Below are 125,443 nucleotides of genomic sequence, written 5' to 3'. Positions count from 1 at the left end.
CTCTTTCCACTTCTGATCCCTCGATGAGGACTGGTGTGTGTTCCCTCAACTTCCCCTTCCTGAAGTCCACAATCAATTCCTTGATCTTACTGACGTTGAGTGCAGGATTGTTGCTGCGACACCACTCCACCAGCTGATCTACCTCACTCCTGTACGTCTCCTTGCCACAATCTGAAATTTTGCTGAGAATAGTTTTGTCATCGGCAAACACTTTAGATGGCATCTGAGCTGTGCCTAGGCACACAGTCATGAGTGCAGAGAGAGTAGAGTTGTGGGCTAAGCACGGATCCTTGAGGTGTACCAGTGTCATTGTCACCGAGGAGGAGATGTTATTTCTGAGCTGCACTGACTGTGGTCTCCCGGTGAGCAAGTCATGGATCCATATATAAGGGTAATGTACATTGTGCAGGAATGTTTCACAAGATTGTTGTTGGCACTTGGTGGGGGGTGGGGGGGTGATATTGAACTACTGGGAGAGACTGGGTAGGCTGGGACTGTTTTCCTGGAAGTGAAGGAGACTGAGGGGTGACCTGATAGAGGTTATAGAACTATGAACTATGCAAATGATACAGTCTTTTCCCTAGGGAAGGCCAGTCTAAAATGAGAGGGCATAGGCTTCAGGTGAGAGGGAAATATTGAAAGGGGACAGAGTGGTAAGTATATCACACAGAGGTGGGGAGTACATGGAACAGGCTGCCAGAGGAAAAGGTGGACCATAAGACCATAAGTTTTAGGAGCAGAAGTAGGCCATTCGGCCCATTGAGTCTGCTCCGCCATTCAATCATGGGCTGATCCAATTCTTCCAGTCAAACCCACTCCCCTGCCTTCTCCCCATACTCTTTGATGCCCTGGCTAATCAAGAACCTATCTATCTCTGCCTTAAATGCACCCAATGACTTGGCCTCCACAGATTTACCATTCTCTGACTGAAGTAATTTCTCCGCATCTCCGTTCTAAATGGACGTCCTTCAATCCTGAAGTCGTACCCTCGTGTCCTAGTCCCCCCTAGCATGGGAAATTACTTTGCCGTATAAAAGGTGGAGGAGTCTCTGTATATGCTCTGGTGTCCTTCCACTGTCCAAAGACATACTGGATAGGTTCATTGCTCATTGTAAATTGTCTGGTGATTAGGTTGGGGTTAATCAGGTTTGTCAGCATCGCTGGGCTGGTGGGGCTCAAAGGGCCGGAAGGGCCTAATCCGTGCTGAATAAATTAAATAAATTACAATATTTAAAAGACGTTTAGACAGGTAAATGGATGGAAAAGGTTTCGAGACATAAAGGCCTGATGCAGAAAAATTTGCTGAGCTCTCGGTCAGCTCACGCTGAATCTTGGCAACTTGGTGAGTATGAACGAATTGGGCTGAAGAGACTTTCTGTGTTGTGTGGGTCAGTGAAAGCTCAACCATTCCTCCCCACTCTCCCACGGACACTGCCTGACCCATTGAGTTCAAAGCAAAAATGTATTATGAAAGTATGTATATGACACTGTATACTGCCCTGAAATTCATTTGCTTGTGGGTGTTTACATGAAGAAGGAAATTTAACTGAATTTCACAAAAAGTATACATAATCAAAGACTGATAAACAAACAATGTGCAGAAGAGGTCATATTGTGCGAATAATCACAAAATAATACTGAGAACATGAGTTCTTCCAGTAGTTTATATTGTGCCTCAGATTCCAGTACCTGCAGTCACTTGTGTCTCCTCTCTGTGAATTGTGTTGGAATCATGGTGCTGAATTTTAAAAGAGTCTTTGCCTCAGTTCTCTAGTAGATAAGCTAAAAGAATGGGAACATGGACTGTCAAAATCAGAAACGAATCAGGTTTAATATCACTGGCATGTCGTGAAATTTGTTAACTTCATGGTAGCTGTACAATATAGTACATAGTAATAGGAAAAAACTGAATTACGATATATATATATACAGTGTGTGTATATTAGTTAAATTAGAAAAAAAAGGTTATGTTCACAAACGAGAGAAAATCTTCAGATGCTGGAAATCCAAGCAACACGCATACATCGCCGGAGGAGCTCAGCAGGTCAGGCAGCACCTATGGAAAAAAGTACAGTCGACGTTTCAGGCCGAGACCATTCGGCAGGATTGGAGAAAAAAAGATGAGAAGATGGGGGAGGGGAAGAAGAAATAGAAGGTGATAGGTGAAACCGAGAGAGGGGGAATGGTGAAGTCGATTGGTGAAAGAGATAAAAAGCTGGAATCTGATAGGAGGACAGAAGACCATGGAGAAAGGAAAAGGGGAGGAACACCAGAGGGAGGTGATGGGCAGGTAAGGAGATAACATGAGAGAGGGAAATGGGGAATGGTGAAGGAATGGGGGGGGGGGGTGCGTTACCGGAAGTTTTAGAGATCGATGTTCATGCCATCAGGTTGGAGGCTATCCAGACGGAATATAGGGTGTTGCTCCCTATTGGAGGATGACAAATACCCGGGGATAGGAATGGACAATAAACTGGACTGGTCAAAGAACACTGAGGCTGTCTACAAGAAGGGTCAGAGCCGTCTCTATTTCCTAAGGAGACTGAGGTCCTTTAACATCTGCCGGACGATGCTGAGGATGTTCTACGAGGCTGTGGTGGCCAGTGCTATCATGTTTGCTGTTGTGTGCTGGGGCAGCAGGCTGAGGGTAGCAGACCCCAACAGACTCAACAAACTCATTTGTAAGGCCAGTGATGTTGTGGGGGTGGAACTGGACTCTCTGACGGTGGTGTCTGAAAAGAGGATGCTGTTCAAGTTGCATACCATCTTGGACAACGACTCCCATCCACTCCATAATGTACTGGTTAGGCACAGGAGTACATTCAGCCAGAGACTCATTCCACCGAGATGTAACACTGAGCGTCATAGGAAGTCATTCCTGCCTGTGGCCATCAAACTTTATAACTCCTCCCTCGGAGCGTCAGACACCCTGAGCCAATAGGCTGGTCCTGGATTTATTTCCACTTGGTATGATTAACTTATTATTATTTAATTATTTATGGTTTTATATTGCTATATTTCTTCACTATTCTTGGTTGGTGTGGCTGTAACGAAACACAATTTCCCTCGGGATCAATAAAGTATGTCTATCTGTCTGTCTGTCTCCAACTTGAGTGTGGTCTCTTTGCATCAGTAGACGAGGCCACGGACTGACATGTCAGAATAGGAATGGGAAGTGGAATTAAAATGGGTGGCCACTGGGCGATCCCACTTTTTCCGCAGATGGAGCGTAGGCTGTCGGCAAATCTGTCTCCCAATCTCCCAGTGGCCAGCCACATAAATTCATTGTACTGTATGTGCAATATTGGAACTCAGGAGGCACAAATAATTTTGCTGATTCTGGAAATCTTGTGCAAAACACATAAAATGTCGACTGCATAGATGCTTCTTCTTCAAGTCATGCTTAATGGTGGTTGGCAAACCAACGTAACGTGTGTTACCACCAGCTACTGAGCATCATTCAAACACACCAAATACTTTCCTTCCATCACCACCCCATTCACATTTGTGTCACTAGAACCCCACATAGTACTATGAGCATTAAAATCTGACCATTAGCTCAAAAACTTTGTAAGATTAAAAAAGGAAAAAAGATAAGAATGATTATTTGAAGTCTGAACATTACTTACTCATCTTGTAAGGCATTATTAATAACTTCCTGAGTTAAGTCTTTTATCTCTGGATATTTTTTCTGGAGCTTTTAGTTAAAGTTAATTTTAATTTTTTCTGTACTACTTTTAGTTTGTGTTGTACAATTTACCACACCTGACATGAAAGTAACAAATTTTAGTTGATCAACTATCAATGAACCCTTTGTTATAAAATCCCATTGTCAAGTTTGCTGATGACGCAACAGTGGCGGGGCTCAACACCAGCAACGATGAGATGGCCTACCGAGGAGACGTGGAAGAGCTCGAGGCCCAGTGCTAGACAAATAACCCCTTCCTTAACAGCAACAAGATAATGGAGGTGGTTATTGACCTCGTGAGAATTTCACCACTCACACCCCCACTAACATCAGCAGCACGGCAGTTTCAAACTCTCGGGGGTGCATTTCACACAACCTCTTACTGTCCGAGAACACATGCTACACATATGCCTCTGTTTCTGAGGAGGCTGAAGACTTTGCACATCCATTCTCAGGGTATTCTATAGATTCCAGAGGAGATCATCCTGACAAGCTGCATCACTGCATGATACGGAAATTGTACTGTAGTGGACAGGAACGCTTGACAACAGGCAGTCAAAACTGCCCAATACATCACCAGCACCAGCCTACCTGCCTCAAGGACACACTGTATATACAGAGAAGGGCCGGTAACATCATAAAGGACCTCCTTTACTCTTGGTATACCCATGACTGTGTCCCCACCCACAGCTCCAATCTGCTAATTAAATTTTCCAACAACACTATATTGATTGGCCTAATCTCAAATGATAATGAGGTGGCCTACAAGGAAGAAGTCCTCTCTCTGATACAGAAAACAACCTGTCCCTCAATGTCACAAAAACAAAGGAGCTGGTTGTGGACTACAGGAGGAATGGAGATGGGCTAACCCCTGTTGACATCAATGGATCTTTTTTTTTAAACTTTTTTAATTGTATTTCAAGTAGTTACAAAATAAAAGTAGAAGAAAAAAATGTATATTACCCATCCCCCCCCCTTAACCCCTCCACCCTAGCATCCCTATAGAAAAAAAAGAGAAAGAAAGAAAAGAAAAAAAAGAAAGAAAGAGTGCCTGGATATCGGAAGATCCCCACATGCTCCACGGAGTTCGTAATAACTTTAGTATACATATTTATTTCTTTCCCCAAATAACCAATTATTTCATCTTCAGAGCACCTATATATTTAATCCTGTCTTTTGTAAATAAGGGCGCCAAATTTTCAAAAATGTTTCATATTTATCTCTTAAATTATAAGTAATTTTTTTCAAGTGGAATACAGCTATAAATTTCTTTCTTCCAATGATCTATACTTAAATATGTATCCGATTTCCAAGTAACTGCAATAGCCTTTTTGGCTACTGCCAATACAATTTTTATAAATTCTTTCTGATATTTATTCAATTTGGGTATCTGTTTTATCCCTTCAATATCACCTAATAAAAATAATATTGGATTATGTGGAAGTTGTATTCCAATAATTTGTTCCAATAAAACTCTTAAATTTGTCCAAAAAGGTTGAATTTTAGAACAAGACCAAGTAAAATGTAAAAAATTATCAATTTCTTGGTTACATCGGAAACATTGATCAGATAAATTTGGGTTTAATTTATTTATTTTTTGTGGTGTAATATATAATTGATGTAAAAAGTTATATTGCACTAATCTTAACCGGACATTTATTGTATTTGTCATACTCTCAAGACATAGTCTTGACCAATTTGTTTCTTCAATTTTAATATTCAAGTCACTTTCCCATTTTTGTCTTGACTTATGGACTCCTTGTTTAATTGCCTGTTTTTGAATCAAATTATACATACAAGAAATGAATTTTTTAATCTTTCCTTTTTGAATTAAAGTTTCTATTTCATTAGATTTCGGCAATAACATTGTTTGACCTAATTTTTCTCTTAAATAAGCCCTTAGTTGAAAGTAACAAAAAAGAGTGTTGTTTGATACTTTATATTTATTCTTTATTGATCAAATGACATTAATATACCTCCTTCAAAACAATCACCTATATATCTAATCCCTTTTTGAAACCAATTATATAAAAGTTGATTATCCATTGTAAAAGGAATAAGTCTATTTTGAATTAAAGATCTCTCTGCTAATAAGGATTTCTTTATCTCATCGTCAACATTTATCTTATTCCATAAATCAATCAAATGTTTTAATATAGGAGATTCTTTCTTTTCCCGTATCCATTTAGATTCCCATTTATATATAAAATCTTCTGGTATATTTTCTCCTATTTTATCTAGTTCTATTCTAATCCATGCTGGTTTATCTTTCTCAAAAAAGATGCAATAAATCTAAGTTGATTTGCTTTATAATAATTCTTAAAATTTGGAAATTGTAACCCTCCTAGATCAAATTTCCATGTCAATTTTTCCAACGATATTCTTGACATCTTACCTTTCCAAAGAAACTTCCTCACATATTTATTTAACTCTTGAAAAAACTTCTGGGGTATTTGTATTGGTAGTGATTGAAATAAGTATTGTAATCTAGGAAATATATTCATTTTTATGGTATTTACTCTACCTACTAATGTTATTGGTAATACCATCCATTTATCTTCTTGAATTTTTTTCAATAGTGGTAAGTAATTTAATTTATATAAATTCTTTATATCATTATCAACTCTTATACCTAAATATTTTATACCATTTGCCGGCCATGACATGAATGGATCTGGGGTTGAGAGGGTGAACAACATTAAGTTCCTCGGCATCCACATCACCGAGGATCTCGTGGTCTGTACATACTGGCTGTGTGGTGAAAAAGGCACAACAGCGCCTCTTTAACCTCAGACGGTTGAGGAAGTTTGGCATGGGCCCCCAAATCCTAAGAATTTTCTACAGGGGCACAATTGAGAGCATCCTGACTGGCTGCATCACTGCCTGATATGGGAACTGTACCTCCCTTAATCGCAGGACTCCGCAGAGTGGCGTGGACATCCCGGTGCATCTGTAGTTGTGAACTTCTCATGATTCAGGACATTTACAGAGACAGGTGTGTAAAAAGGGACCGAAGGATCATTGGGGACCCGAGTCACCCCAACCACAATCTATTCCAAATGCTACCATCCGCGAAATGGTACCGCAACGTCAGAGCCAGGACCAACGGGTTCTGGGACAACTTCTTCCACCAGGCCATCAGACTGACTAACTCAGCTGATTTGAATGTAGTTCTACGTTACATGGACTGTTCTATTTATTATAAATTACTGTGATTACACATCCCACATTTAGATGGAGACATAACGTAATGAATTTTACGCCTCATGTATGTGAAGGATGTAAGAAATAAAGTCAATTCAATTTACATACCCTGCTGATAGACTGTCAAAGTTTGAACTTTGGCAGCTTAGCATCACTTTGTGGGCATACAATCATTCTACATAGGCTATCTTATTGTGTTTCTTTTTTCATTATTATTGTGTTCTTTATCTTTAGTGTTTTTTTCCCCGTGTGGCACCGGATCCGGAGTAAGAATCGTTTCCTTCTCCTTTGCACTTTTATACAGGAAATCACATTAAACAATCCTGAATCTTGGAAATCATGCACTTTATACATTGACTTTAACCTATCAGTATTCTGGACATTAATAGGTCCCATTGACGCAGTCTTTTGTGCTTAAGAACTTCTGTCTATTTCTACCCGGACATTCCGAACTTCCACTGCTTATATACGGAACACTGCTGCCTTAGACGATCGATGTGCCCCTCCACGGTTGCTACATTTTGGCCTAGTCCTTCTCCACAATTACATAATCATGTTCTCCAGCACATCTGCAACACAGCATTTTATGCCTACACCTCCACAAATGCTGCTTGGCTTGCCGAGTGGCGTGTGAGTGGACGGTGTCCGCACGGAAGTACTACAATGCCCAGGATGCCCGGCGGCAGCACATGCTCAGTACGTCGGGGCTGGGGACGCATGCGCAGCGCTTAGCTGGCTGCGGCGGCTGCTGCACCTGTTGCCACCCGGAAGTGCTGGTTGTCAGGTGAAGGAGCGGTCCGGGAAGCGGGATACTGAACCAGGATCGGCTGGCATCGGTGAGTGCAGGCTGGTGTCGGGGCGGTAGTGACAGCAGGCTGGGGGAGGCGGGGGAACGGTGCAGGGGTTGTCTCTGTCCCGGGATGGGTGCCGAGCTGACCTCTACCTCGGGTCGGTCTCCAGTGTCACCCGGCAGGTCACTCTCCCCGGGTGTAGGGCCCGTTGCACCGGTGACTGCTCTTTCACACCGCTTGTAGTTGACGTGTATGGGAAACAGAGTGATAGGTTAGAGGATGGGGCAGTTGTGTAAAGGTAGAGAAACTGTGAGGAAGGATCCGCACTGGGAAGTGGCCAAATTGCAGTCAGTTGGATGGGATGAAAAATTTTTGTTTTTCATTTCCCCCTCTCCTTCTTCCCTCTTCTCTAATTTCCCACTGGCCTCTTGCGTCTTCTCACTTCCCCTGGTGCCCCTCCTTTCTCCAATGGTCACACCCCTCTCCTATTGGACTCCTCCTTCTCCAGTCTTTTGCCTTTTCCGCCCATCACCTCCCAGCTTCTCACTTCATCCTCCCCCTCCTCACCCACCTGGCTTCACCTGTCACCTTCTAGCTTGTCATCCTCCCCCTCCCCTCACCTTCTTATTCTGGCATCTTCCCCCTTCCTTTCCAGTCCTGATGATGGGTCTCGGCCTGAAACATCAACTGCTTATTCATTTCCATAGATGCTGCCTGACCTGCTGTGTTCCTCCAGCATTTTGTGTGCCTCTATTTGAATGCTAGAAGGATCAGGAAGAAGGGTTGATGAACTATATATAACCATATAACAATGACAGCAAGGAATCAGGCCATCTTGGCCCTTCTAGTGCGTGCCAAATGCTTACTCTCACCTAGTCCCACTGATCCGCACTCAGCCCATAACCCTCCATTCCTTTCCTGTCCATATACCTATCCAATTTTACTTTAAATGACAATACCAAACTTGCCTCTATCACTTCTACTGGAAGCTTGTTCCACACAGCTACCACTCTCAGAGTAAAGAAATTCCCCCTCGTGTTACCCTTAAACTTTTGCCCCCTAACTTTCAACTCATGTCCTCTTGTTTGAATCTCCCCTACTCTCAATGGAAAAAGCCTATCCACATCAACTCTATCTATCCCCCTCATAATTTTAAATACCTCTATCAAGTCCCCCTCAACCTTCTATGCTCCAAAGAATAAAGACCTATCTTGTTCAACCTTTCCCTGTAACTTAGGTGCTGAAACCCAGGTAACATTCTAGTAAATCTCCTCTGTACTCTCTCTATTTTGTTGACATCTTTCCGAGAATTCGATGACCGGAACTGTACACAATACTCCAAATTCGGCCTTACCAATGCCTCGTACAATTTTAATGTTACATCCCAACTCCTATACTCAATGCTCTGATTTATATTTATAACTGTTAGAACATAGAACAGTACAGCACAGTACAGGCCCTTCAGCCCATGATGTCATGTTGACCTTTTAGCGTACTCTAAGATCAATTTAACCCTCCGACATAGCCCTCCATGTTCTGTTTGCTCTCTGTTCTACGTGGAGGAATATGGCTGAGTCCTGGGAAGTAGTTTTGCTGTTATTCAGTAGTAATTTAAATCCTCCCAGGGTGGAGTATATGTGCATTGGGAAGCATTTTGAATGTCCACAAGGCATGTTGAAACTGATTTGAGATCAATATGGAACATAGAAAGGTACAGCAGAGTACAAGCCCTTCGTTCCACGATGTGGCAGCCTTTTAACCCACTCTAAGATTGATGGAATGCTTCCCTCCTGTACTTTCTTCCATGTGCCTACCTAAGAGTCTCTTTAATGGTACTTGGGAGGCCATGAAAGCAGGCTGGGAAGGGTATAGGGATGAAGAAGTGACACAACATATTGATGAAGGCAGGCAAATTGGAAAAAGCTTCAGGAAGTTGTAAATTCAGTCAGCTCCATTGTGGGCACCACCCTCCCCGGCATCGAGGACACCTTCAAAAGGCGATGCCACTAAAAGGCGGCATCCACCATTAAGGACCCCATCAGCCAGGTCATGTCTTGTTCTCATTGTTATCATCACGAAGGAGGTACAGGAACCTAAAGTGATTGAGGAACAGCTTCTTCGCCTCTGCCAATAGATTTCTGAATGATCTATGAATCCAAAAACACTTCCTTCATATTTTTTCCTCTTATTTTACTACTTTATTTAAAAAAAATTGCTTATTGCAATTATAGTCTTATAGTCTTTTTTATTATGAACTGCTGCCATATAACAACAAATTTCATGACATATGCCAGTGATATTAAACCTGATCTTGATTGATTCTGGTGTGGTATATTTTAGTAATGCATTTGTCAGGATTCCACGATTCCTCATGACAGGCTCATTCAGAAAGTCAGGAGGCATGTATTTATTGGGAATTTTGGCTGTGTGGATTCAGAATTGTCTTGCCCACCAAAGGCAGTGGGTGGCATTCTGCCTGGAGGTCTGTTCTGGGACCCTGATTTTTGTGAATGACTCGGATGAGACACTGGAAGGGTGCCTCCTTCCCGAAGGGTGAGAAGAGAGCACAGCCTGGATGGCGGGGTTCCTTGATGATGGATTGATGCTTTCTTGTAGCAGTGCTCTTTGTAGGTGTGCCCAGCAGTGGGGATGGCCTTGCCAGTGATATTGGGCTGTATCCACTACTTTCTGTAGCCTTTTCTGTTCTTAGGCATTGGTGTTTCCATACCAGTCTGAGATCGACCAGCCAGGATACTCTGCACTGTGCATCTACAGAAGTTAGAAGGTGTGAATTGAAATTTATTGTTCAGCGGCTGCTGTATTGTACAAAGATATAAAATCAGTTCAAGTTCAGTTTATCACCTTTTACATGTATACTGCCAAATAAAATAATGTTTCTGTAGGTCGAGGTACACAATGCAGCACATTTAACTCACACACACAACACAAAAATTACTATTACCACAATAAATTAACAAATAATAAGTCACAAAGTAAACAGTATAATGCTACTGGTGCTTCATGAGTGAGGAGACCTGGGTGATGGCAGGGAGTTCAGTCGTCTCACAGCCTGGGGAAGAAGCTGTTTCGCATTCTCATATTACACTACCTCCTGCCTGATGGTAGGGCGTGAAAGAGATTGTTGGACGACTGGGAGGGATCATTGACTGTGCTGAGGGCCCAGCCTATGCAATGCTCTGCTAAATATCTCTGATGGGTGGACGAGAGACTCTGATGTTCCATGCAGTCTGTGCGGTCACTATAAATGACTAATTGGTCAGCATTACTGCTTCGAGTCTGGTGGTGCTGGTGTGGATGCTATGCAGCCTCCTCCCTGATGGGACAAACAGTCCATGAGCAGGGTCACGCTCTGCTGTTCTCATTCAGCTAATCAAATTGCCAAGAGCTGGCCTCTGCTGAGTTAACAGAATAACGACTACAACAGGAGTCCAGTCTGAATTGGAATTAGAGCCTGGATCTTGTTCTCAGGAGAACAGTTTAGGTTCCTGATTCCTGTTGTTATTGATTAATCCCTTGGTGTAAATATTGGGAAATCTATGTCAAGTTTATTATCACATGCCCAGGTGCACTGAAAAATTACTTACAGCAGCATCACAGGTACAGAGCATCAGATAAACAACTCACAAGGAAAAATCAATTAACCGTAAATTATACACAATTTTTACAAGAAAGACCACACTTATAACAATAAAAGAATGTATTTTAGTGCAAAGTGATTAGTTCAGTTCATGTTTAATTGTCCTTCAACCATATATGAACACCCAAATCAAAACAGCGTTCCTCTGGAGCCAAGGTACAAAACAGCATTGCTATACACAGCACAAGGCACATACAGCACGTATACGATAGGACAGCAAGTAAACATGCAGTCACACAAAATGTATATGTATATATCTGTGCAAAGGTCTCAGGCACCCTAGATGTTTTTCTAGGGTCAGCATGAAGAATGCTGTTTCCTAGCCCAATTACTCTATGAGTAATAGGTTAAATGTGTGGAAGAAGTTGTTGAAGCTGCAGACCAGTGCTCTGTAGAGAAGTTGGAATATTCTATTGGATTTTAGATATATGAGTGGCAAGGTGGAGATATAGGGTGGCGCTCATTCCCTCCGCCAGCCCTGCAGGTTGCTCTTAGGCAAGGTGTAGCACCTACTTAGCCCCAGATCAGGGTCACGTGAAGCCAAGGCAGCAGGTGGTGGATGGTTGTACGATCAGCTGGTGCAGACCACAAGTCCTTGTTATGTGACCACTGATGCCAGGCAGCTCATCTCTGAAGAGTATTGATAATGGCTGGGGTCACCCGTCTTGTAAAGACACTGTCCAGAAGAAGGCAATGGCAAACCACTCCTGTTGAAAAATTTGCCAAGAACACTCGTGGTCAAAGACCGTGATCTCACACGTCGTACGACATGGCATATGATGATAGTGATTAGTGCATCAGTAGAAAAGAACAAATTTTAGATTTCAAAACACTCATTTTCCAAGAAATTAAATGTTACAGAGAAATAGTTGTATTTCATTAAAGAAAGTAACATGAAGTAAAAGATGACTTTTCCAGTAAAAACTTGATGACTTTTTAGATATCTAACCCAGTGTATGATTAAATAAAGATAACAAACAGGTGCTAATGATCAATGCTGTAATGGATTTAATGAACTAAACTGAAACAAAAACGGGTGTAAAAGGAATCAAACTTGGTAAAGGACAACTAAACTAAAAGGTGAGAGAGTGGCAGATATGACAGTTTAACCCTTAAATCATCGATTCTTATTCCATGGCAAGAGTGAGCACAGCAACGAGACACGAGTTGGTCATCCTGCATCAGCAAGGTCTCTCCCAAGCAGAAATCTTGCTGTAGAACAGGAGTTTCAAGATGTGCTGTACAGCTTTTCAGAAGAAGCTGAAAGAGGCAGGTATGTTTGTGGATCAGATACACGGTGATCGGCCATGGAAGCAGTGCAGCAGAGGAGAGACACATCAAACCGATGTCCCTTCTAACTTAGAAGAAGTCTAGCACTGCCATCAGGTGTGAACTGACTGAAGCCACTGGAACACAACTACATCCCTCTATAATCTGGAGAAGTCTTGTCAGAAGTGGTCTTCATGGAAGAGTTGCTGCCAAAAGCCATTCCTCCGAAATGTAAACAAAGCCAAGTGACTGATGTACACACAAAAACATAAGAACTGGGGTGCTGAACAATGGCAGCAGGTGCTCTGGACTGATGAGATAAAATTTGAAATTTTTGGCTCAATCAGGAAGCAGTTTATCCATAGGAGAGCTGGAGAATGCTACATAGATGAATGTCTGCAGCCAACAGTGAAGTGTGGTGGACATTCCTTTCAGGTTTGAGGCTGCATTTCTGCAAGTGGATTTGGTGATCTGGTCAGAATTAATAGACTCCTCAATGCTAAGAAGTTAAAACAGATTCCCATCTATCACACAGTACCATCAGGGAGATGCCTGATTGGTCCCAACTTAATTTTGCAGCAGGACAATGACCACAAACTCATGACCAAGGTCATAAAGAACTGTCTTCAGTGAAGAGGAGAACAGGGAGTTCTGCGACAAATAGTGTGGCCTCCACAGAGCCGTGATCTCAATGTCATCAAGGCTCTCTGGGATTACCTGCAGAGACAGAAGCAAGTGAGACAGCCAAAGTCTGCAGAAGAACTGTGGCAAGTTCTCCAAGAAGCTTGGAACAATTTGCCAGCCGATTTTCTTTTAAAACTGCATGACAGTATACCTAAGAGAATTGATGCAGTTTTAAAGGGCAAATACACTATTTGCTGCACGTGGTGGTGGTAGAGTTGGTTGAAATAGAACCACGACGTGAATGCTTCTATCTTGGCCCCTAAGCAAATGGGGGTATACAACTAGCCCGACAACTTGTGAATGTGGAACTAACTGAGCCACAAACTATGCAACGTCTCCTGCATTGCCCATCGCTAGAGGAACCCTGTACTGTTGCAGATCTTGCCGAATTCAACAAGGCGCAAAAATGTGTCCAGTTCTGGCTGGGCCATGTATAGTCTGTGGATACGATAAGAACAAAGGGCAAATATTGATTTAACTTAGGTTTTTTTTTACTGGTTACTGCTCTTTATAGTAATCTTTTGATATTCAGAAAATTTTCATTTCATTATTTTTTAAAGCACCTTCACTTTACAGAATTTAATATATGGAGAGAGATAGATAGCGACGATCTTGATGGTAGATGTTGCTTTCTCGAGGCAGCACTTTCTGTAGATACTACCAGTGGTGGGAGGGATGGGCCTGTGATGTATAGGAATTAGTTCAAATTAGGTTATGGAATAGCCATAGGTAATTATCTTGCTAAAATGTTACCTCACACATATCGAAAGAATGTTAATTGGAGGGAATGGTTGTGGATATTGTCGACAAAACTGAACACCTGTTGAAAAATACACGGATAATAGAGAACTTGGGGTTATGCATGTACAGAATGTATTACATATGTAAATGTGCCTGTGACGTGGTTGACAGTGAAATTAAGGAAGAGATAACCATCATTTGAATGCAGAACTCACTACTGACAGTAACTGTCATCCATTTCAGCAAGTGTTTTTAATAATTTGATTGTTAATCATAATAATCTCTTTATTCTAGTTTTATGGAGAAGACCTGTCAGAGGAAGAGAAGGATGACATCTTTCAGCACCAGGCCTTTGCGCAGATAGACCAAAATCTTTGAAACCAACACCACCTGCTTTAAATGCAGCAAAGTGAATTCTTGGACCCTTGTCGGAGTTTAGGTAACGGGCGGCAATCAATGGCCTCGGTTCCTTTGGGGATTTACTTTGTAACTTCGTTTACTCGTGACCAATGGTGAGTGAAACAAAAAATGTTGTGAAATTTGTTGTTTTGCGGCAGCAGTACAGTCTTCTTCTTAAGCCCATCATCCTCATTGGGGCACGGGCTGCTGATGGCAGCTCACAAGAGTCCTTTGTCCTGGGCTAGTCTTTCAAATTGTCCCCAGGTGTAGCCCATCGAAGATCTTTCCACTCCCAGGGATGAGGTCTTTGGGGCTTCTGCTGGCATTTCTGTAGCTCTGGGTTTTTACGGGATGGGGTTGCTAGTCCTATGTCAAACCCTCTTCCTTTCACAGCCATACTTGGGACAGTTCACAGTGGAGTTTAGGAGTACAATGCACTACATAAAATATACTATAGAAATTACATTAAGAAATGTATTTTAAAATTATAATTAGTATAAAAGAAGAGCGAAAGTAGTGAGGTCGTGTTCATGGGTTCATTGTCCATTCAGAAATTTGATGGTGGAGGGGAAGAAGCTGTTTCTAAAACATTTAGTGAGGTTGTAAAGAAGTTATTTTCTTTTGCAATCCCAACCTTAATTGGAATTTATCTGCTCTTTCCTTTTACATCATTGTGTACATATCCTGTTTGCAGTGCCAGCTAAGTGCAATAAAAAGCACTTTTGCCTTATCATCATTTCAGTAAACATACACACCTAAAGTAGTAGCAATGAAGAGTTCAGTAAACAGAGTTGGCACATTTCAGAATTGTGCTTTTGAAAATAGCCCGGATTTTTTGGGTAAAGTTTATACCATCATGAGATGCTGGCGTGCGAGAAGAGCTCTTTTCTTGGTTATAGTCTGTCTGATTCTTACTGTAAATGTCACCACTCTCGTATTCCCCCTTTGCATAGTTCCTTGTCTGAGCGGTTGAACAGGTTTATCTTGTTTCTGTATCTGAGGGGTAGTTCAGCTAAATTCTATCATTTATGATGCACATGACACACTAATAAACAATACCCGAGCAAGGATAGTCCTCTGTGCTGGTGAGAAAGACATGGACCACATTAGATCTCACAGAATTCTGTGGCATATAATGCCCAGAATGTGCATTTGGAAGAATATACAGCATAAAGGCAGAGACTGTTTTCTAATTGGGGAGTAAATTCAGAAATCAGGGATGCAGAGAGAGCTCCTGTCCTTTAAAGGTTAAATTGCTGGCTGAGTCAGTAGTGAGGAAGGCACATGCAATGTTAGCATTCATTTTGAGAGGATTAGAATATAAAAACAAGGATGTAATGCTGAGGCTTTGTAAGGCAGTGCTCAGACCACACGAGGAGTATCGTGAGCAGTTTTGTGTCTCCATACCAGGAAATGATGTGCTGGCATTGGAAGTTTACGAGAATGATCAAGGGAGTGAAACGGGAGTGAATGAGTATTTGATGACTCTCGTCCTGTACTTGCTGGAGTTTAGAAGAATGAAGGAGAACCTCATAGAAACCTATTGAATATTGAAAGGCCTGGATAGAATGGATGTGGAGAGGATATTTCCTACAGTGGGTGAGTCTAGGACCAGAAAGCACACCATCAGAATAGAGGGATGTCCCTTTAGAACAGAGATGAGGAGGAATTTCTTTAGTTAGAGGGAATCCAATGGTTGTGCAGGCCAAGTCATTGAGTGTATTTAAAGCAGAGCTTGATAGTTGCTAGATTAGTAAAGGTGTCAAAGTTTAAGAGGGGAAGGCAGGAAAAAGGGGTTGAGGGGGATAGTAAATCACCCATGATGGAATGGCAGTGCAGACTCGATGGGTCGAGTGACTTAATTCTGCTCCTATGTCTTTAGTCTTATGATCTTATGGAATGGCCTAATTTTATTTGTATGTTTTATGGTATAGTATCTGGTATAGAAGCTATCAAGAAGTGAAGGGCAGATAAGCTTAATCTCGACTCCCTCTTCCTGTTGTAAATGCCAAATATTGAGTCTGGTTAACATTATATCACAGAGCACCACGGACCCATCAAGTGCCATTGACCTGCACCCAGACCATGGACCTCTACACACCTCCCATCCATGTGCTTGCCAAACTTCTCTTAAATGCTGAATTCGGACCTGCATCCACTGGCAGCTTGTTTCACCATCCTCCTCATGTTCCCCTTAAATATTTCACCTTTCACCTTTAACCCATGACTTCTAGTTCTAATCTCATCCAACCTCAACAGAAAAGCCTCCTTGCATTTACCCTGTTTATACCCCTCATAATTTTGTACACCTCTATCAATTCTCCTATGCTCCAGGGAATATAGCATGGATAAAGCAGTGGCTGATTGGCCAGAGCCAAAGAGTGGGAATAAAGGGAGTCATTTCAGGTTGGCTGCCTGTGACTAGTGGTAGCCACAGTGGTCTGTGCTGGCACCACTTCTTTTTCCATCAAACACCACTGACATGGATGACACATTACACAATTACACTATATGCTGCATCTGCAAAGCAAACAGCATTATGAAGGACCCCACACACCCCTCATACAATCTCCCACCCCTCATACAATCTCAATAGATTCTATCATATTTCTTCATTCTTCTGTGAATACACACAAGAAAGTGAATCTCAAGGTTGTTTATGGTGACAATAAATTATTTATTATACTTTGATAGTTTTACTCTGAATTTTGAAGTTTGATCTTGTAATTATATTTTTCAGCTACAGAACATTCACACTAGTTCTGACCTTCCTGCTGTACACAGCCTACCATCTGTCCCGAAAGCCAATCAGCATTGTCAAGGTGAGAACTTGTTTTGTTTTGAGGAGTAGTCAGCCTGTATGTACAGCAATGCCATTCAAGGTTGGGTATCCAACTCGTTATTCTCTGCAACTTCTGCCATCTCCAAAGGGATCCTACCACCAAACTTCCCCCCACTCTCTGCTTTCTGCAGGGATCACTCCCTCCATGATTTCCTTGTCCATTTGTCCCTCCCGACACGTATCCCTGCAAGTGGCCTCCTTCACCTCCATTCAGGGCTCAATTAGTCCTTCCAGGTGAGGTAACCTATCTAGTGGGGTCATAGAAACATAGAAAACCTGCAGCACACAAATTTGTGCCAAACATGTCCCTACCTTAGAAATTACTAGGCTTTATCCATAGTTCTCTATTTTTCTAAGCTTCATGTACTATCCAAAAGTATCTTAAAAGACCCTATCGTATCTGCCTTCACCACCGTTGCTGGCAGCCCATTCCATGCACTCACCACTCTCTGCATATAAAAGCTTACCCCTGACATCTCCTCTGTACCTACTCCCCAGCATCTTAAACCTGTGTCCTCTTGTGGCAACCATTTCAGCCCTGGGAAAAAGCCTCTGACTATCCACATGATCAATGCATCTCATCACCTTATACATCTCTATCAGGTCGCCTTTCATCCTCCATGGATCCAAGGAGAAAAGGCCAAGTTCACTCAACCTGTTCTCATAAGGGTTGTCTATTATATTCGGTGCTCCTGATGCAGATTCTTCTACAATAAGATTAGTCATAAATTGGGGGACAGCTTCATCGAGGACCTCTGTTCCGTCTGCCTAAAGTGGAACTTCCTAGTGCCAAGCATTTCAATTCCAATTCTTAGATGTTGGTCCATGACCTTCACAATGCCTGGGTAGCCTCCAACCTTGATGGCACGATTATCAATTTCTCCTTTTGATTTAAAAAAAAACTTTCCTCCCCCCCCTCCTCACTTCTTCTATTCCCCACTCTGGTCTTATACCTCTTCTCACTTGCCTATCACCTCTCCTGGGTCCCCTTCTACTCTCCTTTCTCCTACAGCCCACTCTCCTCTCCTATCAGATTCCTTCCCCTCCAGTCCTTTATCTTTCCCAACCACCTGGCTTGACCTGTCACCTTCTAGACATTCTCCCTCCGCCCCCCCCCCACCTTTTTATTCTGTGAACATCCCCCTTCCTTACCGGTTCTGATGAAGGGTCTTGACCAGTCTTCTTTCAAGAAATCTCTGGCTATTTGCCATCAACATATAACCTGTAACACAAGAGGTCCCAACATACTAGACCACTGCTACACTATGGTAAGGTGAGCCTACTATTCCATGCCCAGACTACATTTTGAGAAATCTGATCACTTGGCTTTCCTTCTACCTGCATAAAAGCAGAGGCTAAAGAGATGAGGACAATGAAGAGTCAGTTGTGGGAGGCTATAGGATTGTTTTGAGTTGGTGGACTGGACCATGTATAAGGACTCATCTGTGAATCTGAATCAGTACTCCATGGTTGTTACAAACTTTATATTAAAAAAAAAGTCATAGGTGAGTATGCCCGCCAAAATTATTCAGAGTCTTACCCAACCAGAAGCCCTGAATGGACCAGCAGATCCGTAATCTGCTAAGAACCAGATCAGAGGCATTCTGGTCTACCAAGTAAGTTACAAGAGGTCCAGGTACAATCTCTGGAAAGCCATCTCACAGTAACAACAACACAATGTTAGCAAAGTCAAGGAGCTGATTATTAATCTTGGGGGGAGGAAATGAGAGCTCCATGAGCCAGTTCTTATCGGAGGATCGGGGGGAGAGAGTCAGCAACTTCAAATTTCTAGCTGTTATTATTTTGGAGGACCTGTCCTGGGACCAACACATAAGTGCAATTATGAAAAAACATGGTAGTACCTCTACTTCCAGAGGAGTTTGCGGAGATTTCGGCATGACATCTAAAACTTTGATGAACTTCTGTAGAAATGTGGTGGACAGTATATTGACTGACTGTATCATGACCTGGCATGGAAACACCAATGTCCTTGAATGGAAAATCCTGCAAAAAGTAGTGGATACGGCCCAGTCCATCACAGGTAAAGCCTTCCCAACCATTGAGCATATCTACATGGAGTGCTGTCGCAGGAAAGAAGCAGCCATCATCTTGGCCACCCAGGTCATGGTCTCTTCTCACTGCTGCCATCAGGAAGGAGGATCGGGAACCACCAGGTTCAGGAACAGTTATTACCCTTCAACCATCAGGCCAATGGAGATAACTTCACTCTCCTCCATCACTGAAATACTCCCACTAACTATGGACTCTCTTGTAAGGACTCCACATCTCATGTTCTCGATATTTATTGCTTATTTATTTACAATTATTATTTTTCTCTTTTTATTATTCTTGTATTTTGTACCTTGGTTGTATGTTGTCCTGTAGGGTGTGGTCTTTCATTGATTCTATTGTGGTTTTTGGACTTACTGTGTATGCCCACAAGAAAACATATCTCAGAGCTCTGTGGGAGGGCATATACTAATTGACTTGGAACTTTGAGAAGATGGGGTGCTTTGTTGATGTTGTAAAAGATGTAAGGCCAAATTTGGAGTGTTGTGTGCAGTTCTGGTCGCCTATTTACAATACAATATGAGCAAGCCCATTCTGAATTCTCACAGCCAAGTTTCCTTGGATCATAAAAGGAAAAACAATAAAAATGCAGAATAAAGTGTTGTAGTCACAGATAAAGTGCAGTGTAGGTGAATACTGGTGCAAGGCCATAATAGTGTCAATTGTGAGATGAAAAATCCATTTTATTGTTCTAGGGCATTGTTCAATAATCTTAAAATGTAGGGTGGAACCTGATCTTGAGCCTGATGGTACATGCTTTTAGGCTTTTGCATTTTCTCCCCTAAGGGAGAGGTGAGAAGAAGGGTTGTCTGGGATGGGTGGTGTATTTCATGATCACTGTCCACAGCACTTTCTTACAGTTTCTTACAGTCATGTGCAGAGCAGTTGCTGTACCAATCTGTAATACATCCACTTCAGATGCTTTCTATATTTCTGCCCTTCTTTAAAACTGTTTGTTTTGTTTCTCTCATTCCTTACTTCAGACTTGGAGTTTCCTTTTGGAAGCTCAGGGAATATTTTGAAGTGGTTCTGTCATAGATAAAGAATGAAATGGCTGGAGGAAAAGTTGTAGCAAATTGAGGTCCCATCATTTGGTCAAGACTCTGCACTGAAGGGAAAGGCAGGTCTACGAGCTGATCTTGAAACAGCCGTCTTGAAAATCAATACTTGCAAACCTCTAACAGGAAAGCCTGCATAATTGTCCTGAAATGTTTCTGGCAATCCAAGATAAGGAAAGTTCAGTTGGGTGATTTGCACAGAAGGAAGTGTGTAAATTAATCTTGCTGAAAATTGAGTCAGTGGTGAAGAAGGCAACTGCAATGTTAGCATTCATTTTGAGAGGGCTAGAAAAAGATGTAATGCTGAGACTTTATAAGGAATTGGTCACACCGCACTTGGAGTATATAAGCAGTTTTGAACCCTTTATCTAAGAAAGGATGTGCAGGGCTTGTAGAGGGTCCAGAGCAGATTTATGAGAATTATTCCAGGAATGAAAGGGTTAGCATATGACGAGTGTCTGATGTTCTGGGCCTGTACTCCTTGCAGTTTAGAAGAATCAAGGTGGATCTTATTGAAACCTATCGAATATTGAAAGATTTAGACAGTGAATATATAGAGGATGTTCCTTATAGTGGGGGAGTCTTGGACTTGAGGACATAGCTGCAGAACTGAAGGTCATCCCTTTAGAACAGAGATGAGGAAACATTTTCTTGGCTAGGGGTGGTGAATTGGTGGAATTCATTGCTAAAGTCAGCTGTGGAGGCCAAGTCATTGGGTATATTTAAAGTGGAGGTTGATAGGTTCTTGATTAATCAGGGCATCAAAGGAGGAGGTAGGAAAATGGGATTGAGAGGGATAGTAAATCAACCATGATGGAATAGAGGTGAAGACTCGATGGGCTGAATGGCCAAATTCTACCTCCTAGTCTGATGGTCACTGGTCTAAAATGTGCAAGAGCTCTCACCTCAATGTACTCAATATCTGTGTGACATTCCCATGTTGGTTCACGAGCGATATAAACAAAAATTATTGAGCCATGTAAAATGTTGGAAAGGCAGGTGGCCATGAATTCAGTCTAATGTTATCTCATAGTTGGCTTGTGAGGTGTACCTCAAACAAGGGGGGTCTGGAGGTGAAGAAGTTTAGGACTAGAATCCCGGAGTACTGGACTTCATGGGTATGACAACAAATAAAATGGGATGATCAGGAGGCTAGAATTGCATTAGGCTAGATATTTCAGAGAGCATAAGACATGGCAGCAGAATGAGGTCATTCAGTCCATCGAGTTTACTGCAACATTCCATCATGGCTGATTTATTGTCCTTCTCAACCCCATTCTATTGCCGTTTCTCTGTAACCTTTGACACCTTTACTAATCAAGAACCTAACAATCTCCATTTTAAATATACTCAATGACTTTGCCTACACAGTCGTCTGTGGCAATAAATTCCACTTATTCACCACCCTCTGGCTAATTAAATTCCTCTGTTCTAATTGGACATCCCTCTATTCTGAGGCTGTGTGGTCATGCTGTCCAAGTTGCAAGCCATCTTGGACAATGACTCCCATTCACTCCATTATGTACTGGTTAGGCACAGGAGTACATTCAGCCAGAGACTCATTCCACCGAGATACAACACTGAGCGTCATAGGAAGTCATTCCTGCCTGTGGCCATCAAACTTTACAACTCCTCCCTCGGAGTGTCAGACACCCTGAGCCAATAGGCTGGTCCTGGACTTAATTCCACTTGGCCTGATTAACTTATTATTATTTAATTATTTATGGTTTTATATTGCTATATTTCCTCACTATTCTTGGTTGGTGCGGCTGTAATGAAACTCGATTTCCCTCGGGATCAATAAAGTATGTCTGTCTGTCTGTCTGATTTCTCTCTTTAAGCTCTCTCCTGCTTTCTTTATATTCTACAAATTCCCATAGTGGATTAGAGAGCAATGGTTTGAGCTGGAAGCCAGCTTGTAGAGTGATACAGTAGCGTAATGGTTGATGCAATCACTTTATAGCACCAGTGGTCACCAATCAGTCTGGAAGGAGCTTGTATGTTCTCCCCATTTCCGTGTGGTTTTCCTGAAGTTGCTCCAGTTTCCTTCCACATTCCAAAGATGTGTAGGTTCGGGTTAGTCAGTTGTGGACATGCTATGTTGGAAGCCTGGCAACACTCAAGGCTACGCTCAGCCCAATCCTCTCTGATCTGACACAAATGACACACTTCACTCCATATTTTGAGGTACGTGTGACAAATACAGCTAATCTTATCTCTAACTTTCAGCTGCCTAAAACTTAAATGCACTTTCTTTGCACAAGGGATTCTGCAGATGCTGGTAAACTTGAGGAACACACACAAAAAGCTGGAGGAACTCAGCAAGTCAGGAGGCATTCTTAGTGGGGAATAAACAGTCGCCATTTTGGGTCAGCATTTTGTGTCTATTGTATCTACTCCCTTTTTCTATTTGGCCACCACCATCGGGCAGGAAGTACAGGAGCCTTAGGTCCCATACCAACAGGCCCAGGGTCAGTTACTACCCTATAATCATCAGGCTCCTGAACCGGTGAGGATAACTTCACCCTCCTCAGCTTTGAATTCATTCCATAACCTTTGGAGTCATTTTTACAGACTCCACATCTCATGTTTTCAGTTTCTTTTATTTATTTAGTTTGCACTATTTACCTTTCATCTGCAATTAGATTTTTTGTCAGTCTTTATGTATGGTTTTTCTTAAATTCTATTGTATGTCTTTATTTTCCTGTAAATGCCTGCAAGATAATCAATCTCAGGGTTGTATATGGTGACATATATGTACTTTGATAATAAATTAGTTTTGACTTTGAAAACTGTTTCAGGCAATGCATGCGGTTCCCTTGAAGGTTAGATAGGGCTGTGATAGGGCAAGATTGTTAACTGACAGTAGTGCAAGGTATTTGACCCACTGGAGTGTCGAACAATGCAGTGAAAGTCTGGCTTTGCAAATGATTCACTTTTTCATGTTCTTATCAGAGCAAGCTAATCAACATTGGCCACATCAGCAAAGGCAATGCCCTATGAATGATTTTTAAAAAAGCAATCATAAATGGTTTTATTTTAACTCTGCCTTGAATTCTTCCCACTTTCTGCAGACGAGAAACAATCTCTCCTTAGAGGCATATCACCAAAACACTTAGATTTCTTTATCTCCCTTATTCTGGCACTAAATCAATGTTCAAAGTGAATTTATTATCGATCGATTAATGTCATTTCCAGTACACAAGTGTAAAGAGGAATTGAAATAACTGTTATTCCAGATCCGATGCAGCCTACCCAACCGTTCATCCCAGCATCGGAAAGCAGCATCCATCATCAAGGACCCCCACCACCCAGGCCATGCTCTTTTCTCACTGCTGCCATCAGGTAGAAGATACAAGAGCCTTGGGACTCACACCACCACATTCAGGAATAGTTATTACCCCTCAACCATCAGGCTCTTGAACAAAAGGGGATAACGTCTCTCACTTGCCCATCCATTGAGATGTTCCCACAATCAATGATCTCACTTTAAGGACACTTTATCTCATGTTCTCATTATTTATTGCTATTTGTTCATATTTACATTTGCACAGTTTGTTGTCTTTTGCACCCTGGTTGAACTTTAATTGATCCTGTTATAGTTACTATTCTAAACCTTTACTGAGTATATCCACAGGATGATCCATATGTACTTTGATCACAATAAAAAGACACCAGATAACAAGACATAAAGTACTGTGTGAAAGTCTTAGGTACATATATATAGTTACAATGCCTGAGACCTTTGCACTGTACTGTAGTAACTTTATCTCTTGCACTGTACTGCTGTCACAAAAAAAAACAAATTTCATGACATATGTGAGGATTGATAAGCCTGACTCTGATATGGGTCTCTATTGTGGACGGAGATTGGGAAGGGGGCAGGGAGAGGGGAATCTTGTTTGGGAAAAGAGAAAAGGAATAGGGAGAGTGCAGTAAGCTCCAGAGAGACATTCTGTAATGTAATGTAAGGCTTGGCTCGGCTCGGCTCCGATCCGATCCGATCCAGTATCAGAACTGAGGAGGACAGAAAAAGCGAAACAGAATCAAGTTTATTATCACTGACTGATGTAAGACCACAAGATATGAGAGCAAAATTAGGCCATTTGGCCCATCAAGTTTCATCTGACATTTCATCATGGTTAATCCATTTCCCTCTCAACTCCATTCTCCTGCCTTCACGCCATAACACTTCACGCTCTGATTAATTAAGACCCTATCAACCTCTAGCTAATGACTTGGCCTCTACACCTATCTATGACAACAAATTCCATAGATTCACTACCCTCTGACTAAAGAAATTTCTCTTCTAAATGGATATCCCTCTATTCTGAGAATGTGTCCTCTGGTCCTAAACTCACCCTCCATAGAAACTCATCCTCTCCTACCACTCTATTGAGGCCTTTGAATATTCGACAGGTTTCAATGAGATTCCCCCCCCGCCCCCATTCTTCTGAATTCCAGTGAGAACAGGTCCGGAGCTGTCAATTGGTCCTCTTATGATAACCCTTTCACTCCCGGAATCATTCTCGCGAACCTCCTCTGAACCTTCTCCAACATCAGCACAGCTTTTCTGAAAAACTGCTCACATCTCCAAGTGAGGCCTTATAAAGCCTCAACTTTGCATCCTTGGTTTTATATTCGAGTCATGAAACTTGTTTGGGGCAGCAATGCAGCATAAAGGTATAAAGTTACTAGAAATTACAAAAGAAAAAGGAATAACCGGGCAGTATTCTGAAATTCATGCAGAAAGAAGGCAAAATTATGAGGTACTGTTTCTGGACCATTCAGAACCCTGATAGAGGAGGGGAAGAAACTGTTCTGGAGACTTTGAGTGTGAGTCTTCAGGCTCCTGTACCACCTGCTCGATGGTAGTAATGAGAAGAGGGCATGTCGTAGATGATGAGGTTCCCTCCTGATGGATATCACTTTCTGGATGGTGTGGAGGGTTATACCTGTGATGGAGCTGGCTGAGGCTACAACCCTCTGCAGCCTCTTGCGAACCTGTGCATTGGAGCCTCCATAAAAGGGGTGATGCAACCCGTTAGATTGCTGGACATCTGTAGACATTTACAAGTATTTAGCTAGAATCTGGAGCAACTGATTTCCTGGAAAAATAAAAAAAAAGTATCTTGGGGTATTTGGTGACATTCCTGTGCCTAGTGTCTCCTTGTAGACACATGAATAATGTTTGTATATTAGCTACCTTGTGTATTCCAGGTAGCAGATTGGTGGAGAGAAAAGAACCAAAAAAATTCCCTGATAGGGTGAAATAATGAAGCAATAAAAATCAGATTAATCTTCTTTAACTACACAGCCTGTGCTAGAATGACTGTGGAGGCCAAGTGATTGGTTATATTTAAGGCAGGGGTTGATAGGTTCTTGATTGGTCAGGGCATGAAATGATATGGGCAGAAGGTGGGGGATTGGGGCTGAGAGGGAAAATGGATCAGAAATTGATGAAATGGTGGAGAAGACCCAATTTGCTAAATGGTTTAATTCTGCTCCTATATCTTATGATCTTGTGGTCTTATCATATAGCTGATATAGTAATAACTGCTTTTTGCCAACACTTTCCAAACTGAAAGAACTTACTCCTCATCTTCCCTCTGTTTCCTGGCCCATTACCTGATCCTTCTGATACTGAAATAGATTTGGGACTTCTTTATGTTTGGGACCCCTTAATGTTCTCAGCTGTGTGGGTAGAATGTTGGTTGATACTGGGACTTGGTAGAAAGTTTCTCAATGATTTGGATTAGTTTATTGTGAAATTCACCAGAGTACAAATGAATTCCTGGATTGCCTGAAGCTTTCAGAGTTTCACAAAGACGGTGGTGTTCATGGAGTGAGCTGCCAGAGGAAGTGGTTGAGGCAGGTACAATAATTTCATTTAAGAATCAGAATTTGGTTTATAAACACAAGGTCCTGCAGATAGTGGAAATCCACAGCAACACACAAAATGCTGGTGAAACTTTTTAGGTATCTATGGAAATGAATAATCAGTCAATGTTTCTGGCCGAGACCATTTATCAGGAAAGGGGAAGAAGCCAGCATAAGAAGGTGGGGGAAGAGGAAGAGGACTAGATAGAAGGTGATAGGTGAAGGCCGATGTGTGGAGGGGGGGATGGTATGAAGTGAAAAGCAGGGAGGTGATTACAGTGAAAGGTGAAAAGTAAAAACAAAGGAAGCTGACAGGAGAGGAGAGTAGACCATGGGAGAAAGGGAAGGAGCTAGGCACCAGAGGGAGGAGATGGGCAGGTGAGTCAGGTTTGTTGTCAGTATCTTATATACAGAACTCAGAACAAACCATTCAGCCCATAATGCTGAGCCAATCTTTCAATCTACTCTGAGATCATTCTAATTCTTCCCTCCCACTTAACCCTGCATTCTTCTAGCTTCCATGTTCTTCCCTCCCACTTAACCCTGCATTCTTCTAGCATCCATGTTCTTCTCTCCCACTTAACCCTGCATTCTTCTAGCATCCATGTTCTTCCCTCCCACTTAACCCTGCATTCTTCTAGCATCCATGTTCTTCCCTCCCACTTAACCCTGCATTCTTCTAGCATCCATGTTCTTCCCTCCCACTTAACCCTGCATTCTTCTAGCATCCATGTTCTTCCCTCCCACTTAACCCTGCATTCTTCTATCATCCATGTTCTTCCCTCCCACTTAACCCTGCATTCTTCTATCATCCATGTTCTTCCCTCCCACTTAACCCTGCATTCTTCTATCATCCATGTTCTTCCCTCCCACTTAACCCTGCATTCTTCTAGCATCCATGTTCTTCCCTCCCACTTAACCCTGCATTCTTCTAGCATCCATGTGCCTATATAGAGTTTCTTAAATGCTCCTAATGTATCTCCCTCTACCACTACCCCTGGCAGAACTTTCCATGCACCCACTGCTCTCTGTGTAAATTACTTACCCCTGACATACCCCCCTCCAATCACCTTAAAATTATGTCCCCTTATATTAGCCATTTCTGCCCTTGGAAAAAATCTCTGACTGTCCACTCGATCTTTGCCCCTTGTCATCTTGTACACTTCTATCATGACACCTCTCACTCCAGTTTGCTCAGCCTCTCCTCGTATGACATAAGGCTCTCTATTCAGGCAGTATATATAATGTGATGGTTACTATTTTGTGGCAGCAGTACAGAGCAAAGACAAAATTACTATAAATTACAAAATAAATAAATAATGCAAAAAAAGAAAGAGTAAGGTTGTATTCATGGGTCATGGACTGTCAGAAATTTGAGTGTCCTTAATGATGGATAGCACCTTCTTAAGGCAACATTTCTTGACAATGTCTTTGATGGTGGGTGAGGGTTAAGCCCGAGCTGGCTGAACCCACAGCCTTCTGCAGCTTCTTATGATACTGTGCATTTGAGCCTCTGTACCGTAAAGGACACAGAAGGATGGGGTGAGAGGGATATGGACCGAGCACAAGAAGTCTGGAGTAGCATGGTCAGCATAGCTTCGTAAAGGCAGGTCGTGTCTTACGAGCCTGACTGAAGTTTTTGAGGATGTGACTAAACACATTGATGGAAGAGCAGTAGATGTAGTGTATATGGACTTCAACAAGGCATTTGATAAAGTACCCCATTGAAGGCTTATTGAGAAAGTATGGAGGCATGGGATACAAGGGGACATTGCTTTGTGGATCCAGAACTGGCTTGCCCGCAGAAAGCAAAGAGTGGTTGTAGAGGGATCATATTCTGCATGGAGGTCAGTCACCAGTGGGGTGCCTCAGGGATCTGTTCTGGGATCCTTACTCCGTGATTTTTATAAATGACATGAATGAGGAAGTGGAGGGATGGGTTAGTAAGTTGCTGATGACACAAAGGTTGGAGGTGTTGTGGATAGTGTGAAAGGTTGTCAGAGGTTACATTGGGACATTGATAGGATGCAAAACTGGGCTGAGAAGTGGCAGATAGAGTTCAACCCAGATAAGTGTGAAGTGGTTCATTTTGGTAGGTGAAATATGATGGCAGAATATAGTATTTATGGTAAAACTCTTGACAGTATGGAGGATTAGAGGGATCTTGGTGTCTGAGTCCATAGGATGCTCAAAGCAGCTGCGCAGGTTGACCCTGTGGTTAAGAAGACGTATGGTGTATTGGCCTTCATTAATTGAGGAATTGAATTTAGGAGCTGAGAGGTAATGTTACAGCTATATAGGACTGTGGTCAGATCCCACTTGGAGCACTGTGCTCAGTTCTGGTCGCCTCGCTACAGGAAGGATGTGGAAACTATAGAAAGGATGCAGAGGAGATTTACAAGGATGTTGCCTGGTTTGGGGAGCACACCTTATGAGAATAGGTTGTGTGAACTTGGCCTTTTCTCCTTGGAGTGACGGAGGATGAGAGGTGATCTTATAAAGGTGTATGAGATGATGAGAGGCATTGATCGTGTGGATAGTCAGAGGCTTTTTCCCAGGGCTGAAATGGCTAACACGAGAGGGCACAGTTTTAAGTTGCTGGGGAGTAGGTACAGAGGAGATATCAGGGGTAGGTTTTTACTCGGAGAGTGGTGAGTGCGTGGAATGGGCTGCCAGCAAACGGTGGTGGAGGCGGATATAATAGGGTCTTTTAAGAAACTTTCAGATAGGTACTTGGAGCTTAGAAAAATAGAGGGCTATGGGTAATCTGAGGTAATTTCTAAGGTAGGGACATGTTCGGCACAACTTTGTGGGCCAAAGGGCCAGTATTGTGCTGTAGGTTTTCTATGTCTCCATGTTTATGTGTCTGTCTAAACATCTCTTAAAGCTCCCTAATGTATCTGCCTCTACCACCACCCCAGGTAACACATTCCAGGCACCCACCACTCTCTGTGTAAAAAAACAAACAAACAAACTTACTTGTCACATCTCCCTTGAAATTAATCCCTCTCACTTTAACTGCATGCCCTCTAGTATTAGACGTAACCTGGGAAAAAGATACTGTCTGTCTACCTTATTTATTCCTCTCATGATCTTAAAAATCTCTTTCAGATCTTTCCCCTGCCTCTGCCACTCCAGAGAAAACAAGCTACGTTTATTCAACCTCTAGTTATAGCACATGCCCTCTAAACCAGGCAGCGTACTGGCAAACCTCTCCCTTGCCCTCTCCAGAACCTCAACATCCTGTCTATAATGGGGCGACCAGAACTCTGTGTAGTACTCCAGGTGCAGCCTAACTAGAGTTTTATAAAGCTACAATATAATTTAGAAATAAAGAAACAAAGAAAACCTACAGCACAATACAGGCCCTTCGGCCCACAAAGCTATGCTGGACATGTCCTTACCTTAGAATTTACCTAGAGTTACCCATAGCCCTCTATTTTTCTAAGCTCCATGTATATATCTGGAAGTCTCTTAAATGACCCTATCATATCCGCCTCCAACACTGTCGCCAGCAGTCCATTCCACGCACTCACCACTCTCTGCGCAAAAAACTTACCCCTGACATCTCCTCTGTACCTACTTCCAAGCACCTTAAAACTGTGCCCTCTTGTGGCAACCATTTCAGCCCTGGGAAAAAGCCTCAGACTATCCACATCTTATACACCTCTATCAGGTCACCTCTCATCCTCTGTTGCTCCAAGGAGGAAAGGCCAAGTTCACTCAACCTATTCTCATAAGGCATGCTCCCCAATCCCGGCAACATCCTTGTAAATCTCCTCTGCACCCTTTCTATGGTTTCCACATCCTTCCTGTAGTGAGGCGACCAAAACTGAGCACAGTACTCCAAGTGGGGTCTAACTAGGGCCCTATATGGCTGCAACATTACCTCCCGGCTCCTAAACTCAATCCCATGACTGATGAAGGCCAAAACACCGTATGCCTTCTTAACCACAGAGTCAACCTGCATAGCAGCTTTGAGCGCCCTATGGACTCGGACCCTAAGATCCCTCTGATCCTCCACACTGCCAAGAGTCTTACCATTAATGCTATATTCTGCCATTTTGACATACCAAAATAAACCACCTCACACTTCTGAAGATGGTTTATCTACTGGTATCTTACCTGGTCCATTTCCAACACCTCCCTCCCCTTTCTTGATCTTTCTGTCCCCATCACTGGAGATGGCTTATCTACTGATATCTACTATTAGCCTACAGACTCTCACAGACTCTCTCATTCCTCTTTCCACCCTGTCTCTTGCAAAAAGGCTATCCCCTTCTCACAATTCCTCCATCTCCACCGCATCTGCTCTCAGGATGAGGCTTTTCATTCCAGGAGGAAGGAGATGTCTTCCTTTTTTAAACAAAGGGGCTTCCCTTCCTCCATTATCAACTCTGATTTCAAACGCATCTCTCCCATTTCCCGCACATCTGCCCTCACCCCATCCGCCCACCACCCCTTGTTCCCCTTGTTCTCACCTACCACTCCACCAGCCTCCAGGTCCAATGAATTCTCCGTAACTTCTGCCACCTCCAACGGGATCCCACTACCAAGCACAGCTTTCCCTCCCCCCCCACCCCCGCTTTCTGCAGGGATCGCTCCCTACACGACTCCCTTGTCCATTCATCCCCCCCATCCCTTCCCACTGATCTCCCTCCTGGCACTTATCCTTGTAAGCGGAACAAGTGCTACACCTGCCCTTACACTTCCTCCCTCACCACCATTCAGGGCCCCAGACAGTCCTTCCAGGTGAGGCGACACTTCACCTGTGATTTGGCTGGTGTGGTATACTGCGTCCAGTGCTCCCGGTGTGGTCTTTTATATATTGGTGAGACCTGACACAGACTGGGAGACCATTTCACTGATCACCTACGCTCAGTCTGCCAGAGAAAGCAGGATCTCCCAGTGGCCACACATTTTAATTCCACATCCCATTCCCATTCTGATATGTCTATCCATGGCCTCCTCTACTGTCAAGATGAAGCCACACTCAGGTTGGAGGGACAACTCCTTATATACCGGCTGGGTAGCCTCCAACCTGATGGCATGAACATTGACTTCTCTAACTTCCGTTAATGTCCCTCCTCCCCTTCTTACCCCATTCCTGACATATTTAGTTGTTTGTTTTTTTTCTCTCTCTGGTGCTCCCCCCTCCCCTTTTCTTTCTCCCGAGGCCTCCCGTCCCATGATCCTTTCCCTTCTCCAGCTCTGTATCACTTTCGCCAATCACCTTTCCAGCTCTTAGCCTTATCCCACCCCCTCCAGTCTTCTATTATTTTGCATTTCCCCCTCCCCCCACTACTTTCAACTCTCTTAGTATCTGTCCCTTCAGTTAGTCCTGACGAAGGGTCTCGGCCTGAAACGTCAACAGTGCTTCTCCCTATAGATGCTGCCTGGCCTGCTGTGTTCCACCAGCATTTTGTGTGTGTTGTTTGAATTTCCAGCATCTGCAGATTTCCTCATGTTTGCACCTCACACTTATCTGGGTTGAACTCCATCTGCCATTTTTCAGCCCAGTTTTGCATCCTATCAATGCCCCACTGTAACCTCTGACAGAACTCCACACTATCCACAACACCCCCAACCTTTGTGTCATCAGCAAATTTACTAGCACAACACGCCACTTCCTCATCCAGGTCTTTTATAAAAATCACGAAGAGTACGGGTCCCAGATCAGATCCCTGAGGCACACCATTGGTCACTGGCCTCCATGTAGAATATGACTACACTTTGTCTTCTGTGGGCAAGTCAATTCTGAATTCACAAAGCTCTGTCCCCTTGGATCCCATGCCTCCTTACTTTCTCAATAAGCCTTGCATGGGATACCTTATCAAATGCCTTGCTGAAATCCATATACACTACATCTACAGGTCTTTCTTCATCAATGTGTTTAGTCACATCCTCAAAAAATTCAATCAGGTTCGTAAGGCACGACTTGCCTTTGACAAAGCCATGCTGACTATTCCTAATCATATTATTCCTCTCCAAATGTTCATAAATCCTGCCTCTCAGGATCTCCAACAACTTGCCAAACACTAAAGTAAGAGTGGTCTATAATTTCTATAATTTATAATAATTTATAATAATCTATAATAAGGTCTATAATTTCCTGGGCTATCTCTACTCCCTTTCTTGAATAAAGGAACAACATTCACAATCTTCCAATCCTCAGGAACCTCTCCCGTTCCCGTTGATGATGCAAAGATCATTGCCAGAGGCTCAGCAATCTCCTCCCTCGCCTCTCACAGTAGCTTGGGGTACATCTTGTCTGGTCCCAGGGACTTATCCAACTTGATACTTTCTAAAAGCTCCAGCACATCCTCTTTCTTAATATCTGTATGCTCAAGCTTTTCAGTCCGCTATAAGTCATCACTACAATCGCCAAGATCCTTTCCCGAAGTGAATACTGAAGCAAAGTATTCATTAAGTACCTCTGCTATCTCCTCCGGTTCCATTCACACTTTTCCACTGTCACTCTTGAATGGTCCTATTCTCTGTTGTCTTATCCTCTTGATCTTCACATACTTGTAGAATGCCTTGGGGTTCTCGTTAATCCTGTCCGCCAAATGCTTAAGCTCCTCCTTGCTAGCCTTATAATCCTCTAGATCTCTATCATTACCTAATTTTTTTGAACTGATGGTAAGCTTTTCTTTTCTTCTTGACTAGAGTTGCAACAGCCTTTGTACACCACAGTTCTTGTACCCTACCATCCTTTCCCTGTCTCATTGGAACATACCAATGCAGAACTCTACACAAATATTCCCGGAACATTTGCCACATTTCTGTTGTACATTTCCCTAAGAACATCTGTTCCTAATTTATGCCTCCAAGTTCCTGCCTGATATCCTCATATTTCAAATTACTCCAATTAAATGCTATGGTAAAGGAGATAGAATTATGATCACTATCTCCAAAATGCTGTCCCACTGAGAGATCTGATATCTGACCAGATTCATTTCCCAATAGCAGATCAAGTACAGCCTCTCCTCTTGTAGGCTTATCTAACAAGCTCCACCCCATCTAAATCCCTTGCACTAGGGAGATACCAATCAATGTTTGCGAAATTAAAATCTCCCATCACGACAACCCTGTTATCATCAGAATCTGTTTCCCTATCTGCTTCTCGATGTCTCTGTTGCTCCTGGGTGGTCTATAAAAAACACCCAGTAGAGTTATTGACCCCTTCCTGTTCCTAACTTCCACCCACAGAGACTCCGTAGACAATCTCTTCATGACTTACTCCTTCTCTGCAGCCGTGACGCTATCTCTGATCAATAGTGCCACACCCCCACCTCTCTTGCCTGCCTTCCTATCCTTTCTGAAACATCTAAAGCCTGGCACTTGCCCCTGCACCATCCAAGTCTCTGTAATGGTCACAACATCATAGCTCCAAGTACTGATCCACGCTCTAAGTTCATCCACTTTGTTTATAATACTCCTTGCATTAAAATAGACACATCTCAAACCATCGGTCTGCGCGCGTCCCTTCTCTATCACCTGCCTATCCTTCTCGCGCTGTCTACAAGCTTTCTCTATTTGTGAGTCAACCGCCTCTTCCTCCGTCTTGACTTTTAATGATTTTTGAACTTCATGCCCTGACTAATAAAGGCAAGTATGCCATACACTTTAACTACCCAATACCCTGTGTAAGGTCTCTTTGATGTGTGTCTGTCCGTCCACCTGGTTTATATTGAACTCTGTTTCTTTATAGAGTGCATTGCATAAGAATTGTGCGCTGGCCAATGAAATCGAACTGTACAGCTACAAGGAACATTTGATTCAAGCTAAGCTGCTGGGAAAACCCTTCTCCAATGACACGTGGTGTAGCTGGGCACCCTTTGGTGAGTAACATCGGGATCAGGAAGGGCTGTTTGTGAACATATTAATTTTGTGATAAGAATAACAATAATTACAGGCTGAATGGGGGGGGATAATCAGAGTGTTGGGATGAGTAATAGAGGAGTGGAAGCTTTGGATGTAAAGAAAGTAGCTCAGTTTGACTAACACTGTGAGAGGAATACATCAAATACCCTTGTAAACACAAGCAATTCCACAGATGCTGGAAATCTGAAGAACACACACTAAATGCTGGAGGAACTCAGCAGGTCAGGCAGCATCTATGGAGGGGAATAAACAGTCGATATTTCAGGCTAAGACCCTTTTTCAGGAGCATTTGATGGCTCTGGGCCTGTATTTGCTGGAGTTCAGAAGAATGAGGAGGCATCTCATTAAAACCTTTTGTATATTGAAAGGTCTACGTAGAGTGTAAGTGCAGAGGATGTTTCCTATAGTGGGGAGTCTAGGACCAGAGGATACAGATAGAGTGGATGTGGAGAGGATGTTTCCTATAGTGGGGGAGTCTAGAACCAGAGGACACAGATAGAGTGGGTGTGGAGAGGATGTTTCCTGTGGTGGGGGAGTCTAGGACCAGAGGACACAGATAGAGTGGGTGTGGAGAGGATGTTTCCTGTGGTGGGGGAGTCTAGGACCAGAGGACACAGATAGAGTGGATGTGGAGAGGATGTTTCCTGTGGTGGGGGAGTCTAGGACCAGAGGACACAGATAGAGTGGATGTGGAGAGGATGTTTCCTATGGTAGGGGTGTCTAGGACTAGAGGTCCCAGTCTCAAAATAGAGGGATGCCCATTTAGAACAGAGATGAAGAGGGATTTCTTTAGCCAGAGAGGATGGTAAATCTGGAATTCATTGCCATAAATGGCTGTGGAGACCAAGTCATTGGGTATATTTAAAAGTTCTTGATTAGTCAGGGTGTCAAAGGCAATGGGGTAGAAGAATGGGGGTTGAGAGGGATAGTAGATCAGCCATTGTGAAATGGCAGAGCAGACTCAGTGGGCTAAGTGGCTTCATTCTGCTCCTGTGTCTTATGGTCTTTTGATCAGGATGGAAAGGAAGGGGGCTGAAGCCAGAACATGAAGCCGAGGGAGGGGTAGTAGTACAGGTGATAGGTGAGACTAAGTGAGAGGGAAGGTGCTGGAAATTTGGCAGCATCAACGGAGATACCAGAATAAGAAGGTGTGGGGAAGGAAAGGAACAAGAGCTGGCAGCTGATGGGTGGATCCAAGTGAGGTGGCAAAAGCAGGACTGGGAGGTGAAATTAACAAAGGGCTGACGAAGATGGCATCTGATGGATGAGGACAGTGGACCTCGGAATAAAGGGAAGGAGGTGAAGAGGGCAAATATTGGGAAGGATGGATTGGGTGATGTTCAGATCGAAAGGTTGGAGCACAGGACAGAGATGGAGGTTACTGAAGAAAAAGGATTTTACTGCATCTTAAACACGTGAAAAGCACTGTATCTTGATACCTGTGACAACAGAAAACTAATTCTGATTCCGGTCAGCAAATACTGGTATTTCCAGAGATGTCTGCATCCTCTAATAGAGTGAACAAAATCTACACAAGTTGTGGAAACTGATATTGGAACTGCATCAGACCATAAGACATAAGAACAGAATTAGGCCATTCAGCCCATCGAGTCTGCTCCTCCATTCCATCATGGCTGACTTATTATCCCTCTGAACCTCCTTCTCCTGTCTTCTCTCCATAACTTGACCTCCACAACCCTTTGGCTGAAGAAATCCCTCCTCATCCCTGTTCTAAATGGACATCCCTCTATTCTGAGGCTGTGTCCTCTGGTCACCATAGGAAACATTCTGTCCACATCCACGCAAGCTAGGCCTTTCAATATTTCATTGAGATTCCCTCTCATTCTTCTAAACTCCAGTGAGTTCAGGCTTATAGCCATCAGAAGCTCCTGATATGTTAATCCTTTCATTCCTGTGTTCAGTTCTATTTAAATTTGACTGATTCTAGAGCTCTCTCTGACTTGATTGCCAAAAACCTTCACACAATTCTGTTTATATTTACTAACAAGTGGACTAATTGTATTAATTCCAACTGCCCCCACGTGTGAGGAGGAATCTCTCTGAGATGAGGAAGAATTGCTTCAGCCAGAGGATGGTGAATGAGTGCAGAATTCATTCCCACAGATGGCTGTGGAAGGCAGGTTATTAGGTGTATTTAAGGCATAGATTGATAGGTTCGTCATTGGTAAGGGTTTAGGTGTTACGGGGAGAAGGCTGGAGAATGGGGTTGAAACAAAAATTATCCATCTAGAGATTGAATGAAGCAGTAGACTTGATTGTGCTCCTATAACTTACAGTTTATTGTCCATACCAAATATTAGGAACCTAGCTCAGTGGTATAGATGGATCAGCACTTGAACATTGGGGCATCGGCACAGAGTGCCCAGAATAACTTGGATTTTCTGGCACACCTTTAGGGATTGTATGTGAATTTATGTTTAAGGTCTGTGTCAGGGCTGTTTATCCTGCTCTCAATTCCCATGGTCATGGAGGTACGTACAAGCTCCTAACAAGCAGTGGGGGGAATTGAACCTGGCTCGCTGGTGCTGTAAAGTGTTATGCTAACCGCTATGTTAACATAGTGCCCTCACACGTATACAGGTACATGAATGTACAAGTGAAAAGGCCCATAGCATCATATCAGCAGCATTCACACAGAAAATGTACAGTAACTTATAGCAAACTTTTATAAGGAAGAACAGGATTAGAATATAGAAAAGAAAGTCCATTGCAGTGCCGAGTGGTCACGGTGTTGCTGCACTGAGATGGTGATTAGGAATGTGCCGGTTCATTCTAAAACCAAATGGTTGAAGGGAAGTAGCTGTTCCTGAACCTGGTGGGATGGGACGTCAGACTGGTGTTCCTCCTGTCTGATGGGAGCTGTGAGAAGAAGCCTCTGTTGCTGCAAAGCTGGAATTTTCTTCTGTATAATGCTAATATAAAGTGTCATCACAGTTTTCAAGCCAGGTTGAAATTTTCTGCTCTGAGCAATGGTTGGTCTGTGTAACTGTAAAAAAAATGAGAGGGAACGTTGACCAGACAGCTCTGAAGAAAGATGAAGGAGAGTTGATAACAACATTTAGATGACATTTGGATAAATGCATGGATAGGAAAGGGATGTGATCCCAAAGGCACGCTAATGGGACTGGCTTAGATGGCACCTTGGGCCAAAGACCTTGTTTTCTGTGACTAATCAGCTTCACTTTTGGAACATACATCAGACTCAAGAATGATTTTGTGCCCTTTAAAATTAGTCATAGGTTCAAAAAATACTGTTGTATTCGATCTACAGTCTATGCAGTAAGTCCTTGATACCTGTCATATGATGATAGGTTGAGCTAGATAGATTTCTTCTTTGGAGTGAAGGAGGATGAGAGGTGGCTTGGTAAAAGTGTACAAGATGATAAGAGGCATAGATCGAGTGGACAGACTGACTTTTTTCCAGAGCGGAAATGGCTTATTTGAGGGGGTGTAATTGGAAAAAACTACAGGACAGGGATTTCAGAGGTAAGTTTTTTATATGATGGTGGGTGCATGGAATGCCCTACCGGGGTTGGTGTTAGAGGCAGACACATTAGGGACATTTCAAAGACTCTTAGACAGGAACATAGATGACAGGAGAGTGGAGGAGGAGAGTGTGAAAGGGAAGGGTGAGATTGATCTGAGAGCAGGTTAATGGACTAGAACTACATTGTGGGCCAAAGGGCCTGAACTGTGCTGTAACAGAACCATAGAACATTACAGCACAGAAGCAGGCCTTTTGGCCCTTCTTGGCTGTGCTGAACCATTTTTCTGCCCAGTCCCACTGACCTGCACGTGGACCATATCCCTCCAAACCCCTCTCATCCATGTACCTGTCCAAGCTTTTCTTAAATGTTAAAAGTGAGCCCACATTTACCACTTCATCTGGCAGCTCATTCCACACTCCCATCACTCTCTGTGTAAAGAAGCCCCCCCCCCAATATTCCCTTTAAACTTTTCCCCCTTCACCCTCAACCCATGTCCTCTGTTTTTTTTTCTCCTCAAGCGTCAGTGGAAAAAGCCTGCTTGCATTCACTCTATCTGTACCCATTATAATTTTATATACCTCTATCAAATCTCCCCTTATTCTTCTACGCTCCAGGGAATAAAGTCCTAACCTATTCAACCTTTCTGCGTAACTCAGTTTCTCAAGTCCCGGCAACATCCTTGTAAACCTTCTCTGCACTCCTATCCCATGATCCTTTCCCTTCTCCAGCTCTGTATCACTTTTGCCAATCACCTTTCCAGCTCTTAGCTTCACCCCACCCCCTCTGGTCTTCTTCTATCATATCGCATTTCCCCCTCCCCCCACTACTTTCAAATCTCTTAGTATCTCTTCTTTCAGTTAGTCCTGCCAAAGGGTCTAGGCCCGAAACGTCGACAGTGCTTCTTCTTATAGATGCTGCCTGATCTGCTGTGTTCCACCAGCATTTTGTGTGTATTGCACTGTTTCAACCTTATTAATATCCTTCCTGTAATTTGGTGACCAAAACTGCACACAATACTCCAAATTCAGCCTCACCAATGCCTTAAGCAACCTCACCATAACATTCCAACCCTTATACTCAATAGTTTGATTTATAAAGGCCAATGTACCAAAAGCCCTCTTTACTACCCTATCTACCTGTAACGGCACTTTTAGGGAATTTTGTATCTGTATTCCCAGATCCCTCTGTTCTACTACACTCCTCTGTGCCCTACCATTTACCTTGTATGTTCTACCTTAGTTTGTCCTTCCAAAGTGCAATACCTCACACTTGTCTGCATCAAACTCCATCTGCCATTTTTCAGCCCATTTTTCCAGCTGGTCCAAATCCCTTTGCAATCTTTGAAAACCTTCCTTACAGTCCACTACACCTCCAACCTTTGTATCATCAGCAAATTTGCTGATCCAATTTGCCACATTATCATCCAGATCACTGATATAGATACAAATAACAATGGACCCAGCACTGATCCCTGTGGCGCACCACTAGTCACAGGCCTCCACTCAGAGAAGCAATCCTCCACTACCACTTCTCCCATTGAGCCAATGTCTAATCCAATTTACTACCTCTCCATGTATACCTAGCGACTGAATCTTCCTAACTAACCTCCCATGCAGGACCTTGTCAAAAGCCTTACTGAAGTCCATGTAGACAACATCCACTGCCTTCCCTTCATCCACTTTCCTGGGAACCTCCTCAAAAAACTCTAATAGATTTGTTAAACATGACCTACCACGCACAAAGCCGTGTTGACTCTCCCCAATAATTCCCTGTATATCCAAATACTTGTAGATCCTATCTCTCAATACTCCTTCCAATAATCTACCTGCTACCGACGTCAAATTTACTGGCCTATAATTTCCTGGATTACTTTTACAGCCTTTTTTAAACAACGGAAAAACATGAGCTATCCTCCAATCCTCTGGCACCTCACCTGTAGATACCGACATTTTAAATATATCTGCCAGAGCCTCTGCAATTTCAACACTAGTCTCCTTCAAGGTCCGAGGGAATACCCTGTCAGGTCCTGGGGATTTATCTACTCTGATTTGCCTCAAGATAGCAATCACCTCCTCCTCTTCAATCTGTATAGGTTCCATGATCTTACTACCTGTTTGCCTTGTTTCCATAGACTCCATGCCAGTTTCCTTAGTAAATACAGATGCAAAAAACCCATTTAAGATCTCTCCCATTTCTTTTGGTTCCATACATAGCCGACCACTCTGATCTTCAAGAGGACCAATTTTATCCCCTACTATCTTTTTGCTCTTAATGTACCTGTAGAAGCTCTTGGGATTATCCTTCACCCTGACTGCCAAAGCAACCTCATGACTTCTTTTAGCCCTCCTGTTTTCTTTCTTAAGTTTTTTTTTGCACTTTTTATACTCCTCAAGCACCTTATTTGCTCCCTGTTTCCTATACATTTCATACATCTCTTTCTTCTTTATCAGAGTTCCAATATCCCTAGAGAACCAAGGTTCCTTATTCTTATTCACTTTGCCTTTAATCCTGACAGGAGCATAGAAACTCTGCACTCTCAAGATGTTCTATGTTCCCCACTCTTTCAGGGTAGTGTGTCATTGCAGCTGTAATAATTGGAAAAAATGACACTTCCATTTGTATTTGCTTGCAGAAACATTTCACAAGTCTGCTTTGTGAGAGAATTTGGCTTCATAAAGGATTTGAGTGTAACACTGAGTTACTGTTAGCAGGAAGAGGCCTTTGGCATGAAACTAGGCACTTATAACTATCCAGATGGCAAAGATGCCAGACTGGGAGCTCGTTGGCTGGCAAACTCTCACAAGTTCCTCACAAAAGGGTGGGAGAAATAGGGAAAATATTAAAATAAAATTTGCAAATTTATTATCACCATCGTCTAATTATGATCTTGTGTTTTAATTAAACTGTAGATAAAAGTAATTATAAACAACTCCTGGGAGCCCTGGATTACTCCTTCCTCTGTGCCTATGCTGTTGGAATGTACGCCAGGTAAGATCTCAGTACCAAATCACACACAGTGAATCAGAATCAGTTTATTAACACTGACTTATGTCAAAACATTTGTTGTTTTGTGGCTGCAGTATGATGGAAAGTGCAATGAAAGGGCTCAGGATGGGCCAGTTGGTATACGAGTCAATGTAGTGTGTGGTGAGACTGTGAGGAAGGACTGGCAGATTATAGGGCAAAATTTCAGTCTGAGTTGATGTGTAACAGAGAGACAAAGTCAAAATGGGTGATGAATACAAGACTGATTGTAATATTTCAATGCACATAATGTACGGAATAAGGTAGATGATGTAGCGCAGGAAGAAGATTCTAATTAGGAGCTTAACGTCTAATGATGCACCTTGTATAAAGGACAGGCAGGTAGGCAGAGGGGATGGGTTGGCTCTGTTGGGTAAATATGAAATAAAATCTTTAGAAAGAGATGACATAGGATTAGAAAATGTTACATACAAGCAGATCCAGGATTTGTGATTCAAATTACAATGTAAGATAGAAAAGGCATGTCAAAAGGGCAATGTTACAATGGGCACGGGAGATTTCAATGTACAGCTAAATTGGGAAAATCAGGTTGGTACTGGATCCCAAGAAAAAGAATTTGAAGAATATGTGTGAGATAGCTTTTTAAAGCAGCTTGTGGTTGACCCCACTAGGGGAAAGGCAATTCTGGATTGGGTGTTGTGGAATGAGCCAAATTTGATCAGGAAGCTGAAAGTAAAGGAGTCCCTTGGAAGTTCTGAAAAAGGTTTTTTCAAGAATCATGAGATTCTGGAATGGTTCCTCAGGACTGAAAAATTGCAAACTTCACTTCACTCTTTAAGAAAGTAAAATATAGACCAGTTAGCCTGACTTCAGTGGTTGAGAAGATGTTAGAGTCCATTATTAAGGTTGAGGTTTTGGGGTAGTTGGAGGCTCATGATAAAATAGGCTTTAGTCAGCACGGATTCCTTCAGGGGAAATCTTACCTGACAAATCTGTTGCAATTCTTTGAGGAAATAACAAGCAGGACAGACAAAGGAGAGTCAGTTGATGTTATGTATTTGGATTTTCAGAAAACCATATTTGAGGCTGCTTAACAAGATAAGAGTCAATGGTATTACAGAAAAGATACTAGCAAGAATAGAAGATTGGCTGACTGGCAGGAGGCAAAGAGAGGAATAAAGGGGGCCTTTTCCAGCTGGCTGCTGGTGACTAGTATTATTGTGCAGGGGTTGGAGTTGGAACCACTTATTTTCATGAAGAAGGCAAGAGAATGAGGTTGAGTAGGATAATAAATCATCCATGGTTGGATGCCGGAGCAGGAATGATGGGCTGAATGGCCTAATTCTGCTTCTCTGTCAAGAGATTTTAACACTCAGTGGTGATCTTATTAGGTACGTCCTGTACCTAATTTAAACTTGTTTAATGTCCGTTTCAGTACTCAGATGTAGAGGAGAACAAAATAGTTGTTTCTCTGGATCTGATGCAGCACAAAAAATAAAATAAAGGGCAGAATGGTAATAGAAAGACACAATAAACATAAGTACATAAGAAAGCTTATGTAAATCAATTGTATGCCCATAAAATGATGCGAGGCACAGGAGTGTTTATACATAAGGTGACTGACAGGAAATTATAAAGTAGTGGTGGTTGGGGATATAGAGGGGTGGGTTAGTGAGTGGCCTCTTTATTTGGTACCCCTGTATGCCTGCTCATTACTGCAAATATTTAAAAATCTATTGGAAGCTCGTTTCACACTCTTGCCATTCTCTGAACATAGGAACATAGAAAATAGGTGCAGGAGTAGGCCATTTGGCCCTTCGAGCCTGTACCGCCTTTCAGTATGATCATGGCTGATCATCCAACTCAGAACCCTGTACCTGCCTTCTCTCCATACCCCCGATCCTTTTAGCCACAAGGACCATATCTAACCTCCTCTTAAATATAGCCAATGAACCGGCCTCAACTGTTTCCTGTGGCAGAGAATTCCACAGATTCACCACTCTCTGTGTGAAGAAGTTTCTTCTCATCTCGGTCCGAAAAGGCTTCCCCTTTATCCTTAAACTGTGACCCCTCGTTCTGGACTTCCCCAACATCGGAAACAATCTTCCTGCATCTAGCCTGTCCAATCCCTTTAGAATTTTATATGTTTCAATAAGATCCCCCCTCAATCTTCTAAATTCCAGTGAATATAAGCCTAGTCGATCCAGTCTTTCTTCATATGAAAGTCCTGCCATCCCAGGAAACAATCTGGTGAACGAAGTTACCCCTCATGTTCCCCTTAAACATTTTACCTTTCACCCTTAAATCTAGTTGTAGTCTTACCCAACCTCAGTGGAAAAAGCCTATTTGCATTTACCCTGTGTCTGTACCCCTCATAATTTTGTATCCTCTATCAAATCTCCCCATATTCACCTACAATCCAGGGAATAAAGTCCTAATCTGTTCACCCTATCTCTGTAACTCAGGTCCTCAAGTCCCTGGAACATCCTTGTAAATTTTCTCTGCACTCTCAAGTTTATTGATAGGTTTTATGACCAGAACTGCACACAATACTCCAAATTCAGCTTCACCAAAGTCTGATAAAATCCCAACTCCTGTACTCAGTGCCCTGACTTATGGAGGTCAATGTACCACCATTGCTCTCTATGACCTTTGTACCCACGTCGCTGCTTTCAAGGATTTATGGATCATTACTCCTATGTATTTGCCTCAATGCTGTTTACTGAATTTAATGTGTGCAAAAAGTCTGCAGGATTAGGTCAAGTTCAAAATAAATTTACTACCAAAATATGTGCAGAATATGTCACCATACTACCCTGAGATTCATTTTCTGTGGGCATTCACAGTAGTTGCTGCTATAGCTCAGAGTGTCAGGAGTTCAGAATTGAATTCTGGTGCCGTCTGTAAGGGGTGTATACGTTCTCCGTGTGACTGTGTGGGATTCTGGGTGCTCCCATTTCCATCCGCCCTCCAAAGGTGTGTTGATTGGCAGGTTAATTGGTCATTATGAGTTATTCTGTGATTAGGCTCGGGTTAAATAGGTGGATTGCTGGTTGGCATGGCTCTTTGTGCGAAGAGTCCTGTTCTACGCTGTATCTCTAAATAAAATAAAATTAACGAAAATACAGGGGAACACAATAGAGTCAAAGAAAAAACTACACACAAAGATGGATAACATGCTTAAGAAGACAAACTTTGCTATTTCAAAAATCAAGTAATAATAAATAAATAAATAAATAAGTAATAAACAGTATCAAGAACACGAGTGACTGATTGTGTTGGAGGGTTTGTGATAGGGCACTATGTCAATGCCCTCCTGTCCTCCCTTACCTTGACCTTAGTGATACCTTCTCTTTTGCTGCCAGTGGAATAATCGGAGAGCGTTTATGCATTCGCTTGTACCTCACGGTTGGGATGCTGGCCAGTGGTTTATTCACGGCACTGTTTGGCATGGGATACTTCTGGAACATTCACAACTTGCAGTATTACATCTTTATTCAGGTGAGCGAGCAAATTGTCCATTTAATTCAAGTCAAGAAGATTGTGTTTAGGGAAGGTAGTTCATTTCATTTGGTAATTAGTTTATTACTGCGACATCAGGTGTGATGCACGACTCAGTGTAAATTGATAAATTAGTTTATTATTGCCACATCGACTGATGTTCAGTGAAAAACTAGTTTAGCGTGCCTTCCATACAGATGATTTCATTACAACAGTGCACTGAGGTAGTACACGGGAAAACAATAACAGAATGCAGAATAAAGTTTTATGGTTAGAGAGTAAGTGCATTGCAGGTAGACAGTATGTCTCTAGGCCTGTACGTGCTGGAGTTTAGGAGAGTGAAGGAGGGGGCCTCATTGAAACCTATCGGATGTTGAAAGGCCTAGATAGGGTGGATGTGGAGAGGATGTTTTCTATCATGGGGGAGTCTAGGACCAGAGGACACAGATAGAGTGGATGTGGAGAGGATGTTTCCTATAGTGGGGGAGTCTAGGACCAGAGGGCACAGATAGAGTGGATGTGGAGAGGATGTTTCCTATAGTGGGGGAGTCTAGGACCAGAGGACACAGATAGAGTGGATGTGGAGAGGATGTTTCCTATAGTGGGGGAGTCTAGGACCAGAGGACACAGATAGAGTGGATGTGGAGAGGATGTTTCCTATAGTGGGGGAGTCTAGGACCAGAGGACACAGATAGAGTGGATGTGGAGAGGATGTTTCCTATAGTGGGGGAGTCTAGGACCAGAGGACACAGATAGATTGGATGTGGAGAGGATGTTTCCTATAGTGGGGGAGTCTAGGACCAGAGGACACTGATAGAGTGAATGTGGAGAGGATGTTTCCTGTAGTGGGGGAGTCTAGGACCAGAGGACACAGATAGAGTGGATGTGGAGAGGATGTTTCCTATAGTGGGGGAGTCTAGGACCAGAGGACACAGATAGAGTGGATGTGGAGAGGATGTTTCCTATAGTGGGGGAGTCTAGGATCAGAGGGCACAGATAGAGTGGATGTGGAGAGGATGTTCCCTATAGTGGGGAGTCTAGGACCAGAGGGCACAGATAGAGTGGATGAGGAGAGGATGTTCCCTATAGTGGGGAGTCTAGGACCAGAGGGCACAGATAGAGTGGATGTGGAGAGGATGTTTCCTATAGTGGGGAGTCTAGGACCAGAGGACACAGATAGAGTGGATGTGGAGAGGATGTTTCCTGTAGTGGGGGAGTCTAGGACCAGAGGACACAGATAGAGTGGATGTGGAGAGAATGTTTCCAATCATGGGGGAGTCTAGGACCAGAGGACGTGGTTTCAGAATGGAATAGAGATAAGGATGAGTTTATTTAGTCTGAAGGAATTCGATGCCAAGATGGCTGTAGAACACAGCCTCAGAATACAAGGATGCAGGGGCCATTTATAAGGTCAAGTGGTCATCTTATTGTATTAGGGGAATATTCACTAGTCTTATAATGGTCTGATAACAGTGGGAGAGAAACTGTCCTTGAGCTTGGTGGCACATGCCTTCAGGCTTTTGTATCTCTGCCCAGTGTGGGTGGAAGAAAATTGTGCAGCGGCAAGTGAGAGAATTAACGTAAAACAGCACACTTAGGGACAGGCTCCTTGGCCCATGATGTCCAATTAAACTAACTGAGTTCAACTTCCATTGTCATTCAGTCATACACATGTATACTGCCAAATGAAACCTTTCTCCAGACCGACATGCACATATAGCTGACACACACACATAAAGTAAAACTACCACGAATAATCTGACAACTAATAAAGTATATTCCAGAAGAATGGCATTCAGCACAAGGTGTATTTTCGACACAAGTCAGAAAGTAAAACGGTATAATGCTACTGGCGATTCACACGTGATGACACCTGGCTGGTGGCAGGGTTCAGTAGCCTCACAGTCTGGGGGAAGAAGCTGTTTCCCATCCTAACAGTCTTTGTCCTAATGCTACAGAACCTCCTGCCTGGTGGTAGGGGGTCAAAGAGACTGTTGAACGGATGGGAGAGATTGACAATTCTAAGGGCCCTGTGTACACAGTGCTCTTGATATAATATCCTGGATGGGTGGAAGAGAGACCCCGATGGTCCCCTCAGCAGTCCTCACAATGCTTTGTAGGGACTTGCAGCCAGGTGCCTTGCAATTCCGGTACCGGGCGGTGAGGCAGGAGATCCCTGTACGTCATCCATAGCCTCATTCCCTGACATTTTAACTGCCTCTACAATTGGCTCTTAAACACCACAATCACATCTGCTTGCACCGGCACCCCTGCAGCCTATTCCATAATAAATCTACAAAAACACCATTCTCTGTAAAAACAACTTACGCTGCTCACCTCCATTAAACTTCTCTTTATCGTATTACTGCTATGCCCTCTTGTATTTAACATTTCTACCAGGATGAAAAAGGATTCTGTCTGTCTACTCTAAAGTTCAAGGTACATTTATTATCAAAGTATGTATGCAGCATGCAACCTTCAGATTTGTTTCCTAACAGGCAGCCACGAAACAGAGAAACCCAATAGAATCCATTAAAAAATCTGCTAAACTCCCCAATGTGCAGAGGACGGAAAGCAAATCATGAAACAATAAATGCAAGCAAACAACGTTCTGAACTGAAGTTCTCAAAGAGAGTCCAGCGCAGAGCCGTGCAGTGAGCTGAATCAGTCCGATTCTCTCCGCGGGTCCCGACACTGACCTTTTCATTCTGGCCTAGCGCCTAAATTGTCATCCAGGCATCTGATTCAGTTGCTTCAATACACTCTGGGGGTTGCACCCCGCTGCCTCGATTTGGCCTCTATCTTTCTGATTCCTTATGGCGCTTAAATCAATTGGACCTCGGGTCTTGCTTGCTCTTTGTGATGGGCCCGCTTCCGGGCATCAGTTCCACCACATTGATTTACTTCCAAGTCTAAAGGGAAGTTACAGACTACTGCTTGTGATGATTATTTACCAGAAAAGTGCCAACTTGCCCTCAAATTTACCCGGTCCATTCTGACACGTCCCTCTCCTTTCTCGATCTCTCTATCTCTATCTCAAGGGACAGCTTATCTACTGATATCTTTTATAAACCCACTGATTCTCACAGCTACCTGGACTATACCTCTTCCTACCCTGTTACTTGTAAAAATGCCACCCCTTCTCTCAATTGTTCTGTTTCCGCCACATCTGCTCTGAGGATAAGGCTTTTCATTCCAGAACTCAGGAGATGTCCTCCTTCAAAGAAAGGGGTTTCCCTTTCTCCACCATCACTGCTTCCCTTACTAGCATTTCTTCCATTTTGCACATGTCTGACCTCTCTATCCCCCCATTACCTCATCAGGGGTAGGATTCCTCTTGTCCTCACCTACCACCTCCATGTCTGGCACATAATTCCCTGTAACTTCCACCATTTCCAACTGGATCCCACCACCAAACACATCTCCCTCTCCACCCCACTATTTGCTTTCTGCAGGGATTGCTCCTACATGACTCCCTTGCCCATTCGTCCTTTCCCACTGATTACTCTCCTGGCACTTATCCTTTGCAGCAGAACAAGTGCTCTATCTGCCCCTACTTCTCTTCCTTCACTACCATTGAGGGCCACGAACAGTCTTTCCAGGTGAGGCGACACTTTACCTGTGAGTCTGTTGGGGTCATCTACTGTGTTCCCGGTGTGGCCTCCTGTAGGTCAGTGAGAACCGATGTAGATTGGGAGACCACTTTGCTGAGCACCTACGCTCTATCTGCCAAAAAATACAGGATCTCTCAGTGGCCACCCATTTCAATTCCACTTTCTATTCCCATTCTGACATGTCAGTCCATGTGCTCCTCCACTGTCACAATGAGGCCACACTCAGGTTGGAGGAGCAACATCTGGGGGTAGCCTCCAACATGATGGCATGAACATCGAATTCTCAAGCTTCCAGTAGCTGCCTCCCCCTCGCCATTCCTGTTTCCCTTTCTCACCTTATCACCTCCCTCTGGTAGTCCTCCCCCCTTCCTTTTCTTCCATGGCCTTCTGTTCTCTCCTGTCAGATTCCCTTCTCCAGCACTTTATCTCTTTCACCAATCAACTTCCCAGCTCTTTACTTCACTCCTCTTCTGCCTCCCATTTCACCTTTCACCTACTACCTTGTGTTTCTTTGTCCCCTTGCCCCACCTTCTTACTCTGACTTCTCATCTCTTTTCTTCAGTCCTGATGGCCCAAAATGTCAACTGTTTACTCCTTTCCATAGAAGCTGCCTGGCCTGTTGTGTTCCTCCACCATTTCGTGTGTGTTGCTTGCATTTCCACATCTGCAGAGTTACTCTTGTTTGTGATTTAAAAAGAAGTATTTCGTTGTTTTCCTTGTTTCATCAGTCACCAGCCAGAAGTCACTGAGATTCACCAGCACCATCTTAAACCAGCTTCTATTTATGACTATTTATAAATTTCCTCATCTTCAGACGCTGTACAGAAAATAAAAGGGTGAATGATATGGGATGGCTGGTCAGACAAGAAGATACAACAAGTGAGAGCAAGGGAGTGGAGTATAAATTAAAATAAAATTAAGAAATGAGGATTTAAGCAGAGCACACATCTTAGTTTGTGGAGAGGGTCCGGAGGAGGGTCACGAGAATGATTCTGGGAATGAAAAGGTTAATGCATGAATTGATCTGTATGGGTGGCAGGCAAAACAAAGTTTGTTTTTAACTGTATTTCAGTACGTGTGACAATAATAAACCAATTTACCAATTTATAATTTCTCCATTGTCTCTCACCATCTTGTTTCCCTTCCTCCTGTTCTCCCTCTTCACCCCACCCATCCCCCTCACACCCTTACAAACCCTTTGCATGGGCTGGCTGCTTCTTGACCCATGAGCTCTCCTCACTGCTCCCTTCCCTGCACCCAAAACTAGGATATCATTATATCCTTTTAATTTGGACAGACATAATAATAGACTGTTCTTTTTTTGGCTTGTGGCCTCTATTAGAAACACAAGGCTATCTAAAGGATGCATATTTAAATATGATCTTCATAGAACATTTGCTGTTAATTGTTCGAGAGGTTCTTATGTTAGACCAGCTTATTGATTCTAGTCTAATTGTAGTGCTTTCCAATGAACCTAAAAGTGCATTTGTAGAAGTTAGAACATAAGATATAGGAGCAAAATTAGGCCATTTGGCTGCTCCACCATTGCATCACAGCTGATTTATTAACCCCCTCAATCCCATTCTCCTGATTTCTCCCTGTAACTTTTGATTCCCTGACTTATCCAGAACTTATCAGCCTCTAAGTATACTCGATGGCTTGCCTTCACAGCTGAATACAGCAATGAATTCCACAGATTCACCACCGTCTGGCTGAATAAATTCCTACTCATCTCAGTTCTAAATGGATGTTCCTCTGTTCTGAGGCTATGATCTCTGCTCCTAGATGCACCCACTATAGGAAATATCCTCTCCTCATCCTCTCTGTCTTGGCCTTTCAATATTTGATAGGTTTCAATGAGATCCCCTCCCATTGTACCAAACTCCAGTGAGAACAGACCCAGAGCCATCAGACGCTCCTCATATGTTAACCCTTTCATTCCTAGGATCATTCTCCTGAAGCTCCTCTGGACACTCTCCAATGCCAGTATGTCTTTTCTTGGATGAGGGGACCAAAATTGCAACAGGGAGAAGGTTAAAATGTTGTGCCAACAGAACAGCGTGCAGACATATTTTACAGTCTTTTCTGAACATTGAAGTTCATTAAGGCAACAGTCAAGATGATAAGAAGCAGTTTGTAGACATAGTGTGGCCACCCAGGCTGAAGACAATCCTGGAAAGCCTAACTCTCCTTTGTACAGGCTTTCTGTTCAAGCTCAGGAACCAAGCTTACTGAGCATACCCAGATAAGGTATAGATGCAAGCACTAGGCTAATACTTAAAATTGGACAGTTATTTTACTAAATCTCAAGTATTGTTGGTGTTTAACATAGAGATTTTATTGGTTATTAACACCTGAAATACGTATTATGACTGGTACTTAAATATGTGAATGATGGGATTCAGAAATGCACAACGTTTCTGTTGGATCAGTATCTGAGTCCGATCATTCATTTCTGTATAAAAACGGCATTTCTCTGTTCAGCCTTCAGAACTGTGTGGGTGACAGGGGCTGGGCTGTTCTCCTTGTGCCCACGTGAATAAAGTGTGATTGAGGAGTAGTACACCACAAATAGCCTTGACATTCGTCTCCTTCCAGGTAGCCACTAAACGAGGAAACCCAATAGAACCCATTAAAAACAGACCGTGAAATACCCAATGTGTGGAAATGGAGCAAATCATGCAAATAATACAAAGTAAACAAATAACACTCAGAACTAAAGTTCACGAAAGTGAGTTCAGAGCCACAAAGCCGGTTCCCGACTGCAGCTGATCCCGGAGACCATTAGCAGGCCACAGCCTCAGTTCTGCACAGCAATGAGTAAACCTCACGGAGTGGCGAGCTGAACACGGGTTTGTCCCTTGCCTCCAGTCTTGCACCCCGACATTTTCAATCTGGCCCTTCACTTAAATCGGCCAAGCATCGACTCAATCCTTGCTCTCTGGCCCAGACTCTGTCACTTCAATTCAGACCCAAAACCCTTCCAGCAATGTCCAAGTATCAGCTCGTTCCTCACTCCTGAGCCCAGCCTCTGCTACCTCGATTTGGCCTGCACCCGACCTTTTAAATCTAGCTCAACGTTTAAATCGGACAAACGTTAGCTTGTTCCTCTCTTGCAGGCTCAGGCCCCACTTCCTCGATCTGGCCTGTACCCGCCAAGCCCCAGCACTTTACCTTCGAGACTCTGGTTCACCAAATCCTCCCGAGCCCTGCAGAGATGCCAGGCCATTCAGGCAGTTCAAAGGCACAACTCCAAAAGGGAAGTTACTGACTGTTCATTGCAGTGATCGTTGTCAGTAAGAAAGTGATGACTAGAGTATTTGGTAGCTTTATTGTTGTCTCCGTGTCTCACCAGTGCCATTTTAAATGGTTTAAGACAGTTGTCGAGTCCAGTTAATAAACGATGTTGACACTTGTGTTGATTTTAACCTCTGATTGTTTGGTTGACAGATTGTGAATGGTTTAGTGCAGACAACGGGCTGGCCCAGTGTCGTGACCTGCATTGGGAACTGGTATGGAAAGGGAAGGTAAGATACCATCTGATGATATTTCCGAGTTGTGTTTTTCTTGGATGCCTCTGGTTGCATCACGTCTGGTCTGGTGGGGCCACTGTGCAGAATCAGAAAGTTGTAAACTCAGCCAGCTCCTTCCTGTGCAGCAGCCCCTCCAGTATCCAGGGTGATGCTTCAAGAAGGCCACCATCATTAAGGACCCCATCACCCAGGTCATGCCCTCTTCTCATCACTACCATTAGTGAGGAGGTACAGGAGCCTGAAGATATATATCCAGGAACAGCTTCTTCCCCTCTGCCATCAGATTTCTGAATGGGCATTGAACCGATGAACACTACCTCACTGATTTTTCCCTTTCTTTTTGCACAACTTACTTCATTTAATTTTTTTAGTATATATACACTTATATTTCTTTGTTGTTATTATTATTATATACTGCTGCTGCAAAATAACAAATTTCACACCATATTCTGGTGATATTAAACCTGTAATTCCTGTGCTTTCTGTGACAGGCGAGGCTTGATTATGGGGGTCTGGAATTCTCATACCTCTGTGGGAAACATCCTGGGCTCCCTGATAGCTGGCAACTGGGTGTCCAGCAGCTGGGGATTGTCCTTTGTGGTGCCGGGTGTCATTGTCGCCATTATGGGAGTGGTCTGCTTCCTCTTCCTAATCGAACGTGAGTACTTGCATAAGATTTTGGGGGTTGCAAATGACGGTTAACTTAGAAAGATTAAGAAGATAAAACACAGTACAGACCCTTCAACCTACAATGTTTTGCAGACCTTTTAACCTACTCTCAGATCAATCTAACCCTACCCTCCTTTTGTATCATCCATATGCCAATCTAAAAGTTTCTTAAATGTTCCTAATGTATCTGCCTCCAGCAGCACATTCCATCTACTCACCACCCTCGGTGTGAAAAAACATACCTCTGACATCTCCCCTATACTTTTGTCCAAACACCTTTAAATTATAAGTACATAAGATATAGGAACAGAATGAGGCCACTTGCCCATCATGTCTGCTCCACCATTTCATCAAGGCTGATCCATTTCCCTCTCAGCCTCAATCTCCTGCCTTCTCCCCTTATCCCTTCACAGCCCGACGAATCAAGAATCTATAAACCTCTGCCATAAATATACATAAAATCCGCAGCTGCCTGTGGCAACGAATTCCACAGATTCACCACTCTCTGTTTACAGAAATTCCTCCTCATCTCTGTTCTAAAAGAACACCCCTCTATTCTGAGGCTGTGTCCTTAGGTTTTAGACTCTCCCACAAGAGGAAGTATTCTCTCCACATCCACTCTTTCAAGGCCTTTCACCATTCAATAAGTTTCAGTGAGGTCATCTCTCAATCTTCTGAATTCTAATTCCAGAGCCAGAGCCATCAAGCGCTCTTCATATGACAAGCTGTTCAATCCTGGAATCATTTTCATTAAACACCTTTGAACTCTCTCCAGTTTCAGAATGTCCTTTCTAAGATAAGGGGCCCAAAACTGCTCACAATACTCCAAGTGAGGCATCACTAGTGCTTTATAAAGTTTCAGCATTACATCCTTGCTTTTATATTCTAGTCCTCTTGAAATGAATGCCAACATTGCATTTGCCTTCCTCACCACAGATTCAACCTGCAAATTAACCTTTAGGAATCCTGCACAAGGACTCCTAAGTCCCTTTGCACTTCAGTTGTTTCTGTGTGTTCTCTCCATTTACAAAGTAGTCTACCCATTCATTTATTCTACCAAAGTGCATGACCATACACTTCCCAACACTGTATTCCATCTGCCATTTCTTTGTCCATTCTCTTAATCTGTCTGAGTCCTTCTGTAGTGCCTCTACTTCCTCAAAACTACCTGCCCCTTTACTTATCTTTGTATTTACTTATCTTTGTAAATTTTGCAACAATGCCATCAATTTCATCCTCCAAATCATTAACATATAACAAAAAAGAATCACCCTAATGAAGACTCGTTTGGAACACCATTAGTCGCTGGCAGCCAACCAAAAATGGCTCCTGTTATTCCCACTGTTTGCCTCCTGCCAAAGAGCCACATCCATGCTAGAATCCTTCCTGAAATACCATGGGCCCATAACTTGTTAAGCAACCTCATCTGTGGCACCTTGTCAAAGAGCTTTTGAAAATCCAAGTACATGACATCAACTGATTCTCCTTTGTCTATTCTGCTTGTTTTTTCTTCAAAGAATTCCAACAGATTTGTCAGGCAATATTTTCTTTTGAAGAAACCATGCTGACTGTGGCCCATTTTATCATATGCCTCCAAGTACTCTGAAACAACATCCTTAACAATCAACTCCAGTATTTTCTCAACTGTTGAGGTCAGATTAACTGTTTTATAATTTTCTTTATTCTATCTCTCTCTCTTCTTGAAGAGAGGGTTGACATTTGCAGTTTTTCCAGTTTTCTGGAACCATGCCAGACTATTGAAAGATCATTACTAATGCCTCCACAATCTCTTCAGTTATCTCCTTCAGAAATCTGGAGTGTATTCAATCTGCTCCAGGTGACTTACCTACCTTCAGACCTTTCAGTTTCCCAAGAACCTTTTCCCTTTTAATGGCACTTCACACACTTCATGATCCCTGACACCTGGAACTTTAACCATACTGCTAGTACCATACAGAGAAGACTGATGCAAAATACTCATTCAGTTCATCTGTCATTACTAACTCTGCCTGATCATTCTCCAGCGGTCCGATATTTACTCTTGCCTCTCTTTTACACTTTATGTATCTGAAGACACTTTTGTTATTCTCTTTAATATTATTGGCTAGCTTGCTTTTGTATTCCATTTTTACCTTCTTAATGTCTTTTTTTTTAGCTGTATATTATGCATCCATGTATTAGCCATTTCCACCCTGGGGAAGTTTCTGCCTGTCAGCTTGATTTTTGCCTCTTATCATCTTGTATGCCTCTATCAGGTCACCTCTCACCCTCCTCTCTCCAAAGAGAAAAAGGTTGCAGAAGATATGCCCTATAGTCCAGGCAGCATCCTAGTAAATCTCCTCTGTGCCCTCTCTAAAGTTTCCACATCCCTCTCCTAATGAGACGACCAGAACTGTACAGGATAGTCCAGTGTGGTTTAAGCAGGGTTTTATGGAGCTGTAACATTACCTCACAGCTCTTGAACTCAGTCCCGTGACAAATGATGGCCAACACGTCATATGCTTTCTTCACAACCCTATCAACTTGCATGACGGATCTACAGACGTGGACCCCAAGATCCCTCTGTTCCTCCAAAGTGTCATGAGCCCTGTATTCTGTCTTCAAATTTGCCCTCCAAAGTGAATCACTTCACACAGTACCTTCTGAGGATGTGCTGGGGCAGTCTATACGAGTTGCCATGCTTCTAGCACTGATGTAGCATGCTCACAACTTACGAACTCTAACCCCTACATCTTTTGAAAGTGGGAGCAAGCACATGCAGTGACAGGGAGAATGTACAGACTCTATATAGGCAGTGGTGGGAATTGAACTCTGATTGCTTGCTCTGTAAAGTGTCACGCTAACCACTATACTGCCTTGCCTTGCCATGTCCAGGACTTTGAAACTATTCCAATAAAGTATCGCATCTTCAATTCTGATACCACCAACGATTTATTGTGCAGACCTTGAAATTCAGAAGTCTGTTTCTGCTCAGAATGTTAGTGAGATATTAATGGTGAGGCTCCCAGTGTGTGAGTTATTCTTGTAGCAGATTGGTCTATTTAATATCTAAGCTATCATTTTTATCTAGATTATAGCACAGTAACAGGCCTTTCCGGGCCAATGAACCTGCACTGGCCAGGTACACCCATGTGACATCTTAACCCTAACCTGTATGCCTTTGGAATGTGCAAGGAAACTGGAACACCCAGAGGAAACCCATAAGGTCACAGGGTTACGACACAGTTCATGCACAAACGCCTGTTTAGTTGGTGTTGCGGATATATACTGACCTTCTGCAAACTCCTTACAGACAGTGGAGGGAATTGATCCTGGATCATTGGCACTCTAAACACTCTGCTACTGTGCCCTGAGCTTTTGAAAGTACAGATTGAGCACCCCTTATCTGAAATATTTGGGGCTGGAAATTTTTTGGATTTCTGATTTTGGAATATTTGGATTTATTTAATGAGATACCTTGGGGATGGGACCCAAGTTGAAACATGAAATCTATTTGCATCACATATACATCTCATACATAAACTGTGAAGGGAGTTGTATGCCGTATTTGAAATATTTTTTCTACATGAGACCGTAAGGTGTGTATTGAACCATCAGAAAGGTAAGCTATCACTAGCTCGGTCACCCACATGGACAGTCAGAACAGTCAGCGGCTGTTTGGCATTGCCATCATTTCGGACTCTGAATTTATGTGCTACCATTAAGCAGAATTGTCTTTCCTACGCAGAGACCGACACAATGCTTGGGAAACCTCCCAGCACTGTGTGGAATTTTCCATTTCTGGCATCAAGTCAGTGCTCAAAAAGCTTCCGATTTCAGAGAATTTGGATTTTCAGGACAGGGGCTCTCTACCTCTACTACTCAGAACCAATTGTTACAGACATTAACAGACAGAATGGTGCTGAACTTCAGCTCGGGTCCTATTGTGGAAACTAACAGAACCAGGCTCTCAAAGCAGAATTGGATGGGTAGTGAAGCTCCCTCTACACTGTCCCATCACACACACCCAGGGCAGTGACAGTTAGATACAGAGTGAAGCTCCCTCTACACTGTCCCATCACACACTCCCAGGGCAGTGACAGTTAGATACAGAGTGAATCTCCCTCTACCCTGTCCCATCACACACTCCCAGGACAGGGACAGTCAGATACAGAGTGAAGCTCCCTCTACACTGTCCCATCACACACTCCCAGGGCTGGGACAGTTAGATACAGAGTGGAGCTCCCTCTACACTGTCCCATCACACACTCCCAGGGCAGGGACAGTCAGATACCGAGTGAAGCTCCCTCTACACTGTCCCATCACACACTCCCAGGACAAGGACAGTTAGATATGGAGTGAAGCTCCCTCTACACTGTCCCATCACACACCCCCAGGACAGGGACAGTCAGATACAGAGTGAAGTTCTCTCTGCACTGTTCCATCACACACTCCCTGGGTAGGTTAGATACAGAGTAAAGTCTACTGTGATATTTGTGCATGATTTGTAGAGTGAGTGCAGGTATAATCATTGTGCTGCAAACCCCATGTCCTCACATTTGCTCTTTCCTGCAGATCCACGTGATGTGAAGTGTGCTGTGGCCCGAGCCCGTGTGAGTATTTCTGAATGTTGATGTATTGACAGAAGCCTGAATAAATCAGTCTTTATTCTGGAGGTTCATGCACAGATGCCTGTTTAGTTGGTGAGACAGATATATACAGTACCGAACATGGAATAAAAACACCCCTGAATTTGGCAGATCCTTTCCGGGGCTGTGTTCTGTAATTTTCCCAATTTCCATCCAAAAACATTCTGTGCAGACATTGCAACTTGTAATTACTCCTGTGAAATTGGAACTAGAGTGATACGGTTGTATTGAAATATGGAGTCATGGAGCTCTACAGGACAGTAACATGCCTTTTGATTCATCTAGCCCATGCTGAATTAGTCCCATCGATCTGTACAGCCCTCCATTCCCCTCCTCTCCAATATTCTCTTAATTATTGAAATCAAACCTGGATTCATCACTTCCACTCATAACTTGTTTCAGCACTTTGAGTGATGGAATTCCCCCTCATGTTCCCCTTAAACATTTCACCTTTCACCCTCTAGTTCCAATCTTGCTCAATCTGTGGAAAAATTTTATCCAAATCCCTCATAAATTTGTACACCTTTATCAAATCTTCCCTCACTCTTCTAACCTATTCCTATGGTCCTGATGATCTGCACTACTTCAGCGAAGGTTGTTAACTACTGATACATCAAAGCCGTTGGTTTTGCTGAGCGGTTGTATTGGAGTTGGTTGATTATTGTCATATGTATCCATGCTGATTATTTCCTAATGTACGTGCATTGAGGTTTTACAAAGGGAAACAATAACAGAATGTAGAATACAGTGTTGCGGTCCCAGATAAAGTGTAGTGCAGATCGACAGTAAGATGCAATGATCTCCCATTTCAATTCAACTTCCCATTCCCTCTCTGACATCTCTGCCCATGGCCTCCTCTACTGCCATAGTGAGTCCAAAGTCAGGTTGGAGGAACATCATCCCCTATTCTGTCTGGGTAGTCTCCAACCTGAGGTATAAACATTAATTCCTCTAACTTATAGTAATTTCTTCTCCCTCTCCTCTCTTTTTCATTCCCCATTCTGATTCCACTCTCTTCCTTTCTCTTCTCTTCATATCCCTATCACCTCCTTCTGGTTCCTCTTCTCCCATGATTCGCTCTCCTCTCCTGTCAGATTCTTTCTTCAGCTGTTCACTTCTTCCACTGATCAGCTTCCAGCTTCTTATTTCACCCCCCCCCTCCCAACCCACCCGTCTTCCCCCTCACCTGGTCTCACCTGCCAGCTCATGTGCCTTCCCATCCCCACCTTCTTATTCTGGCTTCCTTCCCTTTCCAGTCCTGAGGAAGGGTCTCAGGCCAAAACATTGACTGTTAATTCCCCTCCATAGATGCTGCCTGACCTGCTGAGTTCCCCCAGTATTTTGTGTGTGTTCTGGATTTCCAGCATCTGCAGAAGCTCTTGTGTTAAGGAGGTTACGTTAGGCTGTATAAAACTTTGGTCTAGGAGTATTGTGTACAGTTCTGATCACCCCACTACAGGAAGAAGGTTATGGAGAAGGTGCAAAGGAGATACTACCTAGATTAGAGATGCATCCTCGACCTGGTCCACCAACACCCGACACCTTGGGGTGCTGGAAATTACCATCAATACCGTTGCGAGGCATCAACTTTTGAAGATAAGAATGTCTGGAGCGAGGGAGTCCTTAATGACATTGGTTACACTATCCCCCACGTTCGCTGAAGGGGAAGTAATACAGAACAGTAGCATTCAGGAACAGGCCCTTTGGCCCATCATGTCTGTGCTGAATAAGTGTGCTCTTTCTGGCCTCAGCACTGACACCCTAGTTGCACTCATTCAGCTATGTAGGAAGAGCATGTACAGTACTGTGCAAAGGTCTAAGTCACATATATATAGCTAGTGTAGGCTTTTGCACAGTACTGTAGTAATTCCCTGTATTGCACTGCACTGCTGGAAAAAAAAACTAATTTCATGACATACGTGAGTGATGATAAACCTGATTCTGAACTGGGTCTCTATTGTGGACTGAGAGTGGGAAGGGGACACGGAGAGGGGAATCATGGTTGAGAAAGGGGAAGGGATAGGGGAGGGAGTGGGAAGCACCAGAGAGACATTCTGTAATGATCAGTAAACCAATTGTTTGGGATCAAATGACCTTTCCTGTGCCACCTGTGTCCCTGGCATTTCTTTCCTGCCACCTGTCCCACGGCCCCTCCTGTGGGGCTCCATCCTTGCCATTCCCAACATACTTGGCTCCTGTCAGATTTACAAACTCACTTTCTGCTCCATGTTGACAAATACAGTACTGTGCAAAAGTCTTCGGCAACCTCGTAATACATGTGTAGCTAAGGTGTTTGCACAGTACTGTGTATTGGTTCATTATTCTCCTGTGTCCTGAGACACAGTGGAACACTTTGTTTAGCATGCCATCCAGGCAGATCACTTCATTACCACTGTGCACAGTGCTAGTACAAGAGAAAAACATAACACGGTGCAGAATGGAGTGCTGCAGGTACAGAGAAAGTGCAGTGCAGCCAGACAATAAGGTGCAAGGTCATAACGAGGTAGATTGTGAGGTCAAGAGTCCATCATATTGTACAAGGAGATAGGTAGAAGCTGTCCTTGAGCCTAGTGGTATGTGCTTTCAGATTTTTCTATTTTTGCCTGACGGGACAGCTGAGAAGAGAATCAGAATCAGGTTTACTATCACTGGCATATATTGTGAAATGTGTTGTTTTGTGGCAGCAGCACATTGCAGCATATAATTTGTAAAAATGCTAAAATTACTGTAAGAAATATTAGAATTGAATTAAATAAGTATTGCAAAAAGACAAAGAAAAACTGAGTAAGTGTTCATGGGTGCATTGTCCATTCAGAATTCTGATGGCAGAGGAGAAGAAGCTGTTCCTGAAATGTTGAGTGTGTGTCTTCAGGCTCCTTCCCCTCCTTCGTGATGGTTGCAATGAGAGGAGGGAATGTCCTGGGGGATGAGGTCCTTAATGATGGATGCTGCCTTTGTGAGGCATCATCTTTTGAAGATAAGAATGTCTCATGAGAGAAAGTCCAGAGTGAGGGAGTCCCTAATGATATTGGTTGCACTCCTGGGACAGCAGGAATTATAGACAGAATTGCAGGAGGAAAGACTGGTTTCTGTAATAGACTGGGCAGTGTTCTGCAGTGTTGTGTGGTCTTGCGCTGAGCAGTTGCCACACCCGGCTGTGAATCATCAGGGTAGAGTGTTCTCTGTAAAATTTGATGAGCCTCACTCATGTGGCCACTTTAGGGGAGGACAAATGTATTTTGAGGCTGAGTACCTGTGGTTGTTTTTGAAATGCTAGTGTCAGGAGCTGTTTCAGGAGCGACGTCTTTCTGTCTGTTGTGAGGGAGAGAGAGAGAGAGAAGACAAAGCTCTCAGAATCCATGATCAGAAACGATTGGGATGGACAGCAGTTTTAGAATCACTCTGGATCATGGTGTCTAGGGGCTTTGCTGTTGCTTGCATGGTGGGTGGTGGGGGCGGGGGGGGGGGGGTTGTTGTTTTTGCTGGAGCATGAGATATAGGAGCAGATGTAGGTCATTTGGCCCATTAAGTCTGATTTCCATCGTGGCTGATTTATTGTTCCCATTGTCCTGACACCTTGACTAATCAAGAACCTGTCAACCTTCACTTTAAATATACCCAGTGATTTGGCCTCCACAACCATCTGTGACAATAAATTCCACTGATTCACTATCCTCTGCTTAAGAAATAACTCTTCTCTCTGTTGTAGATGGGCATGCCTATATTCTGAGGCTGTGTCCTCTGGTCTTAGACTCCCCCACTATAGGAAACATCCTCTCCACATCCATTCTATCTGTGTCCTCTGATCCTAGACTCCCCCACTATAGGAACCATCCTCTCCACATCCACTCTATCTGTGTCCTCTGATCCTAGACTCCCCCACTATAGGAAACATCCTCTCCACACCCACTCTATCTGTGTCCTCTGGTCCTAGACTCCCCCACTATAGGAAACATCCTCTCCACATCCACTCTATCTGTGTCCTCTGGTACTAGACTCCCCACTATAGGAAACATCCTCTCCACATCCACTCTATCTGTGTCCTCTGGTCCTAGACTCCCCCACTATAGGAAACATCCTCTCCACACCCACTCTATCTGTGTCCTCTGATCCTAGACTCCCCCACTATAGGAAACATCCTCTCCACACCCACTCTATCTGTGTCCTCTGGTCCTAGACTCCCCCACTATAGGAAACATCCTCTCCACATCCACTCTATCTGTGTCCTCTGGTCCTAGACTCCCCCACTATAGGAAACATCCTCTCCACACCCACTCTATCTGTGTCCTCTGATCCTAGACTCCCCCACTATAGGAAACATCCTCTCCACACCCACTCTATCTGTGTCCTCTGGTCCTAGACTCCCCCACTATAGGAAACATCCTCTCCACATCCACTCTATCTGTGTCCTCTGGTCCTAGACTCCCCCACTACAGGAAACATCCTCTCCACATCCACTCTATCTGTGTCCTCTGGTCCTAGACTCCCCCACTATAGGAAACATCCTCTCCACACCCACTCTATCTGTGTCCTCTGATCCTAGACTCCCCCACTATAGGAAACATCCTCTCCACACCCACTCTATCTGTGTCCTCTGGTCCTAGACTCCCCCACTATAGGAAACATCCTCTCCACATCCACTCTATCTGTGTCCTCTGGTCCTAGACTCCCCCACTACAGGAAACATCCTCTCCACATCCACTCTATCTGTGTCCTCTGGTCCTAGACTCCCCCACTATAGGAAACATCCTCTCCACATCCACTCTATCTGTGTCCTCTGGTCCTAGACTCCCCCACTATAGGAACCATCCTCTCCACATCCAATCTATCTAAGCCTTGCAATATTCAGTAGGTTTCAATGAGATTCCCCCCCTCATTCTTCTAAACTCCAGCTAGTACAGGCTCAGAGCTGTCAAACACTACTCATACATTAATCCTTTCAAGTGAGTTAACCCATGAAGTTTTACCATTACACAGAAAGTTCAATGCAGGTAGACAATAAGGTACAGGCTCATAGCAAGGTAGATTGTGTGATCAAGCGTTCATCTTTATCATACAAGAGGTCAGTTCAATAGTCTTAAAAATGGTGTGATAGAAGTCGCCCTTGATTCTGGTGGGATGTATTTTCAGGCTTTTGTATCTTCTGAATGGAGAGGGGTAAAGAGAGACCATCTGTGATGGGTAGATTATTTGATTATACTGGCTATATTGCCGAGAAAGAGTGCTTGGAGAGAAGGCTAGTTTGAAGTTCAAGTTTATCATCGTTCAACCATATACATGTATACCACTAAAAGAATCAACCTTCCTCCCTGCCAAGGTGCACACAGTATGTTTAACTCACACACAACACATAAAAGGCCAAATGGCAGCCTCCCGTGTCACAACACCTAAATAACCCACATGTTAACAAGTCTAAAGGAGATACATCCATGTGAATAATCTAATACAGTGGATCCTGGTTCATTGGGCAATTGGTTAATTAGGGCAGCCATTTACTTGGGACAACTCTCAAAGAACAAAATATAACCAGGATTCCCTTTGTTTATTTAGGACAACATGCCCCTTAATTGGGACAGACTGTTGCTGAACAGTTTCTAATTAGCAGTTTCAATTACATACATTTATGCGGTCGATAGAAGCTACACCATGCTTAGAACACAGTTTTTAAATTGTGCCATTTGCATATGTTTGGTCTAAAAGACACTGTTTCAAAAAGCAGTGATTTTTGATAATGCTGTTCCAGGAACTTTTATGGTTGGATTATGTCCCTACTTCCTGCAGGAAGGTGATGAATACAGTCTATTATCTCCACTAGGTGTCTGCACTGATTTGTTTGTTTATGGTCAATTAAAAAAAGACAGCAGATGAATTCCTCCGTGAATAACTATTAGGAACTACAGTTGTATACTACTGTATTCTAATTTGTTCTATATTTCACCTAGATACACATTGTTCCACAGTTTAAATGGTATTTTGTCTTTTAAAAACCTTTTTAACTACTTCCATGAAACTTCAGCTAGTTGGGGCAGCTGCTTACTTGGGCCAAAATGCACTGGTCCCAACGTGTCTAAATTAAATGGAATCCACTGTATTTGGATTGCTGTATCTTTGATTGTTAAATCAAAGTATTGAGCACAGGACCTCAGATGTTATGTTGAAGTTGTATAAGATGTTATTGAGTTCTAATTTGGAGGTTTTGGTCACCCACCTACAGGAAGGATGTAATTAAAGTTGAAAGAGTACAGAGAAAATTTACTAGGATGATGCCGGGTCTGGAGGACCTGAGTTACAAGGAAAGCTTAAATAGGTTAGGACTTTAGTCCTTAGAACATAGAAAACTGAGAGGAGATTTGATAGAGGTATACAAAATTATGAGGAGTATAGAAAGTGTATGATGCACCATCAATAACTCACTCTGCGACGTAAAGGCGCGATATCGGCTTTTATTGACTGGAAGAAGGAACAAGCAGTGAGTTGACCACCATACTACATCCTGGAGACTGAGAGGCCGGGCTCCGGCCTCAATCACCTTTATACAGGGTCTGTGGGAGGAGCCATAGGAGCAGTCAGCAGGGGGCGTGTCCAGACAGGTATATGTAGTTCACCACAGGGTAAATGCAGGCAAGCTTTTTCCACTGAGGTTGGGTGGGACTACAACCAGAGGTCATGGGTTAAGGGTGAAAGGTGAAATGTTTAGGGGGAACATGAAGGGAAACTTTACTCAGAGAGTCATGAAAGTGTGGAACGAGCTGCTGGGACAAATGGTGCATGTGAATTCAGTTTCAACATTTAAGAGAAGTTTGGAAAGGGGCATGGATGGTAGGTGTAGGGAGGGAGGGCAGTGGTTCCCATGTAGGTCCTTGGGAGTTGGCAGTTTAAATGGTTTTGGCATGAACTAGATGGGCCAAAGGTCCTGTTTCTGCACTGTACTGTACTTCTCTATGACTCCATTAGGTTTGCTGGATATTAATATTTTTCTTCTGTTCACAGAAGCCGTCTAAGTCACTGAATGGGTGGGACACATTTAAACACAAGTGCAAAGCTTACCAACAACAAAAAAGCAGCTCATTTATGGTAAGTAAACGTGCTGGCACCTTGTGTTTACTCACAGCTTTCCACCTGCACAGGGTGAGTGTGTGTCTCTCTGGTGTGGTACACAAAGCAAGGTAAGAAGGCAGAATCAGAATCAGGTTTATTATCACTGGCATGTGACGTGAAATTTGTTAACTTAGCAGCAGCAGTTCAATGTAATACATAAGCCAGCAGAGAGAAAAAATAATAATAAATAAGTAGATCAAATACAGTATACATATATTAAATAGATTTAAAAAATGTACAAAGAACAGAAATACTGGATTATTAAAATACAGACAGATAGACAGACAGACATACTTTATTGATCCCGAGGGAAATTGGGTTTTGTTACAGCCACACCAACCAAGAATAGTGAAGAAATATAGCAATATAAAACCATAAATAATTAAATAATAATAAGTAAATAATGCCGTGGAAATTAGTCCAGGACCAGCTTATTGGCTCAGGGTGTCTGACACTCCGAGGGAGGAGTTGTAAAGTTTGATGGCCACAGGTAGGAATGACTTCCTATGACGCTCAGTGTTGCATCTCGGTGGAATGAGTCTCTGGCCGAATGTACTCCTGTGTTTAACCAGTACATTACAGAGTGGATGGGAGTCATTGTCCAAGATGGCATGCAACTTGGACAGCATGACCACGTTCTTGTAGAGCTAGCAACTGGACATCGAGTGATTCAAAATTGTCATTCTTCAAAGTTCAAAAGTTCAAAGTATATTTATTATCAAAGTTTGTATACCATAAGACCATAAGATATAGGAGCAGAATTAGGCCATTTGGCCCATTGAGTCTGCTCCACCATTTCATCATGGCTGATCCATTTTCCCTCTCAGCCCCTTGAGATTTGTCTTCTTGCAGACAGCCACAAAACAAAGAAGCACTGTAGAACCTGTTTAATGAAAACCCCCACGCAACAAGACCATCGGATGTGCAATAAAACGAACAGCAAAAAGTGAACACGTAACACACAAAACATTAAACAACAAACCAGGGATTCGTCAGAGCTGAGTCCACGGTTGTGAGTCACTGTGGCAGGTGAAGCCTGTTCAGTAGACAAGTGTAAAGGAGAATAAAATGATTGTTACTCCGGATCCAATACAGCACAACAAACACAATGAGCAGAAAGACAAAACCAGAAGAACACAAAATAGTATATAAATATAACATTGTAGCGGTGTGCTACATGCAGCGCTAAAATAACGACACGGAGTCGGTAAACTGCAGTTAAAAGAAGATTTTATTCGAACTTCACAGCCTTGCTTTAAAGCCTTCCTGATCCCACCCTCCCCGGGCGCGGATGCTGTAGGGAGCACGTACTCACAATCCCCCGCAGGCTTTTCCCTTTGTTGGTGAAGCAGACCTGGCGCCCTTTTGGGACTGGCCTTTGTGCCTGCACGCTGGCTATTTGTGAGCTGGTTTGAGTGTGCTAGGAAGTGGGTCGCCACATAACCCCCCCCCCCCAGAACCGGTGATACACCCCCCAATGTCCACAGTCTGGGCCGGAGCCTGTTTGGGAGGTCGGCCTCTGCGCTGCGGTGCCGGGAACTTGACCGGTTGTGCCACATCCACATGGGCCGGTTTGAGTTAGTCCACCGTGAAAACCTCCCCTCTCCCCCCAACATCCAGCATGAACGTGGACCCATTGTTCCTGAGCACCGTAAACGGCCCCTCGTAGGGCTGTTGCAGTGGTGGCTGATGCCCACCCCTTCGTACAAACACAAACTTACAGTTCTGCAGGTCTTGAGGTACACAGGTCGGGTTCTGCCCATGCTGCGAAGTGGGTATGGGGGCCAGGTCGCCGAGCCTCTCACGTAGTCTGCCCAGGACTGCTGCGGGTTCTTCCTCTTGCCCCCTTGGGGCTGGTATGAACTCCCCGGGGACGACCAGGGGTGCGCTATACACCAACTAGGCCGACGAGGCGTGCAGATTGTCTTTGGGTGCCGTGCGGATGCCGAATAGGACCCAGGGAAGCTCGTCCACCCAGTTAGCTCCTCTCAGGCGGGCCATGAGAGCCGACTTTAGGTGACGATGAAAACGCTCCACCAGGCCGTTCGACTGTGGGTGGTAGGCAGTTGTGTGGTGCAGCTGAGTCCCCAAAAGGCTGGCCATAGCTGACCACAGCCTGGAGGTGAACTGGGCGCCTCTGTCGGAGGTAATGTGGGCTGGTACACCAAAGCGGGACACCCAGGTGGTGATCAGTGCCCGGGCGCAAGATTCGGAGGTGGTGTCGGTGAGCGGGACCGCCTCTGGCCATCCGGTGAACCGGTCCACGATAGTGAGTAGGTGCTGCGCTCTGCACGACACTGGCAGGGGGCCCATGATATCCACGTGAATGTAGTCGAAATGCTGGTGGGTGGGGTGGAACTTCTGTGGCAGAGCTTTGGTGTGCCGCTGCACCTTGGCCGTCTGGCAGTGCATGCATGTTCTGGCCCATTCACTGACCTGCTTGCAGAGTCCGTGCCAAACGAACCTGCTGGAGACCATCCGGACGGTTGTCCTGATGGAGGGGTGCACTAAGTTATGAATGGAGTCGAAAACGCGTCGCCGCCAAGGTGCCGGGACGACGGGACGGGACTGGCCGGTGGCGACGTCACAGAGTGGGGTCCTCACACCTGGGCCCACGGGGAGGTCCTGGAGCGGTTCTGTAACTCGGGATCTCCTCGTCTGCCTGCTGCGCCTCTGGCAGCGCCTCAAAGTCTACCCCTTGGGAAAGGGCATGAACGGTAGGGCGAGAGAGTGCGTCCGCCATGACATTGTCCTTACCTGAGACGTGCCGGACATCCGTCATGTACTCAGAGATGTAGGACAGGTGGCGCTGCTGGCGGGACGACCAGGGATCGGACACCTTCGTGAACGTAAATGTAAGTGGCTTGTGGTCCGTGAACGCGGTGAAGGACCGACCTCCTAAGAAGTACCTGAAATGCCGGATTGCCAGGTATAGCGCCAACAGTTCCTGGTCAAAAGCATTGTATTTGAGCTCGGGTGGCCGCAGGTGTTGGCTGAAAAATGCCAGGGGTTGCCAGCGACCCGCAATGAGTTGCTCCTGTACCCCACCAACTGCCGTGTTAGAGGCGTCCACTGTGAGGGCGGTAGGGACGTCCATTCTGGGGTGCACTAGCATCGTGGCATTTGCCAAGGCTTCTTTCGTTTTAATGAAAGCAGTGCCGGACTCCTCGTCCCAGGTAATGTCCTTGCCCAGACCCGACATCAGGGCGAACAGGGGGCGCATGATTCGGGCAGCTGAAGGGAGGAAGCGGTGGTAGAAACTTACCATACCCACGAATTCCTGAAGGCCTTTGATTGTGGTGGGTTGGGGGAAATGGCGGACCGCGTCTAAACGGGCAGAGGGGTCGCCCTGTCTTTAGTAATCCTGTGGCCCAGGAAGTCGATGGTGTCGAGCCCGAACTGGCATTTGGCCGGGTTGATTGTGTTACATATCCCGTAACTGGATAACTTACCAGCAAAGATAGAGAGGTCTGTTGAAGTCGGTTGTCACTATTTTCAAACGTTTTTATTTATAAAGGGACACAAAAGTAGGGTTAATACATACATTCAGATAGTGCACATCGTCAACATTCAATCTAAAGCGCGGGGATAGTAATAATCATCATTAAGAAGTGAGCTCTGCTGGTGTCTAGGGGTTAATAGATTGTCCGTTGGAAATATAAAAGTCACTCTGAAAGTCTGCAGGCCTCAGCCCTTTGAAAATCGCTGGGTTTTGCGTGGGGTGACCGAGAGAGAGAGATTGGGGGGAGAAGAGAAAGAACTTGCCGAGTCTTGATGAATCTTCCGTGAAATCGGGGGAGCGTTGGTTTCCTCTCCCCGATGTTAGTTAAAAGCAGTTTTCTGCGATTCCAGCCACAAATTCCAATCCCCGAATCTAACGCACGTGGCTTCCTTCAGAATGGCTTCCCGCTGCTGCGGGAACACTCTCGTGTCTTCTTGGTGCGTCTAAGGGGCTGTCCCCCTGAGACTCTCCTTTATACTTCCTCACGGGGTCGCAGGTGTCAATCAGGTTGGGATGATGCAATCTCTCTCTCAACCAGCCCATCTTGCCCGAGGGCTTTTCACGTGGTCTCCATGAGACAATAGTTGCTGGCATCTTATTCTGTATCCCTGGTGGGACGTGCAATTTTTCACGTTTCTCTCTCTCTCACTTCCTGGGTCTACTGACCCACCCCCCCCCCCCCCCCCTCAACGGGTGCTCTTGCGATTCTCACAAAGGAGGGGGCTGGGATCATAACAATTGTTAGACCGTACTCACTCAGTCGGGCATAGAGTTGACAGAGGTGGGACAGATGCTCCTGACAACTGCTGCTTGCTATGAGGATGTCATCCAAATAGATGAACGCGAAGTCCAGGTCGCGTCCCACCGCGTCCATTAACCGCTGGAATGTCTGTGCGGCATTCTTCAGGCCGAACGGCATGCGGAGGAACTTGAAAAGGCCGAACGGGGTGATGAGAGACGTTTTGGGGACGTCATCCGGATGCATCGGGATTTGATGGCATCCCCAGACGAGGTCTACCTTAGAGAAGATCCGTGTGCCATGCAGGTTTGCTGCAAAGTCCTGAATGTGCGGCACAGGGTAGTGGTCCGGTGTGGTAGCCTCGTTCAGCCTGTGGTAGTCGCCGCATGGTCTCCAACCCCCTGTCGCTTTGGGCACCATGTGCAGGGGGGAGGCCCATGGGCTGTCAGACCACCGGAGGATCCCCAATTCCTCCATCCTCTGGAACTCCTCCTTCGCCAGTCGGAGCTTGTCTGGGGGAAGCCACTGAGCACGGGCGTGGAGGGGTGGTCCCTGGGTCGGGATGTGGTGCTGTACGCCGTGCCTGTGCATGGCTGCCATGAACTGCGATGCCAGAACCGATGGGAAATCCGCCAGGGCTCTGGTGAAGTCGTTGTCGGACAGTGTGATGGAGTCGAGGTGTGGGGCTGGCAACTGGGCTTCTCCCAGGGAGAACGTCTGAAAGGTCTCGGCGTGGACCAGTCTCTGCCTCGGCAGGTCGACCAGCAGGCTGTGAGCCTGCAAAAAATCCACACCCAGAAGCGGTTGGGCTGTGGCAGCCAGTGTAAAGTCCCACGTGAACTGGCTGGAGCCGAACTGTAGCTGCACCGTACTGGTGCTGTAGGTCCTTACTGTGCTGCTGTTCATGGCCCTCGGGGGGGACCCGGTGCCCTGTTGCGGGTGTTGTAACTCGTCGGAGGTAAGACGCTGATCTCGGCACCAGTGTCGACCAAAAAATGGCGTCCCGACCTCTTGTCCCACACATACAGGAGGCTATCCCGATGGCCAGCCGCCGTAGCCATCAGCGGCGGTTGGCCCTGGTGTTTCCCAGGAACTTGCAGGGCGGGCGACAACGGCGGGCTTCTGCGCCCCACCGCTGGTGGTAGAAACACCATTGTTTGTTGGGCTTCCCACCCCTGCCTCTGGGGTTAGCGGGCTCTGTGGCCGGGCCTGGTCTGGTTTGCTGCTGGGAGCGTGGCCTGGTGATCTGTGCGATGTACGCCCCACTCACCTTCTTGGCGTTCCAAAGCACGTCTGCCCGGGCTGCCACCTTCTGGGGGTTGCTGAAATCCGCGTTGGACAGCAGCAGGCGTATGTCCTCGGGCAGCTGCTCCAGGAATGCCTGCTCAAGCATGAGGCAGGGTTTGTGTCCGCCGGCCAGAGACAACATCTCATTCATTAAAGCCGACGGAGGTCTGTCTCCCAAGCCATCCAGGTGCAGTAAACGGGCAGCCCGCTCACGCCGTGAGTCCGAAAGTCCTTATGAGCAGGGCTTTGAATTCTGTGTATTTGCCGTCCTCCGGGGGCGACTGTATGAACTCCTCAACCTGGGCCACTGTGTCCTGGTGGAGAGAGCTCACCACGTAGTAGTAACGTGTGTCCTCTGAGGTTATCTGCCGAATGTGGAATTGGGCTTCTGCTTGCTGGAACCAGAGGTGAGGTCGCAGCATCCAGAAGCTTGGCAGTTTCAACAAAACCGCATGAACAGATGCGGCGTCGGTCATCTCCGGTCCAAAAATCGTTTGGACCGTCGGGGTCACCAATTGTAGCGGTGTGCTACACGCAGCGCTAAAATAACGACACGGAGTTGGTAAACTGCAGTTAAAGAAGATTTTATTCGAACTTCACAGCCTTGGTTTAAAGCCTCCCTGATCCTGCCCTCCCTGGGCGCGGATGCTGTAGGGGCACGTACTCACAATCCCCCGCAGGCTTTTCCCTTTGTTGGTGAAGCAGGCCTGGCGCCCTTTTGGGACTGGCCTTTGTGCCGGCGCGCTGGCTATTTGTGAGCCGATTCAAGTGCGCTAGGAAGTGGGTTGCCACAACATTATACTTCAGTTTAAGATGGGACTGGTGAAGTTCAGCCTTGACTTGCTGGCAGCAAACACAACTACTAAATAATTTATTGATCACACTTTCTCTCAAAGATGATCATTGCAACCAATAGCCTTTAACTTCCCTTTCGGAGTTGATCTCCCTGTACCACCAGTCATTTTTGTGGTGTGAATTGAAGTCATGAAGTTGCAGGGTGGTTGTGGTGTAGTGTGTACGGGCTGAATTGAGGCTGCGGGGCTCAGGCCTGAGAGTGGGGAACGAGCCAATGCTTGACCATTGCTGGAGTGGACAGAGGCAATTTGAAGAGGTAGAATGAAGGTGCGGCAGAGTTAAAGCAAATGGGCCCAGGCCTGAGAGCAAGGAACGAGCTAACGTTTGGCCGATTTGAGCACCTGGCCAGACTGGAAAGGTCAGTGTGTTGGAGCTGGTGGAGAGGGTGGGCTGGTTCAGCTGGCTGCTTCGCAAGGCTTACTCATCTCTGTGCTGAACTGAGGCCTTGCCCTGCAAATAACAGGCTCCTGGATCAGCTGGGACTGGCTTCGTGGCTGCGGGCTCACTTCCCTGAGCTTCAGTTCTCAATGTTACTTGCTTACTTTTATTGTTTGCACAATTTGTTTCTTCCCCCTCTGTACATTGAGTGTTTGACAGTCTTTTTAAAATGGGTTCTATTAGACTTCTTTGTTCTGTGGCTGCCTATAAGGAGTTAAATCTCAAGGCTGTATATAGTTTATATACTTTGATAATAAATTAACTTTGAGATTAGCTTATTTACATCCACCAGACAGATTGTGCATATGTATAGCGACACAGGTGTATCTGTATATAACGTGACTCTGATGGGAACTGATAAAGTAGGGGTGGTGAGAGGTGTGGAGGGGTTGGCTAGTGGGTGGAAGTGTTGGTCAGCCTTGCTGCTTGGGGAAAGTGACTAATTTTGAGTCTGGTGGTCCTGGAATGGATGCTTTTCCCAAGGATGGGAGTGGGACACAGAGTCCATGAGCAGGGTGGGTGGGATCCTTCATGATATTGCTGGTTCTTTTCCGGTATGTATGTCCTTGATGGTGGGCTGGCTGATGCCGATGGTGCACTGGGAAGTTTTAACTTCCTGTTGTAGAGCTTTCCTGTCTGCCGCAGTGCTATCTCTGTGCCACACAGTACTGCAGCAGGTTCAGATGCTCTGTACTGCATTTCTGGGAAAGGTCATGAGTACAGAAATACACAGATCAGCACACCAAGAGGCTGTTGAAGGCGCAATGAAGGACCAACTTTACTCACCGTATACAACCGGTGGTCACTTTATTCAGTACACTTCTACACCTGCTCATTAATACAAATATCTAATCAGCCAATCACGTGGCAGCAACTCCATGCATTAAAGCATGCAGACATGGTCAAGAGGTTCAGTTGTTGTTCAGACCAAATGTCAGAATGTGGAAGAAATGTGATCTGAGTGACTTAGACCGTAGAAGGATTGTTAGTGCCAGATGGGGTGGTTGGCGGATCTCAGAACCTGCTGATCTGCTGGGGTTTTTACGTATAACAATGTAGAGTTTACAGAGAATGGTGCAAAAACCAATAAAATATCCAGTGAGTAAAATAAAACATCGTGTGGGCAAAACGCCTTGCTAACGAGAGAGGTCAGAGGAGAACCTGACAGGAACTCCAGTAACCTCAGGTTACATGTTTGAACACACAGCACATTCAGCCTTGAAGTGGATGGGCTACAGCAGCAGAAGACCATGAACATGCCCTCTGTGGACACTTCCTTAGGTACAGGTGGCTCATAATATAGTGGCCACTGAGTGTCTATTTAATGTATTAGAAATTAGCCATGCTGTGCTGATGTGACATGTAACAAAAATCAACATTCAACAATTATAAATAATAAGTTTTGTACTCCCAGTCTCCACACTCCCAGCTATGCCTCCTAATGTGATGACAACAACAACAACTGCCATCCACTTAGCACCTTCATCCACTAAAATAGCGTGAGGAACTTCTAAAGTAATAACCAAAGCAGAATTAGCATCAAAGTACAGAAAAAAATATGATAACTGATGTCCAGAGGATTAGATTTTAATGATTACCAGAATCTGATTCATTGTTTGGGTGGCACGGGGGTGTCGTGGCTAGCGTAATGCTATTACGGAGTCAGTGACCTGGGTTCAATCCCAGCTGCTGTCTGTAAGGAGTTCGTACATTCTCCCTGTGACATGTGGGTTTCCTCCCAAGTTCCAAGACGTACCAGGTAGTAGGTTAATTGGTCATTGTAAATTATCCAGAGATTAGGCTTGGATTAAAATCGGTGGGTTGCTGCGCAGTGTGTCTCACCTGTTCCACGCTGTATCTCTGAATAAAAAATAAAATTATCATTGACATACCTCATGAAGTTCGTTGTTTTCCTCTTTCAGTATCTTCTGTTATTTTGAATATTCTATAGTATTTTGAAAAATGCTCACATTTTAAAATAAATATTGAAAATAGGACCCCGAGGAGGAATGCTTTCTAAAGGAGTGTGATGAGAAGATTCCGGCCAAGGCCAATGGTCTAATGAACAGTCACGTTGTTGCAGTCAGCGAGAGAAGCACTTCACCTACAGCTATCAGCTTCCTCGGAGCCTTGCAGATCCCAGTAAGTATTTTAGAATTGTCAAAACCTTCGTGATCTTTATCCTGTCACAGTGTTGGCTCACCTTGCATAATTCTCTACCACCCTGGTGAATTAGAAAGTAGAAGAGTCAGCCTAATTAAAAACTTCACCTTCCCACTCTCCCTTCTCCCCTCTCCCAGGACCACTGGCAGAAGATACAAAAGCTTGAAATGACCAGGCTGAGAGCATAGAACATTACATTACAGCACAGTACAGGCCCCTCAGCCCACGATGATGTACAAACTTATAAACTGTACGAAGGTCAATCTAACCCTGCCCTCCCATATAGCCCTCCATTTTTCTACCATCCATCTGGCTATCTAAGAGTCTTTTAAATGTCCCTAATGTATCTGCCTCAGTCACCACTTCTGGCAGGATGTTCCACAACTCTGTGTATAAAAAAAAAACTACCTCTGACATCCCCCTATACTTTCCACCAAACACCTTAAAACTATTCCCTTGTCACCTTCTGTCCCATTGTTATAAGACTATTAAATGATAAGGAGGAATTTCTTTAGCCAAAGGGTGGTGATTTTGTTGAATTCATTGCCACAAGCTGCTGTGGAGGCCAAGTCATTGAGTATATCTAAAGTGGAGATTGTTAGGTTCTTGATTAGCGTGGGGAGAAGGCTGGAGAATGGGGTGGAGAGGCATAATAAATCAGCCATGATGGAATGGTAGAGCAGGCTTCTTGGGCTGAATGGCCTAAATCTGCTCCTGTGTCTCATGGTCACAATGAGCAATAGTTGTCCTTGTAGCTGCTCTGACCATGGCTGCAGTTTAGGAACAGGGCCTGAGCTTTCTCGTCCTCTTTCCTCCTTAGTCTGTTGAAATCTCTGTGGAGACCTTCAGAAACTTTCAGTAAATTCCTTTCTATATAGTGCCATTCCTTGAACGCTGCATTATTCTTTTGGCTTGTTTGCTCATTGCTTGACTTGGAATACTGTGTCCATTTCTAGTCGTCACATTACAGATAGGATGTGGAAGCTTTAGAGGGAGTCTAGAGGAGATTTACCAGGGCGTTGCCTGGCTTAGAGAGCGGCTGAGCGAGCTTGGGCTTTTCTCTTTGGAGCAGAGGAGGATGAGAGGTGACTTGGCAGAGGTGTATGAGATGGTAAGAAACATAGACAGCCAGATACATTTTTTCCAGGGCGAAATGCCTCATACAAGGGAGCATAATTTTAAAATGATTGGAAGAAAGTATGGGAGGGGATGTCAGAGGTAGTTTTCTTTACACAGAGTGGTGGGTACATGAAATGCCCTGGTGATAAAGGCAAATACATTAGGGACATTTAAGAGACTCCTAGATTGGCACATGGATCACAAAAAAATGGAGGGCTATGTAGGAGGGAAGGATTAGATTGATCTTAGGGTAGTTAAAGTAAAATTTATTTTCAATGTACAGGCTGTTCAATGTATGTTCTTATATATTATCTCAAGATTCACTTTCTTGCAGGCATTTACAGGGAAATAAAGAAATACGGTTTAATTTATAACGAGCTATACATAAACAAAGACTGACAAACAGCGAATTTGGTAGGGCTAAAAGGCTGGCACAACATCATGGGCTGAGGGACCTGTACTGTCCTTCTCCGAGGATCATCACCTTGTCATGGTGAAGAGTGATCCCGACAATGCTGCCGTTTGGAGTTTAGCTCGCCGTAAGATCAAGAGGGAGGTTCCAATAGAACAATCCAACCGAGACCTCAGGAGTGGAGCTGTTGGAAAATGATGCGGCACAATGGCACTGAAGATAGAGGAAGTCTAGAGCAGTGCAGACTTCCAGACATCTTGCATTCCATGCCACTAGACCCTGACCTCGATCTGTCAAGGCTGCCCGTGTACCACATCCCCACGTTAAACAAAGTCACACACGGTTTTCTCCGTTAAGGGAATCCGTGCTAACATCCTGATATTTGGAATCCTGATTGCCTCTACAGCCACCTGTGGATCCAATGGGAGAGCATCAGCTCGAGTGATCGCACTGCTCCTACTGTGCTGTGATCCTTTGCTTGAGATGGGGGAGGGAACACTGAGCTGTGTTGACCCATGGCTTTAGTGCTGGTAACACGTTGTGATGACTGACTGACTGACTGATCATGTTTTGCAGGGAGTGGTGGAGTTTTCCTTGTGTCTGCTCTTTGCCAAGCTTGTCAGTTACACATTCCTCTTCTGGCTCCCGATGTATCTTGCCAACAAGGGTGAGTAGCAGTGTCAGATGAAGCTGGTGTTGAAACTACTAATGTGGTTTCTGGTGTGATTATTTTGTGTAGCTTTGTCCTCAGTGAATGCACTGCACCTGAAAGACTAAACAGCAACAGCTTCTCCTTTGAGAAGTGACAGCTTTTCAGAATCAGAATCAGGCTTATTATCTCTATCTTATATGATGCGAAAGGTATAGAGTGGACGTGGAGAGGATTTTCCTGGAGTGGGAGAGTCTAGCATTGGAGGGCACAGACTCAGAATCAAGGGATATGCATTTAGAATGGAGATGAGGAGGAATTCTTTAGGCAGAGAGTGATTAATCTGTAAAATTCATTGCAGTAGAAGCCACATCATTGGGTGTACTTCAAGCAGAGGTTGATGGGCTCTTGATTAGTAAGGGCATCGAAGGCTACAGGTTAAAGCTTTGCCTTGAGAGTTTTAATAGATGTTAAGCATTATATCAACCTTTTAAAACCATTAACTCCCTGCATAATCATACAATGATTTTTAATGTGCCCTGTTCCTATGGTAATTATTTCTTCTCCTTTGAAGACTATATGTGCAATATTCCCATACACAAGGTTCACCCCCAAAACATTCAAAGCCCTTCGTTGGACAAGTCACTTCCAGAATTGAAAAGGATATTTCCACGTAGGCAGAGCTGTGCATTTACCAGTGAGAATGTTACATCTAACTTTTCTTTGTTTAATTTATTTTTCCTAGAGCACATTGATGCCAAAAAAGCTGGTGATCTTTCTACGCTCTTCGACGTAGGTGGAATTGTAGGTATGGTTCCACAAAATTATTTGTAAATTTGCTGATGAAAGGATACACCAAAAGCTTTAGATTGAGCTACGAGGCATCAGATGTTGGTAGTTACCTAACCTAGGCATTATTTAGCTGTTTGATGTTTACTGTAAATCACAACTTGTATTAGACTAATGACTGTATATCTGGGAATACAGATCTGTAATTCCCTGCAAGTGGCGTTACAGGTAGGTTGGGTCATGAAAAGCTCTCTTTGTGACCATATGGCCTATGCCTTGAATTTGTTGTTTTATGGCAGCAGTATATTGCAATGCATAATTTTTTAAAAACTATGAATTACAATTAAAAACTTTTTAAAAATTAAATTAAAAATACAAAAACAAAGCAAAAAAGCTGTTGAGGTAGTTCAACGTCCATTCAGAACTCTGATAGCGGAGGGGGAGAGGCTGTTCCTAAAGTGCTGAGTGTTTATCTGCAGGCTCCTGTACCTCCTGCTGGATGGTAGTAATGAAAAGAGGGTATGTCCTGGGTGGTGAGGATCCTTAATGATGGATGTCACATTTTTGAGGCATCATCTTTTGAAGATGTCCGTGATGGAGCTGGCAGAGTTCATCATCACAAATCCGGGCATTGAATACTGGAACTGGGAAGTTACGTTGAATTTGTACAAGATGTTAGTGAGGCTGAATTCTGAGTATGGTGAGTAGTCCTGGTCACCTTCCTACAGGAAAGCTATCAATAAAATTGAAGTAGAGAGGAAGTTGTGATGACCATACACAGATGAGCTTGCAAGTACCGAAGCCTGTGGGTAACAAGGACTTGGTGTCCAAATGAGTGAGCCAGATTCCGAGTCATTCAGATTCCCAAACTGGATTGTCAGCATTTTACTGTCACTGGGTTGATGTATAACGTTCATGCAAATAATCTCAGGAATGAAAGGGTTAATGCATGAGGCATGTTTGATGGCTCTGGGCCACCGGAGTTTAGAAGAATGGGAAGGGTCTCATTGAAACCTGCTGTATATTGAAAGACCTGGACAGAGTGGATGTGGAGAGGATGTTTCCTATTGTGGGGAGTCTAGGACCCGAGGACACAACTTCAGAATAAGGGCACGTCCAATTAGAACAGAAAAGGAGGAATTTCTTTAGCCAGAAGGTGGTGAATCTGTGGAATTCATTGCCATGGGTGATTGTGAAGGCCAAGTCAGACAGACAGACTGTCTGACTATTGATCCCGAGGGAAATTGTGTTTCGTTACAGCCACACCAACCAAGAATAGTGTAGAAATATAGCAATATAAAACCATAAATAATTATATAATAATAAGTAAATTATGCCAAGTGGAAATAAATCCAGGACCAGCCTATTGGCTCAGAGTGTCTGACACTCTGAGGGAGGAGTTGTAAAGTTTGATGGCCACAGGTAGTAAATGACTTGCTATGACGCTCAGTGTTGCATCTCGGTGGAATGAGTCTCTGGCTGAATGTACTCCTGTGCCTAACCAGTACATTATGGAGTGGATGGGAGTCATTGTCCAAGATGGCATGCAACTTGGACAGCATCCTCTTTTCAGACATGACCGTCAGAGTCCAGTTCTACCCCCACAACATCACTGGCCTTACAAATGAGTTTGTTGATTCTGTTGGGGTCTGTTACCCTCAGCCTGCTGCCCCAGCACACAACAGCAAACATAATAGCACTGGCCACCACAGCCTCGTAGAACATCCTCAGCATCGTCCGGCAGATGTTAAAGGACCTCAGTCTCCTCAGGAAGTAGAGACGGCTCTGACCCTTCTTGTAGACAGCCTCAGTGTTCTTTGACCAGTCCAGTTTATTGTCCATTCGTATCCCCAGGTATTTGTAATCCTCCACCATGTCCACACTGACCCCTTGGATGGAAACAGGGGTCACCGGTGCCTTAGCCCTCCTCAGGTCCACCACCAGCTCCTTAGTCTTTTTCATGTTAAGTTGCAGATGATTCTGCTCGCACCATGTGACAAAGTTTCCCACCGTAGCCCTGTACTTAGCCTCATCTCCCCTGCTGATGCATCCAACTATGGCAGAGTCATCAGAAAACTTCTGAAGATGGCAAGACTCTGTGCAGTAGTTGAAGTCCGAGGTGTAGATGGTGAAGAGAAAGGGAGACAGGATAGTCCCCTGTGGAGCCCCAGTGCTGCTGACCACTCTGTCTGACACACAGTGTTGCAAGCACACGTACTGTGATCTGCCAGTCAGGTAATCAATAATCCATGACACCAGGGGAGCATCCACCTGCATCCCTGTCAGCTTCTCACCCAGCAGAGCAGGATGGATGGTGTTGAACGCACTGACCCTCACAGTGCTCGCCAGCTTGTCCAGGTGGGCATAGACATGGTTCAGCAGGTAGACGATGGCATCCTCAACTCCTGGTTGGGGCTGGTAGGTGAACTGGAGGAGGTCTAAGTGTGGCCTAACCATAGGCCGGAGCTGCTCTAGAACAAGTCTCTCAGGGTCTTCATGATGTGGGAGGTCAATACCACCGGTCTGTAGTCATTGGAGCCACTGGGGCACGGCGTCTTTGGTACAGGAACAAGGCAGGACGTCTTCCACAGCACAGGAACCATCTGCAGACTCAGGCTCAGGTTAAAGACATGGTGAAGTACTCCACATAGCTGGAGGGGGGGCACAGTCATTGAGTATATTTAAAGTTGAGGTTAATAGATTCTTGATTGTCAGGCTATCAAAGTTTATAGGTAGAAGGCAGGAGAATGGGGCTGAAAGGGATAATCAGTCACCCATGATATAATGGTGGAGAAGACATGATGAGCCAAACAATCTAATTCTCTCCTGTGTGTTACAGTGATAACTCTGATGCTCATGTTACAGGTGGAATCCTTGCGGGGCTGATATCCGATTGGACAAGGAAGAGGGCAACCACTTGTGGAGCAATGCTGCTGCTAGCTGCACCTACAGTAAGATCTGTTTATGTTATCCCTCAAGGAGAGTTCTTCAGCACTGTGTCTTGCTTCTCAGAAGTCTCTGAGATACAAACAGCTATTGCTTGTTAGAAATGCAAGAACACGTGTAAGCTCCCATTAGTGAACTGGTGAGGAATTATAAACAGGAGATTCTGCAGATGCTGGAAATCAATATTCCAAATGTGGTTTTATAAAGCTGTAACATCACCTTGCAAATCTTGAACTCAGCACAACACATGCAAAATGCTGGAGAAACTCAGCAGATCAGGTGGCACGTATGGAGAGGCATAAACAGTCGATGTTTCGGGCCGAGACCCTTGACCAAGTCTACGAAAAGGAATAAACAGCATCTGCAGAAGCTCTTGGATGTACGATTTGGGGTTCCTGAACTCAGTTCTCTGACCAATGAAGGCCAAGGTGCCAGTCTACTTTTTAACCACCACATCAATTTGAGGGATCTGTGGACATGGACACCAGGATCTCTTTCTTCCTCTATACTGCTATGAATCTTGCCTTTAACCCTCTATTCTGTCTTCAAATTTGATCTTCCACAGTGAATCACTTCACACTTCTCTGGGCTGAATTTCATCTGTCACTTCTCAGCCCAGCGCTGCATCCTATCAATATCCAGTGGTAAGCCAAGATGAGCTTCTGCTCTATCCACAAAACCCCCAATCACGGCTTCATCCGCCAACCCACCCTTCCACTTCCTTATCCAACTTGTGCTGGGGTTTTTTAAGTCAGTTCAAAAACTTGATGGCAGTGCAGAAAAATCTATTGTTGAAGTTTGTGATGTGGCCTCACTGTGTCATTTCCAAATGTGAGGCACTTGCTTATTATCGAGGTGAGTGCGACAGGGCGCCAGTTGTTCAAGCATGTTACCTTGTTCTTTTTTGGCACAGGGACAATGGTGGATGTTTTGAAGCAGGAGGGCACTCTACACTGGGAGAGGGAGAGATTAAAAATGTCTGTAAACACTCCTGCCAGTTATGCTGTGCACATCCTGAGTACTTGCCCTGGGATGCCGTCTGGTCCCGTAGCCTTGCAATTGTCCACTTGTTGGAAACACCTGCATACCTTGGCCTCACAGATAACCAGGTTGCAGGTTGTAGTGGTGGCTTTCCTCGGAGACTCAGAGTTAGCAACGTCGAACCAGGTGTAAAAGCGATTAAGCTCATTGGGGAGAGAGGCCGCGATGCTGGCGGCACCATGTTTGGCTTTGAAGTCTGCGATGGTATGCAGCTCTCACCACGAGTCATGTGTGCTATTTGATGTGAATCTTGACTCCATCTTCTCCCTGTATTGTTGTTTCACAGCCTTGATAGCTTTGAGAGGTAAAGATATATTTAGTGGAAGGTTTAATACTTAATGGTTGGCTTGTGGCTGGACTTCGGAGCAAAGGCTCCCGAGTTCGAATCCAGCCGGCTCCCTTGCACACTTTCCATCCGTGCTGGGTTGAGCATCGAGCTGCAACTCAGCCTCGTAAAAACAGGAAAGCCTGCTAAAAAAATGCCGTCACAACGGTGTCCTGATGACTCCACTGTGAATTAAGGGTTTCCTTCTTCTTCTTCAGACAGACAGACATACTTTATTGATCCCGAGGGAAATTGGGTTTCATTACAGCTGCACCAATCAAGAATAGTGAAGAAATATAGCAATATAAAACCATTAATATTTAAATAAAAATAAGTTAATCATGCCAAGTGGAAATAAGTCCAGGACCAGCCTATTGGCTCAGAGTTTCTGACACTCCGAGGGAGGAGTTGTAAAGTTTGATGGCCACAGGTAGGAATGACTTCCTATGATGCTCAGTGTTACATCTCGGTGGAATGAGTCTCTGGCTGAATGTACTCCTGTGCCTAACCAGTACATTATGGAGTGGATGGGAGTCATTGTCCAAGATGGACAGCATCCTCTTTTCAGCCACCCCGTCAGAGAGTCCAATTCCACCCCCACAACATCACTGGCCTTACGAATGAGTTTGTTGATTCTGTTGGTGTCTGCTACCCTCAGCCTGCTGCCCCTTCTTCTTCTTCTTAAATAAGTAGTGCAAATTAAGAGCAAAAATTATATACTGAGATAGCTTCATGAGCTCATTGTCCATTCAGAAATCGGATGCCAGAAGGGTAGAAGCTGTTCCTGAATCAGTAAGTGTGGGTCTTCAGGCTCCTGTACCTTCTCCTGAACGGCACCAATGAGAAGAGACCGCTTCCTGGATGACAAGGTTGTTTAATAACAGATGCTTCCTTTTTGAGGCATCGCCTTTTGAAGATGTCCTTGATGCTGGCGAGGGTGGTGGCCATCATGGAGCCACCGGAGTCTGCAACTTTCTGAAGCTTCTTTTGAATCCTGTGATGAAAGTGTCACACACTGGAACAGCAAATTTGCAGATGACACCAAGATTGGGGCGTAGCAGACAGTGAGGAAGGCTTTCAAAGTTTGCAGTGGGGTCTGAACCAGCTGAAAAATGGCAACTGGAATTTACTGCAGACAAGTGTGAGGTGTTACACTCTGGGAGGACAAACAGACTTGCACAGTGAGTGATAGGAGTGTCATAGATCAGATGGATCTTGGAATACTGATCCATAATTCCTTGATAGGGTCATAAAGAGAGCTTTTGGCACATTGGCCTTCATAAATCAACGTATTGAATTAGGATGTTATGTTGAAATTGTATAAGACATTGATGAGGCCTAATTTGGAGTGTTTGTTCAGTTCTGGTCTCCTCCCTACAGGACATGTCAGTAAGATTGAAATAGTGCAAGGAAAATTTACAATTGTGTCACCAGGACTTGAGGACCTGAGTTATAGGGTAGGTTGAATAGGTTAGGACTTTAATCCCTAGAGCATAGAAGGGGAGATTTGATAGAGGTATACAAACGTATGAGGGTATAGGTAAATGCAAGTAAGCTTTTCCACTGGTTTAGACTGCAACTAAAAGTCATGGGTTAAGGGTGAAAGGTGAACTGTTTAAGGGGAACGTGAGGGGAAACTTCTTCACTCAGAGGCTCGTGAAGGTGGTGGATACGATTTTGATTTCAACATTTAAGGAAAGATTGTATAGCTACATGGATGGGACGGGTATGGAGGGCTAGGGTCCAGGGGCAGGTCGATGGGACTAGGCAGTATGAATGGCTCAGCCTGGACTAGATGGGCTGAAGGGTCTGCGTTTTGTGATGTAGTGTCCTGTGACTAGTGTTTTTCTTAAACTGCACTCCAATCTGAAGCTCCAGACCGAGCACAACAACAACGCTCTGCATTCTTGGTCTCTTGCCATTTGAGACCTTATACATAATAGACTGCCATGCTGTCTTCACTCATCCCCACAAACCCTCTTCCTTCCTTAAGAGAAAGATTCACTTTATTTATCACATACACCTTAAAACTCGATGTTTGCATCAAAGATCAATGCAATCAGAGGATGTGCTGGGGGCAGATGGTGCCATGTTTCTGGCGCCAACATCAAATGCCCACAACTTATTAACCCTATGGAGGAGACCCACTCAGTCAAGGGGAAAACATAAAACTCCTTATAGACAGTGGTGGGGATTCCATCTGTGGGGGAGCCCCTGTCCGACAAACAGAAAAAAACTTACCTTTGACATTCCCTCTGTAGTTTCCTCCAATCATATTAAAAGTATGTCCTCTCATATTAGTCATAACCAACCTGGGAAAAAGGTGCTGGCACTCTACTCTATCTATGCCTCTTGTCATCTTGTAACAAGTCACCTCTCATCCTCATTCATTCCATAGAGAAAAGCCCTAACAATAGAGTAGAGCAGTGGATGTTGTCCGCATGGACTTTATAAAGCATTTGACAAGGTCTCTCATGATAGGGTGACCGAGAAAATAGTGACACATGGGATTCATGGAGATTTGGATTCAGAATTGGCTTAGCAGTACGAGACAGAGGAGGTGGTGGTGTTACTTTTGACTGGAACGTCAGTGTCTGTGATTATATATAAATATAAATCCTATCTCGAGGCCTTCCGTTGGTCAATATTGGCTTATGGATGTTGTGTCCCAGCTGTTTACTTATTACACAGGCCATGCAGCAGACTTTCCCTCTCCACATAGCTGGTGACTTCAAAGGAACGGCAGAGATCGATACAGTTTGGCACTAGCGGTGTTGCAGGAGTTGCCAGTCAGCATAGAACTCAACGAAAAACTGCCCTGTGGACTCCAGCTCCAGTCTTTCCCTCAAGGTTTAATCTCAAAGCCTTCCCGATGTGTGGGTTTTGCTGCGAGGCAACAGAGGTTTGAGATCAGAGATTTCCTTCTCCTAGATGAGCTGCAAACTACGGCTGACAAGCCCCAACTATCCAAAGTAACTGATTTTAGGGCACTGGTATCCCACCTTTGCCCCTTCTCCTGTCAGTAGAAACGGTTCAACTGGGCTTAGTAGCTAAGCCCCAGGGGAAGGCCAGGAGCCGGACTTGGTTGTCAAAGGCTATTTGAGATGCTCACCATTGGGAGCTTGTCCCCGCTAAATCCTTGGGCTATGACAACCTTAAGGATCCATAAACCCTGTCTATATATGTTGTCCAGCCTTGTCCAGCTGAATGCGAAGAGCAAGATTGGAGCCATTAACACACTCGCCCTACCAGTTATCAGATACCCAGATGCAATAGTGTGCTGGCCAAGGAATGAACAGCAAGCCGCTGACATCAAGACCTGGAAACTACTAAGAATACATGGAAGATTCCAATGACAACTGACTGTACACCTGCTGGAATAAAGGAGGACGGGGACTTGGAAGTGTCAAGGCCACAGTCCTGGAAGATATATGAAACATCCATCGAAGATGGCCCCTAAGGAGGATACCTCAGACAGCAGGTAAATCAGAGCTAGAATAACAGAGGTCATGGCAGGACAAGCCACTGCATGGGACGTACCGTTGTCAGATATCGGAGGTGGCTGAGATAAGGAAGTCCTATGAATGGCTGGAAATGGCAGGTCTGGGGGACAGTGCTGCTCATGGCTGAACAAGAACAGGTGCTAAGAACAAGAGCGATAGAAGCAGGGGTCTATCACACCAGTCAAGACCCAAGGTGCAGATTGTGCAAGGAATCTGCTGAAACCATCTAGCACCTAGTAGCAGGGTGCAAGATACAGGCAGGGACAGCATACACTGAATGGCACAACCAAGTTGCAGGAACTGTGTACAGGAACATCGACACTGAGTATGGATTGGACACTCCCAAATCCAAACGGGAAACACCTGAGAAGGTAGTGGAGAATGACAGAGCTGAGATCCTGTGGGACTTCCAAATACAGACTGAGAAGCAGGTACTGGCCAACCAGCCAGACAGAGTTATACTGGACAAGGGACAGAAGAAAGCAATAGATGTATCAATCCCAAATGGCAGTAACATTAGGAAGAAAGAATATGAGAAGCTGGAGAAATACCAGGACTCGAAAGAGCAGATAGAAAGGATGTGGGAAATGTAAGTCAGAGTAATCCCAGTGGTGATAGGAGCACTTAGGGCTGTGACACCTGGACTAGGAGAGTGACTCCAACAAATCCTGGGAACAGCATCTGCGATCTCAATCCAGAAGAGAGCTCTACTAGGAACTGCAGGGACACTGCGCCGAGCCCTCGAACTCCCAGGTAGAGGACCCGAGACTGAGGGAAAAGTACACATATACACCACCCATATGGGGTGGGAAAATATACATAAATTCTACATATTGGGGCATATTGTGTGAAGAAAACATCTGATCTTAAACCTCCATCCAGTGCCTTGTGGCTAAACCCACTTGGATTTTTTCCTCACTGGCTGAGCGGTGAAAATTATGACAGGCATGGCTAGAGTCAATAGTCAGTCTTTTTACCAGGCTGGAAGTGTCAAACGTGAGGACGGAACTTTAAACTGGGAGGCGGAAAATCTTAAGGAGATTTTTTGTTTACCTAGAGAGTGGCGTGCGCCTGGAACAGGCTGTGATGGTAGGGGATGGAGGCAGATATGGCAGCAATGGTAGGCAGGCAGGAAATGGAGGGATATGGACCATGTGCAGGCTGATTTGGCATTACGTTTGGACCAGATGTTGTGGACCGAAGGGCTTGTTCCTCATCTCTCGATAGAGAGTTCTTTATAATCACTGTTGAAGCTTTGTCTTCTGCGCTCATTTTTCTCACGGTAATTCTCTCTGCCACCATTATCAAGTGCCACCATTACCCTCTCCAAACATTTGAAATTTTGACAAGTTACTGTTTATTTGTGCATCAGGGCAATGCATGTTTGGCAGATTGTCTAGTTTTACACCTTGTACTTCACCATCCGTGGGGGATTCATTTACCCAAGTAGCTTTGCTTGTTTGCAACCTGCGCCTTGAGTGTGATAATAATTAACACATGTATCTGTTACTGAGAATAATGGTTGAATATTGTGTTTGTGCCCCTGCAGCTCTACATATTTTCATCAGTTGGCTACATGGGTCTGAAAACCATCAGCGGTGAGTGACTCCTTCCAGCTAGTCAGACGTGTCATTTGCTGCAATTCAAGATACAAGATTGTTTAATGTCATTTCCAGTGTAAAGGAGAATGGAATAATTGCTATGCAGATCCAGTGTGGCACAAAAAACACAATCAGATAAAGAACACAATAATAATAAAAACGCAATAATAATAAAAACACAGTAATAAAAGTACATAAGACATGGGAGCAGAATTAGGCCATTTGGCCCATCGAGTCTGCTCCACCAATCAATCATGGCTGATCCTTTTCTCCCTTCCTTGGCTCCACTCCCCCCTTCTCCCTGTAACCTTTGATGCCGTGTCCAATCTAGAACCTATCAATCTCGGCCTTAAATACATCCAACGACCTGGCCTCCACAGATGCCTGTTGTAATAAATTCCACAAATTTGCCACCCTCTGGTTAAAGAAATTTCTCCGCATTTCTGTTTTAAATGGACACCCCTCTATCCTGAGGCTGTGCCCTTTTGTCCTAGACTCCCCCAACATGGCAAGCATCCTTTCCACATCTACTCTGTCTAGGTCTTTCAATGTTCGAAAGGTTTCAATGAAATCCCCCCCCATCCTTCTAAATTTCTGTGAGTGCAGACCCAGAGCTATCAAACTTTTCTCATATGATAACCCTTTAATTCCAGGAATCATCCCTGTGAACATCCTCTCAATCCTCCCCATTGCCAGTACATTTTTTTCTTAGATAGGAACCCAAAACTGTACACAATTCTCAAGGTGAGGCCTCACAGTATCTTATAAAGTCTTAGTATCACATCCCAGGTTTTGTATTCTAGACCTCTTGAAATGAATGCTAATATTGCATTTGCCTTCCTCACCACCAACTCAATCTGCAAGTTAACCTTTGGTGCGCTCTGCACAAGGATTCACAAGTCCCTTTGCATCTCTGATTTTTGGATTTCCTTCCCATTAAAAAGTAGCCTGCATATTTATTTCTGCTACTGAAGTGCATGACCATGCATTTTCCAACATTGTACTTCATTTGCCACTCTCTGGCCCATTCTCCTAACCTGTTTAAGTTATTCTCCAGCCTTCCTGTTTCCATAACACTACCTGCCCCTCCACCAATCTTTGTATCATCTGCAAACTTGGCAACAAATCCATCTATTCCATCATCTAAATCATCAATATACAGCATAAAAAGAAGTGGTCCCAACTCCCTCCTGTGGAACACCATTAGTCACTAGCAGCCAACCAGAAAAGGATGTGGAAGGGTGAGTTAGTGGATGGAGGTGTTGATTAGCCTTATTGATTGGGGAAAGTAACTGTTTTTGAGTCTGGAGGTCCTGGCATGGATGCTACATAGCTTCCTCCCTGATGGGAGTGGGACAGTCTTTGAGCAGGGTGGGTGGGATCCTTCATGATATATGGGCTGTTCTGTTCTATGTTTTGAAAGAAGACCAAATAATTCAATATTCTGTTTATTTGCTGATTTGGGTTAGCATCTCCTATAGAACTGTCAACCTCACTGACAAGAAATGGCTTACTGTAATCTCCCCACTACACCCAGTAACGATGCCTGTCTTCATTTTATTCCAGTGATGCTAATAGGCTGTGGGGCCTTAGTGAATGGACCATATGCCCTGATCACGACTGCAGTGTCTGCTGATTTGGTGAGTAGTTAAATTCAGTAACAAGGTCAACTTCTCGAGCTGTTGCCTGGAACTGGCTTTAACCAGGTTGGTGGGCAAGGATAGGTGATGAAAACCTGGAAAAAAGGTTTTGAGGAGGACAACAATGGGATGGAGCGGTGGGATGGTATTCCTGAGCTTACTGGTATTGCTTTATTATTGTTGCCTATATGGTGAAGAACTTTTGCTTTGCATCCTGTTCAGACAGTTCATTCCTTACATCAGAATCAGAATAATTTTATTGCCAGTGGGTGAAACACACCAGAATTGATTGTGGTTCGGTGCCAAGCATCAAACACAGGGCAATACCATAACAGACAACACAACAGTAACCAACAATTCACAAGACAATAGTGCAAACAACCATGAGCAATCAACAATTAGCAGAATGGTCTCATGTGCAAATGTCAGTAGTCAAACTTAGTTAAGTGTGAACATAGGAACAGACTCAATAATTATCAACAGAACCAGGAGAGCAGGAAAGACCAGTTAATGGATGTTGTACAGGGACAGTCAGGGTATTACACCTGAGTGAGTTTTGTTGAGAACCTGGATAGCCACAGGAACAAAGCTTCAGAGATGACATGGAGTCCTGGAGGTGATGGACTTATAGCATCTTCCTGATGGCATTTTGGTGAATATTGAGGTGATAAAAAGGAAAATGGACTCCATGATACCAGAATTGGTGGCAGTGATCAAGATTCACAGTTCAAGATTGTTTAATGCCATTTCCAGTTCGTTCATTCATTATGTACCAAATCGTATGACGTGGGTGAACATGTGTGCTCAACTATATAAAATGTTAAACTATGCTGATTATTCAGGCTGCGTTCAAGATTCAAGATTGTTTAATGTTACTTCCAGTACACAAGTGTGAATGAGAATGGGATTATTGTTACTCCGGATCTGACACAGCACTGAAAACACTAAGATAAAGAACGCAATAATAAAAAGCACAATAAATATAAATACATACGATAGCTTATATGCATAGATTGATTGTATGTTCATAAAGTATCACTAGGCACAGGAGTGTCTGTACATAAGGTGACTCTGATAGGAAGTGATAAAGTAGTGGTGGTTGGGGTGTGGAGGGGTAGGTTACTGGGTGGAGGTGTTGATCAGCCTTACTGTATAGAGAAAGTAACTTTTTTTGAGTGAAGAGGAGTGTTTAAGGCTGGAAATGGCTAATACGAGGAGGTATAATTTTAAGGTGATTAGAGTGAATGTCAGAGGTAAGTTTTTACACAGTTGTGAGTGTATGGAACGCCCTACCAAGGGTGGTGGTTGAGGCAGATACATTAGGGACAATTAAGAAATGTAGATAGGCACATGGAAGACTATAAACTGGAAGACTATATAAAAGGGAAGAGTTAGACTGATCTTTGAGTAGGTTAAAGCATTGGATGGCAGTTAGTGTAATAAGGAGCTGACTGTGGACTTCAGGAAGGGGAAGACGAGGGAGCGCACACCAGTCCTCATCAAGGGATCAGCAGTGGAAAGGGTGAGCAGTTTCAAGTTTCTGGGTGTCAACATCTCTGAAGATCTATCCTGGGCCAACATATTGATGCAATTACAAAGAAGACAAAGGCAGGAGCTATATTTCATTCTAAATTTAAGGAGACGTCTTGTTACCAAAGACGCTTGCAAATTTCTACAGATGTACTGTGGAGAGCATTCTAACTGGTTCGATCACCATCTGCCAACTTAGATAGCTCCATCATGGGCAGTAGCGTCCCCAATATTGAGGACACCTTCAAAAGGTATGCCTCAAAAAGACAGCATCCATCATTAAGGATCCCCAACATCCAAGAGATGTCTTCTCATTGAGAAAGCACAGGAGCCTGAAGACACACACTCAATGCTTCAGGAACAGCTTCTTCCTTTCTGCCATCAGACTTTGGAAGGGACAATGAACTCAAGAGCACTACCTGATACCGGCAAAAGGCGACATAAATCAGGCACCCATCATCAGCAAACAGGAAACTATAAACCCTGCCACATTTCCAATTGTCAAGAACTTCAGTCAGGCTTGTTTGAAGAAATCTCTACTGAATTACCATCAGCGTATAACTTGCTGTACCAGGGGTCTCAACACACTAGTCTTGTGCCGTGACGAGGAATGTCAGATCAGTGGCACTCAGGACTGGTGACCAAGTAAGATACAAGAGATCCAGGTATGATCCCCAGAAAGCGAGCTTGCAGGTGAAGTGGCAGTTCTGGACAAACATGAATCACTGAAGGATGCTTGACAACTGTGGCAAGGACTGAATGCTGTTACAAACCAAGTGATACATACCAAGTGATACATAACAACAAGGCTTTCCTCCCAGATGAGCTGAATGCCTTCTATGCCATCGAAACATGACCCTCTCCCAACTCACCTACTTTTCCCCTCTCCTGGCTTCACCAATCACCTTCCAGCTTGTACTCCTCCCCCTCATCCCACCACCTTATTCTGGCTTCTTCCCCCTTCCTTTCCAGTCCTGATGAAGGGTCTCTGCCTAAAATATCAACTGTTTGTTCATTTTGATAGACGCTGCCTGACCTGCTGAGTTCCTCAGCATTTTGTGTGTTACTCGGGTTTCCAGTTTAACTACATCTGCCTATGACAGCGTGACAATAGTTCAGGTTCATGTTTAATTGTCGTTCAACCATACATGAATACCCATGAATACAGGCAAATGAAACACCGTTCCTTGGGGCCAAGGTGCAAAACACAACACCAATAGTCATACACAGCACAAGCACATATAACATAGTAATAAACGTGCAGTTATACACAGTCACACAAAAGACATAATAGGTTTCAATAGGTACATTTAATGTCAGAGAAATGTATACAATATACATCCTGAAATTCTTTTTCTTCACAAACATCCATGAAAACAGAGGAGTGCCTCAGAGAATGAGTGGCAGTTAAATGTTAGAACCCCAAAGCCCCCCCCCAGCTCACCCCCACGCACAAGCAGTAGCAAGGTAACAACTCCCCCACCCCCACCAGCAAAAAAGCATCAGTGCCTTCCACTGAGCACTCGTGCAGCAAGCATCAATAAGGACACAGACTTGCATTACTCCAAAAAATACTTGTTCACCAGGTAATTCAGCATACCACAGGCTCTCTCTCTCTCTCCCTAATAAAGGAAAAAGAGGTGTCCCCATTTCACAGCAAGAGGGGAGACATAACAAACAACTTGCTGATTTACAGTGTTAAAAGTTGGCCCCAGAATGGTGCAACTCTATGGACACACAACCCCCGGCAGCTAACCTGCTGCTCCTGATGTTCCGTGTTCTCCCGTGTTGCTTCCATCAGGGGCACTGGCTTAGAATCAGCACATCTCCAGAGCCATGAAAATCCAGAGCTTGAGAGTGTCGTGAGGCCCTGAGAGCGGGTCTCATTCCCACAAAGAACAAAAGTCAGAGTGTAACTCCAGGCCAGGGTCTTCAAAAGAAGCTTGAAAAGGACAAAAGAGATATCAAAGATAGAAATAGAGCTGTTTCCAAAGATGTAAATGAAGGAGTTGTCGTTTAGCACCATCATGGCTCCCTGAGTGTCCCGTACTATAGACGGTGCATGGGATGTTGTCGGCAAGAACAAGCCCACAGTAATCTAATCAGCACATGGTTGCGCTGTCCTGGGCGATCCCATTCCAGCTCATCTTTCACCAAGTGAACAATAGAGAGCAGCATCAAGGGGAGAGGTCAGCACCCAATCCAGCATGGACGCCCATCGTACCATACTGCCTCCAGTGTCTACTCCCCGAGTGGCAGTAATAGGGAACCCGTGGCATGAGGGCCTAGTCTGCTCAACAGCTGAGGCCCAGCAGCCTCCCCACTGTCAGTCTCACCAACGAACCAGTGAACCAGACTTAGAGTATTCTACATTGCCAGTGTCCAACAGGGTCTTGCAGTCACAAGGAAAATGTTCAAGGCAATCACTCGTGCAGTTTGTTGGACCATGCATTGCCTCCATGTGCTTCCTAGGGAAAACAGCAAAATACACGTCCAACTCCTCCACCATCAAGCAACTCACTGATGAGGTACTTTATGTTCTTAATATCCAGCAAGTGTCTTATGATTGTAAAAAAGGATGCACAATTACACCTTTGATTGGATCCGGAGAGGCCGCTGCAAACGTGCACACCACCATCTTCCTGGAAATAGTAAGCCAATTCCCCAGCAGTTTGGTTCACAGTGAGCTGGTTGGTCTGTCTGAATTTAGGGTGGCTGCGGGACTACACTGGTATTACTAAATGCTAATAGAGTGGTTTGAAACTGTCTGTGCTTGCTCTGTAAATCCCTGGATGACTTCTGATTACAGGGCACACACAAGAGCTTGGCAGGAAATTCCAAAGCCTTATCTACAGTGACTGCAATTATTGATGGGACCGGCTCCATAGGTGGGTGTAATAAATTAACATCCTATTGCTAATGGCTAATTGTTGTCATGTCATAGAAAAGTGCAGCATAGAAACAGGCCGTGCGGTCCATCTAGTCCATGCCAAAACCATTTAAGCTGTCTACTCCCATTGGCCTGCACTGGGACCATAGCTCTCCATATCCAATTGTACCTACCCAAACTTCTCTTAAACATTGAAATTGGGTTTGCATGCACCACTTACACTAGTAGCTCGTTCCATACTCAAATGACCCTCTGAGTGAAAAGTTTCTCCTCACGTTCTCCTTAAACTTTTTATCTTTCACCCTTAATGCATGACCACTACTTGTAGTTCCACCCAAACTCAATGGAAAAAACCTGCTTACATTTACCCTATCTATACTCTTCATAATTTTGTATACCTCTATCAAATCTCTTCTCAATCTTCTACAATCTAATGAATGAAGTTCTGACCTACCCAATCTTCCCTTGTAACTCAGGTCCTCCAGATCCAGCAACATCCTTGTAAAATTTCACAGTACTCTTTCAACCTTATTTACATTGTTTCCTGTAGGTAGGTGACCAAAACTGCACACAATACTCCAAATCAGGTCTCACCAACATCTTGTACAACTTCAACATAACTTCCAATCTCCTGTATTCAGTATTTTGATTTATGAAGGCCAATATGTTAAAACCTTTCTTTACGACCCTATCTACCTGTGACATCACATTCAACAAATTATTCCCAGATCCCTTGTTCAACAACACTCCTCAGTGCCCTACCATTCATTATGTAAGACCTGCTCTGGTTGGTCCTAGTGAAGTGCAACATCTTGCACTTGTTTGCATTAAATTCCATCTGCCATTGTGCAACCCATTTTTCCAGCTGGTCCTGTTCACTCTGTAAGCCATGATAGCCTTCCTCGCTGTCCACTACACCCACGATTTTGGTGTCAACTTGCTGACTCAGTTAACCACATTATCATTCAGATCATTGATAAAGATGACAAACAACAATGGACCCAGCACTAATCTCTGCGACACTCCATTCATCATAGGCCTCCAGTCAGAAAGACAACCATCGACTACCACTCTCTGGTTTCTTCCACAAAGCCAATGTCTAATCCAATTTACTCCCTCATCTTGAATGCTGAATGACTGAACCTTCTTGACCAACCTGCCAGGCAGGACCTTGTTAGATGCCTTGTTGAAATCCATGTGGACAACATCCACTGCCTTGTTGTCATCCATTCTCTTGGTCCTCGAAAAGCTCTATAAGATTGATCAAACATGACTAACCATTCACAAAACATTGTTGACTATCCTTAATCAGCCCATGTCTATCCAAATACTGATATATCTGGCCCTTTAGAATACCTTCCAATAACTTTTTCACTACTGATGTTAGACTCACGGGCCTATCATTTCCTGTTTATGTTTAGAGCCTTTCTTAAACAGCGGAACAACACTGGCTACCCTCAGATACCCTGATAAGGAGTATCGCTAAGGATGATTTAAATATTTCTGCTAGGGCCTTGGCATTTTCTGCACTTGCCTTCCATAGGGTCCGAGGGAACACCCTTTCAGGCCCTAGGGACTTATCCACCCTTATTTACTCCTCCTCCTCTGTATTATGTGTAGTGCCCATGAAGTTGATGGCACTTCTCTAGACTCTGTGTCTGTATCTCGAGTAAATACAGATGTAAAAAAAATCATTTAAGATCTTCCCCATCTCTCTTGGCTCCACGTTTGGATTACCATTCTGATCGACCAGAGGACCAATTTTGTCCCTTGCAATCCTTTTGCTTTTAACATATTGTAGAATCCCTTAGGATTCTTCACCTTGTCTGCTTTGGCAACCACATGTCTTCTTTTTGCCTGCAGATTTCCTAATGTTTGCATCTTTTTTTAAGTGTTCTCTTGCATTTCTTATACTCTATAAGCACCTCATTTGTTCCTACCTGCCTGTACCTGCTATGCACCTCTTTTTTTTAAACCAGGACCTCAATGTCTCTTGAAAGCCAAGGTTCCTTACACTTGTTCTCTTTACAGGGACATACAAGCTTTGTACTCTCTAAATTTCACTTTTGAAGATCTCCTACGTACCAAGTACACCTTTGCCAGAAAACAGCCTCTCCCAATCTACCTTGCCAGATTCTTTCTGATGCCGTCAAAATTGGCCTTTCTCCAATTTAGAATCTCAACCCATGGACCAGACCTATCTTTTTTGTATATTTACTTAGAAAATGTGATACAGTAGCAATCTCTTGTTCGCATGCCATCCAAACATATCATTTGTTCGTTCATTATGTACCGTGACATATGATGTGGGTGAGCAGTCTTTTCATGACCATGGTTGTTCTTGGCAAATTTTTCTACAGAATCGGTTTGCCATTGCCTTCTTCTGGGCAGTGTCTTTACAAGATGGGTGACTCCAGCCATTAGCAATGTCTGCCTGGTGTCAATGGTCACATAATCAGGACTTGTGACATGCACTGGCTGCTCATATGACCATAGAACAATAACAGCACAGAAAACAAGCCAAACAACCCTTCTAGTCTGTGCTGAAACTTTATTCTGCTAGTCCCATTTACCTGCACCCAGTCCATAACCCTACTAACCCTACAGACCTCTCCCATCCATGTATCTATCCAATTTATTCTTAAAACTTAAGAGTGAGCCTGCATTTACTACATCAGATGGCAGCTCGTTCCACACTCCCTCCACTCTGAGCGAAGAAGTTCCCCCTAAACCTTTCCCCTTTCACCCTAAAGCCATGTCCTCTCGTGTTTATCTCTCCTAATTTAAGTGGAAAGAGCCTACTCACATTTACTCTGTCTATACCCCTCATGATTTTCTAAACCTCTATCAAATCTCCCCTCATTCTTCTACACTCCAAGGAATAAAGTCCTAACCTGTTCAATCTTTCCCTGTAACTGAACTCCTGAAGACCCGGCAACATCCTAGTAAATCTCTGCATTCTTTTAATCCTTCCTATAGTTAGGTGAGCAGAACTCCACACAATACTCCGAATTTGGCCTCACCAATGTCTTATACAACCTCACCATAACATCCCAACTCCTATACTCAATACTTTGATTTATGAATGCGAGGATGCCAAAAGCCTTCTTTACAACCCTGTTTATCTGTGACACCACTTTCAGGGAATTATACATCTGAACTCCCAGATCCCTTTGTTCCACCGCATTCCTCAGTGCCCTACCATTTACTGTGTATGTCCTACCTTGATTTGTCCTTCCAAAATGCAACACCTCACACTTGTCTGCATTAAATTCCATCTGCCATTTTCTGGCCCATTTTTCCAGTTGGTCCAGATCCCTCTGCAAGCTTTGAAAACCTTCCTCGCTGTCCACAACGCCTCCAATCTTAGTGTCATCAGCAAACTTGCTGATCCAATTTACCACATTATCATCTAGATCATTGATATAGACATCAAACAACAATGGTCCCAGCACAGATCCCTGAGGCACACCACTAGTCACTAGTCCAGTCTGAGAAGCAATCCTCCACTACCACTCTCTGTCTTCTCCCACACAGCCAATTTCGAATCCAGTTTACAACCTCTCCATGGATACCTAGTGTCTGAACCTTCTAAACTGATCTCCCATGTGGGACCTTGTCGAAGGCTTTACTAAAGTCCATGTAGACAACACCTGCAGCCTTTCCTTCATCTAGTTTCTTGGTAACCTCCTCGAAAAACTACAAGATTCATTAAACATGATCTACCACGCACAGAACCATGCTGACTATCCTTAATCAGCCCTTGGCTGTCCAAATACTTGTATATCCGATCTCTCAGAACACCTTCCAATAATTTACCTACTACTGATGTCAAGCTCATCAGCCTGTAATTACCTGGTTTACTTTTGGAGCCTTTTTTAAACAATGGAACAGCACCTCCAATCCTCTGGCACCGCACAAGTGGCTAAGGACATTTTAAATGTTTCTGCCAGGGCCCCTGCAATTTCTACACTAGTCTCTCTCAAGGTCTGAGGAAATATCATGTCAGGCCCAGGGGATTTATCGACCTTTATTATATGACCTTCCACCACCTATTCCCATGGCTTCACGTGACCCTGATCAGGGGGCTAAGCAGGTGCTACACCTTGCCCAAGGGTGACCTGCAGGCCAGTAGAGGGAAGGAGTGCCTTGTACCTCCTTTGGTAGAGATGTATCTCCATACTGTCACCCATCCAAGCAGATCATGCCATATATAAGTAAATCAAGGTGGTTTCAGGACAAGAACCTTCATCCTGACAGACTATGACCAATCCTCAAAACTGATGAAGAGTATCAGCTTGAAATATCAACTGCTTATTCCCCTCCTTGGACACTGCCTGACTTGTGTTTGTAACTCTCTCATCAATCTCCCACTCACAAGGCCATGCTATCTATCTCAAATCATTCCTTGCCGTTCCAAATGCAAATAAACCCCATTCTTCAGAATCCCTTCTTCCTGCTACTCTTCTTAAATAAAGACATAACATTAACAATTAACAATCTTTTCCGTAACTTCCACCATCTCCAACAGGATCCCACCATCAAGCACATCTTTCCCACCCCCCCTTTCTGCTTTCCACAGGGATTGCTCCATACACAACTCCCTTGTCCATTTGTCCCTCCCCCGATCTCCCAATGACTCTTATCCTTGCAAGCAGAACAAGTGCTACACTTCCCCTTACACCTCTTCCCTCACTACCATTCAGAGCCCCAAACAGTCATTAGACAATAGATGCAGGAGTAGGCCATTCGGCCCTTCTAGCCAGCACCGCCATTCACTGTGATCATGGCTGATCATACACAATCAGTACCCCGTTCCTGCCCTCTCCCCATATCCCTTGACCCCGCTATCTATAAGAGCTCTATCTAACTCTCTCTTGAATGCATCCAGAGACTTGGCCTCCACTGCCTTCTGGGGCAGAGCATTCCACATATTCACCACTCTCTGGGTGAAAAAGTTTTTCCGCATCTCTGTTCTAAATGGCCTACCCCTTATTCTTAAACTGTGGCCTCTAGTTCTGGACTCACCCATCAGCGGGAACATGCTTCCTGCCTCTAGCATGTCCTTCCAGGTGAGGCAACACTTCACTTGTGAGTCTGTTGGGGTTATCTACTGTATCTGGTGTGGCCCCCTGTATATCACTGACGTTAGACTGAGAGACTGCTTCGCCGAGCACTTACACTCCATCTGTCAGAAAAAACGAAATCTCCCGGTGGGCACCCATTTTAATTCCACTTCCCATTCACACTTTTTTTTTCGCTTTCCCAAAAACTCATTGCTGGTCTGCTGTCCTCCCTGCCAGCATCTCCTTCCAATTTACTTTGGCCAATTCTTCTCTCATACCACTGTAATTTCCCTTTACTCCACTGAAATACTTCCATGCCAACCTTTACTTTCACCATATCCAATTTCAAGTTGAACTCAATCATATTGTGATCACTGTCTCCTAAGGGTTCTTTTACCTTACTTTCCCTAATTACCTCTGGTTCATTACATAACACCCAGTCCAGTATAGCTGATCTCCTAGTAGGCTTAATAACAAATTGCTCTAAAAAGCCATCTCATAAACATTCATAGAAAAACATAGAAACATAGAAAACCTCCAGCACAATACAGACCCTTCGGCCCACAAAGTTGTGCCGAACATGTCCTTACCTCAGAAATTACCCAGGCTTAGCCATAGCCCTCTATTTTTCTAAACTCCATGTACCCATCCAGGAATTTCTTAAAAGACCCTATCGTTTCTGACTCCACCACTATTGCGGCAGCCCATTCCACGCACTCACCACTCTCTGTGTAAAAAAACTTACCCCTGACATCTCCTCTGTACCTACTTCCAAGCACCTTAAAACTATGCCTTCTTGTGTCAGCCAATTCAGCCCTGGGAAAAAGCCTGACTATCCACATGACCAATGCCTCTCATCATCTGATACACCTCTGTCAGGTCACCTTTCATCCTCCGTTGCTCCAAGGAGAAAAGGCCAATTTCACTCAATCTATTCTCATAGAGCATGCTCCCCAATCCAGGCAACATCCTTGTAAATCTCCTCTGCACTCTTTCTATGGTTTCCACATCCTTCCTATAGTGAGGTGACCAGAATTGAGCACAGCCATTTTTACAATACAATATACAGACACTGAACAGTTACACAACACAATGAGGTCCTTTGGCCCACTTAGTTGGTACTAATCATACAGTGTTCAACCACACTGCCCATTTCCTTTTACAAACAAGAAAATCCCATCAACTCATTCCAAATTTTAATACTCCCGTATTCATCTCTCTCTCTCCCCCCTCCCTCTCCCGATTTTCCCAATCGATCTGCATGTTGAAATCTCCCATGACTTGACACGCCTTTTCTATTTCCTGGTGTAATCAGTGGTCCACATCCAGCTACTGCTGGGAGGCTTGTATATAACAGCCATCAGGGTCCTTTTACCCTTGGAGTTTCTTGGCTCACAAGGGTTCAACATCTTTTCACTCTGTGTCACATTTTTCTCATGATTTGATGCCATTCTTTACCAGCAGAGCCACGCCATTCCCTCTGCCTACCTTCTTATCCCTCCAATACAATGTGTAACCATGGGCATTCAGCTCCCAACTACAACCATCCTTCAGCTATGATTCATACCTGACGATCTGTAATAGTGCAACAATATCATCCACCTTATTTCTTATACTCCATACTTTGTGCATTGAATTGTAACACTTTGAGTACCGTATTTGCTACCCTTTTTGATTCTTCGTCCCTAATGTTCTGATACTCACCCTGCTGGCTGTAGTTACGTCCTTTCATCTGCCTGCCCCTCCTGACAGTCTGACTTCACGTTATCTTTATTATCCGCCCTATCCTGATTCCCTTCACTCTGGTTCAACCCCCTCTGCCAAATAAGTTTAAACCTTCCCCAACAGCTCTAACAAACCTGTCCATGAAAATATTAGTGCCCCTCAGGTTCAGATGCAACCCATCACTTTTGAACAGGTCAGAAGGGATCCCAGTGATCCAGGAATCTGAAGCCCTGCCCCCTGCACCAGCTTCTCAGTCACGCACTTAGCTGCCAGACCATCCTGTTTCTACCCTCACTGGCTCGTGGCACCGGCAGCAATCCAGAAATTACTACCCGGGAGGTCCTGCTTCTCAGCTTTCTACCTAACTCCCTAAATTCTCTCTTCAGGACCTCATTGCTTTTCCTTCCTATGTCACTAGTACCAATATGCACCAAGATATATGGCTGCTCTCCTTCCCTTCACTATCCAAAACGTTGTGGACACGATCCACAACTACCCTGACCCTGGCAACTGGGAGGCAATATATCATCTGACTGTCCCGCTCACATCCACAGAATCTCCTGTCTGATTATTGAGACTCTTGTCACAACTGCTCCCGTCTTCTCCCTCTTTCCCTTCTGCACCATGGACCCATACTCAGTGCCAGTAACCTGGTCTCCATGGCATTCCCCTGGGAGGTCATCCCCCACAACAGTATCCAAATCGGTATACTTATTATTGAGGGGAATGGCCACAGGGGTGATCTGCACTAACTGCCTATTCACATTTCCATTTCACCTGACAGTCACCCAGCTGCTCGCCTCCTGCAACTTCAGGGTGACTACTTCCCTGTAACTCTGATCGATGATCTACTCACTCTTCTGTACAAGCCGAAGGTCGTCCAGCTGCTGCTCCAGATCCCTAACATGATTTTCAAGGAGCTGCAGCTGGATGCACTTCACGCAGATGTAGTTCCCTGGGAGAGTCTAGATCTCCCAGGACTCCAACATCCATGATAAAGAACACACAACACACAACTGCACTCGGTGTGGTAAGATAAAATAAAAAGGGAACCTTAACAGAAACTTACCCAGAGCTGACGGCTCTTTCGAGCTGAAGCCTCCTTTGAGCCAAAGCTTGACATGCCTACTCTCACCACTGGCCCACTCCCAACAGTAGCTGCCCTTTTACAGTGTGTCACAGACCTGCGAGAAACTTCGTCACTACGGACTACTCCTGCTGCTAGAAGTAGCCTCAATATCCACAAAGCTCACCTTTTAAACAAACATCACCGACCTGCGAGAAGCCTCGTTGCTACAGCCTGCTCCTGCCACTGGTTGGGCCATCGGAACTTTAGAGTGACTAATGAATTGCAGTTAATCTTAACGAATAAGCCACGATCAAATGGCGGAGCAGCCTTAACGGGCTGAATGGTCAGGAGTGAGTAATTGGGCCGAAGGGCCTAGATCTGTGCTGTGTTGTTCTTTGACTCTGAATGCATTCAGAGTGTGCACTACCCTGGTGGGATCGTCCAGGTGGGTAGTGTTTAACAGCTGTATAGATGGAACACAGATCATAGACCAGAGCAGGACCGGAACAGTCCCCTCTACCCACAATGTTGTGCTAAACCAATTAAATTAGTAATCAAATGGCCAACTAAACTAACCTCTTCTACTGCACCATGTCCATATCCTTCTATTTTCCACACATCCATGTGTCTATCTAAACGTCTCTTATAAGTCTGTAATGTATCTGCCTCTTCCACCTCCCCAGGCAGCACATTCCAGGCGTTCACCACTGTCTGCGATAAAAATAAATAAGTCACCCCCAATCACCTTAAATGCATGCCCTCTGGTGTTAGACACTTCAAACATTGGAAAAGTATATTGTTGTGTCTACTTATACCACTCATAATCTTATAAACCTCAATCAGGTCTCCATTCAGCCTGTGCTGCCCCAGAGAAAACCTCCAGCCTCCTGTGAAAGTGCACGCCCTTTAATCCAGACAGAATCCAGCCCTCTCCAGAGCCTCAGCATCCTTCCTGTAATGGGGCGACTAGAACTGTACCCAGTACTCCAGTTGCGGTCTAACCAGTTTTATAAAGCTGCCTCGACTAATAAAGGCAAGCCCGCAATATGGCTTCTTACCCACCCCCATCAAACTGTGTAGCCGCTTTCCAGGAGCTATGAACTTGACTGCAAGATCTGTCTGCTCGCCAACACTGAAGAATCTTGCCCTTACCAGTGAGCGGTCTTGTAATTGTTTGTGTGCTGTGCTGGTCGTTGGACTGATTGCCTCCTGTCCACAGGTGCTGCTTTAGGACCCTTGTTAGCTGGTCTCATCTCTCCTACGGGCTGGAACAATGTCTTCTACATGCTGATGGTGGCAGACGCGTTTGCCTTACTGGTGAGCATCTGAGATCATGCTTTACTTGTCACAGCCCACGGGCTTCCATGCTTCGCCATGAATCCACCGCCAGCAAAGCACGGTAGCGTGGCATTTAGTGCGACGGGGCGTCAGAGGTCAGAGTTCAATGCCATTGTTCTCTGTATGAAAGTTTGTACCTGCTTCCCGCGTGCGCGTGGGTTTCCTCCTGGTGCTCTGGTTTCCTCCCACAGTCCAAGGACGGATTGGTTAGCAGATGAATTGGTCATTGTAAGTTGTCCTGTGATTAGGCTGGAGTTAAATAGGTGGGTAGCTGGGTGGCACGACTCACTGGGCCAGAAGGGCCTGTTTCATGCTCTACTTCTAAATAAACAGTGTTCCCATGACAGTAGCCCTAACAGCACATCTCAGGACAGTGGGAGGAAACCAGAACACCCAGAGGAGATTAGCGCAGAGAAAACATACAGACACTGACAGGATTTCCACCTTGTGAACACGTGGGTTTCCTTCGGTTTCCTCAGTCAGGTTTCATCTTATGTCACAAAATTTGATGTTTTGCGGCAACAGAGTGCAATACTTTAAAAAAACTGTAAATTACAATAAGAAATACATAAAACAATTTAAAGAAGTATTGCAAAAAGAGCAAAAATATTTATTTATTTGGAGATAAAGCACAGAACAGGCCCTTCTGGCATTTTGAGCCACACTGCCCAGCAACTCAATTTAAACCTAACCTAACCACAGGACAGTTTACAATGACCATTTGGCCTACCTGATACGTCTTTGGACTGTGGGAGGAAACTGGAGCGCCTGGGGAAAATCCACACTTTCCGCAGAGACTCCTTATGGAGGACGCCAGGATTGATGCCCTGAGCTGTAAAAGCATCCTGCTAACCACTGTTCTGAGGTAGTGTACGTGAGTAGTCCAAGGACGGAGTGGTTAGACCATAAAACCATAAGATATAGAAGCAGAATTTGGCCATTTAGCCCATCGAGTCTGCTCCACCATTACATCATGGCTGATCCAATTTTCCTCTCAGCCCCAATCTCCTGCCTTCATTCTGTATCCCTTCATGCCCTGACCAATCAAGAACCTATCGATCTCTACCTTAAATGTACATAAAGACTTGGCCTCCACAGTTGCCTGTGACAAAGAATTCCACAGATTCACCACTCTCTGGCTAAAGAAATTCCTCCTCATCTCCATTCTAATAGGACACCTCTCTATTCTGAGGCTGTGTCCTCTGGTCTTAGACTCTCCCACCATAGGAAGCATCCTCTCTATAGCCACTCTTTTAAGGCCTTTCACCATTCGATAGGTTTCAGTGACATTACCCCTCATTTTGCTAAATTCTAGTGAATACAGGCCCAGAGCCATCAAATGCTCTTCATATGACAAGCCATTCAATTCTGGAATCATTTTTGTGAATCTCCTTTGAACCCTCTCCAGTTTCAGCTCATCCTTTCTAAGATAAGTCTGAAGGAACTCAGGCTATGACAGATGGTAAAAAAGCAAGGATAGCATGCAGTCAGACTGTCAGGCCTATAGTCTCTTTTCTTCTGCTTCTCTCCCTTCTTGAAGAGTGGAGTGACATATTCAGTTTTCCAGTCTTCTGGAACCTTTCCAGAATCTAGTGATTCTTGAAAGATCATTCAGGTGCTTCTTTCAGAACTCTGTTGTGTACGCTATCTACAGACAGACAGACATACTTTATTGATCCCGAGGGAAATTGGGTTTCATTACAGCTGCACCAACCAAGAGTAGTGTAGAAATATAGCAATATAAAACCATAAATAATTAAATAATAATGTTAATCATGCCAAGTGGAAAAATAAGTCCAGGATCAGCCTATTGGCTCAGAGTGTCTGACACTCCGAGGGAGGAGTTGTAAAGTTTGATGGCCACAGGCAGGAATAACTTCCTATGACGCTCAGTGTTACATCTCGGTGGAATGAGTCTCTGGCTGAATGTACTCCTGTGCCTAACCAGTACATTATGGGGTGGATGGGAGTCGTTGTCCAAGATGGGATGCAACTTGGACAGCATCCTCTTTTCAGACACCACCGTCAGAGAGTCCAGTTCCACCCCCACAACATCACTGGCCTGCTCCATCTGGTTAGTAGGTTAATTGGTCATTGTAAATTATTCTAGAGTTAAATCAATAGTTTGTTGAGCCAGAAGGGCTGTTGGGACCTTCTTCCCCAGAACGCCTGTAGTGACTCGCCATTGCCCTCTCAAGGGCACCTAGGAAGTGGGCAATAAGCATTGGCCTTGCTGATAACAGCCACCACTAGAGTGGTTTGGTAGCATAGCAATAAGTGTAATGCTGTTATAGTTCATTTCCCACTGCTGTCTGTACGTTCTCCTCCGTTTTCCTCCCACGGTCCAAAGACCTCCTGGTTAGTTGGTTAATTAGTCATATGGGTGTATATGGGCAGCATGGGATCATTTTGCTAAAAGGCCCTGTTACTGTGCTGTACCTAAAAAAAAAATTAAAATCTTTATTGTCCCTCCTACTTTGCTTTGAGTTTGACTTTGATAAGACCATACGGCATCGGAACAGTTGCCTTCTTTTGGTTTTTGATGTGAAATCTATATATGGTTTACAGCAATTAATATTTATTCTAAACATTTCATGTTTATCCAAAAATCAAAGTAAATTTATTATCAAAGTATATATGGCACCATATACAACCCTGAGATTCATTTTCTTGTGGGCATTTACAGGACAATAAAGAAATAGAAACATAGAAAATCTACAACACAGTACAGGCGCACAGAGCTGTGCTGAACATGTAAATGCAATGGAATTAATGAAAAACCATACATAAACAAAGACTGACAAACAACCAATGTGCAAAAAAAGACAAATCATGCAAATAATAAATAAAAATAAATGAATAAATAATACTGAGAACACAGGTTTCAGAGTCTATGAAAGTGAGTCTGCAGGTTGTGGATTCAGTTCAAAGTTGTGATGGGTGAAGTTATTCACGATGATTTAGGAGCTGGATGGTTGAGGGGTAATAACTGTTCCTGAACTTGGTGGTGTGGGACCTGAGGCTCCTGGACCTCCTGCCCACTGGCAGTGTTATATCATGACTGGTATTCATATTCCATCTTGTTATCTGTTAGTTTGAATCATCTGTGAGGTGGATTTTTACACCTGAAATTTTGTCTGAACCCCGACTGTGTTTTTATTTCAGTTGCTACTGCGTCTCATACTGAAGGAGCTGCATATTTTCAGACCAAAGACAAATGAGTTTGAGTAAGTTGAATTTGTGCTCCCACTGAGGTCGTGGACAGGGCATTGCAAGGCCTGAGTGTCTGTGTCTGTCGTAGATCCAGATACTGACACACAGACACAAACACACGGAAAGGCAGACAGTCACACATGTGCAGTCTCTCACGCTTGCGGTCTCCCTCTCACTCACGCGCGGTCTCTTACACACACTCGTATATAAAACAAGTCCTTAGCCATATTCATCAGTATGGATGGGTGTGGCTAAGGGTCTGTTTCTGTTCTGTTATTCTATGATTCTGTGATGATCAGTAAATATCTGCTCACTGAGTGGGGAATAATGGACTTCATTGATGTGATGAATTGCATGTTTTCACTCATTGTCTTTGTTTCCTCCCTCCCATCTTTTCCCACTACTTACTACAGGTTGAAGGAACACTAATGCCCCACCTCGGTGCACAGCTTTGACTAGCTCTCTGTCAAGCCACACTTTGTACTGTTCTCGATGAAGCATATTTGCACAACGCTGGAGGAGCCATAGAGGGGACACAACTGGTGTGTGATCCCGGGCATTAGACAATACCCTCCAGCCTCAGAATCACATTCCATTTGAACTTTGTGGTGAACTGTACCTGCCATCTCGATCACATCCTGTTCGATGTGCTCTGCGTCTGACATTTACCAGAATAGGTGCCTTTATAGTTCATTAGAGATTATCTGTTTATTTATGAAATGAGAGGTACTGTATTATTGCAGCTGCAGTTTGTATGAATGTACCCCCTTTTTTTGGGGGTCTCCAATCTCTTGCGCAGTCTGGTCTAGAACTATTTTGAGCTCTGCACGTGAGTTATCCACAGAGCGTCAGGACAGGGGCCTGCTAGTCCACAACACGCAAGCACTTTGTATCCAGGAATGGAACCGCTTCCAATCTCATTGTTCTTTCCAACTCACTAGAGCCAAGTCTTCTGGAATTAGTTGACAGTCGTTTTCCTCAAAAAATATGTTAATCAAATGTGAAGGTGAGACAGCAGATGCTTGAATCTGGAGCAACAACTAAAGTGCAGGAGGAGCTCAGCAGGTCAGACAGCATCTGTGGAAGGAAATGGACAGCTGATATTTTGGGAGTACTGGCTCACTGGGCCAGAAGGGCCTGTTACCGGGATGTATGTCTAAATCTAAAACCTGAAATCTAAACCTGAACAGTCGAATGATTTTCCTTCCACAGATGTGGTCTGACCTGCTGAATTCCCCCAGTGGCCTGCGTGTTGCTGTTAAGTTACCAAGTTGCCTTTAGGTCTCGTTATTGTGACAAATGTTAACGGCCTGATGTTTTGCAGATCTCCAATCAATTTCAGTGTTTTGAGCGACATTTTAAGATTGAAGTCTTGACAGGTGAAATTGACTGGTAGGTTAGATCTGTGTCTCTGCTGTAACACTGAATTTACTCAGCCATCTTCAGATGCCAGCCTATCAATGTAAGTGATATGGCGAGAATCCTTCCAGATCCTTTTGGTGTGTGTCTGTCTGCCTTTAGCTGACTGAATGAAATAGGAACACATCAATTAAGATCACCAGTCTTGGTCGTGAGAGTTGATTCTGTCAAAGAAACTTTTTAGGAAATTAGAACATAGAAATTTGCAGCACATTACAGGCCCTGTGCCAAACGTGTAACCTAGAAGGAACCTGTTGTTCAGTGAGTTTGTAAACTCACCTCGGCCTTCCTTTCTACCCTGGGTAACCTTTCACCCTTTGCTAGGACCAGGCCTGTGTTGGTGGAAGGGTGATTTTGTCAAATGTTCTGAGTTAGAAGTTGATTATTCTCCAGGGTGGGTGAGGGAAGGTGTGTTATTCAATAGAGTTTTGGCAACTACGGATCAAAGTGCAAATGAATCTCAGCGCAGAGTCCAGGGCCGGTGAGGGGCCAAGCTAGTGCTGTAACGGGAGGAGAGAGTCAGTGAAAGCTAGTGCTGTAACGGGAGGAGAGAGTCAGTGAAAGCTGTGCTGTAACGGGAGGAGAGAGTCAGTGAAAGCTGTGCTGTAACGGGAGGAGAGAGTCAGTGAAAGCTCGTGCTGTAACGGGAGGAGAGAGTCAGTGAAAGTTGTGCTGCAACGGGAGGAGATTGTCAGTGAAAGCTGTGCTGTAACGGGAGGAGAGAGTCAGTGAAAGCTCGTGCTGTAACGGGAGGAGAGAGTCAGTGAAAGTTGTGCTGCAACGGGAGGAGAGAGTCAGTGAAAGCTGTGCTGTAACGGGAGGAGAGAGTCAGTGAAAGCTCGTGCTGTAATGGGAGGAGAGGGTCAGTGAAAGCTGGTGCTGTAAAGGGAAGAGAGAAGATGTGCTGTCATGGGGAGGGGTGAGAGTTGGCCTGGGAGAGGGACAGCTGTGGCAACACACATTGAGTGTAGAGGTATTTTGCACCCTGCACTTTGTAACTTTTCTCAATCCCAAAGATTTTCTCCCCCCCCCAAAGATTTTCTCCCCTGTTGAGCAAACGCAGCATCCTCCACAAAGCAGGATGTGGTAGGAAATTAATTAAATCCATAGATGAGGGTGCTTTGCCCAGTAGACTCTTGCTAAAATAAATCTGTGCACGCTCTATACCAGGTAGTCTGGAGCAACACGGCTTTGTGACTTCCCTTCCAAAGTAACACAGCACCTTGTTGTTGGCAGAGTGTCAGTGTGTCTTGTGTGCTGAAGTCCCTCAGCCAGCTGGTATCTCTGGTTGTCAGGATGGAGGTTACCCAAACAGAATATGAGGTGTCGCTCCTCCAAACTATGAGAGGTTTTGTGGCAGTAGAGAAGGTCGTGGACCAACAGCTCAGAGTGGAAATGGGTGGCTACTGAAAAATCCCACTGTTGTAGCAGACAGAGTGAAGGCATTCAGTCACCCCACCTTTGGTGCCCTGTATACGTTATTGTCACATTGGGACTGATTGTGTGTGTTCTGTTCCACACAGTTCCCATCCCAATATCCAACTTACAACCGCCTCTCCCCAATTCCCACCAGGATTATCGTCCCACATCCCCCTCCTCCGCTTTAACCCCTCGACTTTTGAACTAACAGTGAGGGTGAGTCTGTAGTCTCATGGTTCAAAAATGCCAGTAGTGGGATGAATTAAACACAAAGGCTACTGTAACTGAGATAAAACCTATTGAATGAGTCACAGAGTCATTTAGCATGGAACCAGGCCCTTCAGCCCATCTGCTCCGTGCTGACCAAGATTCCGATCTGCGCTAGTCTGATTTGTCTGCATCTGGCCCGTCTCTCTCAAAACCTTACCTTTATATCTCTCTCTAAGCTGCTGGGTGCACCACCGCACAGTAACTGTACACAGCCTTTGCTGCACACCTGGAATGGGATGCAGCTAGAAAAAGTTTATGAAACGTTTTCTTCCACTTACTTTATTTCATCATATCCTTAAGTTAATAAATGAAATCAAAAGTATGTGTTTTTTCAATTTTCATTCATAGTACGCATATTACGAAAAATATTAAGTGCTGCCTAGTTTTCAGGCCCTGTAAAAATTTCCTGCTCAAAGCAATGGTTGGCCCGTGCAGCTGTTTAAAAAATCTTGAGGGAATGATGCCTCTAAATACTATAGCTCCCTCTACTTTTATACTTTGGCGCCAAGGAGGATGAGAGGTCCCTTGACAGAAGTTAGAGGATTGGGAAGCTTTTGAAAACCATCAGAAGTGAAACAAAAAAAAGCAACGAGAGAAAAGATGAAATATGAAGGTAAGCTATGCATTAATGTAAGAGGATATCAAAATATTTTCAGATACATAAGGGGTAAAAGAGAGGCAAGAGTGGATATTGGACCGCTGGAGAGGTAATAATGGGGTCAAAGAAATGAGGGACAAACTCAGTAAGTATTTTGCATCACTGTGTAAGCCACCAGTAATTTGGAGAGTGTTGGGGATAGGAGTGAGTTACTAAGGGAAGCTGAAAGATCTGAAGGTAAGTCACCCGGTCCTCATGGTGTACCAGATTATAAGAGGCATGGATTGAGAGGATATCCAGAGACAGAACGGCTGGTACTATTGGGGGAAAATTCAGGGGAAATGTCAGAAATGAGATTTTTGCAGAGTGATGGGTGTCTGGAATGTCCTACCAGACGTGGTAGTAGAGACAGGTATATCAGGGGCATTTAGATGGGCACATGGATGAAAGAAAAATGGAGGGCTTTGTAGAAGGGAAGTGTAGGTTAAAGAGTTAGCATTTCATCATGGGCTGAAGGGCCTGTATTGCACTATGGTGTTCTGTGTTCTTTCCTATCCATGTACATGTCCAAATGCCTGTAAACGCCCTTGCCTCAACCACTTCTTCTTGCAGCTCATTCCATATACAGACCACCCTCTAGATGATAAAAAATTGCCTCGCAGGTTCTTATTAAATCTCTCCCTTCGTACTTTAAACGTGTTTCCTCTCGTTCTTGATTCCCTGACCATGGAAAATAAGATGGTGAGTTCACCCTATCCCTGACCCTATTGATTTTACATGCATCATTCTCCCACTTTTCAAGGAATAAAGTCCCAACCTGCTCAGTTTTTCTATAACTCAGTCAGTCAAGACCTGGTGACATCTTGGTAAATCTCCTCTGCAGGGTGACCACTGTGAAGACCAGATTCCAAACGTGACCTCTCTAACGTCGTACACAACTGCAATATGGCACCCTAACACCTATAGTCAGTGCCCTGAGTGGTGCTTAGTGAAAATGCTGTGAAGCAGTTTGGCCTCGCTCATATTCCCAGAAATTTGTATGGATGGGAAATCCTGATTTGGTAATCTGAAAATCAATTGCTGAGAACTTCACCCTGTTTTGGGTTAGGGAAGTCCAGCTCAAGCTTATTGGCATTCAGCCATATGCATGTGTACTGTCAAACTCAGCAGTGTTCCTCCGGACCAAGGTGCACAACACAGTACATAAAACTCACACTCACAACAAACATAAAGTAGTATTACCACAAACAAATTAACAAATATAAAGATGCATTTATAAAACAAGTTAAAAGGTAAACAGTATAACACTACTGACGCTTCATATCTGATGAGAACTGGGTGGTGGCAGAGAGTTCAGGAGTGTCACAGCCTGGGGGAGGAAGCTGTTTCCCATCCTAACAGTCCTTGTCTTATTGCTATGGTACCTCCTGCCTGATGGTAGGGGGTCAAAGAGATTGTTAGACAGATGAGAGGGATCATTGACAATGCTAAGGACCCTGCTGATGGGTGGAATAGAGACCCTGAAGATCCCCTCAGCAATCGTTGCAATCCTTCGCAGGGGTTTGCATTTCCTGGACTAGACAGGTCCTGTCTCTTGTTTTGCTGCCCAACTAGGAAACTACAAATTTGGCTGTTCTCCAGAGTATTGGAGGCTGAGAGGACACTGAATAGAGAATTTTTAAATTATTAGAGATGTAGATAGGGTAGACAGAGTTGGTTCTTCAGGGTAGAAATGTCAAACACCAAATGACCACAGAACCATAAGACATAGGAGCAGAATTAGGCATTCGACCCATCGAGTTTGCTCTGCCATTTCATCACTGCTAATCCATTTCCCTCTCAGCTTCAATCTCTTGCCTTCCTCCAGTATCTCTTCATCCCTTGACTATCAACCTCTGCCTTAAATCTATCCAATGACTAGGTTGAAGTTTAGAGCCATAGAACACTACAGCACATTACAGGCCCTTCAGCCCTCCATGTTGTGCCGACCCATATAAAACTTTAAAAAAAGTACTAAACCCACACTACCCCATAACCCTCCATTTTTCTTTCATCCATGTGCCAACCAAGAGGCTCTTAAATACCCCTAATGTTTTAGCCTCCACCACCATCCCTGGCAAGTCATTCCAGGCACTCACAACCCTCTGTGTAAAAAACTTACCGCTGATATCTCCTCGAAACTTCCCTCCCCTAATTTTGTACATATGCCCTCTGGTGTTTGCTGTTGGTGCCCTGGGAAACAGGTACTGACTATCCACCCTATCTATGCCTCTCATAATCTTGTAGACCTCTATCAAGTCCCCTCTCATTCTTCTATGCTCCAAAGAGAAAAGTCCCAGCTCTGCGAACCTTGCTTCATATGACTCGTTCTCCAAACTAGGCAACATCCTGGTAAATCTCCTCTGCACCCTCTCCATAACTTCCACATCCTTCCTATAATGAGGTGACCAGAATTGAACACAATACTCTAAGTGCAGTCTCACCAGAGATTTGTAGAGTTGCAACATGACCTCTCTGCTCTTGAACTCAATCCCCCTGTTAATGAAGCCTAGCATCCCATAGGCCTTCTTAATTACCCTATCAACCTGTGCAGCGACCTTGAGGGATGTATGGATTTGAACCCCAATGTCCCTTTGTTCATCCACACTCTTAAGTAACTGACCATTAATCCTGTACTCAGTCTTCTGGTTTGTCCTTCCAAAATGCATCACCTCACACTTGTCCAGATTGAACTCCATCTGCCATTTTTCTACCCAACTCTGCAGTCTGTCTATATCCTCTTGTAACCTTTGACCACCTACAGCTCCATCCACAACTCCTCCAATCTTCGTGTCATCCGCAAACTTACTCACCCATCCTTCCGCAAGATGATGTGAAGGGTAAGTTTTTTTACACGGAGAGTGATAGGTGCTTGGGATGGCAGAGGAATCGGGCAGTTACATGGAATTTGAGGCTTTGAGACAAGTGAATAAGAAGAGAATGAGGGATATGGACAATATTGAAACAATAACACATTTCACTGTATATTTTGATGTTCATGTGACAAATAAAACTAGTGAAAAAAATGAAGAGGGTATTTAGTATAAATTTGTATCAAGACTGACACAACATCATAGGGCAAATGGCCTGTCCAACATTGTCTTGTTCTAGAGAGTCAGAGGAAACTACAACACGGAAACAGGCCCTTCAGCCCATCTAGTCCATGCTGAACAATTTAAACTGCCTAGTCCCATTGACCTGCACCAGGTGGGCTTCCAATCCTTTTTATGCCATAGACTAATACCATTAAGCAAAGAGTCTGAGAAGCTCAGGTCTGGATCCCAGAGCCCATCATATTCTTTCCATCCACGTACCTGTCCAAACTCAACAACTTTAGATACTGACGAAGGATCTCGGCCCGAAACGTCAACAGCGCTTCTCCTTATAGATGCTGCCTGGCCTGCTGTGTTCCACCAGCATTTTGTGTGTGTTGTTTGAATTTCCAGCATCTGCAGATTTCCTAGTGTTTAAACTTTAGATGCTATTGGTTGGGGGGGTGGCAGGAGTGAAGGGAAATGGCCTGATCAGCATCACAAACAATCACAACTAAAGCCAAAGCAAACTGTCTACAAGACCTTTACTGAAACTGTGGTAGAGTGTTGAAATACCAAGGTTGGACAAACTTCAGCTGTTTTCCCTGGAGTGGTGGAGGCTGAGGAGAGATCTGATGGAGGTTTATAAGATTATAAGAGGAATATATAGAGTAGACAGACAGTATCTTTTACCCAGGGTTGAATTGCCTAACATGCATCTAAGGTGAGAGGGGTTAATTTCAAAGGACATGTGAGGGGCCAGCTTTTTTACACAGAGAGTGGTGGGTGCCTGGATCGTGCTGCTGGGGTGGTGGTAGAGGCAGATACATTAGAGACTTTCAAGAAACATTTAGACAGGCACATGATGTGAGGGAAATGGAAGGATACAGACATTGTGTAGGCCGGAGGGATTAGTTTAGTTTGTCATTTAATTACGAATTTAAGTGGTTCAGCCCAACATTATGGGCTGAAGGGCCTGTTCCTGTGGTGTACTGGTCTATGTTCATTGTATCATCTGGGTTGTGAGGTCAGGGGGAATTCCAAACAGCAGTAGAGTAGAAGGCACATATGTCTTGGCCACCTCTTTGCAAGAGTGGTCCTGTTTTTAGCCCTCACCTCCCTGTTGCCAAAGCTCTGTGCATACAGGCTTGCAGAGCAGTTTGACAGTGCAGGAGAGCTGAGCGAATATCAGTGAACCCCACTTCTGATTCAAACATTACTACCATCAAGGAGGAGGTACAGGAGCCTAAAGATACACCCTCAATGTTTCAGGAACTGCTTCACCTCCGATATCAGCTTTCTGAACAGACAATGACCCTTGAACACTTCCTCAGTATTTTTTTGCTCTTTTTTGCACTACTTATTTTATTTAATCTATATCTATCTACCTATATATATATATACACTTATGATTGTAATAATTTAGTATTTTAATTATTACATATTGCAATGTACTGTTGCCACAAAATAACAGATCTCATGTCATATTCCATTTGTTATGTGCCATGTCATATACATGAACAACCATGGTCTTTTCATGATCTGACACCTGACACTGGTCCTGTTCTCTCACATATTATCCTCTTGCTCTTCACATATTTGTAGAATGCCTTGGGGTTTTCCTTAATCCTGCTTGCCAAGGACTTCTCATGGCCCTTTCCGGCTCTCCTAATTTCTTTCTTTAGCTCCTTCCTGCTAGCCTTATAATCTTCTAGATCTCTATCATTACCTAGTTTTTTGAACCTTTCATAAGCTCTCCTTTTCTTCTTGATTAGATTTACAATAGCCTTTGTACACCACGGTTCCTGTACCCTACCATCCTTTCCCTGTCTCATTGGAACGTACCTATGCAGAACTCCACGCAAATATCCCCTGAACATTTGCCACATTTCTTCTGTACGTTTCTCTGAGAACTTCTATTTCCAATTTATTCCTTCCTGCTAGCTTCATATCTCCCCTTAGTCCAATTACATGCTTTCCTAACTTGTCTGTTCCTATCCCTCTCAAAGCTATGGTAAAGGAGATCGAACTGTGATCACTGTCTCCAAAAATGCTCTCCCACTGAGAGATCAGACACCTGGTCAGGTGTCAGATCATGAAGAGACTATGATCGTTCATGTCATATGACATGGCACATAACAAACAGAATATCCTCCCCTTCTTACCCCATCCCTTATTTATTATATAGATGCTGGCTCTCCCTCTGCAGCAACACATGTGGGTTTCCCCTGAACTCTGACCTCATCAACCCCCCTTCCCCACCTGCCACATACACTCTGAGAAATGCCCTGACTGCCTCACAGCCTGGTTTGAAAGAGATGATTCTTCACACAACCCTGCTGATGAAGGAAGATGCATCAGCTCCTCATCCGATTCGTCATTGGTGGAATCCTTGATCCAGAACATTCCAAGTTCATTATATTGTCATGTGCATGAGTATGATGAGATACAGGTACAATGATAAACTTATTTAAAGCAACATCATAGGCCCGAAGGTACAGGCAACATAGAATATACACTCAGTGGCCAGTTTATTAGATACACCTGCTCGTTAGTGCGAATATCTAACCAGCCAAATGTGGTTTCTTCTCAGTGCATTAAAGCATGCAGACAGTCAGGAGATTCAGTTGTTGTTGAGATCAAACATCAGAATGGAGAAGAAATGTTATCTAGGTGACTTTGATGTGGAATGACAGTTGGTGCCAGATGGGGTGGTTTGAGTGGCTCAGAAACTGCTGATCTCCTGGGATTTTCACACACAACAATCTCTAGCATTTATGGAGAACGGTGCGAAAAACAAAAAAAAAAATCCGGTGAGAGGCCAGGCTGTGGGTGAAAATGCCTTGTTAATGAGAGAAGTCAGAGGAGAATGGCCAGACTGGTTGTAGGTGACAGGACTTTGACAGTAACTCAAATAACTATGCATTACAACAGTGACATACAGAAGGGCATCTCTAAATGCACAACACATCGAACCTTGAAGTGGATAGACTACAGCAGCAGAAGATTGCAAACCACAAGGTACCTCATAAAGTAGCTACTGAGTATAATTTTTTCATTGAATACCACAGCACAGAAACGGGCCCTTTGGCCCATCTAGTCCATGCTGACCTGATGTTCTGCCTAGTCCTATCAACCTGCACTCAGATCATAACCCTCCATTGTATCTGTCCAGATTTCTCTTAAATGTTGATATTAAAATCACACCCACCACTTTCACTGGCAGCTCGTTTCACAGTCTCACCCCTCCCTCTGAGGGAAGAGTGAAGAGGCTTCCCCTCATGTTCACCTTTCACCTTAACCCATCAACTCTAGCTCAACCTCAGAGGGAAAAGCCTGCTACATTTACTACAGTGCCTGTGAAATGTATTCGCACTCCCCTTTGAAGTTTTCATGTTTTATTGTTTTACAACATTGAATCACAGTGGATTTAATTTGGCTTTTTTGACACTGATCAACAGAAAAAGACACTTTCATGCCAAAGAAAAGAGATCTCTGCAAAGTGATCTAAATTAATTACAGATATAAAAAAAAAACTAAATAATTGATTGCATGAACATTCACCCCCTTCAAGTCAGTATTTAGTAGATGCTCCTTTGGCAGCAATTCCAGCCTTGATTCTGTGTGGATAGGTCTCCATCAGCTTTGCACATCTGGACACTGCAATTTCCCCACATTCTTCTTCACAAGACTGCTCAAGCTCTGCCAGATTGCATGGGGATCGTGAGTGAACAGCCCTTGTCAAGTCCAGCCACAAAAATTCAGTGGATTGAGTCCTGGATTCTGATTTCGCCACTTGGTCATTGTCTTGCTGGAAAAGAAATCTCCCAAGTTGCAGTTCTCTTGCAGACTGCATCAGCATTTCCCTGTATTTTGCTGCATTCATTTCACGCTCTGCCTTCACAAGCCTTCCAGGGTCTGCTGCAGTGAAGCATCCCCACAGCATGATGTAGTCACCACCGTGCTTCACGGTAGGGATGGAGTGGTTTTGATGATGTGCTTATGCCAAACACAGCTTTTAGTCTGATGGACAAAAAGCTGAATTTTGGTTTCATCAGACCATAGAACACTCTTCTAGCTGACTTCAGAGTCTCCCACATGCTTTATGGCAAACTCTATCTGACAGTTCACGTTTTTTTTCAAAAGTGGCTTTCTCTTTACCATTATCCCATGAAGCTGCAATTGGTGAAGCACCCGGGCAACAGTTGTTGTATGTGCAGTCTCTCCCACCTCAGCCACTGAAGCTTGTAACTCCTCCAGATTTGTCATAGGTCTCTTGGTGGCCACCATCACTAGTCCCTTTCTTGGACAGTCTCTTGGCTTTTGAGGATGGCTGGCTGTGCCATGTTCTTTCCATTTCTGGATAGCTGACTTAACTGTACTCCAAGGGGTATTGAGTGACTTGGAAATGTTCTTGTCTCCATCTCCTGACTTGTGCTTTTCAATAACCTTTTCGTGGAGTTGCTTGGAGTGTTCTTTTGCCTCATGGTGCATTTTTTGCCAGGACGCTGACTCACCAGCTGTTGGACCTTCCAGATACAGGTGTATTTTTACTACAGTGATTGAAACACCTTGGCTGAACATAGTGATCTCGATTTAACTAATTCTGTGACTTCTTGAACCAGTTGACTGCACCAAGGATGATCTGGGGTGTCATATTAAAGGGGGTGAATACCTATGCAATCAATTATTGTGTTTTATATTTATAATTAATTTTGATTACTTTGTAGAGATCTGTTTTCACTTTGACATAAAAGTCTTTTTCTGTTGATCATTGTAAAAAAATAAATCCACTGTGATTCAATGTTGTAAAATGATAAAACATGTTGATTGGAGTACTACACAGACACAACAGAAGCATTCCCGCGCAGGTCTGGCAAAGAGCTTTAAAAACCCAGTCTCTATAAAAGAGAGGTACCAGCTGGCGGAGCAGTCATCATTTGGAGTACTCTGATCCAGAGCAGCAAGGCTTTGACTCAACAGCTTCAGCAAGAACAGGTGGAGTCTAGGTAAGTTCATTTCTTATTTCTTATGTAAAGCTTGAGAGTATCAGGGGTATTTCTACAGAGCCAGTGTTCACTTCGGGGTGTTAGATGTGGGATTTCCAGGAGACTATCAGCCTCCCCGATGGCCATATCTGTGTCAGTGCATTGAGATGAAGTTCTTTAGAGACAGAGTTAGGAAACTGGAGCAGCAGCTCGATGACCTTCGGCTTGTTAGAGAAAGTGAAGCAGTGATAGTCAGGAGCTACAGGGAGGTAGTCTCCCCAAGGCTACAGGTGACAGATAAATGGGTGACTGTCAGGAGAGGGAAGGGGGAATGTCAGATAGTGGAGAGCACCCCTATGGCTGTCCCCTCAATAATAAATACTCCTTTTTGAGTACTGTTGGGTGGGATGACCTTCCTAGGGAAAGCAACATCGGCCGTGCCTCTGGCACTGAGTCTGGCCCCATGGCTCAGAAAGGTAGGGAAATGAAGAGGGTGGCAGTAGTAACAGGGGACTCAATAGACAGGGGGACAGATAGGCTATTCTATGGACACAAAAAGGAAACATAGATGGTAGTTTGCCTCCCACGTGCCAGGGTCTACGATATTTCTGGACATGTCCACAATATCCTGAAAAGAGAGTGTGAACAGTCAGAGGTCGTGGTACATATTGGTACCAATGACATACGTAGAAAAAGGGAGGAGGTCCTGAAAACAGACTACAGGGAGTTAGGAAAGAAGCTGAGAAGCAGGACCTCAAGTGTAGTAATCTCAGGTTTGCTGTCTGTGCCCTGCAACAGTGAGGATAGGAATAGAATGAGGTGGAGGATAAATATGTGACTGAGGGATTGGAGCAGGGGTTAGCGATTCAGATTTCTGGATCATTGGGACCTCTTCTGGGCAGGTGTGACCTGTACAAAAAGGACAGGTTGCACTTGAATCCAAGGGGGACCAATATTCTTGAAGGCAGTTTTGCTAGAACTGTTGGGAGTGGTTTAAACTAATATGGCAAGGGAGATGGGAACCAGTATGACATAGCTGAGGATGAGCCAGCAGGTTTACAAGTAGATGATGAGTGTAACATGAATGTAAGAAAGGACAAGTCAATGATAGGTTACAAATCCAGACAGAGCAAAGAGTTAAATTGTACCACAGAGGCAAAATTCAAAAGAGCAAAGAAATCAGGACTGAAGGTGCTGTATTTAAATGCATGTAGTGTTTGGAATAAGGTACATGAACTTGTGGCGCAATTAAACATTGGTCGGTATTTGTGGGCATCACTGAGTCGTGGCTGAAAGAAGGTCATAGTTGGGAACTTAAGGTCAGAGGATAAACTTTGTATCAAAAGGACAGGCAGGAAGGAATAGGCTGTGGTGTGGCTCTGTTGGTAAGAGATGGAATCACGTATTTAAAAAGAAGGTTGGAAAATGTTGAATCTTTGTGGGTGGAGTTAAGAAACTGCAAGGATAATAAAAATCATAATGGGAATCATATATAGGCCTCCAAATAGTAGCCAAGATGTGGGGTTGAGATTGCAAAGGGAGCTGGAAAGTATGTAATAAGGGTAATGACACAATTGTAATGGGGGATTGCAATATGCAGGGGATTGGGAAAATTAGGTTGTGTTGGATCGCAAGAGAAGGAATTTGTTGAATGCCTATGAGATGACTTTTTAGAGCACTTTGTGCTTGAGCTTACTCAGGGAAAGGCTATCTTAGATTAGGTGTCATGTAATAACCCAGATCTTATTAGGGACCTTAATGAAAAGCAACTCTTAGGAGGCAGTGATCATAACACGACTGAATTCACACTGCAATTTGAGAGGGAGAAGCATAACTCACATGTTTCAGTATCACAATGGAATAAAAAGAATTACAGAGGCATGGAAGAGTAGCTTGCCCAGGTGGATTGGAGGAGGATATTGGCAGGGTTGACAACACAGCAGAGATGTAAGTTTCTGGGAATAGTTCACAAGGCCCAGGATAGATATGTCCCACAGAGGAAGAAATTCTCAGGTGGCCGGGTAGGCAACCGTGGCTGACAAAGGAAGTTGTGTTCCTTTGTATGTTTATGGTCTTCTAATGCTTTAGCTCATCCAATCAAGGTTCAACATCCCTGGGCAAGCTTGCCAATAATATAAAGCAGGATACTAAAAGTTCTTTCAGTTATATAAAGAGTAAACCGGGATGAGAGTTGCTATTGGACCACTGGAAAATTATGGGAAGAGAGAAAATATTGCACCACTGGAAAATTATGCTGGTCAGGTAGTAATGGGGACTTAGAAATGGCAGATGAACTTAATGGGTGCTTTGCACCTGTCTTCACCGTGGAAGGCATGAGTAGCCAGAGGTTCATAAGTGTCACAAAGCAGGAGCTATTACAAAGGAAAAAGTGCCAGGCAATCTCCATAAGACCAAAAGACAAAGGAGTAGAAGTTGGCCATTCGGCCCATCGAGTCTGCTCCGCCATTTCATCATGAGCTGATCCAATCTCCCCTTTAGTCCCATTCCCCCGCCTTCTCACCATAACCTTTGATGCCCTGACTACTCAGATACCTATCAATCCATGTCTTAAATACACCCAATGACTTGGCCTCCACTGCCGCCCATGGCAACAAATTCCATAGATTCACCACCCTCTGGATAAAACACTTATTTGCATCTCTGTTCTGAATGGGCGCCCTGCAATCCTCAAGTCATGTCCTCTCATACTAGACTCCCCCACCATGGGAAACAATTTTGCCACATCCACTCTGTCCATGCCTTTCAACATTCAAAATGTTTCTATGAGGTCCCCCCTCATTCTTCTAAACTCCAAGGAGTACAGTCCAAGAGCAGTCAAACGTTCCTCATATGTTAACCCTCTCATTCCCGGAATCATTCTAGTGAATCTTCTCTGAACCCTCTCCAAGGTCTTACAGTGGTCTTACTTGTACTAAACGGACTACATCCCAGAGTCCTGAGAGAGGTGGCTGAAGAGATAACAGATGCATTGATCATGACTTTTCAAGAATCACTTGATTCTGGCAAGGTCTCGAAGGAGTGGAAGATTGCAAATGGCACTCTGCTCTTTAAGAAGGGAGGAAGGCAAAAGAAAGGAAATGATAGGCCAGTTATCCTAATGTCAGTGGTTGGGAAAGTTTTGGAGTCCATTATTAAGGATGAGGTTTCGGGGTACTTGGAGACCAATGATAAAATAAGTCAAAGTCAGCATGGTTTCTGTAAAGGGAAATCTTACCTGACAAATCTGTTAGAGTTCTTCGAGAAAGTAACAAGCAGAATGGACAAAGGAGAGGCAGTGGATGTCATTTACAGTGGATGTGATTTTCAGAAGCTATTTGATAAGATGCCACACATGAGGCTGGTTAACAAGATAAAATCCTATGGCATTGCAGGAAAGATACTGGCATGGATAAAGGAACGGCTGACAGGCAGGAGGCAGTGAGTGGGAGTAAAAGGGACCTGTTCTGGTTGACTGCCAGTGACTAGTGGTGTTCCTCAGGGATCATTATTGGAACCACTATTTTTCACACTTTTTGTCAATAATGTGGATAATGGAATTGATGTCTTTGTGGCAAAGTTTGCGGGTGATATGAAGGTAGGAGGAAAGGTAGGGAGTGCTGAGGAAGCAATGCATTGTAGCAGGACTTGAACAAATTGGAAGAATGGGCAAAAAAGTGGCAGTGGGAATACAGTGTTGGGAAATGTAGGATAATGCATTTTGGTTAAAGTAATAATAATACAAACTATTACCTAAATGGGGAGAAGGTTCAAACATCAGAGGTGCAGAGGGACTTAGGAGTCCTTGTGCAAGGCTCCCAGAAGGTTAATTTACAGGTTGAGTCTGTGGTAAAGAAAGCAAATGCAATGTCGGCATTTATTTCAAATAGAATAGAATATAAAACTAAGGAGATAATGCTGAGCCTTTATAAAACAGTAGTCAGGCTGCACTTGGCAAGTATTGTCAACAGTTTTGTGCCCCATATCTCAGAAAGGATGTGTTGTCTTTGGAGAGTCCAGAGGAGGTTCACAAAGATGATTCCAGGAATTAAGGGGTTAATTTATGAGGAGATTTTGACAGCTTTGGGCCTGTACTCACTGGAATTTAGAAGAATGCGAGGGGATGTCATTGTTGAAAGGACTATGTAGGGTGGATGCGGAGAGGATGTTTCCTGTGGTGGGGGTATCCAGAACTAGAGGACGCAGCCTCAAAATTGAGGGGCATCCCTGTAGAACAGGGGTAGGAAAGAGTTTTTTTAGCCAGAGAGTAGAGAATCTGTGGAATGCTCTGCCACTGACTGCGGTGGAGACCAAGTCTGTGGATATATTCAAGGTGGAATTTGATAGTTTCCTGATCAGTCAGGGCATCAAAAGATATGGCGAGAAGACAGGTGTATGAGGTTGAGTGGGATCCAGGATCAGCCATGATGGAATAGCAGAACAGACTTGATGGGCTGAGTGGCCTAATACTGCCCCTATGCCTTATGGTCTTATGAAAACTTTCAGGGGAGTTGAATACTTTTTTAGGCACTGTTTGTACTTTTGCAGATTCCCCACTATGCGTTATGTAAACAACAAAGAAAACTTAATCAAATAATATATTTACAATATTACTAAAATATCACTGAAATATTAAATACACAACAGATTTTTCATGCACAACTGTCACACATGAACAATGTTGATTCCTCTTAACCAGGTTCATTCCAAATGCTGGTGGCTCCTGTCCCTCAAAATTCTGTCCAGTGACCTCCCCAAACTGATGCCAGGTTGAATGACCTCTCATTCTCCGGTTTGTCCTTGCTACTCTCTTGACAAAGGGACAATATTACAGGGGGCAATAGCTTGTGGCCAAGCTTTTAGGGTTGCTGCTGTTTGATTTGGCAAGGACTTTGTAATTGAAGTGAGCAAGCAGTATCGATGAGAACAGTGAGGCAATAAATTCTGAGAATATTTACCTATATTTTGCAAAGTTGTACAATGAATTTGCAGTTAAATTGAGCTGCTGTGTTGCACCAAATTTTACCTCTGGAGAAACTGCTTCATTGATGCCTCAACTCTATGACCATTAGTGACCAGCCAGTGAGTGCACTATCCTTCATTTATCCTGATGGTTTAACTCTTGAAGTTGTGGAGTTAGAGAATGTGCCAACCAGTGCTTTTGCCAAACTTGTCAAAGTCCACCAAGCTACCGATCAGCCTTCATCTCCAAGTGCAACAGGCTTAAAAAAGGTGCTCTTTTCCTCAAGGTTGGGTGTTGAATACTGTAGGATGTAGGATTGGGTGAGAGAAGGCTTTGAGGGGAACTTCTTCCAGAGAGAAGGTGCTGAGGATGTGGAAAAAGTTGCCTTTGATAGTAACCATAATTCGAAAAAGGTGATCACAGGACTGAAGCTGTTATATTTGAATGTGTGAGTATATAGAATAAGGTAGATGATCTTGTAGCACTGTTGTAGATGACGTTGTAGGCTGAAATAAGATTATAACTGGGAGCTTAATGTCCAAGGATACATGTTGTGTCGAAAAGTCAGGTAGGAAGGCAGGAGGGGCAGCATTGCTCTGATGGTAAAAAATGAAATCAGACATTAGAAAGAGGTGACGTAGGGTTGGAAGGTGTTGAATCATTGTAAATAGAGCTAAGGAACTGCAAGGGTAAAAAAGTCCTGATGAGAGTTGTTTTCAGACCCCCAAACAGTAGTAAGGGTGTCCTGCAAGTTACAGTGGGAGATGGAAAATGTATGCCAAAAGGGCAATGTTACATTAGCCATGGGGGACTTCAATATGCAGGTAGATTGGGAAAATCAGGTGAATTCCAGGATGGGGAATTTCTAGAGTGCCTACAGATAGCTTTTTAGAGCAGCTTGTGTGTGAGTCCACTAGGCAGTCAGCTGTTCCGAATTGGTTGTTGTGCAATGAACCAGAATTAATTGATTAATTGATCCAAAGGGTTTCTACAGTTATATTAATAACAAAAGGATAGTGAGGGATAAAATTGGTCCCTCAAAGAATCAGAGTGGACAGCTATGTGTGGAGCTGAAAGAGATGGGGGAGATTTTGAACAATTTCTTTTCTTCAGTATTCACAAAGGAGAAGGATATTGAATTGTGTAAGGTAAGGGAAACAAGTAGGGAAGTTATGGAAACTATGACGATTAAAGAGGAGGAAGTACTGGGGCTTTTAAGGAATATAAAAGTGGATAAATCTCTGGGTCCTGACAGGATATTCCTTAGGATCTCGAGGCAGATTAGTTTAGAAATAGCAGGGGCTCTGACAGAAATATTTTAAATGTCATTAGAAACGGGGATTGTGCCGGAGGATTGGCATATAGCTCATGTGATTCCATTGTTTAAAAAGGGTTCTAAGAGTAAACCTAGCAATTATAGGCCTGTCAGTTTGACGTCAGTGGTGGGTAAATTAATGGAAAGTATTCTTAGAGATGGTATATATAATTATCTGGATAGACAGGGTCTGATTAGGAACAGTCAACTTGGATTTGTGTGTGGAAGGTCATGTTTGACAAATCTTATTGAATTTTTTGAAGAGATTACGAGGAAAATTGACGAGGGTAAGGCAGTGGATGTTGTCTATATGGACTTCATCAAGGCCTTTCACAAGGTTCCGCGCGGAAGGTTAGTTAGGAAGTTCAATCATTAGGTATTAATATTAAAGTAGTAAAATAGATTCAACAGTGGCTGGATGGGAGATACCAGAGAGTAGTGGTGGATAATTGTTTGTCAGCTTGGAGGCCAGTGACTAGAGGTGTGCCTCAGGAATCTGTACTGGGTCCAGTGTTGTTTGTCATATACATTAATAATCTGGATGATGGGGTGGTAAATTGGATTAGTAAGTATGCAGATGATATTAAGGTAGGTGGCGTTGTGGATAATGAAGTAAGTTTTCAAAATTTGCAGAGAGATTTAGGCCAGTTAGAAGAGTGGGCTGAGCGATGGCAGATGGAGTTTAATGCTGATAACTGTGAGGTGCTACAGTTTGGTAGGAATAGTCCAAATACGTGTTGGCACATGGCCTAGTGGGCAAGGCATCAGATTAGTAACCTGAAGGTCACTGGTTCGAGCCTCAGCTGAGGCAGCGTGTTTGTGTCCTTGAGCAAGGCACTTAACCACACGTTGCTCTGTGACGACACCGGTGCCAAGCTGCTTGGGTCCTAGTGCCCTTCCCTTGGACAACATCGGTGGTGTGGAGAGGGGAAGGCCTGCAGCTTGAACTTAGGATCATCCGGGAGGCAGAGCAATTGACAGATAACACTTTTGAGCAGGTAGCACTGTGACCAATAGCACTGTGGTCGGCTCTGAGCCTCAAAAGGGTAAGATGAAGTCAGGTGGAGCAAAAGTCATAGGGGACTTGATAGTTAGGGGGACAGATAGAAGATCCTGTGGCAGCAAAAGAGACACCAGGATAGTGATTTGCCTCCTGGGTGCTAGGGTCCAGGATGTCTCCGAACTGTTGTAGAATATTCTTGAATGGGAGGTCATGATACATGTTGGTACCAATGACATACGCAGGAGAGGGGTCGAAGTCCCTGCAGTAAGTTTGGGGAGTTAGGAAGGAGGCTGAAGAGCAGGACCGCCGAGGTGGTAATCTCCGGATTACTCCCAGGGCCACGAGCTGGGGAAGGTCGGAACAGGAAGATAGCGCAGATGAGTGAGTGGCTGAGGAGATGGTGCAGGGGGCAGGGTTTCAAGTTCTGGGATCATTGAAACCTTTTCTGGGGAAGAGGTGACCTGTACAAGTGGAACAGGTTGCACCTGAACTGGAAGGGAACCTATATCCTGGGAGGGAGGTTTGCTTCTGCTATTGGGGAGGGTTTAAACTAGATTGCAGAGGTTGGGAACTGAAGTGAAGAGGCAGAGGATGGGGTGGTTGGTGCAAAAGTAGAGACAGCCTGTAAGGAGTTTGTGAGGAAGGACAGGCAGATGTTAGAGCAAAGAAGCACTCAGCCTGACGGTTTGAGATGTGTCTGTTTTAATGCAAGGAGTATCAGGAACAAGGTGGATGAGCTTAGAGCGTGGATCAGTATGTGCAACTATGACATTGTGGCCATTGACTTGGATGTCTCAGGAGCAGGAATGGCTGCTGAGTGTGCCAGGTTTTAGATGTTTCATAAAGAACAGAGAGGGAGGCAAAAGAGGTGGAGATGAGACATTGCTAATCAGGGATAGTATCACGGCTGCAGAAAAGGAGGAAGTCATGGAAGGGTTGTCCACTGAGTCATTGTGGGTGGAAGTTAGGAACTGGAAGGGGGCAATAACTATATGGGGTGTTTTTTATAGACCTCCCCCAATAAGAACAGGGACATTGAGGAACAGATGGGAAGGTGAATTCTGGAACAGTGCAATAATAGTAGGATTGTTGTGATGGGTGGTTTTAACTTTTCTAATATTGACTGGTACCTCCCTAGAGCAAGGGGTTTGGATGGGGTGGGGTTTGTTAGGTGTGTTCAGGAAGGTTTCCTGATACAATTTGTAAATAAGCCAACTAGGGGAGAGCTGGTACTTGATCTGGTATTGGGAAATGAACCTGGTCAGGTGTAAAATCTTTCGGTGTGAGAGCATTTTGGAGGTAGTGATCACAACTCTAACTCCTTTACCATAGCGCTTGAGAGGGATAGGAGCAGGAAATCATTTAATTGGGGTAGCAGAAAATATGATGCTATTAGGCAGGAACGTGGGAACATAAATTGGGAGCTGATGTTCTCAGAGAAGTGTATGTTCAGAGAACATTGCATGGAGTTCTGCATAGGCATGTACCGTTGAGTAGGGAAAGGCCAGTAAGGTAAAAGAATCATGTGTACAAAAGATGTAAAAAATCTAATTAAGAAGAAAAGAAAAGCTTCTGAAAGGTTCAAGAAACTAGGGTACTAGAAAATTACAAGGGTTCCAGGAAGTAGCTCAAGAATGAAATTAGGAGAGCTGGAAGGGGCCATGGGAAGTTCCTTGCCGAGCAGGATTAAGGAAAACCCCAAGGCATTCTGCAAGTATGTGAAGAGCAAGAGAATGAGCCGTGTGGGAATAGAACCAATCCGGTGCGATATGGAAACATGCATTGGGCCGGAGGAGGTAGCAGAGGTATTTAATGAATGCTTTACTTCAGTATTCACCAGTGAAAAGGACCTTGGTATTGTGGGGATGACTTACAGCGGACTGAAGTGTGTACAGACAATAAGAAAGAGGATGTGTTGGAGATTTTGAAAAGTATTGTTAGATAAGTAGCCAGGACTGGAAGAGATATATCCCTGGTTAACTGTGGGAAGTGAGAGAGAAGATTGCTGAGCCTCTGGCAATGATCTTTGCATCATCAATAGGGACGGGAGAAGTACCAGGGGATTGGAGGGTTGCGGATGTTGTTCCCTTGTTCAAGAAAGGGAGCAGAGATAGCCCAGGAAATTATAGACCAGTGAGTCTTCCTTCAATGGTGGACAAGTTGTTGGAGAAGGTCCTGAAAGGCAGGATTTATGAGCATTTGGAGAGAAGTAATTTGATTAGGGATAGTCAGCATGGCTTTGTCAAGGACAGGTTGTGCCTTACGAACCCGATTGAATTCTTTGATGTTGTAGCAAAACACATTGATGAAGGTAGAGCAGTAGATGTAGTGTATATGGATTTCAGTAAGGCATTTGATAAGGTACCCCATGCAAGGCTCATTCAGAAAGTAATGAGGCATGGGATCCAAGGAGACCTTGTTTTGTGGATCCAGAACTGGCTTGCCCACAGAAGGCAAAGGTTGGTTGTGTTTGGTTTGTATTCTGCATGGAGGCCGGTGACCAGTGGAGTGCCTCAGGGATCTGTCCTGGGACCTCTCCTCTTGTTATTTCCATAAATGACCTGGATGAGGAAGTGGAGGGATGGGGTAGTAAATTTGCTGATGACACAAAGGTTGGGGGTGTTGTGAATAGTCTGAAGGGTTGTTAGAGGTTACAGTGGGACATTGATAGAATGCAAAATTGGGCTGAGAAGTGGCAGATGGATTTCAACCCCAATAAGTGTGAAGTGGTTCATTTTGGTAGGTCAAATTTGAAGACTGAATATAAAATTAATGGTAAGGCTCTTGGCAGTGTGGAGGATCTGAGAGATCATGGGGTCCATATCCATAGGACCCTCAAAGCAGCTGCACAG

The 125,443-nt window shown here is 44.2% G+C and overlaps 1 protein-coding gene across 2 annotated transcripts; it reads left to right on the top strand.

The window, feature by feature from the left end:
• Nucleotides 1-7,618: 7,618 nt before the first annotated feature.
• Nucleotides 7,619-106,509, top strand: LOC132393573 (glucose-6-phosphate exchanger SLC37A1-like). 2 transcript variants are annotated; one of them, XM_059969007.1, is made up of 20 exons: nucleotides 7,619-7,728; nucleotides 14,330-14,547; nucleotides 17,175-17,256; nucleotides 33,999-34,128; nucleotides 40,590-40,668; nucleotides 44,031-44,166; nucleotides 51,231-51,307; nucleotides 51,805-51,971; nucleotides 56,537-56,574; nucleotides 63,601-63,684; nucleotides 72,525-72,671; nucleotides 74,800-74,890; nucleotides 75,618-75,680; nucleotides 78,527-78,612; nucleotides 85,026-85,074; nucleotides 86,644-86,717; nucleotides 91,057-91,135; nucleotides 100,217-100,314; nucleotides 103,501-103,562; nucleotides 103,962-106,509. In XM_059969007.1, exons 2-20 carry the CDS (start codon nucleotides 14,435-14,437, stop codon nucleotides 103,975-103,977), a joined length of 1,671 nt encoding a protein of 556 aa, XP_059824990.1. In that variant the 5' UTR covers nucleotides 7,619-7,728; nucleotides 14,330-14,434; the 3' UTR covers nucleotides 103,978-106,509. The 2 variants fall into 2 exon arrangements, with proteins under 2 accessions (XP_059824990.1, XP_059824991.1); XM_059969008.1 differs by lacking the exon at nucleotides 7,619-7,728 and adding an exon at nucleotides 10,400-10,468.
• Nucleotides 106,510-125,443: the final 18,934 nt, after the last annotated feature.

Source organism: Hypanus sabinus, chromosome 4 (assembly GCF_030144855.1).
Source record: "Hypanus sabinus isolate sHypSab1 chromosome 4, sHypSab1.hap1, whole genome shotgun sequence".
Classification (NCBI taxonomy): Eukaryota; Metazoa; Chordata; class Chondrichthyes; order Myliobatiformes; family Dasyatidae; genus Hypanus; species Hypanus sabinus.
Note: the sequence above shows the minus strand (reverse complement) of the source record. Positions and strands in the feature narration are given on the sequence as shown.

Excerpts from the sequence above, each read along its gene's own strand:
- LOC132393573 (XM_059969007.1), top strand. The coding sequence starts at position 14,435 with ATGCAGCAAAGTGAATTCTTGGACCCTTGTCGGAGTTTAGGTAACGGG. Across the intron at positions 14,548-17,174 it reads TCGTTTACTCGTGACCAATG|CTACAGAACATTCACACTAG; the intron begins GTGAGTGAAACA and ends TATATTTTTCAG. Across the intron at positions 85,075-86,643 it reads GGGTCTGAAAACCATCAGCG|TGATGCTAATAGGCTGTGGG; the intron begins GTGAGTGACTCC and ends ATTTTATTCCAG.